Source organism: Lithobates pipiens, unplaced genomic scaffold (genome assembly GCF_037356315.1).
Source record: "Lithobates pipiens isolate NorthernLeopardFrog02 unplaced genomic scaffold, aLitPip1_a1.2 Scaffold_13, whole genome shotgun sequence".
Taxonomy (NCBI): Eukaryota; Metazoa; Chordata; class Amphibia; order Anura; family Ranidae; genus Lithobates; species Lithobates pipiens.
The window spans coordinates 515,827,762-515,971,940 of record NW_027507718.1 but is presented as its reverse complement, the minus strand read 5'-3'; the positions used below and the strand labels follow the sequence as shown (position 1 = coordinate 515,971,940).

Below are 144,179 nucleotides of genomic sequence, written 5' to 3'. Positions count from 1 at the left end.
CAACCTGTGGCCCTCCAGCTGTTGCAAAACTAAAAGTCCCACGAGGCCTTGCAAGGCTGACTGTTACAAGCACGATTCCCAAAGGCAGAGGCATGATGGGACTTGTAGTGTAGTTCCACAACAGCTGGAGGGCTACAGCTTGAGCACCCATGGCCTATAGTATCAAATACAAAAATAGAAACTTCCCATATATTCCCAACAAGAATAGGGAAGAGAAATGGGAATGGGAAAACAAACATCAAAAATGAGACATGATCCATAAAATTAAATTTTTATTTGCACATTGATCGGAACCTAAAAACATGTATCATCGGCTATAGTCTGGTCTGAGAAATATGCATCAAGACACAAAGAAAGTGGATCAACGCGTTTCAGTCAAAAAGAGCTTACTCGAGATTCACTTCATTGTTCACTCTTTAAAGCATCATAGCCAACAGGCCAATGCAGTCAGTAAAGATCCCAAACAGATATTATACATAGGAGATGTACATGTCTGCAATAACCACCGTATAAGAGTCCAGTTTGTCACAATTAAGCATCAATCCCTACATAGAACCCCAAAAACAAGGAATTTTTGTCATTCCAGACTACAGATGTCAAATTGCTAAAGATAAAGATACATTTAGGAATGTTAAGCGTCATTGTGCTGTTTTTCTGCTGCTGCAGACCCCGTTGGTCTATGGATGCACTCCTGATGTTGTAGTGTGTTATGCTTTAGCTCGGTGTACCTTGGCTTCTTATTTGGAGAGCTGAAGTTACACTCTGCAGAGCTCAGTGAGGAGAGCTCTGACAGCTGATTGGATGGAAGGGACACACCCCCTGCATACAGGAACAAGAGCTGAAGCTGTCAATCAGCTAGAGCTCCCTCCCCTGACACCTTTTTTTTCCCTTGGTGTCAGAAAAACTTGTTAGAAGTGACTCATGGTGATAGAGGAAGGAGGCAGCATACAGAAATTACACTTGGAGCTCTGGATTTAGACAAGCACACACTATAAAGGGATATGCTTGGTTCATATTTAATATCTGAGGTTTACAACCACTTTAAGCCAAGTGTGTATTGCAGAGACCTGAACAGCACTGCTGAGTAACAACCAGCAGATAATGAAGTTGCAACCAAGTTGTACCTCCTATGTAAACAGACCTGCTTATGTAACACATGATACAAAGGCTGAGAACATTGGTCCAGGCTTTCTCCTGTGCTGAAAAGCTTAAGCCAGTCAAGATTCAAACCATGTACACTGAATGTACCCTTCCCTCGATCAATCGGGATTGAGGGAAGGGAAGAATTTGAATTTAGTTTGGCTTTTCTTACCCATCAGCAGAGGACACGTGACCAAATTTCTAGGCATTGGAAGCTTTTCCATTACTCTTTATGTATCCATTGAAGCAAGACTTTCAACGTGGCTGAAAGGTAACACTTGAATGTAGGTCCACCTCAAAAGCTTTGATCTAATTTATTGTTATTTCATTTTTTTTTCTGTGAACTCTATGTCCAACCCTAAACCTGGGGGATCTGAGTATCGCTCATTGCCTTACACCAGTGGTCTCCAACTGCCAGATGCAGCCCTTTGCTTGCCTTTATCCAGCCCCTCACACTGACACCAGTGATGGGGCACTATTCTTCCCATTGACACTAATTGACACATTATGTCTATCACTGACACCAACATCCGCCCCCCCCCCCCCCCTTTAACATTTGAAGGATAGTAAACTAACCCTTTATAACATTTGGTGACCCCCTGCCTTACACCATCCCACTTTTGGTAACTTCCTACCAGCCTAAAGCTGGCCATAGATATATATCTATAGATATAGATATATATATATATATATATATATATATATATATATATATATATTTTTTTTTTTTAATCAGCAAGCCAATTGATCATTAAAACAAAGCAAATGAATTCCTCCATCCACACAAGCAAGGTGGATACAGGAACTCCCTGCTGGGACATTGAATTCTGATAGTGGGACTCCTCCACCGGTGGAGCCACTCTATTGCTAGAGGTAGGACAAATCCTGGAGAGGAGTAAGACCTCTGATAGCTGTCCTCCTCTGCTGTCAGAATACACCGTTCAATGGCTGCACCCACCGATCAACACAAGTTTTCCCTCATTTTCAGTTAACGGAAGTCAGTCTAACAATCAACTTATGTTGAAAGGGGATGGCCAAAAAATTGGGCTGATCTTGCTGAACTTCAATCTATCTATGGCCAGCTTAATTCAAAACCAATGCCAAAAACGACGGTTGCTTCTCATGGCTCCAATTAGTTCTCTTCTATTATCAACTGCTGAAATTGTAGGCGGGACAGAGCTCATTCCAGCTCCGTGGATACCGATGAGAAGAAAGAAGAGTCCCATAAGCTGCACATCACAACAAAACCCTTTATGTGAAAAGTGAAAACAGCCTCAGCCCGGGCTCCATCCAGGCCACACCCCCAGCGCGCCTTGCCCTACCCCCAGGGCTTAATCATGAGGATTCCCAGGATTAAGCCTGTGGTGAAACGCGTGGAGAGTGTGGCCTTGATGGAGTCCAGGCTGAGGCTGTTTTCACAGCTTATGGGACCTTTCTATCTTTGCAGTTTAACTCTAAAGTTGAGCCTACAAGCTACCTCACCTGGCGAAGTAAATGACTGACAGAGAAGGAGCATATACTAGTTCAAGTTTACTTTTACACAGTCCCTCAATGAGCATCTGTATTCAAGATAAACGTAGCCAAGAATAAATCCTGTTGATAACTCTGCTTTTCTTCTCTTCTCAGCTTCCCTTTGTGATTTCTTTGTGACTTGGTCACCTTAAAAGAAAAATATATATGTAATATGTATTTGGTACTTCTCTAGTTAACATGCCGTATATTTTATCCCTTTAAACCCTACAGAAAAATAACTGTTGATGTGCCAGAAATATAGTATTTTTATTATACAGGATTTGTATAGTGTCAGCAGATTGCACAGCACTTTACAATATAAGGGGTAGTTATGATACAATTCAAAACAAGAGGGTTAGGAAGGCCTTGCTTTTGGGAGCTTACAATAAAAAAGGAAAGGCGATACCAAAGATAGCAGCTGTGTGGGAATGAGTTGTTTTAGAAATTAAAATGTCAGTTTGGTGGAGGGGATAGGCTTCCCGTAAGAGATGTGCGTTCAGGGATAGCCTAAAGGCACACAGAGCCATACAGGTTTGGGGTAGGAAGTTCCAGAGGATGAAATAAGCTCTAGAGAAGATCTGAAAGTGAGCATGGGAGGAGGTGATATGAGAGCAGGAGAGTAGAAGGTCTTGGGAGGAGCAAAGAGGACAGTTTGGGTGATATTTTCAGATCAGGTTGGTGATGTAGCTTGGGGCAGGGTTGTGAATGGCTTGTGTTGTTAGTACTCTAAATTGTATTCATTGGGCAATCGGAAGTCAGTGGAGGGATTGGCAGAGAGGGGTGTCAAACACTGAACAGATGGTAAGGTGGATGAAACTGACAGCAGCATTCATGACTGATCGAATGATGATGGATAGCCTCTGTAGAGCTAGGCCAACAAGGAGGAAGTTGCAATAGTCAAGGTAAAAGGTAAGAAGTGAGTGAATTAGTGGGTTGGTGTGTCATTGGTTAAGAAGAGACGTATTTTTGGAAATTTATGGAGTTGAAGGAGGCTATAACCTTCCATTTTGACATGACAACATAGCAATGAATTCCTAATGAAGTGTTGTCAGCCCTACTGACATGGTTTACACTGAACACAGACTTCTTCTCATCTCCTCCTCATCTCTATAACCCCTATGCATTTCTGGCAAAATTCACTTATCGAACTGATATAAGCTAAAACGTCCAGTTGTATTTAACAGACAAAAAGGAAGCAAATAAATAAGGTTCACTGTTTGGGGGGTTTACATACAGTATATGTCAATGTAAAGCCCATAATTTCAAAAGTACATGTCTCTTTTCTGAAAAAAGTGTGTTTGATCTTCGTAGACTTTGACTACTACAATTAGCCAAAAATTGAAGAATGTAATTTAGTACATATCAGAAGACCTACCTATTTTAGTCCACTAGATGTGGTGTGTGGAGCCACCTTATCTCTATGCAGTTAGCTTAAAAAGGAAAATTTCCAACCTGATGGATGACTTTCAAGAAGAACATTGGTCATTCAGGTCAACCACCCTACGTACATGGTGTCATTGTTGCATGGTTTAGCCAAAATGAGCCTACTTCTGTGTATGGTCAGCTTTAGATACAAAGAATTACCGCTCTAAGGTAATGACTTCTCCCAAAACAGCTGTCTCCATAATCCCACAGGGTGCTGGCTCTATTTGCAACAGGAACTGAAGTAGAAAAGATGTAGCTGGATAGCCGCACTCCGAATTATTCAACTTTATTTCAAAAATGTAATTAAAATCATAGCATCTAGGCTGGTAAACAGACTAACTGCACAGCCGCTGACATGGTTCACACGGTGCTTAGTCATAGCTGGCTATGACTAAGCACCGTGTTCGGTGTGAAACATGTCAGCGGCTGTGCAGTTAGTCTGTTTACCAGCCTAGATGCTATGATTTTAATTACATTTTTGAAATAAAGTTGAATAATTCGGAGTGCGGCTATCCAGCTACATCTTTTCTACTATGGTCAGGTTTAGCTCAGAAGTTCTGCTGACAAGTGTGGAGCCAATTCAAACTATTGTTAAGCCAGAAAAAAAATTTCAGCTGTGGGTGGTCGCTAGTGGACTTTTATTTATTGGGGATTCCAATTGAAATCTCTCCAAACCATGGAGCAACAATTCTTCTACTGTGTTCTCCTTAGATGAAACGTCCATTCTTCTTTCAATTTTCTCTGATAGTTGAATATCCCAAGAAATACAAGAAGCCATTATTTCAAGCTTCTAGCGCCCAGTCAAAAGATGAAACTCAGCCTGGTTGGACTGACTTCTTATGGTCAGAGGTATATTTTTGTGTTTCCTTTGTTTACATGGTATACATAACCCTAATGCCGCGTACACACGATGTCCGGCAAACTTAGTCCGGCAAACAATCCGGCGGATAGTCCGGCGGACTTTCTAACGAACGGACTTGACTCACAACAAGCATATTTTTTCTACTAGACATAGCATACTTGTATATTAGTATCTTTAAGACAATAGCACAATGATATAACATATATTCTAGCTCTTACAGTAAATCTAGACCATCAGGATTTCATCCATTGTAGAGCATTGTCCATGGAGAACTCACAAGATCACAATAATAGCCATCACAGCCACTAAAACCTGTCTTGTGTAAGGATTGTCAGTGTGGCCCTGTTAGAGCAGGGCCTGGGGGTCTGTGTACACCTTACAACCTTTACTAGTGGGGCGGGGCAGAATGTTATGTCTTCCGACAAGCACATATACCTCTCTGAGATGTAAAGCCACTTTTTATCTTTCACTATGTAACATTGGCATCTAGAAAATAAAAGCACAATATTAACTAAAGTCAGGCTCTCTTGTTTTTTGTTCACTCGATGCTGATCCTAGTGCTCTTTTGTGGAATTTTCTAGAAAAGCCAAGTGAAGGAAAAGTTAGGGAAAGAGACCTTTGGCCATTATGTTTGATCAGGGCTGGGTCTCCATCGATGCTGCTTGTAGTCTAACTCTCTGTGAACATAAAGAAGCTTCAGCTCTGTAAAGTCAAGGGGTTTACCAAAGACAACATCAATGTAATAATTGGATTGGAAGATTGGAGAGCCACACTGACATGTTGAGTCCAAAAATAAAGTTTTATTACCAAATGCCTGATAATCGCAATGGCCAACACATTTTGGGGACATATTTCGCACCCTTCATCGCCCTAAAGAAACCTTATTTTGAACTCCAACATTTTGGTGTGGTGCTCCAATCTTCAGAAACCAATTATTTCATTTGCATCCCAAGGTTTTTGTGGGAGTTTCCTCAGTGCATGGAAACAGCCCATATATCACCCAAATGTCCCATTGGTATACTATAGGTATAGTTATAATAAAATGAATGTACTACTAAATATCTACCTATGGTTCTAGTCCCATCAGTTTGCTACCTCAATAAATACATAAATGATGCTTAAAGTAAACTTGGCGGACTATCGTATACATGAATGGTTGTGAGTAAACTCAGGGGACAGTTTCTTGCTTTAGGCCCTGGTGCCCAAACCTGCAGCCCACGGTCCACATATAGCCCCTTGGTGTGGACCCTCCGGCCTCAGCAGCCAGTAGTCCTTGCCTACATGCTTGCTCGGGAACAGTGAAGGAAAAGTTTAATCAAACTGGTTTCTACTAGCTAATATTTTTGGTTCATTTTTTTCCCACGCCTTTACTATTTCTGTGTTGGCCATTTTTGCCTTTTGTAATGGACTACTCTCACAGGAATATCTAGTTGGGTGCCAGTAAAATTTGAAGGGGGCTGAATTGTAAAGGAACTATAATGGCAGTGAGCTTTAGCATCCTCTGGTAACAAGTCCCTTGTCTCTGACAGTCTACTGCAGCAAGCCTCCGGTCTCCAACAAAGCCTGTCTGCAGTCAGCACTTGAGACCCTCCTATATTTAAGCACTAAGGTCCGGTTCACACTGAGGCAGCACGACTTACAGCGCGACTGCCTCAGGCGACCTGGACGCGACCACTGCGGAGACTTGCAAAGCGACTTCTGTATAGAAGTCAATGCAAGTCGCCTCAAGTCACCCCCAAAGTCATACAGGAACCTTTTTCTAAGTCGGAGCAACTTGTCTCACTCCGATTAGAACAATTCCATTGTACAGAATGGGACGCTACTTGTCAGGCGGCTAAGTCATCTGACAAGTCGTCCCAGTGTGAACCGACGCTAACTGGGTAAGATGGGGGTTGGGAGTATTTCCCTGGTGTGGAGGGTTCTAAGAGGCACACTGCCCTCCTGATTTGAGTGCTACTAGCTTGCCTGGCCAACATCTGAGAGGGCTCAGAGCCCACAAAGTTAACGCCTTGGGAGCGGCACCCCAGTTGTGCTTTGAGTATCACTATGGATTTGGGACACCACTGTGAAAAAAGGCTCTTTTGGCCATAATACCACAGCTTTTATCTGCACATTGATCGCCTTGTGGCCTTTTGGCTGAACCAGGGGTCATTTTTGTTACCAATTCACAAGGTCTAGCCCTTGCACTGGCACCTTTATTTAATTTTATTAATTATTATCCACGTGATACCACTCAGGCTGCTAATGTAAGTGATGGAGCTGTGGTCCAGATATTCATGGACCCCGGTCCACCATTCAGGGCAGCCATCAGAAATTTTTGCACAGTAGCAGTGAAGTCCAGGACAGGAGCCTCTCATGAGGTCATGAGGCCCTCGGGCAGTGCCTGAATGTCAGTCCGCCCTTGAGCCCAGGCCTCCTACATGTGTATAGGCTGCCCCCCCCCATGTTGGTGACCCTGCGACTGGCCATGAGGAGCAGGCTATGCTGGGCCATTTGGCTAGGTGGACCTTAGTGTTCCTTGCCCCCATCAAGAGTCACCAGGGGGTCAGGGAAGAGTCCTTCTTCGGGAGTGGACCGTTTGACACACCCAAAGTGCACCTTTTTGTCTGCACATACACTTTTTTTGGCTCACTTATGGTATTTTGTTTATACGCACTTCACCATGATCTAAAAAGCAAACCACTCACTTAGGGTTTGCTCACGCAGGGTGCTTCAAAATTCTTGGGCTTTTAAGGCACCTAAATACACAAAAAAAAATGGCTTCTGCAGTTTTTTTTTTCTCGTTCAAAAGATTTATTTGTTTTAGAAATAATAAATAACAACAAATACAGAATATTTGACAAAACAAAAATATTAAAATATAACATTAAAGTATAAATGTTATATAAAAAATAATTAAATACATAAATAAATATGCAAATAAATAAAAATAAACACACTAAAACAAGAGAGGGGTGCTCCATCATTTACAACCTATGGAGATGAATGCAAATTATAACAACAGATATCTAAATAAAAAGGAATAAAATACCAAGGAGGAATAATAAACGTTCCATATAATCTAGAGAAGACTAGAGTATAAAGTTGTTTATATCTGAAATGTCGGGAGCTCAATAAACTAGAAAAGACAGAAATATATAAATTTTACATATTTGAGCAAAACGAAATCCTGACCTTAGGTATACTTCTATATAGATAACAAACACTGTAGTATAATTAAAGGTTTTTTGAAGAAGTATGGAAGAGAAAATGGTAAAAGGAGATGGGGACAGAAAGGAGGGGGGGGGGAGATAATTATTTAACTCCAGGGATAAATTATAGTTTATGTAGCTAAATATTGTACCAGAGAGAGAGAGAGAGAAAAAAAAAAAAATATATATATATATATATATATATGTATATATATAAATTACCATGACAAGAGCATCCGATTATCAAAATTATCTGACATATAGTATCTAATCCATGGTCTCCATATGTTATTGAATTTTGACAGACGATTCTTATCTAAAGCGTCCATTTTGGCATGTATAAAAGATTGGTTCATTCTAGTTTTGGTTTCTGAAATATTCACAACAGATGTTTTCCATGCATTGGCTACTGTCTGTTTTGCGGCTATCAGAAACGTGAGGAATAGTTTGAATTGGTTCTGTGTGAGAGAATCCGGTTTTAGATTAAGGAGAGCTAGCATTGGGTCTGGTGAAATATAAAGAGGGAAAACACTGCGCTATAATTTGTGAAAAGATGGCCACAACGGCCACAACAGCAGCCAACACCAAAAACAAACAAAGTTCAACAGGTAAAATAATAAAAACAGTGTAGCGCTTCAATAATAATAAATGTAATCAACATAAATTATAAAAATAATAATGATAAAACAAAAATCGCACAGAACTAAATGTCTAGAAATAAGAGTCCAACATTAGGCACTCATTCCACTATGTTGATGGCATAGGAGTGTTGATGACATATGTCGAAACGCGTCGGGCGAGCTGTTGGTACCCCACATTGCTTCTAAGTTCATTTTGTTTTTTTATGTGATCACCAAGTCATTCATTACCTTTTGACTTCAATAAACCAACGTTTTTATATCGTTTGACCCGCACCATGTGGAGCCTTTTTTTCTTTTTCTCCATTGCTTTGGTTTAAAACTTCACAAACACCCCCCTGGAGTATTGGAGGTTGGAGTATTGGTACAACGGGCTGCGTCTGAGCTTGATTACTTTGACCTTTGACGTTCCATCTGAAAGGATCCACCATTGAGCCTACAACCGCCCGGAGCTCCTCCACCAGCTCAACTGACCTCTCTCCTTACACTCCTTGGTCCCAGATTGTGACCTCAAGCCTTCTAGACTCAACCGTCATATGACTGTGTGAGTCCAACTGTTCCGGTAAGAAGTATTTATCTACTTTTCACTGATGTTTACAATCAAGTTTACCCGCATGAACACATTCGTCCAGTACACCATTTTCCTTCTCTGTGACGGTTTGGTCACTCCTATGCCATCAACATAGTGGAATGAGTGCCTAATGTTGGACTCTTATTTCTAGACATTTAGTTCTGTGCGATTTTTGTTTTATCATTATTATTTTTATAATTTATGTTGATTACATTTATTATTATTGAAGCGCTACACTGTTTTTATTATTTGGTCTGGTGAAATAGAACAATCGAATAGTTTCGAGATAATCAGAAAGACTTTTTTCCAAAATGAGTACACAATAGGACAATGCCACCAGATGTGCATATATGTACCCTGTTCTGGACAGCCGCGAAAACGGCTTCTGCAGTTTTTTAAGTGCAGCGCAAATCACAGAGCATTTGTAGCTACAGTGCACTTTAACCACTTCCCGACCAGCGCACGACGATGTACGTCGACAGAATGGCACGGGCAGGCATATTGGCGTACAGGTACGTCCAATATTAAATGCTGCCCTGCCATCGGGAGCGCGCCGGCGGCGGCACGCTCCCGCGCTGGTCGGGACCCCCGTGAGTCCGGTCGCGGGACCCGCGGACTCGATCGCCGCGGGCATCCCCCGCGATCGTCTCACGGAGCGGCCGAATGGAGGAAATGCCAAGTAAACAGCATTTCTCCATTCTGCCTAGCAACTAGTGACGCTGATCTCTGCTCCATGTGATTGGAGCAGAGATCAGTGTTCACTAAATGAAAGCCCAACCCCCCCACAGTTAGTAACACACCCCTAGGAACACTTAACCCCTACACTGCCACCCACTGGTTAACTCTTTCACTGCCAGTGTCATTTACACAGGAATCACTGCATTTATATAGCAGTGATTACTGTATAAATGACAATGGTCCCAAAAATGTGTCAAAAATGTCCGATGGGTCCCCCACAATGTCGCAGTCACAATAAAAGTCGCTGATCGCCGCCATTACTAGTAAAAAAAAAATAATAAAAAATTATTAATAAAAATGCTAGAAAACTATCCCTATTTTGTAAACGCTATAACTTTTGCGCAAACCAATCAATAATTGCTTATTGCGATTTTTTTTTTACCAAAAATATGTAGAAGAATACGTATCAGCCTAAACTGAGGGAAAAAAATGTTTTTTTATATATTTTTGGGGGATATTTATTATAACAAAAAGTACAAAATAATGTGTTTTTTTCAAAATTGTCGCTCTATTTTTGTTTATAGCGCAAAAAATAAAAACCGCAGAGGTGATCAAATACCACCAAAAGAAAGCTCTATTTGTGGGAAAAAAAGGACGTCAATTTTGTTTGGGAGCCACGTCGCACGACCGCGCAATTGTCAGTTAAAGCGACGCAGTGCCGAATCGCAAAAAGTGGTCTGGTCTTTGACCAGCAAAATGGTCCGGTCTGAAAGTGGTTAAAGTAGGTGCTTTGCAGAGCACTGTAGATGTGCATTAATGTGCAATTAACATTCAACTGCAACCCACTGCAACACACATCCATAGTGCGTTACTGGTCATTGCTGTAACCCATGTTATAATGGGGGCCATGGCACGTTACAACATGTGTTCTGGTATGAACAAACCCTTGCAAAAGGCAAAAAGGCCTTCTTTAGGTCTGAAGGAAAAGAGGGTTTATTTCCACATATGGAAAGCGTTCTTTACTGTAAAAGCTGTGATAGAAAAGATTTCTGTCTCAGAGCAAATCAACGCATTTTTTATTTATTTTTTTGCTTTTTCTGGATTGAGTGCAGGTTTTATGACCCATTTACTTCCTACTACTGAAATGAATGGGTTGTCAGTGTAATGTGCTGACCCCCTTTTTGTAGCATGGCACACCACAAAGACCCAATAAACCCGAAGCGCCACTCTAAGCCCCATCAAGATCACCTGGTGATTTCAACCTTTCCGGGTGCTGGCTTTCCAAGGGGCCCGTCCGAAAAAACTCTGAAAAAAAGACATTTGGAAGCGTCCACAGGGTACCCGCTTGGCTGGATGGGCACTGACAGCTGACCACCCACAGAGGTAACTACAGCGGGGACCAAGAGGGGGGTGGGGGGTCAGTTGGTTAGCTTCTGTAAAGGTGAACTAACTCTTTTAGGGGGAATGGTTGGTAATGGGTGTGAGGGAGGGTTTTGGTGCTTCATCATATTTTATGCCCCCCAACAAACTCTAAATGGACTCTTATTGCTGGCACTTGTAATCTCCACACCAGGGACAACATGAGAGCACGGTTGAGAAGAGAGTTGTCAGCCCATACAAGCCCGTTCCTGAGCCATGACCTTCAAGTCAGGATGGCTCAGTATTCTTTTAAAGCAGAACGTCACTCAATGGCTATTTTTTTTAAACGTATGCTGCTTGCATTAATAAGTCGATTGGAAGGAATATATTTACTTCCTTTCTTCTTTTTTTTCCTTTTTTTACATTTCTTCGGTTACTTCCTGGTTTCCAGGCCTAGGAACATTATGTCATCCATCCTGGAGTCTTCAGAAGAGGGGGGAGGGGATTTCACAGCCAAGCACACCCTCCTGCCTGCATGCCAGAGCTAAGGGCAGATGGATTGCAGGAAGTAAATGCTACATGGGTCACCTGCCCTTACTCAAGATGGCCAGAAATGCTGGGGCGGGGGGGGGGGGGGGGGGGAGAGAGGTCGGGGGTGAATTCTCAGCAAAATAAAGCATGGGGACATAGATGGATGGGGGAGTTTGCTTTGAATAGTAAAAATGAATTAAATAGTGTTTTGGTTTGTGGTGCTCAGATGAAGTGTATTTCCACTTTAATAAATGCTGCAAGATGTAAAAAGATTGGACACAAGTTCTGAAATGAAATAAATATGGTAAAAAAAAGTTAGGTTTAGATGTGTTTTTTCCTTTTAGGTAGTCATGTGCAATTAGTTTCATTACAGAATGAAAATTCATACGAATTTGCATGATTCGGAGATTCAGAGGTATCTTTGAACCACAATAGTAACAAATTTCAAATAATCTGAAATAAATTATAACAAAAATAACTAATTTAATTTGTATTCATTTGTTTAATTTGGATGACATGTTGTGATAGTTTGGGTCTTTTGCTAATGTTTGAAGTATCCGAAATAATGTAACATCATAACGAACGATCCGAATTCATTCGGATTCTTAAGTTTTCATTCCAGTGAGGGTACCATGAATATTTTATTCTTTTTGTATTGGGGTTGATTGAGTCCATTTGTTTAACCACTTAAGGACCGGAAGGATTTTCCCCCTTAATGACCAGGCTATTTTTTGCGATTTGGCACTGCGTCGCTTTAACTGACAATTGCGCGGTCGTGCGACGTGGCTCCCAAACAAGATTGACGTCCCTTTTTCCCACAAACAGAGCTTTCTTTTGGTGGTATTTGATCACCTCTGTGGGGGGTTTTTTTTGGGGGGGGGGGGTTTGCGTTATAAACAAAAAAAGACTGACAATACTTTTTGCTATAATAAATATCCCAATTTTTTTTTAAAAAAATGAATTTCTTCATTAGTTTATGCATATGTAGAAGAATACGCATTCTTCTACATATTTTTAGTAAAAAAAAAAAAAGCAATAAGTGCATTTTTATTATTATTATTTTTTTTTTTTTTACTAGTAATGGCGGTGGTCAGCAATTTTTAGCAGGACTGCGACATTGCGGTGTACAGATCAGGCACTTTTGACACTTTTTTGGGATCAGTGACATTAATACAGTGATCAGTGCTATAAAAAGCCACTGATTACTGTATAAATATCACTGGCAGGGAAGGGGTTAACACTAGGGGGCAATCAAGGGGCTAAATGTGTTCCCTGGGGGGTGTTTCTAACTGTGAGGAGGAGACATATTGCTGTTCCTAATCACTAGGAACAGCAGATCTGTCTATCCTCCCCTGTCAGAACGGGGATCTGCCTGTTTACACTAGGAGGCAATCAAGGGGTTAAATGAGTTCCCTGGGAGGTGTTTCTAACTGTGGGGGGGTGGGACTGCCTGGAGGAGACAGATCGCTGTTCCCAATCACTAGGAACAGCAGATATGTCTGTCCTCCCCTGACAGAACGGGGATCTGTCAATGTAAACAGGCAGATCCCCGTTCTGGCTCTCTCAGGAGCGAAAGCGGGTGGCCAGCGGATATTTTAGCCGATGCCCATGCACATCGGCTCTGGCATCGCGCCCCCTAGTGGTCTTGAAGCAGCCGATGTACAATGATGGCGATTCGCCCAGGAGAGCCAACCTGCTGCAGTACAACTGCGGCGGCTGGTCTTTAAGCGGTTCATTTGTATGTGTGCGGCCCAATAAAATCATTTGGGAAAAGGGAAAAAAATCAAATTCTTAATAACATAACAAATGAATACACCACTTCAGCCTCAGAAGATTTTACCCCCTTCCTGACCTGAGCATTTTTTATGATTCGGCATTGCGTCGCTTTAGCTGACAATTGTGCGGTCGTGCACCCAAACAAAATTGACGTCCTTTTTTTTCCCCAAAAATAGAGCTTTCTTTTGGTGGTATTTGATCACCTCTGCAGTTTTTATTTTTTGCGCTATAAACAAACAAGCGTGACAATTTTGGGGAAAAAAAGCAATATTTTTTACTTTTTGCTATAATAAATATCCCCCCCCCCCCAAAATATATAAAAAAAAAAAATATATATATATATATATATATATATATATATATATATATATATATATAAAAATTTCTTCAGTTTAGGCCGATATGTATTCTTCTAAATATTTTTAGTTTAAAAAAATCGCAATAAGCGTATATTGATTGGTTTGCATAAAAGTTATAGCATCTACAAAATAGGGGATAGATTTATGGCATTTTTTTTTTATTATTATTAATGGCGGAGATCTGCGATTTTTATCATTTGATTTTTTATTGGGACTGCGGGACATTATGGCAGACACATCAGACACTTTTGAGACTATTTTGGGGCCATTGTCATTTATACAGTGATCAGTGCTATAAAAATGCACTGATTACTGTGTAAATGACACTGGCAAGGAAGAGGTTAAACACTAGGGGGCGATGAAGTAGTTAAGTGTGTCCTAGTGAGTGATTCTAACTGTGGGGGGGATGAGCTACCACTGACATGACAGCGATTACCGCTCCCGATGACGAGGAGCAGTGGATCTCTGTCATGTCACAACCCAGAACGGGGAAATGCCTTGTTTACAAAGGCATCTCCCGGTTCTGCCTCTCCACACTGCAATCGCGGGTCGCCGGCGAAAACATCGAGTACCCGCGGGCACGCTCTCGAGGTGGGTGTGTGTCGGTGCTAGGCGGCAAATTCAAAGGGACGTACAGGTACACCCTTTTGCCTGCCTGTGCCGTTCTGCCGGTATACATCTGTATGCAGCGGTCGGCGAGCGGTTAATTCAGGTTAATTTGTTTTATTGGGATGAGAGTAGGTTCTTGGATAATCAGCTGATTCTTTTGGCATTACCATTTTTCATTATTAGAAAAAATTGCCAACATATGAAATGGAATTATATTGCAATAAATACAGGAAGGTATAAAAGTGAGATAAAATGATTACTACTTCTTGTGTTTGGGTTGGATGGAGGAGGATCCATCAGAATCTCCGAATCATAACATAACGAATGGATCCAAAATCAATTTATCTCCATTCGTTCGGATGCATGCAACTTCAGTCGATTATTGTCCAATCAGCTCATTCCTTTTCTCTTTGAGAGCTGGACCACACTAGCAACGATGTCTCAGAGTGCATAAATAATCTCCTGAAATTATGAATGAACACCGTCAGAACTAATATAGCCAATCATCTGAAATAACTTCGGAAAATACGAAATCGATTCGGAACAACGTATATATATATATATATATATATATATATATATATATATATACAGTGGTGTGAAATAGTGTTTGCCCCCTTCCTCATTTCCTGTTCCTTTGTATGTTTGTCACACTTAAGTGTTTCGGAACATCAAACCAATTTAAACAATAATCAAGGACAACACAAGTAAACACAAAATGCAATTTGTAAATGAAGGTGTTTATTATTAAAGGTGAAAAAAAATCCAAACCATCATGGCCCTGTGTGAAAAAGTGATTGCCCCCCTTGTTAAAACATACTATAACTGTGGTTGTCCACACCTGAGTTCAATTTCTCTAGCCACACCCAGGCCTGATTATTGCCACACCTGTTCACAATCAAGGCATCACTTAAATAGGAGCTGCTTGACACAGTAAGGTCAACCAGAAGATCCTTAAAAGCTACACATCATGCCGAGACCCAAAGAAATTCAGGAACAATTGAGAAAGAAAGTAATTGAGATCTATCAGTCTGGAAAGGGTTATAAAGCCATTTCCAAAGCTTTGGGAATCCAGCGAACCACAGTGAGAGCCATTATCCACAAATGGCGAAGACATGGAACAGTGGTGAACCTTCCCAGGAGTGGCCGGCCGCCCAAAATTACCCCAAGAGCGCAGCGACGACTCATCCAAGAGGTCACAAAAGACCCCACAACAACGTCCAAGGAACTGCAGGCCTCACTTGCCTCAGTTAAGGTCAGCGTTCATGCCTCCACCATCAGGAAAAGACTGGGCAAAAATGGCCTGCATGGCAGAGTTCCAAGGAGAAAACCACTGCTGAGCAAAAAGAACATCAAAGCTCGTCTCAATTTCTCCACAACACATCTTGATGATCCCCAAGACTTTTGGGACAACATTCTGTGGACCGATGAGACAAAAGTGGAACTCTTTGGAAGGTGTGTGTCCAAGTATATCTGGCGTAGAAGGAACACTGCATTTCATAAAAAGAACATTATACCAACAGTAAAATATGGTGGTGGTAGTGTGATGGTCTGGGGCTGTTTTGCTGCTTCAGGACCTGGAAGACTTGCCGTGATAAAAGGAACTATGAATTCTGCTGTCTACCAAGAGATCCTGAAGGAGAATGTCCGACCATCTGTTCGTGTACTCAAGCTGAAACGAACTTGGGTTCTGCAGCAGGACAATGATCCTAAACACACCAGCAAGTCCACCACCGAATGGCTGAAAAAAAACAAAATGAAGACTTTGGAGTGGCCTAGCCAAAGTCCTGACCTGAATCCTATTGAGATGTTGTGGTATGACCTTAAAAAGGCCGTTCATGCTCGAAAACCCTCGAATGTAACTGAATTAGGACAATTCTGCAAAGATGAGTGGGCCAAAATTCCTCCAGGACGCTGTAAAAGCCTCATTGCACGTTATCGCAAACGCTTGGTTGCAGTTGTTGCTGCTAAGGGTGGCCCAACCAGTTATTAGGTTTAGGGGGCAATCACTTTTTCACACAGGGCCATGATGGTTTGGAGTTTTTTTCACCTTTAATAATAAACACCTTCATTTACAAATTGCATTTTGTGTTTACTTGTGTTGTCCTTGACTATTGTTTAAATTGGTTTGATGTTCCGAAACACTTAAGTGTGACAAACATGCAGAGGAACAGGAAATGAGGAAGGGGGCAAACACTTTTTCACACCACTGTATATATATATATATATATATATATATATATATATATATATATATATATATACTCTCCTGAAATAACAAAAACTTTCGAAAACGACTAATTGTATTGTTTTACGAAACAAAATTATTTACAAAAGAAAAGGAAACAAAACACATTTTTCTGTTGCGTTGTGCACATCTCTACTTTTGGGTGAACTCAATGGAGATAAGTCTTTTTTTTAGGAGGACACGTCTTTGTGGAGCCTCTGGGAAGCAGGAAACTTTGGAGGTGCGCCCTCTGGAGCCGCCGCGTCTTAGGGTGTTTTGCGCGGCGGAAGGGGTTAACGTGCCTTGTTTGGCCGGGCTGCTCTGTTTGCTGTCTCAGTCACCATTATATCTCCTGACACATTTGAAGCCTCGGGAGGAAGGAAGAGGGATTATCACTTGTAAGTCCTCACCTGTGGCAAGTCATCCACGCCGGCCTCTAAGCTTCCCGCGCTCGGCAAAGGTTGCTGCGAGATCAAATTACTTAGCATCCTTGTCTAAGGCTTTGACACCAATTACTCCGCGACACTGCGCCTGCCCGGGGCCCGGGAGAGGTGTCTGATCAGCTGAGGAACAGGTGTCATCCCAAAGGCTCCTCTAACAAGCTATGTAACGAACAAGGCCCAACAGTGCTAAATAAACAAACAATTAGCTGCCACTGGCAGTCCGGGCACACCTGGGGATGGCAGGCCGCGGGAGGCATGATGGGAAATTGGCCGCGAATGGCTGACATCTCATCCTTCACACCATGCCGGAAAGGTGATCTATAGTTAGCCCTATGAACATCACCACATCACCAGCAACCCATTGCCTAAAAGGAGCAGATCTGTACGATGCTCACCCGCCAAACCTAAACTGACCTGTCCGGGATTTAGAGATTTCATATTTTTTAGGACATGTTCTCATTTCAGTGCTGATCTTCTTTATATTAAGTCTTCTGTGTTCTGTATTAAATTGAATCACTACTATCTATTCATATTACTGTATATCGGCTGCATCAAAGTACAGTTGTGCTCATAAGTTTACATACCCCTGGCAGAATTTATGATTTCTTGGCCATTTTTCAGAGAAATATGAATGATAACACAAGTACTTTTCTTTCACTTATGGTTAGTGTTTGGCTGAAGCCATTTTTTATCATTCAACTGTGTTTACTCTTTTTAAATCATAATGACAACAGAGACTACCCAAATGACCCTGATCAAAAGTTTATATACCCTGGCTATTTTGGCCTCATAACATGCACACAAGTTGACACAACGGGTTTGAATAGCTGTGATCTGTTTGCTTGTAATTAGTGTGTGTGTATAAAAGGTCAATGAGTTTCTGGACTCCTGACAGACCCTTGCATCTTTCATCCAGTGCTGCACTGATGTTTCTGGATTCTGAGTCATGGGGAAAGCAAAAGAATTGTCAAAGGATCTGCGGTAAAAGGTAGTTGAACTGTATAAAACAGGAAAGAAATATAAAAAAGATATCCAAGGAATTGAGATTGGCAATCGGCAGTATTCAAACTCTAATCAAGAAGTGGAAAATGAGGGGTTCTGTTGAAACCAAACCACGGTCAGGTAGACCAACTAAAATTTCAGCCACAACTGCCAGGAAAATTGTTTGGGATGCAAAGAAAACCCCACAAATAACTTCAGGTGAAATACAGGACTCTGAAAACATGTGGTGTGGCTGTTTCAAGATGCACAATAAGGAGGCACTTGAAGAAAGATGGGATGCATAGTCCAATCGCCAGAAGAAAGCCATTACTACGCAAATGCCACAAAGTATCCCAATTACAATACACCAAAGAGCACAGAGACAAGCCTCAAATCTTCTGGCACAAAGTCATTGGGAGTGATGAGACCAAAATTTAGCTTTTTGGCCATAACCATAAACACAACATTTGTAGAGGAGTCAACAAGGCCTATGATGAAAGGTCCACCAGTCCTACTGTGAAACACGGAGGTGGATCGCTGATGTTTTGGGGATGTGTGAGCTGCAAAAGCACAGGAAATTTTGTCAAAATTGATGGCAAGATGAATGCAGTATGTTATCAAAAAATACCGGAGGAACATTTTGCATTCATCGGCCAGGAAGCTGCCCATGGGACGTACTTGGACATTCCAACATGACAATAATCTAAAACACAAGGTCAAGAAGACCTGTCATTGGCTACAGCAGAATAAAGTGAAGGTTCTGGAGCGACCATCTCAGTCTCCTGACCTCAATATCATTGAACCCCTCTGGGGAGATCTCAAACGTGCCGTTCATGCAAAACAGCCCAAGAATTTCCAGGAACTGGAGGCTTTTCCCCAGAGGAATGGGCAGCTTTACCATCAGAGTAGATAAAGAGCCTCATCCACAAATCCCACAAAAGACTTCAAGCTTTCATTGATGGTAAAGGGGGCAATACACGGTATTAAGAACTGGGGTATGTAAACTTTTGATCAGGGTCATTTGGGTAGTTTCTGCTGTCATTATGATTTAAAAAGAGTAAACACAGTTGTTTGATAATAAATGGCTTCAGCCGAACACTAACCATGAGTGAACGAAAAGTTTTTGTGTTATCATTCATATTTGCTGAAAAATGGCCAAGAAATCATCAATTCTGCTAGGGTATGTAAATTTATGAGCACAACTGTATATCTAAAGCAATTGATTGTTTATTCCAGTGTCGCATAGAGTAGGGCAGTGGAGGTCAACTTTATTGATATGGGGGCCTCCGGTACGGCCTTTGACCACCAATGAACCGCACATAATTTTTATGCAATATACTGTAATGTTTAAATTACTGTCAGAGGCAGAAAACATGCAACAGTGAATAGTCAGAGACTACAGGTATGCTGCAAAAGATGGTGAGAAAAGGCACATATGCTGTAAGAGGTGGTCAGAGACTATAGGCATGCTGCAAGTGATGGTCAGAGCCTGCAGGCATTGCTGTATGTGATGGTCAGAGACTGCAGGCATTGCTGTGTGTGATGGTCAGAGACTGCAGGCATTGCTGTATGTGATGGTCAGAGACTGCAGGCATTGCTGTATGTGATGGTCAGAGACTGCAGGCTTGCTGCAAGAGATTATTACTATACAGGATTTATATAGCGCCAGTTTACACAGCACTCTACAATATGAAGGGGGACAGAAAGGTTAATTACAGAATGATTAAGAGGGCCCTGCCCATGGAGCTTACAATCTGGATGGTCGGAAATTAAAGGAATACTGCAAGAGATGGTCAGAGACTGCACATATGCTGTGACAGATGGTCAGACTATAGGCCTGCTGCAAGAGATGTCAGACTGCAAACAAGCATCAAAAACATGATCAGAGACTATAAGCATGCTGCAAGAGTTGGCCAGGAACATCAGACATGCTGCAAGTGATGGTCAGAGACTGCAGGCAAACTGCAAGAGATTATCATTATACAGGATTTATATAGTGCCAACAGTTTCCGCAGCTCTTTACAATATGAAGGGGGACAGTACAATTACAACACAATTAAATACAGAAGGAATAGGAGGGCCCTACCCATGGAGCTTACAATTTAAATGGTCGGAAATTGCAGACATACTGCAAGAGATGGCCAGTGAAGGCACATATGCTGTAAGGGATGGTCAGAGTCTATAGGGCGTGCCGCAAGAGATGGTCAGAGATTGCTGCAGACGTGCTGCCAGATATAGCCAGAGACTATAAGCCTGCTGCAAGAGTTGGTCAGAGACTGCAGACAAGCTGCAAGAGTTGGTCAGAGACTATAAGCATGCTGCAAGAGTTGACCAGAAACATCAGACATGCTGCAAGTGATGCTCAGAGACTGCAGAGATGATGCAAGAGATGGTCGGAGATTGCAAACATCCCACAAGAGATGGTCAGAGACTGCACATATGCTGTAAGTGATGGTCAGAGATTATAAGTATGCTGCAAGAGTAGGTCAGAGATAGGGATGACCTCAAGCTTTCCCACTAGGATACTGTCACTGCACAAAGCTAATCCTAAGTGGTTGAGGCATTCCTTGCCCCGCAGCCACACATATGCACTCCTTATTTGGGCAGTGACTGTTTCCTGGCGGGATAGCTCAGGTGGGTTCAGGCTAGGATCCAAACACACCTGAGCTCATCATTAGTCCGAGACTGGGGACATGCTACAAGAGATAGTCAGAGACTGGGGACACAATACATGAGATGGTCAGAGACTGGGGAAGTAATACAGAAGATGTCAGAGACTGCAGACATAACTACAGAAGATGTCAGAGACTGGGGACACACAACAGGAGTTGGTCAGAGATTGGAGAGTTATACAGGAGATGTCAGAAACTGGGAACATGCTACAAGAGATGGTCAGAGACTGGGGAGGTAATACAGGAGATGGTCAGAGACTGCAGACATAATTACAGAAGATGTCAGAGACTGGAGGCACACAACAGGAGATGGTCAGAGATTGGAGACTTATACAGGAGGTGTCAGAGACTAGGAACATGCTAAAAGAGATAGTCAGAGACTGGGGAGGTAATACAGGAGATGGTCAGAGACTGGGAACATACTACAGGAGATGATCAGACACTGGGGAAGTAATACAGGAGATGGTCAGAGACTGGGGTCATGCTACAGATGCTAAGATGTCAGTGACTGGAGACACACAACAGGAGATGGTCCGAAATTGGAGACTTATACAGGAGGTGTCAGAGACTAGGGACATGCTAAAAGAGATGGTCAGAGACTGGGGAGGTAATACAGGAGATGGTCAGAGACTGGAAACATACTACAGGAGATGGTCAGAGACTGCGGACATATGACAGGAGATGGTCAGAGACTGGGGACATATGACAGGAGATGGTCAGAGACTGGGGAAGTAATGCAGGAGATGGTCAGAGACTGGGGACGTAATACAGGAGATGGTCAGAGACTGCGGACATATGACAGGAGATGGTCAGAGACTGGGGACGTAATACAGGAGATGGTCAGAGATTGGCAACATACTACAGGAGATGGTCAGAGACTGGGGAAGTAATACAGGAGATGGTCAGAGACTGGGGAAGTAATACAGGAGATGGTCAGAGACTGGGGAAGTAATGCAGGAGATGGTCAGAGACTGGGGAAGTAATACAAGAGATGGTCAGAGACTGGGGAAGTAATACATGAGATGGTCAGAGACTGGGGAAGTAATACATGAGATGGTCAGAGACTGGGGAAGTAATACATGAGATGGTCAGAGACTGCGGACATATGACAGGAGATGGTCAGAGACTGGGGACGTAATACAGGAGATGGTCAGAGACTGGAAACATACTACAGGAGATGGTCAGAGACTGCGGACATATGACAGGAGATGGTCAGAGACTGGGGACATATGACAGGAGATGGTCAGAGACTGGGGAAGTAATGCAGGAGATGGTCAGAGACTGGGGACGTAATACAGGAGATGGTCAGAGATTGGCAACATACTACAGGAGATGGTCAGAGACTGGGGAAGTAATACAGGAGATGGTCAGAGACTGGGGAAGTAATACAGACGATGGTCAGAGACTGGGGAAGTAATACATGAGATGGTCAGAGACTGCGGACATATGACAGGAGATGGTCAGAGACTGGGGACGTAATACAGGAGATGGTCAGAGACTGGAAACATACTACAGGAGATGGTCAGAGACTGCGGACATATGACAGGAGATGGTCAGAGACTGGGGACATATGACAGGAGATGGTCAGAGACTGGGGAAGTAATGCAGGAGATGGTCAGAGACTGGGGACGTAATACAGGAGATGGTCAGAGATTGGCAACATACTACAGGAGATGGTCAGAGACTGGGGAAGTAATACAGGAGATGGTCAGAGACTGGGGAAGTAATACAGGAGATGGTCAGAGACTGGGGAAGTAATGCAGGAGATGGTCAGAGACTGGGGAAGTAATACAAGAGATGGTCAGAGACTGGGGAAGTAATACAAGAGATGGTCAGAGACTGGGGAAGTAATACATGAGATGGTCAGAGACTGGGGAAGTAATACAGACGATGGTCAGAGACTGGGGAAGTAATACATGAGATGGTCAGAGACTGCGGACATATGACAGGAGATGGTCAGAGACTGGGGACGTAATACAGGAGATGGTCAGAGACTGCGGACATATGACAGGAGATGGTCAGAGACTGGGGACGTAATACAGGAGATGGTCAGAGACTGGGGAAGTAATGCAGGAGATGGTCAGAGACTGGGGAAGTAATACAAGAGATGGTCAGAGACTGCGGAAGTAATGCAGGAGATGGTCAGAGACTGGGGAAGTAATACATGAGATGGTCAGAGACTGCGGACATATGACAGGAGATGGTCAGAGACTGGGGACATATGACAGGAGATGGTCAGAGACTGGGAAAGTAATGCAGGAGATGGTCAGAGACTGGGGACATATTTTATGAGACAGCCATTGGTCAGAGGTATTACAGCTTTCAGTGCTTCTTACAGCTACCTTAATAATGACCATTGTCACAGTTGATTCACATTCATTATTGTAAACCCTCCCCTATACCCAGTGAGGTGGTTGGCCTCCAGGTGATACACCGAGATATGAAATAAATAAGTTGTACCTGTTTATCTGCTGTCTTCTCTTCTCTACACCCGTTCAAAGTGCTGAATTTTTTTTAAAGCTTGTCATAAAAAAGAGGGGCGGAGAGATGAAGTTACACTCTGCAGAGGTCAGCGAGGAGAGCTCTGAGAGCTGATTGGAGGGAAGAGACACACCTCCTTGCACACAGGAACAGAGCTGAGGCCGTCAATCACAGGCTGTGTGCTGGAGCTCCCTTCCCTGTCACCTTTTTTATCTCTTGCTGTCAGGAAAACTTATCAGAAGCGACTCATGCTGATAGCAGAGGAAGGAAGCAGCAGACATAAATGGCAATTCCCCATGACTAAGCTCCGAAGGGACGGAAGTGAAACGCATTGGGGGCGTGGCTTGGTGGGAGCCCAGGCTGAGGTTGTCTCTCTCATACCACCATAGGTTTCCATAGGATCTTGACTCTCTTCCTTTCCAGAGACAGAAATGGCACTTATTGCTATTAATTGAGACATGGTTAAATAGTCTGGTTTATAAAAGACACTAGTCTATCTAGTTCAACCAAGAAAAGTGGTGGGGAACCCTAAAATAAAAATATAATCCTAAAAAAAAATAATAATAATAATAATATCTTTAAAAAAATCCTAAAAGAAAAAAAAAGCCTAAAAAAAATATCCTGAAACGAAAAAATAAATATCCTACAACAAAAGAAAATCTTAAAAAAAGATAAACTAAAAAAATTGTTTAAAAAAATCCTAAAAGAAAATCCCAAAGCAAACAAAATAAATAAATATATAACCTAAGAATAAAATCATAAGAAATTAACCAACCCCCCCCCAAAAAAATGGCACTTATTGCTTTTAATTGAGACATGGTTACATAGTCTGGTTGATAAAAGACACTAGTCTATCTAGTTCAACTAAGAAAAGGGTGGGGGGGGGGGGGGGGGAGATCCTAAAAAAATATATAATCCTAAAAGAAAAAAAATAATATCTTAAAACAAATCCTAAAAAAAAAAGCCCAAAAAAAATCCTGAAACTAAAAAAAATATCCTACAACAAAAAAAAACTTAAAGAAAGATAAACTAAAAAAATTGTTAAAAAAAATCCTAAAAAAAATCCCAAAGCAAACAAAATGAATAAATATATAACCTAAGAATAAAATCATAAAAAATCATCCAACCCCCCCCCCCCCCCCAAAAAAAAAAAAGAAATGGCACTTATTGCTTTTAATTGAGACATGGTTACAACATAGTCTCGTTGATAAAAGACACTAGTCTATCTAGTTCAACTAAGAAAAGGGGGGGGGGGGGGGATTCTAAAACAAAAATATAATCCTAAATGAAAAGTCTAAAAAAATTCCTAAAAAAAAAATCATGAAACTAAAAAAATAAAAAAATATACAACAACAAAATAATAACCTTAAAAAAAGACACAAACTAAAAAATTCCTGAAAAAAAATCCCCAAAAAAACAAAAAAAAAAACAGGTAAACACTATAGAGGGAAATACTTTGTCAATATTTCATGTCTGAGGTTTATCACACCTAGCGAAAAATGCAAAATTTACATTTTTTTTACGTATTTCAAGCTTTTTTTCCCATGACATACATAGGACAGCCTATTGTTTTTTTTTTTTTTTTTTATTGCAACTTTTTATGTATTTGTCTCACTTTTGTGCATTCACTTCTCTGGTTTGCGGTGTCATTAACTGCAATGCCACTGGCAGCCACGCATTTTTTCGGGACAGTCTTTGAAACGTGCGGATGTGAATGGAGAAGGAACCTTAAAATGAATGATCTGGCAAAAGCAGCAAAACCTGCGCTACCGTTTACTGTGGGGTGCTGCACTCATTTGCACTGAAGGTTGGGGTGTTATTAAAGAAAAATGAATGGCACCTCAACATGCTAAGCCACGTAACATACGCCAAGGTAATGCACGTTACTCCAGCAGGCCAGGAGATGGTGTTGAAGCTCTGATACAATTGCAGGACCCTCATTGACACACCAATGCACCTGGTCAGAGATAATCTTTGGCCTCCTCTGGCCTTCATGAGCGTTGAGGCTGATCCGGTCTCCCAGCCCAGGTATGCCGAGTATCCGGCTGCCCTTCACACCTGGTCGGAGGATTAAATGTCCACAGAGGAGCGACCCACAACAAATCCACCTCCTGTTTAACCTGCAAAGAGGATAAAAGGCTTTTATCAGCACCTATCAGGGTCTACACAGGTCACCTTAACACCTCCACCAGGGTCAGCCTGGGTCACCTGGACAACAATGGCTGCTTGTTTGTACACAGCTCATCAAAGGGCTTGGGCGGATGTCCTGCCAGGGGGTGAGGCTGCTTCCACCAGGACCCATGGAGAATAAAGAACAGGGCTCATTCTACTGTCATGGACAGAGCTCGGGAGCTCAGCAATGGAGATAAGTCCTATGGACAATAAGTGGTTGAGCCTATACTGTATAGAAAGGTGACCATAGACCTCAGATGGCAGTAGACACAATCTGCCAGTTACATAAGTGCTCAGATTGTAGAAGAGTTCATACTTATGTCTGTGGAGAAGGGTGGGCATCAGAGCCACCACCAGACCGAGCTTCTCAATGGTGGGACAGTAGCAATGGGACCCTGGTGGAGGTGTCAAGGGGTCACCTTAACACCTCCACCAGGGTCAGCCTGGGTCACCTGGACAACAATGGCTGCTTGTTTGTACACAGCTCATCAAAGGACTTGGGCGGATGTCCTGCCAGGGGGTGAGGCTGCTTCCACCAGGACCCATGGAGGATACAGAACGGGGCTCATTCTACTGTCATGGACAGCTCGGGAGCTCGGCAATGGAGATAAGTCCTATGGACAATAAGTGGTTGAGCCTATACTGTATAGAAAGGTGACCATAGACCTCAGATGGCAGTAGACACAATCTGCCAGTTACATAAGTGCTCAGATTGTAAAAGAGTTCATACTTATGTCTGTGGAGAAGGGTGGGCATCAGAGCCACCACCAGACCGAGCTTCTCAATGGTGGGACAGTAGCAATGGGACCCTGGTGGAGGTGTCAAGGGGTCACCTTAACACCTCCACCAGGGTCAGCCTGGGTCACCTGGACAACAATGACTGCTTGTTTGTACACAGCTCATCAAAGGGCTTGGGCGAATGTCCTGCCAGGGGGTGAGGCTGCTTCCACCAGGACCCATGGAGGATACAGAATGAGGCTCATTCTACTGTCATGGACAGAGCTCGGGAGCACAGTAATGGAGATAATGCCGCATACACACGACTGGACTTTTCGGTGGACTATGTCCGACGGTCTTTCCGACTGACTTTCGGCGGAGTTCCGATGGACTTTCCGAATGAGCGGACTTGGCCACACACAATCACACCAAAGTCCGACGGATTCGAACGTGATGACGTATGACCGGACTAGAATAAGGAAGTTCATAGCCAGTAGCCAATAGCTGCCCTAGTGTCGGTTTTTGTCCGTCGGACTAGCATACACACGAGTGCATTTCTCGGTAGGAACTGGGTCTGGCGGAGTTCTGGCGAAGAAATTTGAAACGTGTTCTATTTCTAAAGTCCGTCAGATTTTTGAACAGCAAAGGTCCGATGGAGCCCATACACGATCGAATTGTCCGCCGGATTCGTTCCGTCGGACCTTTGCTATCAAAAAGTCCGGTCGTCTGTACGCGGCATTAGTCCTATGGACAATAAGGGGTTGAGCCTATACTGTATAGAAAGGTGACCATAGACCTCAGATGGCAGCAGACACAATCTGCCAGTGTAGAAGAGTTCATACTTATGTCTGTGGAGAAGGATGGGCATCAGAGCCACCACCAGACCGAGCTTATCACTGGTGGGACAGTAGCAATGGGACGAGCTCCATCAACCTGTTGGTCACTTTGGGTGATATTCACATCTTGTAATGCCCATTTAAACCCAAGAGCCAAAATGATAATATATTACACTTCCCTGATGTGGTGGCTGCATTAGTTTTCATCTTTACTTTCTTTGATCCTGCCAGTAACACACTTCCTGTCCTGGGGTGACCACGCTCGCTTACTGCAGTGTATCTATGGGGGAGCAGCATTGTCACCCTAAGGCAGGTCTACAGAACACCTCTCATTCACATCAAGTAGAGGTGTTCTCTAGTGCACACTGAGACCCGGGAACAATGTAACTGATAGCAGTAAGCAGAGGCAGAGCGCATAGGAAGCTATGGAGGACTTACTTAGGAGAAGGTCATTGTTGTGGTCACGGTGTAGTAATGCTGACATTTGCATTGGAAAGCATTGCTGGTTAACATCTGAATAGGGCCTGCAGTGTCCAGGAGGCAGTGTACAACAATGCAGCCTCAGAAGTGTCCTCTACCATGGAGGTACACGGGAATCTGATGATATGATCTGTGCAGGTACCATGTCCCATTCACTAGTCACACATCTAGCATGTCCCCAATCTTTGACCTCACTTTTACTATGTTTCCAGTCTCTGACCATCTCCTGTAGCCTGTCTGCAGTTGGTATCTCCTGCAGTATATCCTCAGTCTCTGACCATCTTCTGTAGTATATCCTCAGTCTCTGAAATTCTCTTGTAGTATGTCCCCAGTCTCTAACTTTCTCTTGTAGCGTGTCCCCAGTCTCGGACCATCTCCTGTAGTGTGTCCCCAGTCTTTGACATTCTCTTGTAGTATGTCACCAGTCACTAACCTTCTCTTGTAGTATGTCCCCAGTCTCTGACCACCTCCTGTAGTATGTCCCTAGTCTCCAACATTCACTTGTAGTATGTCCCCAGTCTCCGACATTCACTTGTAGTATGTCCCCAGTCTACGACATTCACTTGTAGTATTTCCCCAGTCTCCGACATTCACTTGTAGTATGTCCCCAGTCTCCGACATTCACCTGTAGTGTGTCCCCAGTCTCTGACATTCTCTTGTAGTATGTCCCCAGTCTTTAACCCTCTCTTGTAGTATGTCTCCAGTCTTTGACCATGTCCTGTAGTATGTCCCCAGTCTCTAACCTTCCCTTGTAGTATGTCCCCAGTCTCTAACCTTCTCTTGTAGTATGTATCCAGTCTCTGACCATCTCTTGTAGTATGTCCCCAGTCTCTGACCATCTCTTGTAGTGTGTTTCCAGTCTCTGGCATTAGCTTGTAGTATGTCCCCAATTTCTGACATTCTCTTGTAGTACAGTGGTGTGAAAAAGTGTTTGCCCCCTTCCTCATTTCCTGCTCCTTTGCATGTTTGTCACACTTAAGTGTTTCGGAACATCAAACCAATTTAAACAATAGTCAAGGACAACACAAGTAAACACAAAATGCAATTTGTAAATGAAGGTGTTTATTATTAAAGGTGAAAAAAAATCCAAACCATCATGGCCCTGTGTGAAAAAGTGATTGCCCCCTAAACATAATAACTGGTTGGGCCACCCTTAGCAGCAACAACTGCAACCAAGCGTTTGCGATTACGTGCAATGAGGCTTTTACAGCGTCCTGGAGGAATTTTGGCCCACTCATCTTTGCAGAATTGTCCTAATTCAGTTACATTAGAGGGTTTTCGAGCATGAACGGCCTTTTTAAGGTCATACCACAACATCTCAATAGGATTCAGGTCAGGACTTTGGCTAGGCCACTCCAAAGTCTTCATTTTGTTTTTCTTCAGCCATTCGGTGGTGGACTTGCTGGTGTGTTTAGGATCATTGTCCTGCTGCAGAACCCAAGTTCGTTTCAGCTTGAGTACACGAACAGATGGTCGGACATTCTCCTTCAGGATCTCTTGGTAGACAGCAGAATTCATAGTTCCTTTTATCACGGCAAGTCTTCCAGGTCCTGAAGCAGCAAAACAGCCCCAGACCATCACACTACCACCACCATATTTTACTGTTGGTATAATGTTCTTTTTATGAAATGCAGTGTTCCTTCTACGCCAGATATACTTGGACACACACCTTCCAAAGAGTTCCACTTTTGTCTCATCGGTCCACAGAATGTTGTCCCAAAAGTCTTGGGGATCATCAAGATGTGTTGTGGAGAAATTGAGACGAGCTTTGATGTTCTTTTTGCTCAGCAGTGGTTTTCTCCTTGGAACTCTGCCATGCAGGCCATTTTTGCCCAGTCTTTTCCTGATGGTGGAGGCATGAACGCTGACCTTAACTGAGGCAAGTGAGGCCTGCAGTTCCTTGGACGTTGTTGTGGGGTCTTTTGTGACCTCTTGGATGAGTCGTCGCTGCGCTCTTGGGGTAATTTTGGGTGGCCGGCCACTCCTGGGAAGGTTCACCACTGTTCCATGTCTTCGCCATTTGTGGATAATGGCTCTCACTGTGGTTCGCTGGATTCCCAAAGCTTTGGAAATGGCTTTATAACCCTTTCCAGACTGATAGATCTCAATTACTTTCTTTCTCAATTGTTCCTGAATTTCTTTGGGTCTCGGCATGATGTGTAGCTTTTAAGGATCTTCTGGTGGACCTTACTGTGTCAAGCAGCTCCTATTTAAGTGATGCCTTGATTGTGAACAGGTGTGGCAATAATCAGGCCTGGGTGTGGCTAGAGAAATTGAACTCAGGTGTGGACAACCACAGTTATAGTATGTTTTAACAAGGGGGGCAATCACTTTTTCACACAGGGCCATGATGGTTTGGATTTTTTTTCACCTTTAATAATAAACACCTTCATTTACAAATTGCATTTTGTGTTTACTTGTGTTGTCCTTGACTATTGTTTAAATTGGTTTGATGTTCCGAAACACTTAAGTGTGACAAACATGCAAAGGAGCAGGAAATGAGGAAGGGGGCAAACACTTTTTCACACCACTGTATGTCCCCAGTCTCTGACCTTCTTTTGTAGTATGTCCTCAGTCACTAACCTTCTCTTGTAGTATGTCCCCAGTCTCTGACCACCTCCTGTAGTATGTCCCCAGTCTCCAACATTCACTTGTAGTATGTCCCCAGTCTCTGACATACTCTTGTAGTTTGTCCCCAGTCTCTAACCTTCTCTTGTAGTATGTCTCCAGTCTTTAACCATCTCCTGTAGTATGCCCCCAGTCTTTAACCTTCTCTTGTAGTATGTCTCCAGTCTCTAACCTTCTCTTGTAGTATGTCTCTAGTCTTTGACCATCTCCTGTAGTATGTCCCCAGTCTCTAACCTTCACTTGTAGTATGTCTCCAGTCTCTGACCAACACCTGTAGTATGTCCCCAGTCTCTGATCATCTCCTGTAGTATGTCCCCAGTCTCTAACCTTCACTTGTAGTATGTCTCCAGTCTCTGACCAACACCTGTAGTATGTCTCCAGTCTCTGATCATCTCAGTATGTCCCCAGTCTCTAACCTTCACTTGTAGTATGTTTCCAGTCTCTGATCATCTCCTGTAGTATGTCCCCAGTCTCTAACCTTCTCTTGTAGTATGTCCCCAGTCTCTGACCAACACCTGTAGTATGTCCTCACTTTCTGACCATCTCCTGTAGCATTATATATATATATAATATTGAATGTAATGTGTGCCCCCTGTGGGCATTGGGAGATGCAGTGGAGCCCCCTATATCTAGTAAATTGGCTTCCAATGCTGAAAAATTGTCATTAACAGACAGTATTTCTAGGAGAGGTGGGCAATAGAAGTCTATGTACTTTCTCCATGGAGTTGTCCTTTAATGTCACTGCTCTGTCTTCTCTGTGTGTCACAGATTTCTCTTACATAAGACATAACACGGGGAACGTGTTATGGGTGACATGTAGTGGTGTCAGCTGTAAGACTCATGATGCCGGAGGTTGCTTGTTGTATAACTTCTCACTTGTCACCTGCTTATGTAAGATGCTGTAAGTAGATGCCGTGCTGTGTGACTTGTTCACTGAGTTCTTGTCCACAACATATCCGGGAGCAATCTATTGGCGTTCCCAGAGGAAGAAAGCAATGGTGGTCAGAACTTCTTCTTTGCAGTACTAAATGTCCTAGTGGACACAGCAGGTTTGCAGACCCAAAGGGCAGAGATCCCACCAGCTCTTTCATCCCCAGCTTGACTGTCCCCGACTCCCACCCTTTCATTCATTAGATTTCGTTTTTTTTCAATAATGGAGGCTCAGCATCACAGCTTCCTCTTTCCAGCGCCCTGCTGGCCCTTCCTTCCAGCAATAATCTACCTGCATTGCATAGAATAGCACAGAGACCCAGTGGCCAGTGTCAGCATTGGGGCTGTGATGATAGTTAAAGTGGGGTACCCCCTAAAAAAAAAAATTAAAAGTCAGCAGCTACAAATACTGCAGCTGCTGGCTTTTAATAATTGGACACTTACCTGCCCCAGGGTCCAGCAATGCGGGGGAACGAAGCCCCCCCTTGTTCCCCGCTCCGCTCGTGGCGCCGTCATGCATACTGTGGGCACCTGGCTGTGCAGGGCGCCGTGATACGCCGTACAGTCACCTGGGACACGTGACAGGTCCCAGGTGAATGTGCGGAGCGAGGGGAAGTGATGTCACCAGCCCGGGCAATGAAGAAGGCAGACTACAAGGGACCCCCTAGCAACTGGTATTTAGAGTTGAGTAAACATTTTTTTTTTGCCAATTTATATTTTTTAATTTTTTTTACAAATTTTTAAGCAGCTTTTAATTTTTTGGTGGCAACACCACTTTGATAATATTTCTCTGCAATCGAAGCCTGCCAGGTTGGCAACACTGAGAATTTCTTCCTCGTGATGGGCAAGGGTGTCTGCAGAGAGCCGGACGCAGCATTATATAGGCGCTGCCACGCTCAAGTCTTGTTTTCTGTACGGTAAATACACCGATCAGCCATAATTTTATGGTGGATAATGTAGAGCTAACAAATATTGTTATATGAGTGAAATGTGCGAAATAAGTGATGATGTTTTTTCCTATAAGTAAAAAGAGTACAAAAAATCGAATATACACAAGCGACATGTGAAAAAAGATATGTGGAAAAAATTCAATCAATGAGAAAATCTGTTGGAAGAAGCCTATACATCAACCACTAAATAATAATAAATCGAGAGTGGAATAAAATGGCACTGTCCAACATCTCAAAATCTATCGGAAGAAGCCTATACGTCTACCACCAAATGATGATGGATCAAAGGTGGAATGAACTGGCAATGTCCGGTATAGAAAACATCAACGATGGTACATCTTCAACAGAGGTGTATGTACTCTTACTGGAACAAGTGGACTCAAATGTCAACGACAAAGAGTCGTACAGGCAGGGTGCCGAAATCGGCAAATGCACGGAACTCCAAAGGGTCCAGGACCGCAGAAGAGGAATCCAAGGGTGTTGTGGATGACCATCAAATGGCCCTCCAATGGAAGGAGCACTGAGAGTGGATCTTAGATGCAAAAAGATCAACTGGACAGCAGGGACATGCTCATCCGGATGGTATGTGAAGAAAAAAAATGCTTCCATTAAGTGTAGGTCAAACAATGAGTTTTTTTATTTCTAAAAACCGGCATACAGCAATAAAGATAAAAATTGTCATCACAAGTAAAAATGTTGGGCTATGTGAGAAGCGATAAACCAAGCCCGACACGCTTCAACCAAAAAGGCCTTCAACTGGGGCAAAGGGAATATCTCGTTACAATGGCTTCTGAAAATTGGTGGGATATATTAGGCAACAAGTGAACATGTTGTCCATGAAGTTGATGTGGTAAAAGCAGAAGAAAAAAAAGGCCATCGCAGTTTGTTGTGTATGGGGCTGTGAAGCCCATGGTGACCCATGTCCACAGCCAAAAGCTTCTACAATGGTCATATGAACATCAGAACTGGAATACGGAGCAATGGAAGAAGGTGGCCTGGTCTGATGAATATTTTTTTCTTTTACATTATGTGGATTGCCGGGGTTGTGAGCGTCACTTACCTGGAGAAGAGATGACACCAAGAAGGCAAGTTGGCAGAGACAGTGTGATGCTTTGGGGCAATGTTCTGCTGGGAAACCTTGGGTCCTGCCATTCTTGCGGATGTTATGTTGGTGTCCATGCCTCAATGGGTCAGGGCTATTTTAGCAAAAGGGGGCCATATCCAATATTTGATAGGAGGGGGGGGGGGGTCATTAAGTTATAGCTGATCGGTGTACTGCAGATTGTCTCCAACCGCTGGGACAAGGGAGACTAAAGCTGGTCTCACCGCTATAGAATTTAATTTGAAAGTTTTCGTTCATTTGATGATTTAAGATTTAAAAGAGATGATTTGACAATCCAGATTCCAGAGCGAACAAAAACAAACAAAAAAAAAAATAATGATCAAAGGACAAGGATCGAAATCTTATATTGAATCTAATGGGAACAAATGAATTCCTAATACAGTGGAACCTTGGATTACGAGCATAATCCGTTCCAGGAAGAATGTTTGTAATCCAAAGCACTCGCATATCAAAGCGAGTTTCCCCATAGAAGTCAATGGAACCGAAGATAATTAGTTCCGCATTGACTTCTTTTACATGCAATACCGCATGTGGCTAGAGGTTGGGGGGCGCCGGAGAGCCTCGGAAATACTCGGACAGCTCGCTGAACTCGGAAAGGCTCAGGAACACTTAGGAACGCAGTATTTCTGACTGATTCCGAGTATTTCCGAGTGATTCTGAGTATTTCCAAATGAGTGTCCCCGGTTTCCCCGCACCTCTGCCAAATGCGGTACTGCACACCCCATTAGCTTGAATTCTGCTCGTTTTGCAAGACAACACTCGCAAACTGAAACAGAATTAAAAAAAAAAAGTTGCTCGTCTTTCAAAACGCTCGTTAACCACGTTACTCGTAAACCAAGGTTACACTGTAGTTGAATTCGTCCCTGGCCCAAAAACTCATTCCTAGTCCTATGTTCATGTGCTTGTCAAAGTTAATCTGATGGTAGAAAGTTTGTTTTACAAAAATTGTGGCATTGATATAGTACTCGAGCACAAAGTTGTCCAAAATTAGCAGAGTCCATGAAGACACCAACGAATGGTCGGACAAGTGTTTTTTTTTGGTTTTGTTTTTTACTTTGTAGTAAACATTCAAAGAAAAGTCTACAGTTATAAGGTCAGCATTCCATAGGAGAGTGACCATAAGACACTCAAAAAGATAAAAAGGTACAAAAAGAGAACTTGTAGTGAGGCGTAAACTTGTATGCAAAGAGCATTGCCGTCCTTTTCCTGTGTGTTAGGATGCCATCCAGATAAGATGTGCACCAATATGCCAGCTTGGAACTTTATTCAGTATTCTGCATGGATGCGCTCACGTGCATGAAAATGCGCACAGGTACGTTGTACAGTGCCTCCAATTCCAGAACTTATGGCGGGGAGCCGCGGTGTGCGTGGATCAGATGCCTCTTTATTACCATACCAAGCAATCTAGCATCAATTGTCTAATTTAAACTGTTCCTTGAATGAACTGAGAACCTGACCTGTCAGATGTGGACACAAACACTCTGAGAGTGGCCTGATTGACTCCCCTATGTCCACTTATCTCTACTTTACCTTGCATCTAGGTGTGTTTTCTCTCCCTGTTGAATGTGTGTGCGGATTTATGTACATTGAAGTTACTCTTTTTTGAAAAGTGAGACTTGATATTTATAATATCTGTATGATAAAACATGTATCCCCTGAAGAAGCCTAATACTTGGCGAAACATGTTGGGAACATTGGGATTATCATTCCACGAATGTCACTTACCGGCCCAAAGCTCAGCATGTGGCCACAGCTTGAAGCTGAGCATCTGGTCATGGCCCGTAGCTGAGCATCTGGCCACAGCCTGAAGCTGAACAGCTAATACTTAGCGCAACATGTCGAGATCATTGAGATTATCATTCCACCAATGTCATATACCAGCCCGAAGCTGAGCATGTGGTCACAGCCACGGCCACAAAATAAAAAAAAGCCTTTTAAGTCTGGTAAGGATTTTAAGTGGAACCCCATGCCATTTTTTCTTTTTAAATGGCGTGGGTTCCCCCCAAAATCTATACCAGACCCTTATCCGAGCATGCAACCTGGCAGGCTGCAGGAAAAGGGGGGAGCGAGAGAGCCACATGCCCTCAATATGGGGAGGGTGCTTTGGGGTCCCCCTCAAAGCACCTTGCTCCCATGTTGATGGAGACAAGGGCCTCATCACCACAACCACCATTCAAGGGTTGTGGGGATGAGGCCCTTGTCCCCATCAACATGGGGACATGGTGTTTTGGGGGGACTCCAAAGCTCCCTCCCCATGTTGAGGGCATGTGGCCTGGTACAGTTCAGGAGGAGGGGGCACTCTCTCTTCTGCCCCCTTTTACTGCGGCCTGCCAGGTTGCATGCTTGGGTAAGGGTCTGGTATGGATTTTGGGGGACTCCATTCCATTTTTTTTATTTTGGCGTGGGGTTCCTCTTAAAATCAATACCAGACCTGAAGGGCCTGGTATGGATTTTGCAGTAAACCTCCATGCCTTTAAAAAAAAAAAAATGGCACGGAGTTCCCCTTAATATCCATACCAGACCCGATGGCCCTGGGGGTGGGGGGACCCGTGCTGTTTTTTTCAATGATTTTTTATGTATATTGCCGGGATCCAACAATACATTACAGCCATGAGCAATTTTCAATGACATTTTTCTGCAGGACTTTTATAAACATTTGAAAGATGCTCTACTTTACAGGCAGACTAAGGGGACCCCCCCCCCAGGCAGGTCCCCTTAGACAGGAGCGGAGAACAAGCTGCACTCCAGTGATCCACGGGAGAAGTATGACCAAACGAGCATTGGCTGTACTTCTCCTTTAACTTTGACAAGCGCATGAGCGTAGGACTAGTTATGATTTTTCTCGTCTAGGGGCGAATTCAACTATTGGAAATTAATTTGTTCCCATTAGATTCAAAAAAAGATTTTGATCCTTGTCCTTTGATTTTTTTATATTTTTTGCTCGCACTGGATTGTCAAATGTCTTCTTTTAACTCTTAAGGATAAGTCCACCCTAACACTAAAATCCCTGCATCTACCTACATCCACCATATAACACTAACTTATCTAGCCCTGTAAAGAAAAAATCCATATACATACCTTTTTTTAAGCCGTTCCGGACCGGTCTCCAGCAGCAGAAGACACAGCCGATAACGGCTGTGAAATGAAGGGGGAGTAACTGTAATGGAATGTCCCACACTCCACTTCAGTGCTTCCGTCATATACCGCTTCCTCAGGTATGAATATAGATATTGAACATTACAGCCGCTTGCAACCAAGAACTAGGCAGTACTCATTTGGCTGCAAAGCTGGAACATGAACTGTTTATTTGAACAGAGGCACACAGATATACACTCAGGGGACAATCCCTCCTTCTTTGCATAATGAAACAGGGTGGAGTAGACTTTACCTCTATCAGTAGCATGATACAGGTGTATTTAAACTTCTCATCAGCAGATTGTCTTTGGGGGGGGGGGGCTGCTGGAGAAATCCCCCCCACCCCACAGCTAATCCACAGAGACATATACATCCCATAATAGGTTGCTCCCAAGGCAGACAAAACAATAGAGCAATGGGATACAGCCACACCTCAAATGATCTAGTAAAGAGTCAGTCTATGAGACGATATACAATATATATATATATATATATATATATATATTATTCCAGTGTGTTTGTACAGCGAGTCTGACTAGTACAGATCAGACTGGGGTTCTCAGTCACCCTGTGCCCCTAATAGACACAGGGTAACTTTCACATAGGAGGGGAACTGAACAAGGAGATTGCAGTGCTCTCCAAGGTAAGCTGGGTTCCACAAGCCCCCTGACCAAAGTGACTCCCGTCACAGTGACGTCCCCCATAGAGTTACTATGGGGCTTCTTTTGTCGGTTGCCTCCTCTGCACCCGCCCACACAGCGAATCCGCCACTGACAGCTTAGGGTGGGATCGGGTCGTATCGGCTTCAAAAAAGGGTACATATACTGATTTCTTCTTTCCGGGGCTAGATATGGTTAGTGTTAGATCATGCATGTCTGTAGATGTAGAGATTTTAGTGTTAAGGTGGACTTATCCTTTAAATCATCCAATAAACAACAACTTTTAAATGAAATTCTACAGGAACGAGGCCAGCTTTAGTCTCCCTTGTCCCAGCGGTTGGTGCCAATCTATATACCGTACAGAAAACAAGACTTGAGCATGACAGCGCCTATATAATGCTGCATCTGGCTCTCTGCAGACACCATTGCCCATCACGAGGAAGAAACTCTCCGCATTGCCAACCTGGCAGGCTTCGATCGCAGAGATAGCATTTGTTGTATCTGCTGCAGAAACATAAATATTATTAAGTATCATCGCAGCCCCAATGCTGACACTTCCTCCAACAAAACAAAGGCAGTATGTAGGCAGAGGCGGATCGCCTGACCCGCTTGTTTACCGATTTGCGCACGCCGGGCTCCGCGTTGGCACTGATGGAGTTAAATATTGAAAAAAAAAGGAATCGTGCAACAAATAGAGACTTGGAATGGAATTGTTCATTTCCAGGAAATTCTACCGGGAATAACGTGCAGACAGAATCTGATCTGGGTTTGCTGCAGCCAGCTCTGGTACAGCTCAACCCTGATTGGTTGGTTGGACTTTACGCAGATATCATGAGCATCCGCAGGAAAAAAGTTGTCAGGTGCGTGGAAACGTTTTCCCATCAGGAGAAGACTTTGATTGACAGTCAGCATCTGGCACCGAGCCGCATTCAATCCCGAATGAGCAGCGGGACGCCAAGGGACAGTACAGCTCCACCTAAGATACTCAACATGCCCATCTGAGAAGCACCCGCTGGAAGCAGCTATTCTTTGTCCTCAGGCCTGCATGCTAATTCTGAGACAGCGTTGGCACTCAAAGTGGAGCTGAATTCATTTTATTTTCCGTGTTAAATTTTTTTTTATACATTTTAACCAGTTCCCACCCAGGCCAATTCTGATGTATTTTATTTTTTTACTTGAAAATTACGCAGAACCCACAAACATTGTATATGTTTTTTTTTTAGCAGAGACCCTAGAGAAAAAAATGGTGATCATTGCAATTTGTTATGACACTTGGTATTTGTGTAGCGATTTTTAAAAATGCAATTATTTTTTTGGACCAAAATACACTTTAACCACTTAAGGATCGAGCCTCTTTTTCAGACTCGGTGTTTACATGTTCAAAACCTGTTTTTTTTTGCTAGAAAAATACTTACAAACGTTACATATTGTTTTTTTTCTAACACCCTAGAGAATAAAATGGCGGTCATTGCAATACTTTTTTTCACACCCTATTTGCGCAGTCGTCTTACAAGCACACTTTTTATGAAAAAAATAATACGACAGCAGTAAAATTAGCCCAATTTTTTTTTCATATTGTGAAAGATAATGTTACGCCAAATAAATTGATACCCAACATGTCACGCTTCAAAATTGCGCCCGCTCGTGGAATGGCGTCAAATTTTTATCCTCAAAAATCTCCATAAGCGAAATTTAAAAAATCCTACAGGTTGCATGTTTTGCAATACAGAGGAGGTCTAGAATTACTGGTCTTACTATACCGATCGCGGCGATACCTCACATGTGTGGTTTGACCACCGTTTTCATCTGCGGGCACTACTCACATATGCGTTCGCTTCTGCGCACGAGCTCGTCGGGGCGGGGGGTTTAAAAAAATAGATAAAATTCTTATTTATTTTACTTGATTTTATTTATTTTTACACTGTTTAAAAAAAAAAAAGATCACTTGTATTCCTATTACAAGGAATGTAAATGACAGGTGCTCTTAAATATGAGATCTAGGGTCAAAAAGTCCTCAGATCTCATATTTGGACTGTTTATGGCCAGAAGTGACGTTTTGACGTCGCTTCCGCCCTGCTATGGTATAGAGACGGATGGGGGCCATCTTAGCCTCACTCGTCTCCATACCACAGGCACGACAGGTCCCGACCGCCTCCGCCGCTACCGACAGCTCCGGTAAGCGTCGGACGGCACGGGGGGATAAAGGTGAGCGCCACAGAGACCATCATTATCGTACACACGACCGGCTCTTGAAGAGATGGATATCTCGGTTGTGGCAGCAGCTGCTGCCGTTACTGAGATATCCCTCTTAAAAAATGGACGTACATCGTTGTGCACTGGTCATAAAGTGGTTAACCACTTCAGCCCCAGAAGGATTTACCCCCTTCCTGAGCAGAGCACTATGCTAAACGGCCCTGTGTCGCTTTAACTGAAAATTGCGCGGTTGTGCGACGTTGCACCCAAACAAACTTGACGTCCTCTTTTCCCCACAAATAGAGCTTTCTTTTGGTGGTATTTGATCACCTCTGCGGATTTTATTTTTTGCTATATAAACAAAAAAAAGAGCAACAATTTTGAAAAAAAAAACATATTTTTTACTTTTTGCAATATATATATATATATATATATATATATATATATATATATAAACTAGTTTATTTTTTCCGTTTAGGCCGATATGTATTCTTCTACATATTTTTAGTTAAAAAAAAAAACGCAATAAGCGTATATTGATTGGTTGGCGCAAAAGTTATAGTGTCTACAAAATAGGGGATAGATTTATGGAATTTATTTTATTCATTTTTTTTGTAGTAATGGCGGCGATATGCAATTTTTATCGGGACTGCGTCATTATGGCGGACACATCAGACACTTTTGACACAATTTTGGGACCATTGACATTTATACAGCGATCAGTGCTATTAAAAATGCACTGATTACTGTGTAAAGGACACTGGCAGGGAAGGGGTTAAACACTAGGGGGCGATAAAAGGGTTAAGTGTGTCCTATGCAGTGATTCTAACTGTGGGGAGGGGAGAAGCTACCTAGAACATGACAGCAATCACTGCTCCCGATGACAGGAAGCAGTAGATCTCTGTCATGTCACTAGGCAGAACAGGGAAATGCCTTGTTTACATAGGCATCTCCCCGTTCTGCCTCTCCGTGACACGATCGTGGGCCCCCCCGGCGGACATCAAGTCCACGGAACCAGTGGGCAGGGTCACGGAGCATGCAGCGGGCGTGCACCCACATTGCTGCATCTTAAAAGGGATGTACCTGTACGCCCATTTGCCCAGCCGTGCCATTGTGCCGACGTACATTCTGGCAAGGGGTTAATAAATTTTAATGCAAAAAAAAAAAAACTTAATATATAACCCATTTTTTTTTGGTAAAATATAAAAAATGATGTTACGACAGTTAAACAAATACCTAAAATGTCACATTTTAAAATTGCGCACACTTGCGGATTGGTGCCAAACTACGATACTTAAAGCAGATCTCTACCCAAAAGGGGAAGAATCTCCGCTAGTTTGTGAACCAACCTCCCCCTCCTCCACTGCCACATTTGGCACTCTTTGGGGCGGAGCGGGGAGCAGGCACCTGATTTTGACAGGTACCCACTTCCACTTCTGGGTAAGATCACCGCACAGCAATCTATGACATATCTGGCCCCTCCGTTCAGTAAGAACAGAAACCGGCTGTGAAGCCTGGCTTGCAATGCTGGCGCCTGCACCCCAAAGCTGATGGACGAATCGACTTGGGGTGCCGATCCCAGGACAGGTAAGTGTCCTAATTTTACAAGCCAGCAGCTGCAGTATTTGTAACTGCTGACTTTGTATTTTTTTTTTTTTTTCAGACAGAGCTCTGCTTTAAAAATCTCCATAGGTGATGCTTTAAAAATTGTTTTACAGGTTATCAGTTTAGAGCTACAGAGGGAGGTCTGGTGCTAGAATTATTGTTCTCGATCTAACGTTTGCGGTGATACCTCACATGTGGTGCAAACATCGTTTACATATTCAGGCACGACCCATGTATTTGTTTTCTTATGTGAGCACAAGGAGATGGAGTGCTTTACATTTTTTTTATTATTTTATTTTTATTTTATTTTTATTTTTACACTTTTTTTTTCGATAATTGGTATCCTATCACAAGAAATGGTCACGTCCCTTGTGATAGAAATAGGGCATGACAGGTCCTGTTCATGGAGACATCTGGGGTCTATAAGATCCCAAACATCTCTACCCTGCAAAGCATGAGATTAAAAAAATGAAAAATTTGATCTCTGCTTTCTAGGAAATAAAATGTAATTGTCAGAGCGGGTGTTCCGTCAGATTAGGCGACCTGTCGAAATGTGCAACGGAAATGAGGTTTAGTCACCGCCATCTTGCTACACCCCGCACCCGTCCACAGTAAGGATATAGAGAGAAGGGGACAAGCGGACATCTTCCAGATAAGGCCTGTAGCTGCAACACTCACTGGCCACTTTATTAGGTACACCTTTCTACTGGGTTGAACCCCCTTTTGCCTTCATTCTTGGTGGAATAGATACAACAAGGTGTTGGAAACATTCCTCAGAGATTTTGCTCCATAGTGACATGATGGCATCACGTAGTTGATGCTGATTTGTCGGCTGCACATCCATGATGTTCCACCACATCCCAGAGGAGCTCTATTGGATTGAGATCTGGTGAGTGTGGAGACCATTGGATGAGATCTGGTGAGTGTGGAGACCATTGGATGAGATCTGGTGAGTGTGGAGACCATTGGAGTACAGTGATCTCATTGTCCAGGGGTGAGATGATTGGAGCTTTGTGACATGGTGCATTATCCTGCTGGAAGGAGCCATCAGAAGATGGGGACACTGTAGTCATAAAGGGAGGGACATGGTCAGCAACAATACTCAGGTAGGTCGTGGTGTTTAAGATGCCCAAAGTGTGCCAAGAAAATATCCCCCACACCATTACACCACCAGCAGCCTGAACCGGTGATACAAGGCAGGATGGATCCATGCTTTCATGGTATTTACACCAAATTCTGACCCGACCGTCTGAATGTCGCAGCTGAAATCGAGACTCATCAGACCAGGAAACATTTTTCCAATCTTCTATTGTCTAATTTTGGTGATCCTGTGCCAATTGTAGCCTCAGTTTCCTGTTCTTAGCTGACAGAAGTGGCACCCGGCGTTGGTCTTCTGCTGCAGTAGCCCATCTGCTTCAAGGTTGGATGTGTTGTGCATACCTTGGATGTAACGAGTGGTCATTTGAGTTACTGTTGCCTTTCTATCATCTCAAACAAGTCTGCCCATTCTCCCCTGACATCAACAAGGCATTTTCATCCACGCAACTGCCGCTCACTGGATATTTTCTCTTTTTCGGACCATTCTCTGTAAACCCTAGAGATGGTTGTGTGTGAAAATCCCAGTAGATCGTGAGTTTTTGAAATACTCAGACCGGCCCGTCTGCCACCAACAACCATGCCACGTTCAAAGTCACCTAAATCCCCCCCCCCCCCCCCCCATTCTGATGCTCAGTTTGAACTTCAGCAAGTTGTCTTCACTACATCTAGATGCCTAAATGCATTGAGTTGCTGCCATGTGATTGGCTGATTAGGAATTTGTGTTACCAAGCAATTGAACAGGTGTACCTAAAAAAGTGGCCGGTGGGTGTATATATTGAAAATAAAGTACACTCCATGAAAATGGCTGACTTTTTCAACATATAATATTTGAACAGACACACCTTCAACATTTATTCAAACAGTTCCTACTGTACAGAGTTCATTGAAAAAGTATTCATACCCCCTTGACATTTCCCACATTTTGTCATGTCACAACCAAAAACGTAAATGTATTTTATTGGGATTTTATGTGATAGACCAACACAAAGTGGCACATAATTGTGAAGTGGAAGGAAAATGATAAATGGTTTTCCAAATGTTTTACAAATAAATATGTGAAAAGTGTGTGGGGGGGGGGGGGGTACATTTGTATTCAGCCCCCTTTACTCTGATACCACTAACTAAAATGTGGTTGAACCAATTGCCTTCAGAAGTCACCTAATTAGTAAATAGAGTCCACCTGTGTGTAATTTAATCTCAGTATAAATACAGCTGTTCTATTAAGCCCTCAGAGGTTTGTTAGAGAACCTTAATGAATAAACAGCATCATGAAAGCCAAGGAACACACCAGACAGGTCAGAGATAAAGTTGTGGAGAAGTTTAAAGCAGGGTTAGGTTATAAAAAACATCCCAAGCTTTGAACATCTCACGGAGCACTGTTCAATCCATCATCTGAAAATGTAAATAATATGGAGCAACTGCAAACCTACCAAGACATGGCCGTCCACCTAAACTGACCGGCCGGGCAAGGAGAGTATTCATCAGAGAAGCAGCCAAGAGGCCCATGGTAACTCTGGAGGAGCTGCAGAAATCCACAGCTCAGGGGGGAGAATCTGTCCACAGGACAACTATTAGTCGTATTCTCCACAAATCTGCCCTTTATGGAAGAGTGACAAGAAGAAAACCATTGGTGAAAGAAATCCATAAGAAGTCCTGTTTGCAGTTTGTGAGAAGCCATGTGGGGGACACAGCAAACATGTGGAAGAAGGTGCTCTGGTCAGATGAGACCAAAATTGAACATTTTGGCCTAAAAGCAAAACGCTATGTGTGGAGGAAAACGAAGGGCTCCTTCACACGGACGTGTCTGTGTACAGAGCCCGCTCTCTTCACCGGGGGTCGCTCCGTCGATCCCCGCTGAGCTGGCAGATGACAGGTGTGTCTCTACACTCTGTTCAGGAACAGATCTATCAGAGCGCTGCTCTCCTCTATGGGGGATCGGATGAAGACGGATCGTAGAGTCCGTCGTCACCCGATCCGATCTGCAGATGGATGGAAAAATAGGTTTTTCCTCCATCACACTTTTTCGGATCGGAGCGGGTCGGATGTCAGCGGACATGTCACCAATGACATCCGTCCCTCCATAGACCTCTATGGAGTGTCCATTCAGGTCCGGCCTGTTGGGTCTTTAGGTGGACCTGAACTGATCGTCCATGTGAAAGGGGCCTTCTGCACATCACCCTGAACACACCATCCCAACTGTAAAACATGTTGGTGGCATCATCATGTGGTGAGGATGCTTTTCTTTAGCAAGGACAGGGAAACTGGTCAGAGTTGATGGGAAGATGGATGGAGCCAAATACAGGACACTCTAGAAGAAAACCTGATATGCCACGTACACACGTTCGGACTTTCCAACGGAAAATGTTGTTGAAAATTTCCGATCGTGCGTGGGCTCCATCTGACTTTTTCCATCTAAATTTTTGACACACAAAGTTAGAGAGCTGGATCTAAAATTTTCCCACAACAAAATCCGATCGTTTAAATTCCGAACGTGTGTAGACCATTCCGACGCACAAAGTGCCACGCATGCTCAGAATAAATTACGAGACGAAAGCTATTGGCTACTGGCCTCTTTATAGTCCCGTCGTACGTGTTTTACGTCACCGTGTTCTGAACGATTGGCTTTTTCGACAACTTTGTGGAACCGTGTGTATGCAAGATAAGTTTGGGCCAAAATCCGTGTAAAAAAATCCAACAGATTTTGTCGTCGGAATGTCCGACCGTGTGTACAGGGCATAAGAGTCTACAAAAGACTTGTGACTGGGGCGGAGGTTCACCTTCCAGCAGGACAACGACCCAAAACATACAGCCAGACCTACAATAGACTGGTTTAGATTAGGGATCTCCAAACTACGGTCCTCCAGCCAGGGGCAGACTGACCACTCATGGGGCCCCCGGGCAATAGGAGATTACGGGGTCCCCAGGTAATCAGAGATTATGGGGCCACACAGCATACACACACACAGTATACAATTACACAGCATACACACACACAGTATACAATTACACAGTATACACAGACATGTTTCTATTGGCTGAGAAGGAGAGGTGGGGCAGCTATAATCTGGGGATTTTTAGACCAAAAGGATGTCGGTAAGGGACATTTCAGAGACAGATATAAAAAAAAATTATTTTTACATACTGTCCCTGGTTTTACTGAGGCTGGCAACCCTGATGGAGCCCCCTAGTGGCCCGGGGCCCTCGGGCAGTGCCCGAGTGGCCAAATGGTCAGTCCGCCCCTGCCTCCAGCTGTTGTGGAACTACACATACCACGAAGCACTGTAAAACTTTGACATTCACTGACATGACTAGACATGATGGGAATTGTAGTTTCTGAACAACTGGAGGGCCATAGTTTGGAGAGCCCTGGTTTAGATGAAAGCATATCCATGTGTTAGAATGGTCCAGTCAAAGTCCAGACCAAAATCCAGTTGAGAATCTGTGGCAAGACTTGAAAATTGCTGTTCACAGACGTTCTCCATCCAATCTGACAGAGCTTGAGATATTTTGCAAAGAAGAAGAATGGGCAAAAATGTCACTCTCTAGATGTGCAAAGCTGGTAGAGACATCCCCAAAAATACTTGCAGCTGCAATTACAGTGAAAGGCGGTTTTACAAAGTATTGACTCAGGGGGGCGCCATACAAATGTACCCCCCACACTTTTCACATACTTATTTGTCTAAAATTTTTGAAAAAACATTTATCATTTTCCTTCCACTTCACAATTATGTGCCACTTTTGTTTGTCTATCACATAAAATCCCAATAAATAAATTTACGTTTTTGGTCGTAACATGACAAAATGTGGAAAATGTCAAGGGGTATGAATACTTTTTTTTACAATACAAGCTCCCCAAATTGAAGTATATGCACCCCAAATAGTGATATAAATTGTACCCCGTCCATTATACAACCTCTGATGATGAATGAGAACAAGAAGTCCTTCATCTGTTTTTTTGCTTATTGGGCCCCCATCTATGTAAGATTTTACATTGGTACATGTCAAGCCGCTTATTGCATACAAGCTTTTAAATATTTTTTGTAATCATAAAAGGTTTTCTACTTTTTTTATATATAAAACGTTCTCAGCCCGTGCCTTTATAATCCAACAAAAAGAAGGTTCTTTCCAGATATATATATAGAAGCAGTAGAAATACCGCTGCATGGCTACAGCCGAACAAGGGGGCCAAACTGGTTAATGTTCAGACCAAACCATTGGCTCATCCCCAGTGACAATACTGTGCCAGACTTCCAGTTCTACTCCTACCCCGTTTCCCCAAAAATAAGACCTAGCGTGATTGTCGGTGATGGCTGCAATATAACCCCTACCCCCCAAATGAACCCTACCCTGTTTCCCTGAAAATAAGACCTAGGGTGGTTGGCGGTGATGGCTGCAATATAAGCCCTACCCCCCAAATGAGCCCTACCCTGTTTCCCCCCAAATTAAGCCCTACGCTGAAAATAAGGCCTACAAGGACTTTAACTATCGCTTAGTTGGGGGGTAGGGCTTATATTGCAGCCATCACTGACAATCACGCTAGGTCTTATTTTCAGGGAAACAGGGTATGTTGTCATCCCGTCACATGGGCTTCGGATAGAATTTGCAAGCGGACATGCACCTTGTGCAGGCGATGCCACCATCAGGAAATGTGCCCTGGGGAATGCCATGAGGCCATCACTGGAGAGCCTGTAGACAGTATGTGGCTGCAAGTCTAGGAGGCTGCATTACTTTCCTTTCCTGCAATAGGTATTTCAGTTTTGGTGAGATACTCCTCGAAGGTTAAATACATCTAAAGGGACATCAATCCTGCAAATTTGCTAATTAGGACACAGAGAGTGCAGCAGGTGATTATAATGAACCTGATCCTACCATTCGGAATCAGTCTGGTAAAGCAACCTTCTATTTTTTTTTTTTTACAACTACAAAAGGTGGGAATCTGTTAAAATCCCTGAAATGTACATTGATCACCCAGAGGTAATTGTTTTATTTGCAGTTTTAGTTACTATTTAGGTAAATCTGGCCATACATTCATAGCTCCCAACTGTTCCTGATTTTGAGGGACTGTCCCTGATTTGGAGCAATGTCCCCTCTGTCCCTCATTCCTCCTCATTTTGATCTGATCCATATAGTTGTATATACAAATCTCTTTTTTCCTTTCAAAAAGTGTTCCCCAGTGCTAAATCTTTCATCCAACTTCTAAATTGCTGCATTTATACATTTCAAAAGCCAATATAAAGGAATAGTAGTGGGAAAAAAATGCCTTGTAGATTTAATTACCTTTTTTTTTGTTAATTCTCCTTTAAGGGGGTGTGACAGAGGGGCGTGTCCTATGCCTGCATACATTTTCTAGTAGGTGTCCCTCATTCCCATCTCAAATAGTTGGGAGACACGAATACAATACATTCGGTTTATTTTCCAATCATTAATGGGGTAAAGTTGACATTTGTTTTTGACTGCAGTTGCAAGTAAATTCAAAAAAGCAGGTTTGAAAGTTGTTTTCAATTGAATAAACTTCTAATCGTATATTTGGTTTTCATTTGGGAAAATCCCTTCCTTCCAAAATCAAATGTTAAAAACAAACAAAATTTTGATGACATTTGTCAAGTCATCAAATGTTCTGATCAGAATTTTCACACGAATGTATATATGAACGTTCGTTTGGAAATCTACTAGTGCAGGCATCACTAAATAGCGCAACCGCAGTCGGTATCTGGACTAAGCCCAGTGGTGGTCTGTCCATTAGGGGCGCCTGGACGTTGCCCCCTCTATCCACACCACCCCTCTATATGAATAGATAGAGCTCATGCTATGAATTCATATATCCATGCCACTCCCCTATATGAATAGATAGAGCTCATGCTATGAATTCATATATCCATGCCACCCCCCTATATTAATAGATAGAACTCATGCTATGAATTCATATATCCATGCCACCCCCCTATATTAATAGATAGAACTCATGCTATGAATTCATATATCCATGCCACCCCCCTATATTAATAGATAGAGCTCATGCTATGAATTCATATATCCATGCCACCCCCCTATATTAATAGATAGAACTCATGCTATGAATTCATATATCCATGCCACCCCCCTATATGGATAGATAGAGCTCATGCTATGAATTCATCTATCCATGCCACCCCCCTATATTAATAGATAGAACTCATGCTATGAATTCATCTATCCATGCCACCCCCTATATGGATAGATAGAGCTCATGCTATGAATTCATCTATCCACACCACCCCCCCCTATATGAATAGATAGAGCTCATGCTATGAATTAATCTATCCACGGCCACCGCAGCCACCCCCTGTTAATGCGTCCGGCCCCTTTCAGGATGCCGGGTGCGTGAATTACAGCGAAGGGGGTGTTTTTTTTAAGCACCTGATTAGAGTCATAGGCTCCAATAGGCTTCGAAATAGGGTGGGCTCAGAGAGCAGAGCATTGCGCCATGAGCCCACCCAGGTGTTGCAACAGCAAATTAATATTCGGTATTGAAACACTGATCCTCAATCTGGCCAATCAGAAGCATGTCTGAGACCAGTTTTCTGATTGGGCAAAAAGAGAAGAGTCCCAATTGGCGACCGAGAAGGAGGGAGGAAACGGGAAGCCGGCATGATGCCCATGGAGAGCAGGGGAAGGGTAAGCCACCAGTGAAGCCTGGGAGATGCACTGCCCACCATGGATGGGGTAAGTGCTCCAGACGCAACTGATCGACCGACATACGAGGGGGGTGTTTGTTACTGTTTGCCGCCCCCCCCCCCCTCCAGGAAAAATTACCACCAGCCGCCACTGACCGAGCCACTGTCCCATCCGGACTGCCACAAGCTTTTCACCTCAGCTGCCCCTGCTATCACAGCAGAGTGGAGAGGTAGGCAGAACAGTTAGATAGAGACCGGGAGGTACTGCAGGTTAGGACAGAGAGCGGGAGTCGGAGGTGCCGGACTTAACTTTTTCAAGTTAACTAGCTGATGATTGTTTGTTGGATGTAGGGTGGTCCCAGCAACCAATCACCTGGTGGTTACCTTGAAAAGTTAACTACAGCAGCTCCCACCCTCCACCCAGAGCTGTCTTTACTCTCGCTCTCTGCTTAGTGCCCGAGTAAGGTAGAAGAGTGAAGGGGCAGAGCTCCATGGGGCTGTAATGTTAATCGGGGGGAGTGCAAAGCTGCAGGGTCTACAATGGAAATTGGGGGTACAAAGCTCTGGCAGGCTGTAATGTGAATAGGGGGGAGGAGCTGCAGGGGCTGCAATGTATATTGAGGGGACAAAGCTATGTGGGGTGGGCAGACATTCAGGGGCTGCAATATGAATGGGGAGGAGGGGGCAGAGCTGCAATGTGAATGGGGGGCATAGCTGCAGTGGCTGCCATGTAAATTGGAGGGACACAGCTGTGGGGGGCTGTAGCGTGAATGTTGTAATGTGAATGGGTGGAGGGGGGCAGAGCTGCAGGGGCTGCAATGTGAATGAGAGGGTAGAGCTGCAAGGTGCTGTAATGTGAATGTGGGGGCAGAGCAGCAGGGGGATGTGATGGGAAGGGGGAACAGAGGACACTGCTGTGGGAAGGGGATGCTGTAAAGGGGGCAGAGGGCACTGCTGTGGGGGTGAGATAAGGAGGGCAGAAGACACCGCTGTGGAGAGTGATGTGAAGGGGACAGAGAATACTGATATATGGGGGGACTGAGGACACTGATGTAAGAAGGGGAGCTGGGATGTAAAGGACCTGAGTCATCTCACAAACATGTGATTCGGACCTCTGCTCGAAGAATTTTTTTTTGATCGGATCTCCAAAAATTTTAATTCAATACCTCTGTACTAGTGTATCGACCAATCAGCCAGGGGTCAGCTTAAGTCTCTAATATTTCTCTATATGTATCACATATATGTCATCTCTACATGTATGGCCTTTGTTGTGCATTATTTTTTGCCTCAATATTGAATTGCGGTTAATGTTTGACCAAACCTGTCTACCATGGTGCAGTAGTTTCAATTCTCTTTTCTAATTTTCTTCCCTTCATATCACTACAGGAATGTCCACTCTGTTTCAATATTATTTTTTATTAACACACATTTACACACTAAGTTGGTAATAACTACTTTTTTATCAGATAAAGAAAATAAATAAAAAAAAAATTAAGAAAGGAAATAAGGAAGGCCAAAAAAAGAGATTTTTTTTTCTTTTTGTTTCACAACCATATAGTCAACGGTCGTTTTTACAGCTGATAAAAGTCCATAGTGATATCAGCTTGGCCTGGCCCACGTCTCCATGTGGTTTGACAAGTGTATGACTTTCTCCATAACACTGGTCTATCCGGGACTCAACAGCTTTGTGGAGAGATTCCATATTATTTGTTCTGGGTCATTCCCATTCAGTCATTTTTTAAATGTATTCTTCCAGCTGTGAAAGTCTGTGATCAGTTTGGGGCGCTAAGAATCCACCCACTTAGTCATTGGATGTGACATCAATGTCTTCCCCATTGGGTTGCTTGGTGGCCATTCTCCATCTGTTAATGTGGTGGGAGCCTTTTTTCTTCTGGTCGGAGTCTGGTCCTTCTTCCTCCAACTTCTGTCTCTTGTACTTGGTTCTTCTGTTCTGAAACCAGACCTTCACCTATCAAAAGAAATGAAAGAATTTACCTTCTGTAATTTTATTTAGTGTCAATTACTTTTGAGTAAAGTTCAAAATATTAACAACAACCTACAAAGCCACCCACAACTGTGCACCCGGCTACATCACCAACCTTGTCATAAAATATCACCCAAGCTGTATTCTTTACACCTTCCAAGATGTCAGATGTCTAGCTCCCTGGACCTCAACCTTCCAAGACCTATCTCCCTGGACCTCAACCTTCCAAGACCTATCTCCCTCGACCTCAACCTTCCAAGACCTATCTCCCTCGACCTCAACCTTCCAAGACCTATCTCCCTCGACCTCAACCTTCCAAGACCTATCTCCCTCGACCTCATCCTTCCAAGACCTATCTCCCTCGACCTCAACCTTCCAAGACCTATCTCCCTCGACCTCAACCTTCCAAGACCTATCTCCCTCGACCTTAACCTTCCAAGACCTTTGAAGACCTCATCACCTTACATGATAGCATCTAGGACTTTCCCAGAACCTCTCTCTACCCCCGATCTGTCCGGATGTCTTTTACTCTGTCTACCTTTAGGTGATCCCTGAAAACTCATCTCTAACTCCTCCAAATTACTTTGTCGAACAACTCCCTTTAGATTGTAAGCTCCTCATGAGCATGGCCCTCCTAACTGCCTTGGCTTGAATTATATGGAACCTGCAACCTGAATTGTATTGAAACTGCAAACAGTTTTATACAATTTTGAAGAATAATAATAATATTTTATTTTTAAATTATATCTACGGTATTTTTTCTTGTTAAGCCCCATGTACACAGCTGCTGGTAAACGGACGTTTAGGAGCAGTCAGGAGTTTTTTTACGCTGCCCCTGAACTCTCCTCTATGTTATCTTATCTGTCCATGTATACAGGGTCGTTTACAGTCGTTTCTAGGCAATTGAGTTTAGAGGCATTTTTTAGAATGCAAAAAAATGCATTCAGAAGCTATAGGCATTTCAAGCGCCAACCACTTCTAAATGCGGTAACTCACGTTTAGCTGCATTTCGTTTAGAGGCGTTTTTCATTTTTGGCTATTTTCCAAAAAAAAAAAAAAAAATATATATATATATATATATATATATATATATATATATATATATATATATATATTTTTTTTTTTTAAATGCTTCTAAATGCAAAGGCTGCAAAACTGAGGTTTTAAACGTGGGTTACCATCTGCCAAGTTAAATCGTTCAGGAGAGGTTGTAAAAACGTCCATGAACATGTACATGAAGCCTTAGTCACAGTAGGGTTTTTTTTAAGGGTCATTTTGTTTAACTTTTCTTCTTTTTTTTTTTTTAGCTGGTGTTAAGAACAAAGAAAAAAACATTTTTTACTTCCCCTTTTATAGAAGCAACAGGAAGTGAGAGGAAATAGCAGGCAATTTTCACTGAAACAAGGTTCCCTATTGGAAATTTCACCTTTGTTTCTATTCTAGAGGCAACTGACAATTTTTTGATTTTCTCTTACTTTTTTCTCTTGGCAACAACGGTCACAAAGGACAAAAAGAATCTTCCTAGTGGGCAGTGGGCACGCAGACAGCAAGAAAAACATTTAACCGGTCCACATTCTATCCAGAACCAAAAGAAAAAAAGTTTTGATTTTAGATAAGCTTTAGTAATATTAAATATTTTTATATTCTTTAGTGCCAAAAACAAAATTATTTTAGATACACATGAAAAAGAAGATTTTTTTTTTTTTGTTTATGTTTTATATATACAGTATATTTATTTTCTCTGTTTAAGATTTTTTTTTTTCTATCCTTTTATCTTTATTTGTTTTTCTGTCTCATGCATTGTAGCTATCTATACCAGTAACATATTGTTATTTTTTTTATATTATATTTTATATATTTTTTTTATATTATTGTTATCATCATATCAGGATTTACTGTATATAGCACCGTTTCTGCAGCTCTTAACAAAGTAAATGGAATATTTAATTTTATTTTGATAACTGATTATAGCAAGTACTAATATCACTGGAAAAACACACGAAACACAAAATATTCTGAGTGTCCCCCACTGATCCCAGCGCCCTCCGAAGTAAGTCAAAAATAATCACTAACAAGCTGCTATCATATAAGAAACAAATCACAAAAATATATAGTATATAACATCCATCAACTTGTTACCCCATATATACCATATTGACAGCGCTGAAAAAATTAAAAAAAAAATAAATAAAATTTAAATAAACAATAAACTAATAACTTTTAAAGAGGATAATACTTCTATGATTAGAAATAGAAGTCACTAAAAATGTTCAGAACAGTCCCAAACATATAAGCCTGAGTTTTCAATTGAACGTTCACACTCTGGACAATCAGGAAAAAGAATCCGTCTCCAAGAAAAGAACCACCAGTGCATGAAGAGTCTGACAGTCGGTGACACCCCTTATGGTAATCCACTCACCAGACCCCCAAGGGTTAACAGGCACTTCGTTACGACTGCTAAGGTAATCTCACTGGTATCCCTCTGGAGAATCTTCTTGTCACACCACCACTCAAAAGTTTCTCAACCTCAGATTCCCTGATATCCCACCGGTAAAGGTTCACTTGGTTCTCATTTACAGCAACGGATTCATATATAGGAAACGACAAAACATAGATTCCATAGTGCAAAACTGTTTTATTATTTAAACTCTTATTTAAATTTTATTTTTATTTTTTAATTTTTTTTTCAGCGCTGTCAATATGGTATATATGGGGTAACAAGTTGATGGATGTTATATACTATATATTTTTGTGATAACTGATTATAGCTTCCTGCATTTTGATGTCTTGGGTAATTTATAATTATTGAACCTGATTAAAAGCTCAAAATATGATTAATAAAAGAACAACATATTGACATGTGAAGATTGCTTTCATCTTATACAAGATGATATGACTCATTCAAGATTAAAAAATGTTTTTTTCCAGAAAAGACTACAAAAAGCCAGGTTCAAACATTGTTTTGTTATCTTTAGAGCAGGATTCTACCTATCAGTGTGTATAAGCCAGCTGCAGGGATGAACCATTGCTTTGTGCTATAATATGGGAAAACATTTTGTTTAAAGCACATAATTGGATGATAGCTTTTAAAATTTTAAACTTTCAAGTCATATAAACATTATTATATAACAATAAATTACATTAGATTTAGCATGTTTTCCAGAACAAAGACTGTCAGACTTTTTTAACTTCAGAAAGCTTACACTTGTGTACAAAATTTGATTAATTCATTTACAAAATATGCTATTCTAAAAAAAAACCTTAAAAACTTTTTGTTCTCAAAGGGGAGCTTAAGTTGTATACAAAATTAGATTAATTCATTTACAAAATATGCTATTCTAAAAAAAAACTTCAAAACTTTTTGTTCTCAAATGAGGAATAATTTACCAGTACCAAAAATTGACCGTAAGGTCGACCTTACACAAGTTTCATATAATATGAGGTTAACCCTAAACACTACCAATTTGTATGTAATCAGCCAGGCCCTTGTACTACATAGTTGAAGGAAAATTTTAAAATAATTGAATAAGAAAATGTTAAAATGTATGGCTGGCTTAAGACTCTTATTAGGGTACTATTATTTAATACATGTATTTATATAGCGTTCTAAATTTATGCAACACTTTACATACTCTACAAGTCCATGCCCTCAAGGACTTTAAAATCTGAGGTCACTATCTCACATGCATGCACATGCTAGGGCCAATTCAGACAGGATCCAATTAACCTACCAACATATCTTTGCACTATGGGAGGAAACTGGAGTACCCGGAGAAACACACGGAAGAACATGGAGAACACATAAACTGCAGATAATGCATTAGGTAAAGGCCTTTGATGCACACTGTAAACCTAATGTTAGCGAAGCCTTTCTTGATTTTGTTTTGGAAAGATCAGAGATGGGTGTAGTTGTTATATCTATAAAATCTGATTCTGTCCCTATTAGGGTTGTGTTCTACACATAATGCTAGCTGCTGCCAGTAGCACTACAATGGAAAAGAACGGAGATCCATTAAAAATGTTTAACTCAGCCAGTGGACTTTCCTCCACTACCCCAAGATTATCCATCGCAGTTCTGCATGTATGGGGCCAAAAACCACAATGCTGGTATTGCTATAATGGAAAAGAGTGGAGATCTGTCAAAAAATGTTCAATTCAGCAGGTGAACTTTTCCCCCAGAACTCCAGGGTTATCCATTGCAGTTCCACATGTACGAGGTCAAGATCCACAATGCTGATAGTGCCAACTATGGAAAAGAATGGAGATCAGTCAAAATGTTTAACTTAGCAGGTGCTAATTTCCTCCAGTACTGCAAACTTATCCATTGCAGTTCTACATGTATGAAGTCAAGAACCACAATGCTGGTAGTGATACAATGGAAAAAAGTGGAGATCCCTCAAAAATGTTCAACGCACCAGGTGGACTTTTCCTTCAGTAGGTTATCCACAGCAGTGCTTTTTACACAATACCTTGCCTCATAATTGGGGGGGAGGGGGGGCAGAATGGCCTGAGGGACGGGGAAATTTGCCACCCTTGGCTAGTACTAATAATATACATTGAGTGGCCCCAAGTGGAGCAACTTCACCATTCAAACATTAATCGGAGCGGGACCACAATTAAACAGTTATGTGCTCCTTGTTCAGACCTGCTACTACATTGTCTAGTAGATGAACGTTTTCCATCACCATCTTCCTTTGTCGCTCTGAGATATCATGGGACTAGATGCCTAGAGATATGAGAATGTATGTCACTATAAACCATGTCCTTTAGGAATGTTTGCTTTTCACTATGTCAATAACTGCAGCACCATGGCACAGGTTTCGTGGTCCAATTAATTTTTTTCCCACTACCACGAAGCAGTCACTTGGTTGTGTTGGCCTTCAAAGTCTAAGGTTTCTAGTCCTCCCTTGCCCATAATCAAATTGTCAAGACCAAAGTTATCAGATGTATGTGTGGGCGGCATCTATCTACCTTTTATTGTATGTCCACTTACAACATTTTTCACTCAAAAACCCAAATAATTGAACAATAATAAAGCAATGGTGAATGCTCTTGTTCTGCCTGGATCAAGACTTTCAAGCAAAGTATTAGAGAATTGTATGGGTCTCACTGAGTAAATTAATATTCCAAGCTTTTGAGACAACCCAGGCCGTCTCACACCCTGACTGAAGAAGAGGTTTGAGCCATCTCAAAATTTGCAGCTACGATTTGCTCCAGTCCAATAAGAGGTATCATTTAACTCTGCATTTTTGTCAGTGAAGCAAGCACAGGATTGGGAAATTGGCGTAAAACGTGCATATTTTAGTAAATCCAACCCTGTATTTCCGGAGTCTTTGAGCAGTTTGACGTGTCAACCCTACATGCGTTGTGTTAAGAAACAACTGTATTATAAGTCAAGTCATTTACTCATTGTATTGGCTCGAGTTTATCTGGGAAAAGATGATGGTTTAATATGTCGTCTAGCGGCGCTAATAACATTGAATGGTCTGCGGAGAGGGGGAGGGGGGGAGGAAATTATCGCATGCGTGAACAGGAAAAAAAAAATAACATATATTTCAAACAGAATCTACTGGGTGAGAACTCAGCGTGATGGCAATTATACACATTGACTAATTCCAAGATATTCAGCGTGAGCCGCAAACTCTCAGTTGGCCACAATCCACGAGAATGTGAAAATGCAAACTGCATATTTAATACTCCAATTTTAAAATGCAAGAGTACATGATCATCTCTCAGAAAGGAGGCAGTCATACACCCGATGACAAGTAGACAGCTAATACGTGGCACACAGATTCAGGGTAAAAGGACTCTAAAGAGGAGAGTAAACAACATCTTAAAGGGTCTCTAAACTCCTATCAGCATTGGTATTACCTTACTCTACTTATCCATTGACTTTAGCATGTTGGGATGTTATTTTCTAATTGTACACGCCTACCCTCTTTTTGCTCTCTTGTAGTTTTCTTTGTGCTTATGTGCACCATGCTGGCCATAGTAGGGCACATTGTATGTCCGGTACAATAAAGGACATGATACATTATATGGCTAAAAGTTTGTGAACATCCAACCATCAAAAGCATGCTGGACATCCCATTCCAAACCATGGGCATTATTATGGATTTGCCCATCCAGCAACCTCCTCTCTTCCCTTTGTAGCTATAACTGCCTCAATTTGTTTGGGGGAAAGCTTTCCACAATATTTTGGAGTATGCCTATGAGCATTTATGCCCATTGAGCCAAAAGAGTTTTTGTGAGGTCAGGTACTGGTATTAGTTGAGAAGATCTGGCTCCCAATTGGCGTACCAGTTTAACCCAAAGGTGTTCAGTAGGATTGAGGTCAGGGATCTGTGCAGGCCACTCAATTTCCTCAACACCAGGCTTAACTTTCCATGTCTTTATGGAGCTGGCTTTTTGTGCAGGTGCACGGTAGTGCTGAAACAAAAAAACAATGTTTTATCTGAAAGACAACTGCCCACAAATATTGTACAGTGGTTAGACATTATGCCAACAGTTTGGTTAGGCCACAATGTAACAGGGAGAGATTGGGCAGGGAATAAAAACAAAAGTGTATTTTTTCAGAGATAATAGCAAACAATATTGTTCAGTAGCTGGAAAGTAAGTAAGCAGCTTGTTAGGCCGCAAAATAAGAGGGAGAGACAAGATAGGTTTTATATTGAAATAGAAAGTAAATTGTGTGTTTTGGGAGATAATAGCCAAAAATGGTGTACAGTGCCTGGACAGTGCATTTCCAGATAGCAGTGGGCATCAGCTGTCATCCAGAGCAGCAAAAAAAAAAACAGTATAACTACCTCCAAGTCTAGAGGTCTGGGCTCCACTGTATCCAAGTTCAATCCCTCCTATACAATCTACTAGAAATTTTCTGGCCTGGGTTGCCCCAGAGTGGCAAATTCCCAGCCATAATTTGTTTTTACTTCTATTATTTTTTCTTTTTCATTTTCTTCTGTATAACTGGTGAAAAAAGCCTCCAGTCCTCCAGTCCGTGGCCTGGGCAGTCCCATATTTCTACCTGCCATCACGATTTTTTGATGTATTTTATTTTTTGTTAAAAATTATTTAAAGATTTCCTGTTTTTACTGTTAATATTATTATTTTTTTCCTTGTAAGCTCATCCCTTCCAAGCAAACATGGGTAGGGATGGCGATGCAAACTGGGTAACAATATTGGCAGCTGGGGGGGGGGGGTTGCCACATTTAGTGGGAGACTAATTTCAATCCTTCTTCAGTCCTTGTTTACCTTTGTCCAAGAACAAAAGGGAAAGGGAAGACAACAGAAGACAATAACCTTATAATTCCATGACCACAGCCCCCAAAGTGAAGTCTTCAAACAAAAAGTAGCATGTGTCAATGTCCATCCCACCATTTCATGTAGCGACCTCCCCATGTCATCTTTTTGCTGGAGAGGAAGAAAAAAAAGTTCCTAAATCCCCCACACTCCCAGCACCTGTATGCCAGTTGGCGCTTGAACTGCTTCAATAACAACTTGTGAAAACATTTTCCTTCCTCTATGACCTTCATTATTTTTTTTCTTTTAAGTTAAACCTATTTACAGACTTATTTTTTAGGTTCAATAAGTTTTTATTGTAATTTTTTTAAAGGTACAGACTTATTTTTTTATACTTTACCTTTTTTTTTTCTTACATTTTTAAGAACGTAAGGCCATCCCTTCCCTTATTGAGTAAACACAGGTAGGTACAGCAAAAATTTAAATGAAAAAAATGGACTACTAGGCGTTGAGGATGTATCCCTGGCTAGAAAATGCCCAATGTGCATTGACTGTACTTGCCTGTCCTGCTGCATTTGTGACTGAGAAGCTGACTTTATATAAAATTAATCAGACTCGGATCACAGAGGTCCACTGAACACCAACTGCATATATTACTGATAAAATCAATATATTTACGCTTAACCAAGTGCTTTTCATGTAAATCTCGCTGTTGCTTCTGCTGCTACCAACCAACATTTTCACCTCCCGACACGTTTCCTTCTTCTTCTTTCCCTTCACTGTGCAAAATAAATAAAACTACTGACTCCCTCAAATCCAAAAGCTGAAGCTCTAATTTTTTTACCTTCTGTCTCAACATTAGGCCTTGTTCTCACTGTCCTGTGCAAATTTTAAGGAGCCCCTTGGTATTCACCAACACACTTCCCAAGGGGTGAGGGACTTTGCTGCAGAATGGACTGTCAGGAACAACTGGCTCGTGCCCTCTAATCACCCCAAAATAGAAAATATAATAAAAATAAAAAAAGGAACCGATCACCATTGATTGAATAAGGTATTCAAGATGTTGACAATTGAAGAGCTAGCTATCAGTCAGTTGTTGTGGACCGATATTGGTCCACTAACAGTATTTTTGTGTGTGCAGATACCACCCTTTCATATGCCCTGCCAAAGCAAACCACAAGTTACTGTGCCAATACACACTGCCTAGGCATATTCCAGTTGTCACCACAAAAAAATAAGCCCTGTGAAAAAAAATTACAACCAGCAAAACAAAAATAAGCCCTGTGAAAAAGCCTGTTATAGATGTAGAGCATGTCAACAGGCTGCAAAAGGCTGCAGGACATCGGCAGCATTATGAAAAAGGCAAAGGCTCTCCTCACCCAATAATTAGTGGGAATGCTTTAACAGTCCCACTATTGTTATTCTTTTTTTATTTATTAATCATCTTTTTATTCTGTAAGTTTTTTGGCTCTACGTAACTTCTGCATACTTTCAGTTATTAAAGCCATTCAACTTTTAAAATGTTCAACTCTTTCAGGTGATGATGGGACTTCTTCAACTTTTTTTCTACTATATATACTTTTTAAAATATTAAGATTTTTAACACTTTTTTTAACATTGAAGTCAATGAGAGCATGCTTAAAATCCTTAAAATCTTCTTCCGCTACCAAAAGTTTCAGCTCCTTCATACTTTCACCTACAGGTGCCAAACTTTAAAATGTTCACATAATATTCAGCTATCTGGCTATATCTTTTCAATTTAGTGATCATTTCAGAAAATTTCATTAATTTAGGGCATCCAGGCTTTTGTTGTCTGTTTTGTTTCCATGGTTACCAAAGCTTCTTATACACAGTGATGGGCCGTGGGGGGAGGGGGCTGGAGCATCTCAGATTACAGAGCCCGGGGGAGAGCATAGACACACCATGTACTGATTTATAATAGAGGAATATCATGTGGCAGTTTTGATAGGGGCAGTTTTGATGGTGGCAATATGATGGGGCAGTTTTGATGGTGGCAATATGATGGGGCAGTTTTGATGCTATTCAGCATTCCCACGCATTTTCTCCAGGAAATACATTTTCTAGTTCTATAAGGTAAACAGGATTTGGCTACCCTCATGACATTCAGTAAATTGTCTACATCTACTTTGACAGACCTGCCAGTGCCTACAAGTGCCTGTACATTGTTAATATGGCTGCTATGTCCTCACCCTTTAACCTGAAAGGCCCTTTTTTGGCTACACTAATCCAGTTGACCTAAGTTTCAAGGCCAGGCAGTGTTTTATGGTCACCAAATAATTTTGTTTGGTGAATTCCCTCATGAATTTGCCAGGACAGTGATCCTTGAACATACCAAACCTATGGTAGCAGTGAACCCGATCCTAATCCCTACTGTTGACTTAGGTACCTTTGGCTAGAAAGAACCGAACGTAAATCTTTAAAGGGGTTTCCACATATGTTGGCCATATAGGTGTGATGGGTAGGTTTTCACAGTCTTTTGCCATATAGTGTACTTCAGCATCTGCTTAAACTGTATTGAACAGTGAGCACAATATACAGACATCATTGAAGTCCACTTGGATGATACAATTTTTTTATCTGTAGAGATTGTTTTTTAAAAAAAAAAAATTTTCTTCAGCTCACTATCGAATATTTCTTCAAGTGATGTTATGAATTTTCCTATCTGGGAAAAGTTGAAGAGACACGACCAATACATAGTGTTATAAGTTAATGTCCAATTAGACGTAAATGAATATACAACTATTCCTGATTATTTTCTGACCTGGATACACAGTGTGTGTGTATGTTGGTGAAGGATTTTTGAAAGGTTGGACTGTTTCTTACAGCCAATTTAAATCTTTGAGTGGCGGTTTTCAATAAGTCATCTGACTCATGATTGACCTGGGTCTACCAAATAAATTTATAGCAAAATGTAGGGGTACACCAATACTGATATCGGTGCCGATGCCAAGCATTTGCATGAGTATCGGTACACGCTCAAAACTGAAACCGATACTTTGCGGTGTAATTTGCGTCAATACAAAATGAATAGGGGCAAATTGCACTGCAAAGAATCGCATATGACTTGAACAGGAATGCAGTGCAATTCCTGTCTGAATCACATGCAATTTCCCCCACTGCTCCTGTATGTGTGTATAGAAAAGGGAAAAGCGCCTATTTAGTAGGCAGTTTAAAACATGGTCCGCCAATGATAGCAAATCAGGAGGAGATGTAGAGGCGGTCTGCCCCCAAGCTGACATCACTTACACCTTATACCCATGGGGTCTAGACATCTCTCTGTACACACAACCTCAGATCATGGTGCAGTGGCAGAGTGTTACGGACAACTTTTCCTGCAACAGTATATATGCATTACTTGGTCGGGAAGAGGTTAATGGCCACAGCCTGTGTGCAGAGATATAACCAATACAGGAAATTAAGTAAAAAAATAAAAGCCTAAAAAAGAAAAAACGAAAGTAGCCACCCTATCTATGAACTGCCAAGCTGTAATATATGGGCATCTCTGTTCTTGGGGTTTGATACACTTTAATAGTCTAGCATCTTCCAAACACCGAAATGTTCATTTTGGGTGGACTAACCCTATAATTATTCTCTTTGTTGATGTGTTGTTACATAAGAATGTGGCTCAACCATTCAACAAATTAACTCATGTTGGACAGTTTGCATTGGCCTCCCCCTGTCTAAACAAACAGAAGGTGACAGACCTTTAGCAAACCTGTAGGGAGGAACAAAAGAACAAAAGAAGTCTCAGTCTCAAATTGTCACCTTCGTCACTTGTGTTTCTCCATGTTCAAAGGTGTCCTCCTTGAGTGATTGACAAGCCTGTATGTTGTGACAATTGACCCGATTTCTATAAGGAAATGCAACATCTACTTTCACAAAGGAATGGTCTTGGGTCAAATCCTATGCCTTCAGAAGTTTTGGCCTTTCCAAGCTCAAAATCTACTCAGAAGGATTTCGCTGGTCCTAAAACTGACCACCAGCCAAACAGCTGAATACACAAGAATTTGTATTTTTGTTCATCTGGCCTTCCCCACACCTTCATTCTGGTGACCTAAAGTTGTTTTGTACTGCAATCGAGCCATGTAGCCTGCCCCCCCTCCCCCACCCCTATCCTGTGATTGGACGGTAAAAGAGCAGCAGTTCACCCCACTGCCCTCTCCTCCTGTCAGAATGATTCCGATCATGCTATATATCTGGTTAGGCCCTTTGGGTTTGCTCTTCCCTGCCATAGGTTGAATGCTGCTGAGCAGAGGATGGTATCAGGACAGACTCAAGTACATGCAACCAGCTGCATTTAACATAGGGGTTGATTTACTAAAGCTGGAGACTGCAAAATCTGGTGCAGTTTTGCATGGTAGCCAATCCAGTTTCTAACTTCAGCTTGTTCAGTTAAGATTTGACAAAAAAACATGAAAGCTGTTTGGCTGCTATGCAGAGCTGCACCAGATTTTGCACCCTCCAGTTTTAGTATATTAAACCCATAGTCCACCTTTTGCACAGAAAAAAAAAAAAAAAAATATATATATATATATATATATATATATATATATATATATATATTATATATATATATATATATATATATATATATATATATATATATATATATATATATATCTGTCTATCTATCTATATATATACATTATATATATATATATATAGATAGATAGATAGATAGATAGATAGATAGATAGATAGATAGATAGATAGATATAGAGATATAGATATATATCTATATATAGATCTAGATCGATATATATATGTATATATATACCATGTTTTATGTTACACCCTAAATATAGGTGGAGGATGAATCATGGTGTAAAATGTGGACTATGCTTTTAAATATAGATTCTATGGTTATTTAGTATTTAATATTCTAATTGAATATGAAATGAATGAATGACTACCCATACATGAGGTGAGCTTCACAATTATGATAGGAATACAATTTTAATGGGTTAAAATCAAGACTGAAATATGGCCTATTCCAGTGATGGTGAACCTTGGCACTCCAAATGTTTTTGAACTACATTTCCCATGATGCTCAAGCACTGTGCATTGTAGTTGAGCATCATGGGAAATGTAGTTCCAAAACATCTCAAGTGCCAAGGTTCGCCATCACTGCCCTATTCCATTTCCACGGCGTAACCTTGGGAATGGGTTCTCTACTGCATGATGTTTTGGAACTAGTTCAAAAACATCTGGAGTGCCAAGGTTCGCCATCACTGCCCTATTTCAATTCCACGGCGTAACCTTGGGAATGGTTTCTCTACTGCGTGATGTTTTTTAAACTACATTTCCCATGATGCTCAAGCACTGTGCAGTGTAGTTGAGCATCATGGGAAATGTAGTTCCAAAACATCTGGAGTGCCAAGGATCGCCATCACTGCCCTATTCCATTTCCACAGATTAACTTTGGGAATGAGTTCTCTAATGCGACAATAGGAGCCAGATAAAGAAAAAGAAAAATAGAAATGGAATAAAAATATGTATTGTAATAGGATGGAGAGAATTTGGTTTCGGAGGAGGGATAAGAGAGACTGGGTTTGTGTGATTAGGCAGGGTGGTTTGGGGTCTGTTGAAGGTGGTCCATCATATAAGTAGCTTTAGGTTGTGGGTGAAAGAGATTTAGGAGTAGCATAGCCAAGAGCCAAGAGATTTCAAGTAAAAATAGGCTAAACTTTTTATTTTTTCATTTTGGATAGAGTAAGGAAGGGTTATAATACCAGATTTTTTTTTTTTTTTTGCCATCTATGTCCCATTGAAGATATTTACCATAATTTCCTGCCCTGTAGCTAAAATAGGAAATAAGAGGAAATCCATGCAAACTAAGGGAATCCCTTGGGGCCCTCTAGGTCAGTGGTTCTAAACCCTGTCCTCAAGTACCCCCAACAGACCATGTGTGCAGGTCTGCCTTTATCTTGCACAGGTGCTTTAAATCAGAGTCAATGGCTTGGTATTTTGGACAGCTATTTTATCTAAGAGAAATTCCCAAAACATGTCCTGTTGGGGCACACCTTTGGGATGAATTAGAGCAGAGACTGCAAGCCAGGCCTTCTTGTCCAACATCAGTGCCTGACCTCACAAGACCTCTAGAAGAATGGTCAAACATTCCCATAGACACACTCCTAAACCTTCTGGACATCCTTCCCAGAAGAGTTGAAGCTGTTATAGCTGCAGAGGGCAGGCCAACTCAATATTGAACCCTACGGACTGAGACTGGAATGCCATTAAAATTCATGTGCTTGTAAAAGGCAGGTGTCCCAATACTTTTGGTAATATAGCGTATGTTAGGTAAGTGGCGAGTACAACATGAATAGTAATTTGGGTGGCTGCTTATACTCTGAAGTCTATAGGAATGAATGGAATTGCAGAGCAGCTGGGATCATTTTTGATAGGATGAGGTCTGTGAATCAGGGACATATGAGTAGAGGATTGGGGGTTGGAGATGCTCCGATGTAAGTATATTTGCAAGAAAGGTGCACTTTAACACAGTAGTATTAGGGTCAGCTAGGTCAAAGCTAGGAGTCACAACACAGGAAACCAATTTATTCTTATCTTGTTATCAGTAATAAATGGGTAATTGAAGAATTCATTAATTTGGAACCAATTTAAACACCACAAAATTCTTTCCTGAGGCTTATCAGGGCATCCACAGTGATCATATGTATTTTTGTTCAAATTTTTAATTTCCAAACCAAACATTAATTTTCAATCTTTTTACTATCAAATTATTATTTTTTTTATAAAAATAGACAATTCGAATTTAACAAGTTGAGTGAATGCTTCTGTTTTACAGCCCTTTTTATTTTATTTTTACAACCTCCATATATAATCCATAAGACATTTAAAAGAAAAAAAAAATTAACTGATTCTATCTGCTCCATAGAAATATATTTGTTGGATGAAATTGAAAATTAAATTGTCTATGTCTCATATTTCTCTGTTTAGTCTTCTCTCTGCTTTTTTTTTTTTTTTTTTAATCTATCTACTTTTTTCTCTTTCTTTCTTTTTCTTTCACAAAAACATAGAAGTGTCCCATTTTTTTTAAATCTTTTTTAAATTTCTTAATTTTTTATAATAAAAAGATTAAAATATACGTTTGGTCTAAATGTTTTAATTTGGAAATAAGTATATACTCTCTATGAATGTCCTTAATAGACTCATGTTATTAAATTGTTACATTTATTAAATGTAGTTGTTAATTTAACCACGTATCTTATTTTATTAGGTATATTATTTTATCAAATTATATGTTTTTAAACATTCAATTCATCTGCTCTTAAAGAAAAAAAAAAAAAAAAAAAGCTTTCTTGATGTGAAAATATAATTTGTGAAAATGTTTGTGTTTAATTTTCTTATGAAGATTAACGTGTTTAAATTACTGCATGAGTTATGGTTTTTTAGTGCATTCATGACAAAGTTAGCTAGGGGCATACAAGAAAAAGGGGCATCACATCCAGATATTTTGTAAATACATTTAAACAGTTTTCACTCAGATGTAGCAAAAACTTCCTGCAACCCATGTCCATATTAAATTAAAAACAACCAAGTGTTGAGTAAATCAAGATAATGGTGTACATGGCAACTTACTAAAGAAAAATAAAGAAAAATAAAACATTTTTAGAATTAAAATGTTTTTTTTTTTTTTTGTTGCATACAAATTTGCATAAAGATTTGTGTTTGCATGAAAAATATTTTACATGAAAGCCAAGTTTAGACCTCATATGTGATGCTGTGGTGCACATCTGCTCACATGTTGCAATTGGTTTGAAATGCAAAGATTAAAGTAATATGAACCCCCCCTCCCCCTTTCCCTTTTTGATCTACTATATTTAAATCCACCAAGAAAACATTCCCTGGTATTTTTTCTTATTATGTGGTCAAGCATTTACATTTTGTACTGTTGTAAGCAACTTAGCGCTACTTCCCTGAATTTCTAGCTGGGGGTCAAGCACTGAAAGCAACTCACAGAAAGGTCACATGATGGTCTTTGTTGGGTCTACATACCCCGTCATCCCTAGGGCCATCTAAACAAAGCACATGCATGCCTCTTCCCTATAGAGGTTCAAAGAGTCTTGGGAGGAACAACTGACTTGGAGGAGTGGCTAGGAGTGGCTTGATGTCATGGGCATCAGGCTTGTCTGTATTCAAATGACCATCTTTGTTGGGTCTACATGTCAGGTCAAATGACAGTTAGGTCCCATAACTGTCTTCCTTGAGCCCACACGTCCAATCCTCCCTAGGGCCATCTAAACAAAGCACATGCATGCCTCATTCCTATAGAGGTTCAAAGAGTCTTGGGAGCTGTTGTCCAACAACCATGGGAAATGTTGGCCATCTACCTTGGGAAACCTCTAGATGTACACGAGGTCAAGAAGGTAACGGTAATCCCAACAAAACCAGCAGCTCCTTCGGGGGTCAGTGCTACATAAGTATGATTGAAAGAAAAGGGAGGGCACCAACTTAGTGCCCTAGCATTTATATCTAAAAAATGGCCAATGTGAAGCAGTCCATTTCTCAGAACTTGACAATCTCCTCATGTAGACTCCCATTGCCTTGGGCTTGGATCCAAGGGCAGATGTACCATCTATGCAGACCATGCGGCTGCACAAGGGCCCTCTGGAATTTACCATCATGCAGATACTATGGCCCCTTCCTGCTACCCTGTTTACCCCGAAAATAAGACCTAGCGTGATTGTCGGTGATGGCTGCAATATAAGCCCTTCCCTGTTTCCCTCGAAAATAAGCCCTACTCTGGAAATAAGACCTACAAGGACTCTAACTAGGGCTTATTTGGGGGGTTGGTATTGCAACCATCACCGACAATCATGATAAGTTTTATTTTCGGGGGAAACAGAGTATCACTTTGACCTTGCACCACTAGGAGGACCCAGCTAGGTTGACAGCGCTTGGCATCCTGGTTTACGTGCATGTTGTGCATATTATCTGCCAATTTCCTGCTTAGGTCAAAGCACAAAGCAGTATGATGAAAACAATGCATTTACTATAATGTTTAGATAGAGCCTTCTATTCGGTGGATCTAATGAAGCACCGTTCTTCCACTTTACCGGAGATCATGTGACCAATGCCAAGGCACTGGTCTTATCACCACAATCAAAGAGGGTAGGATTTTCACATTTCTCTAAAACTTGAGTCACATTGGTATTAACTGATTTTTGACTCCGTTTTTTTTAAAATAAACAATAAAATGCCAGCTTATGTTCACAGATCGGTAGCCTAGCCTGACACTTTCCATTATTATCCATCAAAGTTACCGAAGACTTTCACACACTAGTCCTTTATGATTAGATGTCTCGCTCTATGCTACATATGGATATTTCCATGGTACAGTGAGGATTGAGATGAAGGATCACATTAGCATCTTTTAATGTGATATGAAGGAAGTAAAACTGCTACTATGTTAATATTTATAACAACTTTTTTTTTTTTAAGCCCGCCCTTCCAAATCTGTGGGTCCTGTATGCTTCTGTTACTTCAATACTGTGATAAAAATTCACAGACAAAAATTAAAATCAACAGATTTGTTCACTCTATGAAAATACATTTGTGGAATAAAAGTGTCAGTAAAATTGTCCGCCTGTCTCTCAGATTTATCTGTTTAGCCTTCACTCTCTTTTTTTATCTCTTTATCTATGTATATAGCTATCTATCTATCTTTTGTATTTATTATTGTTGTTGTTATTCTAATTATTATTTACCTATCTATATATCATTATTGTTACTTTTTTATTATTATTATTAATATTTGACTATTTATTTATATTTCATTATTATTATTATTATTATTATTATTATTATTATTATTATTATTATTAATAATAATAATAATAATAATAATAATGATATCTGACTATTTATTTATATTTCATTATTATTATTATTATTATTTGTATTATTTGTATTATTATTATCTAGCCATCTATTTATATTTTATTATTATTATCATTATTACTATAATCTAATTATTATTGACCTATCTATATTTCATTATTATTATTATTAATAGCTGACTATTTATTTATATTTCATTATTATTATTATTTCTTATTATTATTTTTATTATTATTATCTAGCCATTTATTTATATTTTATTATTATTATCATTATTACTATAATCAAATTATTATTATTATTTATTATTATTTACTGCCTCTCTATCTATGTTTTATTACTATTATTATCTACCTATGTTTTATTATTATTGTCATTATTATTACTCTAATCTATTGTATTATTATTATTTTCATTACAGGCATACCCCACTTTTAAGTACACAATGGGGTTTAGTTACTAAAGCTGGAAAGTGCAAAATCAGGCTCACTGCTACATAGAAACCAATGAGCTTCCATGTTTTATTATCAAAGCTTAATTGAACAAGCTGGAGTTAGAAGCTCATTTGTTTCTATGCAGCAGTGAGTCTGATTTTGCACTTTCCAGCTTTAGTAAATAAACCCCATTGTGTACTTAAAAGTGGGGTATGCCTGTATCTATCTATCTATCTATCTATCTATCTATCTATCTATCTATCTATCTATCTATCTATCTATCTGTCTTTTATTACTATTATTATTATTTTCACTGTTGTTGTTAATAATAATAATAGTATTATTATATAATGTCTGTTGTTGAATTTTCCCAGCGCGTGTACACAAGTCCGTCGGACAAAAGTCCAAAGTACAAAAATCCAACCGTTTGTACGCTCCATCAGACAATTGTCGCATTTTCCGCAGACAAATGTTGGATGGCAGGTTTTAAAATTTTATGGAGTTATTGCAAACTAATTTTCAAAGGCTTTTATTTTCTAGTGATATCAAGAATAATATTATTATGCTTTTTTTTTTGGGTAAGTTACCACAACACCATTATCACATAGTTTTTAAGATCAAAGACACAACTATGTTGGTGTCCGTTAATTTTACATTGTATTTTTTAAAATGTAACTGCCTACTCACAAACTGTCATTTGAAGTAAAACATATAGCCAAGTACTATTATTATTATTGTGCATTATTATTATTATTAATTTATTTATTATAATTATTATTATTATATATTTTGCATTAAAAAAAGGAAACAAATAAAATTAGACGTGCTATCTGCCATTAGTACCAAAAAGTGCATTCTATGCATCCAAAAATACACAAAATATACCAAATCAAATCATTATTATTCAACCAAAAAATAAAATAAAAGCCCCCATGCATGTGTCCTGCTTCTTAATATAGGGGGTCACCAATGCCAAGAGTTGGTGAAAGCAGGTGTCCGTCATCCGGAGATAATTCCGAAAATCATCCGGATTATTCTCCTGGAGCTCCCGCAGCAAAGGCCTATGAAATGGTCACGATTAATAAAGCAACCAATTTTTGGTCCAAGAACTCCTCCTCCTGTAACTCCTCCTCCTGTAACTGGACTTAGGTCAAAGCAATAACTCCAAGGCCGATAATAAATAACATGTTATATCCTCCCATTCCGCAACATGTCTGGTTGACGAACGGCCGTTCAGAAACTAACCGAAAAGCACAAAATGAAAAGCGCAAAATGAAAAGCACGAACCAACACTCACCAAACATCTACTAATAAAGAATTAGCAGAAGGATGGAGCTAAAGAGCTGAAAAACCACATAGTACATCACTACGTTCGTATTTGTTGGCCGACATTTCCTCGCCGTTTGTATGTAAGACAAAATCCAGGCACACGCTGGACGACAAAAGTCTGAGATTTTGTCTGTACGAGGCTTTAGAGTAGAAAAAACACCCAACAAACAAAATCCCATTCATTTCAATGGCTCCTGTTCACATCTGAGCATTATGTCGCCTGAAGCAAAATGCCCGAAGCTCAAAAAAGTACATGAGCTTCATTTTGGCAGATTACAGGCCCCATAGACTTTAACCACTTAACAACCGCCCTATAGCCAAATGACGGCTACAGGGTGGTTTCTTATCTCTGGGAGGCCGTCATATGACGTCCTCCCAGAATTCCGCTCTCGCGCACCCCCTGGGGCGCGCACTCAAGAGCATCCGTGACCGCCGGGTCCACAGGACCCGGCGCATCACGGATCACGGTAAACGGCCGCTCATACCACATGATCCTCCCTCCCCCTCTCTGTACCGATCGGAACAGCGGAGGGGGAAGAGATCGGTGTCAGCAGCGATGTGGGCTGCATCTGCAGTGCCCACATCGCTACTCACCGAAAATTAACCCCTCAATTCCCTGCCAATACTCTGCATTACTCTGCAATACCATGCAACACTCTGCAATACCATGCAACACTCTGCAATACTCTGCATTACTCTGCAATACTCTGCAATACTATGCAATACTCTGCATTACTCTGCAATACTCTGCATTACACTGCATTACTCTGCATTACACTGCATTACACTGCATTACTCTGCAATACCCTGCAATACTCTGCAATACCCTGCAACACTCTGCAATACCCTGCAACACTCTGCAATACCCTGCAACACCCGCCAACACTCTGCAATGCTCTGCAACACCCGCCAATACCCTGCAACACTCTGCAATGCTCTGCAACACTCTGCAATGCTCTGCAACACCCACCAATACCCTGCAACACTCTGCAATGCTCTGCAACACCCGCCAATACCCTGCAACACTCTGCAACACTCTGCAATGCTCTGCAACACCCACCAATACCCTGCAACACTCTGCAATGCTCTGCAACACCCGCCAATACCGTGCAACACTGCAATGCTCTGCAACACCCTCCAATATCCTGCAATACTCTGCAACGCCATACTCTGAGATACCCAGCCATACCCAGCCATAGTCGGTGATACCCTACAATACCCAGCCATAGACACCCCCCCCCCCCCCCCCCCGCTGCTCTCCGGTGCTTCTACCGACTCGCCAATACGATCAAATCCAGAATCTTTTTATTTTTTTTTATTTTTTTTTTCAGGCTTCCCAGCTTAGACGTGAGATGCGGGATCTTATTGACCCCATATCTCACTGTAAAGAGGACCTGTCAAAAAATTAGAAGTGATGTCATGTGTTATAATTTATTTGTATTGTATTTTGGGACGACAACTGTACTGACTAAAAGAAAATCATACGGTCTGGTATCGTACGAGGAAAAGTTTCGAGAGTTTTTGGGCTTTGGCATTTTTTCTTTATTAGCCAATAGAGAAAACTGTTATCTGTTGCATCATTTGCTGCTAGGTATTTCTGCTTTTTTTTTTAGCTTGTCCATTAGCTTTTATTTCTTCTTTTATTATTATTATTCATTTATTATAATGTTTTTTTGTTAGGGTAAGGGGTTCGATTTCAGTTAGGATTAGGAGTTGGGGGGTTAGGGTTATTTATTATTATTTTTATTTTATTTTTTTTTCAAATATGTTTTTTTATTAACACCCAATGTGGGCTAGGACAATGGAATACAGGAATAAAAAGGAAGTCATAAGTAACATCAACATAGAGAGAAAGAGAAAAAGCAGGGTTTCCTATGTACATTATTTATTTGATTTTATTTATTTATTATTATTATACAAATAATAATAACTTAATAAATAAATGTAAAATAAATACACAAATAAATAAAAATCTTAAATAAAAAATAAATACATTCAATAAATTAATACTAAATAACAATAAATAAATAATTAACCCTTAACTTTAACCTTTCCCCCTTAAAAAATAAAATAATAATAAATAACACCCTAACCCTAACAAAAAAGTATTGTTATTATTATTATTATTATCAATAATAATAATGTATTTTTGTTTGAGTTTGGGTGTTGTTATATTATTATTATTATTATTATTAATAATAATAATAATAATAATAATAATAATAATTATAATAATAATAATAATGTATTTATTATTTTTTAAGGCTAGAGGTTAATTATTATTTATTAATGTATTATTACATATTATTCATTTACTTATTTATGATGATTTTTAGTTATTTTGTGTATTTATTTTACAATTATTTATTCATATATTATTACTATTTTATTTTTAACTTTTTTTCTGTTTGAGCAGAAAATAGGGCAGAAATGCACGAATGGCACGTTTCCATTCATTTATATGGGAACACAAACACACCAAAAACGCCCAAATCTGCCCAGTTCGAGCGACAAAAGACCATGTGAACCATCTCTATAGAGAATAATAATTTTTTGTCTCATCCAGTGTTTTTGAGCTTCAAGCTTCTAGCAGGTAATTGTTGGGCGTTTTTAGACCTGCGGCTAAGGCTGCATTCACATTACAGCGCTTTGAATCGCGGGCAGATTTGGAGCGAATCTGCCCACGATTTTGACAGCGCCGAGGTGTGAATGACCAAACGCGGGACTCGCATTCGAGATGCCATTACTTATGAATGGCACCTGAAATCGCAGTGCGGGTCTGCCGCGACTCTTGCGCGATAAATGATGCTGCAATCGCTGCAACCCGAATCGCGAGACGCATGTCGCCCAAAAATGGCTCCTGAACAATTTTTTGGGCGACATGCTTCCCGCGATGCGATTTGAGGTGTCATTCAAATGAATGACATCTTGAACGCAAGTCCCGCATTTTGTCATTCACAACTCGGCGCTGTCAAAACGTCAGCAGATTCGTGGCAAATCTGCTCGCAATTCAAATCGCTGTAGTGTGAATCCAGCCTTTAAGAGTAGAAAATCGGCCAAAAATGCCTAGATGTGAACGGCGCCTGATAGAAATTGGTTAATATCACTATGGCTGTAAAATCATTTTCAGTACAAATTTATTTCCGCAGCTCAGAAATCATATTTGGCAATGAGTAGAATTTGCCATTTCCCTGAACATTCTTTTCCTAAAACAGAAACCCCACCTCCCAACTCTGTCCAAAACTAACAAAAAAACATTTTAGGTTAAAGTTGTTTTATATTATTATTATTAAGATTATTTTATTATTATTATTATGCTATTTAAAAAAAACCTTCGTCAATCCATAATTTTCAAAAGCCCAGCTAAAAATAAAAATGTCACATCTCTCCAACCATCTTGACCCTCTCCAACCATGGTGACCCTCTCCAATCATGGTGACCCTCTTCAACCATGGTGATCCTCTCCAACCATGGTGATCCTCTCCAACCATGATGACCCTCTCCAATCATGGTGTCCCTCTCCAATCATGGTGACCCTCTTCAATCATGGTGACCCTCTCCAACCATGGTGATCCTCTCCAACCATGGTGATCCTCTCCAACCATGATGACCCTCTCCAATCATGGTGTCCCTCTCCAATCATGGTGTCTCTCTCCAATCATGGTGACCCTCTCCAATCATGGTGTCTCTCTCCAACCATGGTGACCCTCTTCAATCATGGTGACCCTCTCCAACCATGGGGACCCTCTCCAACCATGGTGACCCTCCCCAATCATGGTGATCCTCTCCAACCATGGTGACCCTCTCCAACCATGGGGACCCTCTCCATCCATGGTGACCCTCTCCATCCATGGTGACCCTCTCCATCCATGGTGACCCTCTCCAACCATGGTGACCCACTCCAACCATGGTGACCCTCTCCAACCATGGTGACTCTCTCCAACCATGGGGACCCTCTCCAACCATGGTGACCCTCTCCAACCATGGTGACCCTCTCCAACCATGGGGACCCTCTCCAACCATGGGGACCCTCTTCAATCATGGTGACCCTCTCCAACCATGGGGACCCTCTCCATCCATGGTGACCCTCTCCATCCATGGTGACCCTCTCCAACCATGGTGACCCACTCCAACCATGGTGACCCTCTCCAACCATGGTGACTCTCTCCAACCATGGGGACCCTCTCCAACTATGGTGATCCTCTCCAATCATGGTGACCCTCTCCAACCACAGGGTCCCTCTCCAATCATGGTGACTCTCTCCAACCATTGTGACCCTCTCCAACCATGGTGACCCTCTTCAATCATGGTGACCTTCTTCAATCATGGTGACCCACTCCAACCATGGGGATCCTCTCCAACCATGGGGACCCTCTTCAACCATGGTGACCCTCTCCAATCCCGGGAACCCTCTCCAATCATGGTGTCCCTCTCCAACCATGGGGACCCTCTCCATCCATGGTGACCCTCTCCATCCATGGTGACCCTCTCCAACCATGGTGACCCACTCCAACCATGGTGACTCTCTCCAACCATGGGGACCCTCTCCAACCATGGCGACCCTCCCCAATCATGGTGATCCTCTCCAACCATGGTGACCCTCTCCAACCTTGGGGACCCTCTCCATCCATGGTGACCCTGTCCAATCATGGTGACCCTCTCCAATCCCGGGAACCCTCTCCAATCATGGTGTCCCTCTCCAACCATGGGGATCCTCTCCATCCATGGTGACCCTCTCCAACCATGGTGACCCACTCCAACCATGGTGACCCTCTCCAACCATGGTGACTCTCTCCAACCATGGGGACCCTTTCCAACCATGGTGACACTCTCCAACCATGGTGACCCTCTCCAACCATGGGAACCCTCTCCAACCATGGGGACCCTCTTCAATCATGGTGACCCTCTCCAACCATGGGGACCCTCTCCATCCATGGTGACCCTCTCCATCCATGGTGACCCTCTCCAACCATGGTGACCCTCTCCAACCATGGTGACTCTCTCCAACCATGGGGACCCTCTCCAACTATGGTGATCCTCTCCCATTATGGTGACCCACTCCAACCATGGTGTCCCTCTCCAGCCATGGTGACTCTCTCCAACCATGGGGACCCTCTCCAACTATGGTGATCCTCTCCAATCATGGTGACCCTCTCCAACCACAGGGTCCCTCTCCAATCATGGTGACTCTCCAACCATTGTGACCCTCTCCAACCATGGTGACCCTCTTCAATCATGGTGACCTTCTTCAATCATGGTGACCCACTCCAACCATGGGGACCCTCTCCAACCATGGGGACCCTCTCAGATCATGGTGACCCTCTCCAACCATGGGGATCCTCTCCAACCATGGGGACCCTCTTCAATCATGGTGATCCTCTCCAACCATAGGTACCCTCTCCATCCATGGTGACCCTCTCCAACCATGGTGACCCACTCCAAACATAGTGACCCTCTCCAACCATGGGGACCCTCTCCATCCATGGTGACCCTCTTCAATCATGGTGACCCTCTTCAACAATGGGGACCCTCTCCATCCATGGTGACCCTCTCCAATCACGGTGACCCTCTCCAACCATGGTGACCCTCTCCAATCATGGTGACCCTCTCCAGTCATGGTGACCCTGGGACAACCAGTGTTTTCATTGAGATCATATAATTCCCTAATCCTGTGATTGGCTTCCTGTGTCCTCGTATTACAAAACTCTGCTGATCTTGTGACTCCAGCAGGCAGACCTCCTCCCCCTTCCCGTATTTTCCTTCCCTTTACTGTACACAAGTGTGCAGGGGTCTTTCTTGGTACAGTAAAACCTTGGATTGAGAGTAACTTGGTTTGAGTGCGTTTTGCAAGACAAGCACAATTTTTTGCAAAATGTTGACTTGATATACAAGTGATGTCTTGATATACAAGTAACATCATGTCACAACTGAGTAAAAAAGAGAAGAAAGGCACCTCTAAGTGTAGCAATATGGTTTCATTCAATGAAGGTACATTTAGCAACTCACATGGTTGATGAATAAAACAGGCAACATCTAAGTATACAGGCATCTGGGGTAAAGCTGTCCTCCTCCCCGCCATTGATGTCGTCCCTTCTAGGCTGTACTCCACAAGCGAGGAGGGTAGCCTTCCCGGTCACAATGGCAGACTGACAGCAGTAAGAGCCGGTGGTGTGGAGGACGGTCTATGTGCACAGCTTTACCCTGGATGCTTGCATACTTAGATGTGACTCTTTTATTCATCAACCATGTGAGTTTCTAATTGTTGTACCTTCATTAAATGTAACCATATTGCTAAACTTAGAGGCGCCTCTCTTCTCTTTTATTCTCTGTAGCTCCTGCTGGATTTTGCTTCTAATCCCCTTGTGGAGGCTTCCATTTGTGGATGGACATTTTATGGTTACACAACCCATCACATTGCTATCATCTTTTTACATGGACTATAAACTGAAGGACTTATGAATAAATGGTTGTGGAACAAATCATCTGAGTTTCCATTATTTCTTATGGGGAAATTTGATATACAAGTGCTTTGGATTACAAGCATGTTTCCGGAACCAATTATGCTCGCAATATGAGGTTTTACAGTATTTGCAGAGCAGAAACATGTAAGAATATCTGTGGAGTATGTAACATCGGCTGGTGGAGGATTGTGTTTTGTCTCAGCAAAGGTAGAGAGAAGGGAACACGTTGCTCATGGTTTTATCCCTTTTGATGCCGGTAGTGATTGAAGTTTAGATACCCAGACCAAATGTAACATCGTAAGTGAATTTGACACAGTCTGACAGAATTGTATGGACGCTAGGAAGGTGCACAGGTGCACATTCCCAGTTTTCTACAGTTTTCTACTGTAATGTCTAACAATGGGTCATCAAGAAGGTTTAAATTTAAAAAATCGCAGACAACCCCCCCCCCCCCCCCAGGGCTGTGCTGTCTATCAATTTTTTAAGAAGACACATTGGGGAATTTTACCAACTATATGTATATATATATATATATCTATATATCTATATATATATATATATATATATATATATATAGATATATATATATATATACATACATATAATATTACATTTTAGTATGCTTTTATTGCCTTGAATATTTAATATTAAATATGGAATATTACTAGGTTCATTATTAATACTAAAGGGGCAGTGAGTGTGGCAGTGAGTTTGGCAGATGCATGGGTGTATTTTTTAGGTAATGGTGTATACTGTATATGTTTTTGATATATTTTAGTGTTGTAACTTCATAATATATTACTATTATTATTAATATTATTATTATTATTACTATTATTATTTTTTTATCTATTTTATATTACTTTAATTGTCTATCTATCTCCCTATTATTATACTTTATTATCATTATTATTATTACTTTTATCTGTCTATATATTAATATTTGTATTATTATTATTATTATTATTATTATTATTATTATTATTATTATTATTATTATTATTATTATATCTGATGTATATTATTACTTTTGTCTATTTATTTTGTTTATTTAGAATAATAATATTATGTATCTATCTTACTATCTTACCTTACTAACTAGGTAAAAATCTTATTTATATTTATTACTTTTATCTATCTATTACTTATTCTATCTATCTATCTATCTATCTATGATTAATATTATTACTTTTATTATTATATAACTATTTTCTATCTTTTATTAATATTACTACTGTTATTATTATTATTATTATTCTATCTATCTATCTATCTATCTATCTATCTATCTATCTATCTATCTATCTATCTGTCTTATTTATATTATTACTTTTTTATTCATTTATTTATAATAATATAATTTATTTATGTGTCTATCTTCTTTATATTTATTGCTTCTATCTATCTATCTATCTATCTATCTATCTATCTATCTATCTATCTATCTATCTATCTATCTGTCTGTCTTATTTATATTATTACTTTTATCTATTTATTTATTTATAATAATATTGCTTATTTATTTATCTATCTCCTTTATATTTATTACTTTTATCTATTAATTATTCTATCTATCAATCTATCTTTCTATTTATCTATCTATCTATCTATCTATGTTATACAGCAAAAAAATAAAAATAAAAAATTAAGAAAAAGAAGAATGTTTACTGTGGAAGCGAATAATTATTTTGGAAAAAAAATGTCTATTTTCCTGCCTTTAGCCAATATTGATGAAAGATCTAACCCTTTCATGGCGCAGGTATGACATGTAAACCAATATGGCCGCTGTTGCAGCATTTCAGCGTAAAATACAGGATGAACCCGTGAATATTAATAGAATTCCTGGATATTTCATTGCGGCTTATTTAAGTCGGGCCAGGGTAACTCTAGCTGACAGTAATTCCAAATTACTTTATCCGCCTCTCCTACCCTGGGCCTTCTCATTTCTGTCAAAAATTCTAATTTATACAGACGTCACCCCTGCAAGGCAAAATTCCCGCAATCTAGAACTGCTGACTAATTTACATATCCATTAGTGCCTCCACCAATGGCGAGCCTTCACCTACCACCAGCGTTCTCACCCCTCCCAGCCGCATGCAAATGCTTTTTTTTTTTTTTTGCGCTCAAACTGGCGGACAAAGCAAGGTTTTTATATTCCTGGCAGTGGAGGAGCCGGCGCAGGGAGCTCTGGGAGGTGATAGAGAGAGAGAAACGTTTATAGGTGTATCACAACATATGGTGGAATTATCGACAAATACATTACTCGTAGGTGGCGATCCCTATTAAGTGCTTTTTCATTGCCGTGCGCTATGACTTAATATGGAGCGCTCAGTGGGACTCCAGTAATATATTAGAAATGTTAAATGTTTGTGCCACGTGGTGCCTGCCAGCATGCGCTGTCTGTTGGCGCTGAATATATTTCGCTTTTTTCGGAGTTGTCGGATAAGTTTTACTACGTTAAAAGAAAACTCCACCTTCGCTAAACATTTGAGGCAATGTATATATACAACAGCTGCACAAAGGCGTTTTGTAAATGAATTCAAATTTAAATTTTCTTCAAAATTACCTTTACCTTCCAATCGGCAGCCTCAATTACATTTTTTTATGTATTTAACTGTATAATTGAGGAGCAGTGTTGTCACCCCAGAACAGGTAGTGGATTGGGACTACAGAACACCTCTCCTTATCTAGATCTTTCCTTAGTCCCAACACACTTCCTGAGAACATTGTTTGATATACGAAGGCAGAGTGCACAGGACAGCACCAGATTTCTGGTTGTTTTTTGTACAGATCTAACAAAATGTTTTCAAAAGATTATTTATTAGACCAAAAGGTTTATTGTTAGGGTTTACATACACTTAGCTGCTACTTCCTGGTAGCCTAATATCAGCTTGGGTTTGGTCCCAACCGGGAAGAAAGCTGTTAGTGCTGGGCAAAACAATTGTTCACTATGAAGGGATGAGCTTGGGTTTGCAATGCCCAACAGAAATGGGCATTGCCAAACCACAAAATGTAGTTATTATAGAACCGCAATAATAAAAATAAAGTTATGACTTGTTCATTATGAAGGGAGGAGCTTGGGTTTGGCTTGGAACCCAGAAGGAAGCTGTCAGTGCCACCAACGTGGCTCATCAGTTCACCAATTCTGGCTATTGAACTGAACAGTCATTCTCCACTTTTTTTTTTACTTTGAGTTTTACAGTAGCCCAACAGAAATGGGGATTGCAAAACCACAAAATGTAGTCATTATAAAACTGAAATATGAAGGGATGAGCTTGGGTTTGGTCTGAACCCAGAAGCAAGCTGCCAGTGCCAAGAATATGGCTCATCAGGTTCCCAATTCTGGTGAACCATTTAACAATCAATCACTCTTCAATTTTTTTACTTATGTCTTTGAGTTTTACAGCAGCGTAACAGAAATGGGCATGGCAAAACCACAAAATGTAGTCATTATAAAACTGCAATATGAAGGGATGAGCTTGGGTTTGGTCTGAACGCAGAACCAAGCTGCCAGTGCCACCAATATGGTCCATCAGGTTCCCAATTCTGGCGAACCATTTAACAATGAATCACTCTCCACTTTTTTGACTTGTGCCTTTTTAGTTTTACAAAAGCCCAACAATAAATGGGCATTGCAAAACCACAAAATGTAGTTATTATAGAACTGCAATAACAAAAGTAAAGTTATGAGTTGTTCATTATGAAGGGAGGAGCTTGGGTTTGGCTTGGAACCCAGAAGGAAGCTGTCAGTGCCACCAACGTGGCTCATCAGTTCACCAATTCTGGCTATTGAACTGAACAGTCATTCTCCGCTTTTTTTTAATTTGAGTTTTACAGCAGCCCAACAGAAATGGGGATTGGTCTGAACCCAGAAGCAAGCTGCCAGTGCCAATATGTGTGGCACTTTGTCCGATCGGAATTCTCTACACACAATCGGACAAAGTCTGATCGGATCATGTTGTCGGAAAATGTTATAGCCCAGCTCTAAAACTTTGTCCGTCGGATATTCTGGTGGAACTGGAAATAGTCTGATGGAGCCCACACACAGTCGGATTATCCGACAACGCGGTCCGATCTGACATTTTCCATCAGAATGTCCGACCGTGTGTACAACGGCTTTGAGTTTTACAAAAGCCCAACAAGAAATGGGCATTGCAAAACCACAAAATGTAGTTATTATAAAACTGCAATATGATGAGCTCAAACAACTTTGATTGGGGATTACCCACCTTGCAGGTACATGTACACTAAAGGGCAGGATTACTTGTGACCTCATTGGCCAAATATAGACACAAGGCCATATTAGGTCACAGACAGTACCGTACCATGTGGCATTACAGGTCAACAATGTCATGAGCATCACTGCTCCTTTGTGACATGTATCTGTGGGCAGGAAATCCCCCACACACAGCTGAATGGCATGGCACTGACAGCTTCCATCTTGGTTTGGACCAAACCCAAACCAAACCCAAGCTTATCCCATCATAGTGAAGTCATATCTTTGACATATATACTTTATAAAGCTGTTTTTTATTCTCACTGAGCTATGAAGTCATAACTCTAGTCTACTGTAGTAATTGCTTTTCTATAATGACAATTATTTTGTGGTTTTGCAATGCTTGTTCTGTAAAATTCAAAGATGCAAGTCAAAAAAGTGGAGAATGACTTGCTAGAATCAGAGAACTGATGGGTGACACTGGGGTATAAAGTCCTCAGACTTGCACTGTAGAAGCTCGAGTCCGCGGACACCTGCAGCTTGTCTTCAAGTACATTCTACCAGTTGCTTCTGAGAGCATTCACAGTTGATGGACAGATGCATTTGAAATGCATGTGACCTCCTTGTAAGCTTTATCAACCTGCCTCAAGCTGTTTTTGTGTTCCCATTAACTGGTATAGAGGGAGAAGCAGTTCTGACCAAAATAAAGCTGGTGAACACTGGCTGTTTTATTGCTTAATAGTATTCTGCCATGTTTTTACCGTATGTGTTCTACATGCTTTATTTCCTCTGTACTACAATTTTGTCGAATGCGTGTTCTTCAGTTTTCACAGAGAAAAAAGGTCATTGTGTTAAATATTTGGAAGCCAATATTCTAATGGATGTGTGTGACGTTTAGCAAGCAGCCGAGAGCAGAGCCGCATGTGCAACAGGAACATGTGCGGGTGTCGAAATATGCGATTATAAATGGAAATATTAGCATACAAAGCTGAGGAATCTCACAGATGGTTTCTAGAAAATGTGTCTCAGTCTGTACACAAATACCCCGGCGTATCCGATTTCCATCGCTGCTCATGTGTGGATGCGGCAAGCTTGCTGCAGACATGGAGGGGGACATATTTATTACCTTACTTTCACTGGGCAGAAAGGAAATGACCAAGCCAATAAAAATGGATCTGATCTTGAGCCTAAGTCAGACCAATTATTCCCAGGGCTAATTTTGTTAAAAATCTGAAATGTGCAATGGGATGAAAAAGACAACATTCTTCAAATTTGCTGGATTTTGTGAAATTGATTTGCTCACTGGACTTGGAATAAAAAGTGAGTGAAGATGGCTGATGGCTAAGTAGCCAACACAGTGGTGGAGAACCAGTTAGAGTACAAACAACGTCTGCTTAATTTGTTCCCCTTTTGGGTATTACTATACAATACATTGACCAACATCATTTGTAATTTTTGGCCAATATATTTATCAAGAAGGTATGCTAGATATTTTTTGGAGTGGGATTTAAATGTATTTATGTTTTTTTGTCAGTTTTTATTGCTGTCTGAGCCCCAATTAGGGAGATTCGCCCTCTCGATTTGTCCTGTTTACCATTATCATTGAAAGTGAACATAAAATAATATCCCAAAATTTGTATTTTTATCCCCAGAAAAGTAATAAAGGGGTAATCTTCCAATGGGGACATTAGTTCTGGTGATCTGGAGGACCCCAAGAGATTTCCTTATTTTGCAGGGATTTTCTCTCACTTCCTGTTTTGGCTATGGGACAGTAAGTGAAGGTAAATCTCCCCAATGGAACACAGAGGGCAAAAATAGACCATACAGGAGTTATAACCATCCCTTAATCTATTAAAAATGGAAAAAAAAAAGTTTTGCCTTTTAGTTCTACTTTAAGCCCTTGTACACACGGTCGGAGATTCCGACTACCAAATCCTTCGGAGTAATTCCGACTGATTATTTCTGGAAGAGGTCCGGAAGTGATGTTGCATACACACGGTCGGACTAAGTTGTCGTAAAATCCGATTGTACATAATGTGATGACGTTATTTCGTTAGACGGGACTACGTTCAGGCTAGTAGCCAATAGCTTTGGTCTAGGAATTTGATCTGAGCATGCGTGGCACTTTATCCGTCGGAGTAGGCTACACGTGATCGGAGTATGTCCAATAGGAGCATTTTGTTGGAAAATTTTACCGGCAAGTTGGAAAACTTGGTCCGTCGGATATTCCGACGAAAACAGTCCGATGCAGACCACACACAGTCGGAATATCCGACAAAACGGTCCGATAGGACACATTTCGTCAGAATCTCCGACCGTGTGTACAAGGGCTTAGACTTTCATAATCCTCTTGCTCAAAACCAATTTTTGTGTTTTAACAAAGATATATCAACAGCTGACATATACATTGTTTAACTTTTTAGGTATGGAGGAATTTGTTTGTTTTCGAAAGTGAATAAAGCTATGGCTCTTCCTCTGTAGAATTTGTTGGTCCTTCTTGATGCTTTTAACATGAAGCCCTTAAATGTGTGCTTGCATACTATGCATATGAACCACTAAGTTTACATTGTACCCATTGGGTATGATTGTGGTTGACTCTGAGAAAGTAAATAGTCAAAACTCTCACAAGATGGCCACTCTGTGATTTTCAGCGGTTGGTTTTGACAAGCAATGGGGCAAGAAATGGGAGCTTTTTGAGGCCATGACGCAGTACTTTGCCACATGGATAATTGAGGACTGTACAAGGTCTTAATTCAACCCAAGGAAGGACTGGCTGGCCTACAGGTAACACTGGATTGTATGAGGACATGATTCAGTTGTTTATTTGCCACATGAAGAACTTGGGGCTGTGTGAAGATCAGAACCATCTCTGAAATATATTGGTTGGTATATAGAGAACTGAGGGCTGTATGAGAGTTTGAATGCAGTCTGAGATAGATTGGTTGGCATACAGAGAAATGAGGGTTGTATAAGAACCTTACAAAGTTCTGAGATGGACTGATCAATATATGGAGAGCTATGTGAGAAACTGACCCACCTCTGAGATGGATTGGCTGGTAACAAGGGGGCTGTGTGAAGACCTGATACAGTTTTAAGGTGCATTGGTTAATACACTGAAAAAGAGACCTGACTAAGCCCTGAGATGGATTGGTTGATATATGGAGAGCTGTGTGGAGATCCAAGACAGCTCTAAGATCGATTGGTTGGTATACAGAGAGTTGTGTGGCGATCTAATGCTGCATACACACGATCGGAATTACGGCCAGAAAAAAACTGATGAGAGCTTTTCATCGGAAAATGTGACCGTGTGCATGCTCCATCAGAATTTAGCTGTCCGAATTTCCGCCAGCCAAAAATTTATAGCATGTTCTCAATTTTCCAGACGGAAAAACTATCTATCGGTAATTCCGATCGTTTGTGTATGCAATTCCGACATGCCAAAAATCACGCATGCTTAGATTCAACTACGAGACAGAAGCTATTGGCTACTGGCTATTGAACTTCCTTTTTCTAGTCACGTCGAACGTGATGTACGTCACCGCGTTATAAATGATCGGAATTTGATGTGACCGTGTGTAAGCAAGACAGCTTGAGCCGAATTCCGTCAGAATTCCATCGGAAAAACCATCAGAGCTTTTTCCGACGAGAATTCCGATCGCGTGTACGTGGTATATGCCAACTCTATGATGGATTGGTTGGTTAATGGGAGCTTTGAGTAGACCTTAGGTTTAGATTTTTTATACTGAAAAATTAGAACTGTGGAAAGACCTGACTAAGCCCTGAGAGGGATCGGTTGGTATATGGAGAGCTGAGTGAAAGATATAAGCCAGCTCTAAGATGGAGTAGTTGGCATATGTAGAGCTGTGTGAGGACCTGAGACAGTTCTAAGGGGAATTAATATACTGAAAAATAAAAACTGCGTTAAGACCAGACTAAGCTCTGAGATGGATGACGTCAGGGGGCCGAGGTGGGTTTGGAGCAAAGACAACTTTATTATTTCATCTTATTATGCAAGTTGACCATTTTCTTGCTAACATACGCCGGCAATTTCTCCCTGCAATTATAATTCATTATTTCACTTTACCTTGTTAATGATTTGCTATGTCCTGGCCTCATTTTGCTGATTGACATGAGTTATCTATACATGCTTATAGCCTCTATAGCATGGGTCTTCAAACTATGGCCCTCCAGTTGTTCAGGAACTACAATTCCCATCATTCCTGGTCATGTCTGTGAATGTCAGAGTTTTACAATGCCTCATGGGATGTGAAGTTTCGCAACAGCTGGAGGGTCGTACTTTGAGGATCCCTGCTCTATAGGGTAGGGTTGCCACCTGTCTGGGATTCACGTGGACAGTCTGAGCTTTGAGTCAGGTGTCTGGGTTTCAGTCTGCCTAAAACCCAGACACATTATTCAGACCAGACTGTGGCTCCCCAAGTAACCGAGATAGTCACACACAAATCTGTTGCCCACCTGTTAACACAATTTGGCCAAACCCACTGTGCGCTGTGGCCACTATATTACTCTGCTTGGTGTCCCAGGTCTTTTACAGTCTTATAATGAATGCTACAAAAAAAATAAAAATTGCCATGCACTGCTAAAGTGTTTTGGTTTGGCTTGAAGAAACGTTGGCAACCCTACTATAAGGACAGGATAAAATGATGGCTCCATTAATTTCAACAGTTATCCATGCCGAGTGCAATCCACAGCAGTATCAGGAGAGAAGCATTTAAGAGTTGTTACGTAAACCCCTAATCACCTTTCAAATAATTAAAATAAAGTCCCTAAGCATTTACTTTAATAAAAAATTGGAAGGGTACTAAATCTATATCTATTGTTGGTGCCATGGGGCAAGAGTTGTCTCCTCTAACCTCATACACTGTTATTATTCTGCAGACTGCTGATACTACTGGATACGCTGACTATAAGACGGTGATATAGGAATATGAATACCGATGTACTGTGCAGTAAACAGACAGTAGTGGTATACACAGATGACTGTAATTACCTGTGTTTCTGACAAGCTGAGGCTACTGGCCAGCTGTTTCCTCTCTGCCCCCACCACATAATGGTTCTTCTCGAAGGCCCTCTCAAGCCGCAGCAGCTGTGAGGGAGAAAAGGCTGTTCTGATTCTTTTAGGCTTCCTGGCGAAGGGTCCATGTAGAAGAAGGCTCTCCTGAGACACGTCGCTGCCTGGAACAGATGAATGCAGGAGTCACCCTCATGTGAACGCATGAACACAAAGACTGGCCTTTTGTATGTAACATCTTCTTACTAAGATCTGACGGTATCCCCCCCCCACCCCATAATAACCAATTAGTAGGCTTGTATCAAGTATTTAGTAGGAACACATTGACACAACATACAGTGGTGTGAAAAAGTGTTTGCCCCCTTCCTCATTTCCTGTTCCTTTGCATGTTTGTCACACTTAAGTGTTTCGGAACATCAAACCAATTTAAACAATAGTCAAGGACAACACAAGTGAACACAAAATGCAATTTGTAAATGAAGGTGTTTATTATTAAAGGTGAAAAAAAATCCAAACCATCATGGCCCTGTGTGAAAAAGTGATTGCCCCCCTTGTTAAAACATACTATAACTGTGGTTGTCCACACCTGAGTTCAATTTCTCTAGCCACACCCAGGCCTGATTATTGCCACACCTGTTCACAATCAAGGCATCACTTAAATAGGAGCTGCTTGACACAGTAAGGTCCACCAGAAGATCCTTAAAAGCTACACATCATGCCGAGACCCAAAGAAATTCAGGAACAATTGAGAAAGAAAGTAATTGAGATCTATCAGTCTGGAAAGGGTTATAAAGCCATTTCCAAAGCTTTGGGAATCCAGCGAACCACAGTGAGAGCCATTATCCACAAATGGCGAAGACATGGAACAGTGGTGAACCTTCCCAGGAGTGGCCGGCCGCCCAAAATTACCCCAAGAGCGCAGCGACGACTCATCCAAGAGGTCACAAAAGACCCCACAACAACGTCCAAGGAACTGCAGGCCTCACTTGCCTCAGTTAAGGTCAGCGTTCATGCCTCCACCATCAGGAAAAGACTGGGCAAAAATGGCCTGCATGGCAGAGTTCCAAGGAGAAAACCACTGCTGAGCAAAAAGAACATCAAAGCTCGTCTCAATTTCTCCACAACACATCTTGATGATCCCCAAGACTTTTGGGACAACATTCTGTGGACCGATGAGACAAAAGTGGAACTCTTTGGAAGGTGTGTGTCCAAGTATATCTGGCGTAGAAGGAACACTGCATTTCATAAAAAGAACATTATACCAACAGTAAAATATGGTGGTGGTAGTGTGATGGTCTGGGGCTGTTTTGCTGCTTCAGGACCTGGAAGACTTGCCGTGATAAAAGGAACTATGAATTCTGCTGTCTACCAAGAGATCCTGAAGGAGAATGTCCGACCATCTGTTCGTGTACTCAAGCTGAAACGAACTTGGGTTCTGCAGCAGGACAATGATCCTAAACACACCAGCAAGTCCACCACCGAATGGCTGAAGAAAAACAAAATGAAGACTTTGGAGTGGCCTAGCCAAAGTCCTGACCTGAATCCTATTGAGATGTTGTGGTATGACCTTAAAAAGGCCGTTCATGCTCGAAAACCCTCTAATGTAACTGAATTAGGACAATTCTGCAAAGATGAGTGGGCCAAAATTCCTCCAGGACGCTGTAAAAGCCTCATTGCACGTTATCGCAAACGCTTGGTTGCAGTTGTTGCTGCTAAGGGTGGCCCAACCAGTTATTAGGTTTAGGGGGCAATCACTTTTTCACACAGGGCCATGATGGTTTGGATTTTTTTCACCTTTAATAATAAACACCTTCATTTACAAATTGCATTTTGTGTTTACTTGTGTTGTCCTTGACTATTGTTTAAATTGGTTTGATATTCCGAAACACTTAAGTGTGACAAACATGCAAAGGAACAGGAAATAAGGAAGGGGGCAAACACTTTTTCACACCACTGTATGGCTATATCGTTTGTGGACACCTGACCATCACACCTACCTAAATAACCAAAAGCATATGGTAGCCCCTTAAAATAATTTGAGTTGAGGTGTCTCCAGTGAAGGATATTATTATTGGTATAGTGTACAAAGACATTTTAGACAATTATGCACTTTCCCACCTTGTGGCAATGGTTTCGGGAAAGGTCCTTTTTTTTCCAGCATAAATCATAAAAAGTGTAGGCGCTTACAGGTTCGAAACACCCCGAATCCAAACATATAAGTCTTATATTGAAAGTTTAATGTTATATATCAGTAAAAAGTTGTCACTACCGTCTCATCACATGGATGTGATGTCACTGCCGTCAAATATGGATGTCGTGACATGGCCATCGTATCGCTGACATGACATGAACCTCATGACAGGGACTTAACATGAAATCATGGTACTGCCGTCAATCAAATTGACACCATGGGGGAAATTTACTAATACTGGAGCGTGCACAGTCTGGTGCAGCTCTGCATAGAAACCAATCAGCTTTCAGGTTTTATTATCAAAGCTTAATTGAACAAGCTGATATTAGAAGCTGATTGGCTACCATGCACAGCTGCAGCAGGTTTTGCACCCTCCAGTTTTAATAGATCTGTCACCACTCTCATACAACATGCATGCTTTGTCTTCACACAACATGGACATCATGTCTATGTCATTGGATAACATGAATGTGCCTGTTATCATCATGTAACACAGACATGATGTCCCTGTTCTCAGGTAACATGCAGAAAACATCCCTACCCTTACGAATAGAAATGCACTACCATTGCATATTACAATATAGAGATTGGGTCACTTGTCTATTTCAAATACCTCAAAATGCTGTGGAGCAGAGGTCAGACACCATCATGCAATATGGAGATAACAATATTGCTTTCATACATTAGATCACTGTCCACATAGGGCCCTCAGGCATTAGGGAAGTCATATAATGTCTGATATTGGATGATGATGATGATGATATCATTGACCACAAAAGTATAAAGAGCATATCACTGGCCTATTACAAAATCAGGAAATAAATAACACTAAACACCCAAATCAGAAAATGTAGCTTTGCATGGATATGGATTCACTACCAACTCTGTTAGCCCTTGTACACACGGTCGGAGATTCCGACGGAATGTGTCCGATCGGACCGTTTTGTCGGATATTCCGACTGTGTGTGGTCTGCATCGGACTGTTTCCATCGGAGTATCCGACGGACCAAGTTTTCCAAAATTTCAGACAAAATGCTCCGATCGGACATACTCCGATCATGTGTAGAGAATTCCGATCGAACGAAGTGCCACGCATGCTCAGATCAAATTCCTACACCAAAGCTATTGGCTACTAGCCTGAACGTAGTCCCGTCGTAGCGAAATAACGTCAACACGACAACTTTGTCCGACCGTGTGTATGCAACAGTTTCGGACAAAATCCGACGGACAAAATCCGATGGATTTGGTTGTCAGAATCTCCGACCGTGTGTACAAGGGCTAAGATATATCTTAATTCCAAGCATGCCAGGTATAACCAGCTGTATACAGATTGCATAGAACCATTCACACCAGGAACTTTCTGCAACAAACTGATAACTCACACAACAGGTAGTTTGAAAAAAGCCAGTTACGCTATGAGAATTTTTTTGAAACTGAACAAGACATAATAACATGACAGAATAGGCAAACTCACAAACTCCATGCAGATCAAAACTTGGTGGGAACTGACCTATCTGATGAAGAGAGCTAACTACTTAGCCAATATGCTGTACTGTAGGCATAATGCCAGTTGGAGATGGTGCTACTGCCCTCACACTTAATGGAGATAGTGTCAGCGCCTTTACATTATTTGGAAATGGTGTTGGTGCCCTTAGACATTATGCCGATGTGTGGGGTCCTCACCCTATATGGATATATTATGGGTGCCCCCAAAATCTATGGAGATGGGGATGGTTCCCCAACACTAATGGAGATGGATGGAGTTGGTGTCTGTGCCTGTAATGGTATCTGTGCCTTCACATTATATGGGGATGATGTTGGTTCTCTTACAGATGATGTTGATGTTCTTTCCTTATATGGATATGTCTTCAGTGCCCTCATAGTAATGGAAATGGAGTTGGTGCCCCCCACACTAATGGAGATGAGCTTGGTGCCTTCACTCTCAATGCAAATGGTATGACACTCCAAAAATCGAGATAGTGTTGGTTTCTTCACACTGTATGAAGAGTGTATTGGTATCCTTACACTAACAGGAATGGGGTTGGTGCCCTTACATAAAATAGAAACAATATAGATGCCCTCGCAAAAGATGGAAACTGTATCGATATTACCATATGGTATTGATGCTCTCTCACTGTATGGAGATAGTATTGATGTCCTCATACTCTATGAAGGTGTTATTATTGCCCTCACATTAAATGGAGATGTTACTGGTAAATTCACAAAAGATGGATATGGTATTAGTGCCCTCACACTATGGGGTTGATTTACTAAAGGCAAAAAGACTGTGCAAGTACAATTGCTCCAGTAAGTGAGAGGAAGCTCTGCTGATTTCCATCAGCCAATCATGTGCATGTAAAAATGCAGTTTTCTTTTTATTTCCCTTGCACGTGATTGAGTATTCTTTGTAAAGTAAAACTTTACCTTATTTAATCTCTAGGGCAACTTCACTTGCAGAGTGCAACTGCACTGTCTATTTGCCTTAAGTAAATCAAGCCCTATATGTACATGATATTGGTGTACTCACACTGTCTGGAGATGGTTTTAGTTCCCTCTAATTATACGACAATAGCATTGGTGTGCTCACACTATATATGGAGATGGTATTGGGGTCCTCACACTATATAGGCATGATATTGGCACACTCACACTTGAGGAGATGGTTTTAGGACCCGTTTATTATTATTCAACAATACAGGCATACCCCGCTTTTAAGTACTAAAGCTGAAAATCAGGCTAATTTCTGCATAGAAACCAATGAGCTTTTAACCTCAGCTTGTTCAATTAAGCTTTGGTAATAAAACATGGAAGCTCATTGGTTTCTATGCAGAATTGAGCCTGATTTTGCACTTTCCAACTTTAGTAAATAAACCCCATTGTGTACTTATAGTGCGGTAGGCCTGTAGTATTGGTGCCCTCACACTATATGGAGATGGTATTGGGTCCTCACACTACTATATGGGCATGATATTGGAACACTTACACTTGAGGAGATGGTTTTAGTACCCTCTCATTATACGACAATAGTATTGGTGCCTTCACACTATATGGAGATGGTATTGGGGTCCTCAAACTAAATGGGCATGATATTGGCACACTCACACTTGAGGAGATGGTTTTAGGACCCTTTCATTATTATTCAACGATAGTATCGGTACCCTCACACTATATGGAGATGGTATTGGAGTCCTCACACTATATGGGCATGATATTGGCACACTCACACTTAAGAAGGTGGTTTTAGAACCCTCTCATCATTATACGATGATAGTATTGGTTCCCTCACACTATATGAAGATGGTATTGGGGTCCTCACGCTACATGGGCATGATATTGGCAGACTCACCCTTGAGATGGTTTTAGTACCCTCTCATTATACAATAGTATAGATGCGCTCAACATTATATGGAGAAAGTGCCCTCACACTAAATGGGCATTATATTGTTGACCTCAAACAAAATGGAGACTTTCTTGTGCTCAGAGAAGTTGGAGATACTCTTGTTGCCCTCACACATTATACAGACAGTATTATTTTTGTCCTCACACAAGATGAAGATGGTAATATTTTGGCGTTTTCTTGCACTCTTGATCAAAATGCAAAGTAATTTGATTATCAGGGGTTACAGACAGAAATGTGCTTATAATAGCCTGAAATACACACCATTTCACACCAAAATCATAAATGATGTCACTGTTGTAGCAGGGAACAAATGTGACATCATGGTCACCACAGATTGCAGGGAACGTGTCATTTCCATTCCTCACTAATTAACAGGTTGTCATATCGTTGTGGCATTTTCAAGCTCTATCAGATGTGTTTTACCTGAAATAGTGAGAAAACTGAACACACTTCACTGCAAACACCTGGACTCCTTCCCTCATATAAGAGGATGTTGTGTTAATGCGGGGAGATGTTCCATCACATCCATGGAAATATATGGATATAACCAGTCCTTGCAATTTACGGCCCCTTCCTGGTTCGATCACTGAACGTACTGTCCCTAGCACCTCGAAAAGTGGAGCCCCATTCATTAAAAAGTAACAAGATAATAAGCAATACTCCAACTATCTTCTTCCATTGCTGATTCTTAGGTATAGGTAGGGATTACGACACTGATTTTGCAGTGACTTTATCTTCAAAGAAATGTTGTAAAAAACTAGCATCAAGCCAAAGCATAATAAACTGTGTTTGTTATGCTGCTATTTTTAAATGAGCAGGAAGCCACGGAGCACTTCCTATTAACTCATTTGTGCAGCTGAGGCTACAGAGAAAAGGACTGATAAATCTACGTCCTCAGTCACTTTCGGACAGGGGGTCCTGTCAGGTAAGCTGTACGTGGCCCGTGATTCCTAACAGCAGCACTGAGGGAGGGTTATGACCCCTGTCTGTTTTAGTTTTTTTGCCATCTGTGTCCCATTGGGAAGATATCTTTCCAAGTAATATAAAAGGCTTATTTTATATCTGCTTTGTGCAATGGTTTTTCACAGAGCACCCCCAATCCTCCCCTTCTCGGATCCCTCGCCGGCCCTTCCTCCTGCAATGGGGGCACCCAAGCAGGCTTGTTCACAAGCTACGGCTCTGCATGTCCATTTACACACACAGAGTCACGGCTCTGCCCTGCCCCCTATTTCTCTTCATTGGCTCACTGGTTGTGATTGACAGCAGCAGGAGCCAATGGCAGCCTGGAATTTTCTTCCTAATTTATGTTCAAAAAACCAATCGGAGCTGGAAGAATTTAAATAGATCACTTGCTGCAGACTTCCGGGCACAGCTGTTCCATCTCCAGGCTCTTGGTGAATTAAATAGCTTCAAACATTTTCATGCCTAATCATCTATTGTGGCATGATGCTTGGTGTCAAGACATCATCACCATTATGAGTATGGCTGTTCTTGTGCTTACAGATGAACAGGGTTAGGTTAAGATTAAGTTTAGGGTAAAGGTGTAAAGGAATATGGTAAGGGTAACAGTTTGGATTGACTGTTGAGTGGTTTGGGAATGAGAATAAGATTTAGGTTTAGATGTAAGGGGTTGGTTGAGATTTAGATGGTGGACTGAGGGGTAGGGGGCAGGTTGGGTTTATTATTAGGTGTAGGGTGTTAGGTTGAAGGTTAGTGGCTGATCTGAGGGATAAAGGATAGGGTAAAGGTGTAAAGGAATAAGGTTAGGGTAACAGTTTGGATTGGCTGTTGAGTGGTTTGGGAATGAAAATGAGAGTTAGGGTTAGATGTGGGGGGTTGGTTGAGATTTAGATGGTGGACTGAGGGGTAGGGGGTAGGTTTGGGTTATTATTAGGTGTATGGTGTTAGGTTGAGGGTTAGTGGCTGATCTGAGGGATAAATAATAGGTTGTCAGTTAATATGTAGTTTAAGATTAGATTGGGAGGTGGTAGCTGGAATAAGGGTTAAGGCAGGGTTCTTCCAGAGGTTGCTAGGGGGTTATTTATTACAGGTACTTATGTAGCGCCATCAATTTACACAGCACTTTATACATATTTATACATTCACATCAGTCCCTGCCCTCAAGGAGCTTACAATCTAAAGTCCCTAACTCACATCATACACATACTACGGCCAATTTAGACAGGAGACAATTAACCTACCAGCATCTCTTTGGAGTGTGGGAGGAAACTGGAGTAAAAAGGTTGAGAAAGTCTGGGTTAAGGAATGAGGGTTGTTCTGAGGGTTAGTAGATAGTTTGAGGGTTGGGGTATTGGTTGAGCCTCAACCAATCCCCCAACCCTCAAACTATCTCCTAACCCTTAGTCTAATACCTAAACCTCATTGAGGTTTAGGTATTAGACTGAGGGTTAGGAGATAGTTCGAGGGTTGGGGGATTGGTTGAGGTTTAGGTATTAGACTGAGGATTAGTGAATGCGTTTTAGAATTGGTTATTGGTCTTAGGGATGGGGCATTGATTGATGGTTAGAGGTTGTGCTGAGGGTTAGGAGATAGTTTGTGGGTTAGGAGGTGGATTGAGATTTAGGTATTACATTGAGGGTTATTGAATGGGTTCAAGGGTTGGGTGTTGGCCTTAGGGATAGGATATCAATTGATGGCTAGGGATTGTGGTGAGGGTTTGGAGATAGGTTGAAGAAGAGGATGGGGTTTAAGGATATTTTGAGAGTAAAAATATAGGTTGGGATTTAGGGTTAGTGGCTAGGTGGAGACTGGAGAGGTAGGGTTATGGTATCTCAAAATACCACTAGCTTCTGAATGACAGTAGTCAAAGTGTCTTGAGGTCATATTACATATAAAACTACATAGAAGCCCCTTGTTGTATCCCCCTCACTTCCATCCTGGCTTTATTTTGTACAGATTGCTGCCCTGCTTGCTGGTAAATGCCTGGCTGATATCCTTGTTTTCTTAATTTACAGAGTCAGGGGTTTGCTGATTCTGATCCCCACCCCTTGTAATTTTCAGAAAGAGAAGTTCCACAGCATAGCGAGAAAGGACAATAAGCTGTGTTCCTTTTCAGAAGAACCATGACAAGCCTGCTGAATCTGACTGCAACATATCATGTAAAATTCCAGTGGTAGAATATTGAAAAGACTGCCTGACTTCTGTCCAGCTGCAAATATTACCTGGAAGAAAAAAGTCGTTCTTACTTTGCCTGGAGCTGCTTTTAAGACTAAATTGGATAATGTTTTTTTTGTTTTCTGACACTAATGGTCTCCTGTAGTAAATCAGTATTGAAAGCTGACGTGATGAGTAAAACTATGGAAAATAAAATACACATCACATGTTGCTGGTACTCGTACTTTTAAGGTCACTGAGACAGATGGTGGAGTTCTAAATTATTATTATTATTTATTATTATACAGGATTTATATAGCACCAACAGTTTACGCAGCGCTTTACCATATAAAAGGGAGACAATAAAAAACAATAGGATTAAGAGGGTCCTGCTCAGAAGAGCTTACAATCTAATAGGGTGGGGCAGTTGGTACAAAAGGTTGTAGCTGTGGGGAATAAGCTGATGGAAGTGGTAAAAGATTATTTGGAGACATGATGGGCTTCCCTAAAGAGATGAGTTTTCAGGGATCGCCTGAAGGTAGCAAGAGTAGGGAATAACCGGACTGGTTGAGGTAGCGAGTTCCTGAGGATGGGAGAGGCTCTGGAGAAATCCTGGAGATGAGCATGGGAGGAGGAGACGAGAGAGCTTGAGAGTAGGAGGTCTTGAGAAGAGCAGAGAGGACGATTTGGGTGATGATTGGAGACAAGGTTGGTGATGTAGCTCGGGGCAGAGTTGTGAATGGCTTTGTATGTTGTGGTTAGTATTTTGAATTTAATTGGCTGGGTGATTGGGAGCCAGTGTAGGGATTGGAGGAGAGGGTTAGAGGACACTGAGCGATTGGTAAGGTGGATAAGTCTGGCAGCAGCATTCATGATAGACTGAAGAGGGGATAGCCTATGGAGAGGCAGGCCAATGAGAAGGGAGTTGCAATAGTCAAGGCGAGAGATAACAAGGGAGTGAATGGGGAGCTTGGTGGTTTCACTCTGACCCTTCAATTTCTGAGGAAGTATTGAAGTCAATAAGAAGCAGAGAGCTTAGTAATGACCCGATCAGTATACTGCTGCTCCTTTACTGTCTAATCATCAGCAGGCTATGACCAGAATGGTGACCCAACTGTACCATAACTACATTAGAAAAAAAATGTGCTCTGCTCACCAACGCAGCTTTGATGTCTGGCAGGGGTGCTTGTTAAATAGTAATACAATTCATTTAGCAGGTAGGGTGGGTCACATTTTATTTAATTTTTTTTAATTTAGTTCCTTGCTTAAGTTGGGCTTCACCCAACCCATCCACCATGGCTGTGTTGTTATCTTTGTCACACCTTGGAACCTTACTTTTCTGTGGCCTCATACCCTGAACTGCATACCGGAGCTGCATTTGCCACAAAACAGAGTATTACCTGGGTCTGCCGTTAACATTGTTAGACCCACACAAACATACTAAGGCCAATTAAGACAATAGCCAATTGACCTATTAGCATGTCTATGGAGTGTTGGAGGAAATGCATACAAGCAATGCAAACTCCATACATGGAATGCTCTGGCTGGGGATTGGAGCCAAGGACCCCACTGCTGCAAGGCCTAAGTGTTAACCACTAAACCCTTGCTCTCCACCTTTTAGCTTTACAATTATTCTATTTAGATAAAAAAATATACATAGAAGTTCCTTTTTAATGAAACATTTGAAGTGCTCAAATGTGAGACGAAATGCGATCAAAGCACATTATTTTGTGTCAGTTTCGGTTCATTTCTCTTGAGTTTATAACATTTTGTCACATAAAGTGGGCATATCAGAAGATGTTTTCTTTCAGACTGTCTCTCTGCAATCCAAAGGGAGCCCCAAAGAATAGTAAATGATGACGGGAATTTAATTTCCTGAAATTTGGAATGAACTGTCAGCACAGATGTCGTTTAACATTGTTTTATAAAAATACTTTTATAGCAGATGTAAAACCCAATCGCTAAAATCGAATAAAACCATAAATATGTTAATGTTATTTCAAAAGTAATTTTTAAGCATTTATCATTTTCATTTAAAAATCAAGCATTTTTAATCTTCAGCTAAAAAATAAAAAAAAACAAAAAAATAAAAACCTGGTGATCCTCTCTTTTACAGGCACTTTCTGTTCTATGGTGACAATGTTCTGTGTCTTTGTGCCTGTCTCTCTAGTGTTGTCATCCTGTCACAGGAGCCCCCTGGTGGCAGTTTTTCATGCAGGCATCATCCTCAGTTGTCAGGAACAGGAAACCAACCCCCCCCCCAATTTTTTTTTTTAATGCAGCCCTCTCTGGCGTGCATATAGACAGGAAATGGCTGTAAAGAGGCTGCAGGGGTCAGCAGCACTGAGATGTAACAAAGGATGAAAAAAAAAAAAATAACTAAATAAAATATTTAATAAAAAAAAAAAAAAAGGGCAATTGTTTCTTATTTTCAGTGCTTTAGGAAACAAAATCTTCTTTAGGATTTTCATGTCTCTGAAATTCGCAGTAGCGGTGTAATAGCTCAGTGTGTTAATAAGGGCTGGAGCACAGCCTCCTCTCGTGCTACAGAAACACTTTCCCATAACAAGCGTGGGACTGGCTGCCTTGTATCGAGGAAAATCTTCTGAACAAAACACAGATGTTTAATTACACGCCAGTAACAAGCCATAATTAGACAGTATGGTTATTAAAATATAATATGTAATAATTAGCAGTTATTAGGGCTGGCTGTAAATTGAAAATGAGCTGGCTCCATAGCTCACATAGGCCGATAATTGAATAGAAATTTGTATGTAATATAATACTAAGAGTAAATTAACAGTGTTTTAAGTGTTGGTGCTGTAATGACCTCAGTACCTTCTGCTTCTCCCAGAAACAACATGCAGGTTAAAAAAAAAATAAACCTAAATTAGAAAAATAAATATAATCTGCATTATCTTTCCAAAGGTATATAAGCAAGTTTCCCCAAGAGTCTTCTTCTTTTCAGCTGGGTATTTTAAGCACCTCTAGATCCAATCCAGCCTCAATTTTAAGCATGACAAAGGCCAAAATTCGCTTTGAATGGAACAAGAAATGGTGAAACCCCCTGTATGGTGTCCCATTGGGGAGATTTCTCTTCACTTCCTGTTATGAAGGCACAACAAAAAGTAAGAGGAAATCTCTTTAAAAAAATATATTCTTTAATTGTCTGATCTTTCTGGCCATACAAGGTTAGTGTTCCTCCTGACCATAAAAGGTTAGTGTTCCTCCTGACCATACAAGGTTAGTGTTCCTCCTGGCCATACAAAGATAGTGTTTCTTCTGGCCATACAAGGTTAGTGTTCCTTCTGGTCATACAAGGTTAGTGTCCTCCTGACCTTACAAGATTAGTGTTCCTCTTGGCCATACATGTTAGTGTTCCTTCTGGCCATACATGTTAGTGTTCCTCCTGGCCATACAGGGTTAGTGTTCCTTCTGGTCGTACAAGGTTAGTGTTCCTCCTGGCCATACAAGGTTAGTGTTCCTTCTGGTCGTACAAGGTTAGTGTTCCTCCTGACCTTACAAGATTAGTGTTCCTCTTGGCCATACATGTTAGTGTTCCTTCTGGCCATACATGTTAGTGTTCCTCCTGGCCATACAAGGTTAGTGTTCCTGCTGGTCGTACAAGGTTAGTGTTCCTCCTGACCTTACAAGATTAGTGTTCCTCTTGGCCATACATGTTAGTGTTCCTTCTGGCCATACATGTTAGTGTTCCTCCTGGCCATACAGGGTTAGTGTTCCTTCTGGTCGTACAAGGTTAGTGTTCCTCTTGGCCATACATGTTAGTGTTCCTCCTGGCCATACAAGGCTCGTGTTCCTTCTGGTCGTACAAGGTTAGTGTTCCTCCTGACCTTACAAGATTAGTGTTCCTCTTGGCCATACATGTTAGTGTTCCTTCTGGCCATACATGTTAGTGTTCCTCCTGGCCATACAAGGTTAGTGTTCCTGCTGGTCGTACAAGGTTAGTGTCCTCCTGACCTTACAAGATTAGTGTTCCTCTTGGCCATACATGTTAGTGTTCCTTCTGGCCATACATGTTAGTGTTCCTCCTGGCCATACAGGGTTAGTGTTCCTTCTGGTCGTACAAGGTTAGTGTTCCTCTTGGCCATACATGTTAGTGTTCCTCCTGGCCATACAAGGTTAGTGTTCCTTCTGGTCGTACAAGGTTAGTGTTCCTCCTGACCTTACAAGATTAGTGTTCCTCTTGGCCATACATGTTAGTGTTCCTTCTGGCCATACATGTTAGTGTTCCTCCTGGCCATACAAGGTTAGTGTTCCTTCTGGTCGTACAAGGTTAGTGTTCCTCCTGACCTTACAAGATTAGTGTTCCTCTTGACCATACATGTTAGTGTTCCTTCTGGCCATACATATTAGTGTTCCTCCTGGCCATACAAAGATAGTGTTCCTCCTGACCATACAAGATTAGTGTTCCTCCTAGCCATACAAAGATAGTGTTTCTTCTGGCCATACAAGGTTAGTGTTCCTTCTGGTCATAAAAGGTTAGTGTTCCTCCTGACCTTACAAGATTAGTGTTCCTCTTGGCCATACATGTTAGTGTTCCTCCTGGCCATACAAAGATAGTGTTCCTTCTGACCATACAAGATTAGTGGTCCTCCTGGCCATACAAAGATAGTGTTTCTTCTGGCCATACAAGGTTAGTAGTCCTTCTGGTCATACAAGGTTAGTGTTCCTCCTGACCTTACAATATTAGTGTTCCTCTTGGCCAAACATGTTAGTTTTCCTCCTGGCCATACATGTTAGTGTTCCTCCTGGCCATGCCAAGACAGTGTTCCTTCTGACCATACAAGGTTAGTGTTCCTCTTGATCATACAAGGTTAGTGCTCCCCCTGGCCATACACGGTTTTGTGTGCCTCCTGGCCATGCAAGATTAGTGTTTCTCCTGGCCATGCACGCTTAGTGTTCCTCCTGGCCATGCACAGTTAGTGTTCTTCCTGGCAATGCAGGTTAGTGTTCCTCCTGGCCAGACACGGGTAGTGTTCCTTCTCGCCACACAAAGTTAGTGTTCCTCCTGGCCATACAAAGTTAATGTTCCTCCTGGCCATACAAGGTTAGTGTCCCTCCTGATCATGCATGGTTAGTGTTCCTCCTGGCCATGCACAGTTAGTGTTCCTCCTGGCAATGCATGGTTAGTGTTCCTCCTGGCTTACAAGGTGAGAGTTCATTCTAGCCATAAAAGGTTAGTGTTCCTTCTGGCTATACATGGTTAGTGTTCCTTCTGGCCATACATGGTTAGTGTTCCTTCTGGCCATACATGGTTAGTGTTCCTTCTGGCCATATGCAATTAGTGTTCCTTCTGGCCATACAAGGTTAGTGTTCCTCCTGGCCATACATGGTTAGTGTTCCTTCTGGCCACAGGTTTCTCAATCCACACAAACGGAGTGGATAGAAGACCAACCCCCCACCTTCCTGCTGAGACTTTGGCTTACATTGATTGCATAGATTGGTTGCAGCCGCTCATCAGCCAAAAAAGTTTCCAACATGTCCCTTTGACAGAAGTCAATTAAAAAATTGTCTTCTGCTGAGTGCGGGAGCCCACACACTGATTGAAATTAGGCTGGGCCCGGCTGAAGCAGCCAAATGTTGATCAGTATATGGCCAACTTTAGACAGATGTCACAAGAACAAATGTCCCAATTGGAAGACTTCCCATCTATTTCTGTTCTAGGGGATACTCAAAATGTTTACATTTTCAGTGACAATGGCTACAAAGGACAAATCAAGAGAGTGTATCTCCCTAACAGGGAACCAGACAACAATTAAAACCCAGCAAGGTTCTAACTACCCCCCCCCCCCCCCACAATAGCCAAAATTAGAATTAAAGTTTTTCCCTTTAAATACACTTTAATGCTTCCAATATAAATCAATCCTTATTGTATCAAAATTAATTGTTTAAGCCCTGAAGAAGGAAACCTCCCTATCCCCTGAAACGCATTGGCTGTATCTGATAGTCAAACAAGTCTGGCAGTTAACAAATAAATGTTTTACATGAATTTCAGGAAAAATTTGAGTTTGCACTGAGTACTCTTTACCACAAACCCACAAATTGTTAATCTATTAGGTGATTTAACTATCATGATCAGAGAGGCAACAGCCTATGCCCGGAGATGGAGACTTACACTTAAAGCGGGAGTCCGCCGGGACTCCGAGTTTTTTTTTTTTTTAAAAGCCAGCAGCTACAAATACTGCAGCTGCTGACTTTTAAAATAGTGACACTTACCTGTCCAGCGCACCCGCGATGTCGGCACCCGAAGCCGATCTCTAGATCGTCTCTCGGGTCCTGCCGCCGCCATCTTGGGTATGGGAATCAGGAAATGGAGCCTTTCGGCTTCATTTCCCGGTTCCCTACTGCGCATGCGCGAGTCGCGCTGCGCAATAAGGACGGTCCCCGCTGCCTCTGGGATCTGTATATTTCCCAGCAGGCAGCGGGGCACTTGCGGAAAGGGGCGGGCACTTGCGGAAAGGGGCGTAATCTACGCCCCTTTCCGCAGAGAGCTATCCCGGAAGTGGGTGCAGATACCTGTACTGTACAGGTATCTGCACCCCCCTCCCCCCTGAAAGGTGCCAATTGTGGCGCCGGAGGGGGGGAGGGTTCCGATGAGCAGAAGGTCCACTTTAGGGTGGACCTCCGCTTTAAGCACAACGCTTTGTTCCAGAAAGGTTTGCTACATGTGGCAGTCCCCTTGTGAATCCCTGGGTGTGCTGATGTACTCACACTGCCCTCTTTGCTCCCGCTGCTTCTTAGGCAAGACTCCTTTCAAACTGCACTGCTGTCAGGATCCTCCCAAGCCAGCCCAAGCTCCAGCCTAAGGCAGAGCCCCCTCCAGACCAGGGGTTTCCCTCCAAGACCACCATCAGTCTCCTCAGAACTGCCTCTTCCACCTGACTCCCCTGCTGGCTTGACTCATCCATATTTAAGGGCTGTCTCAGTCATCCTGGCAGGCCCACTGCCTGGGGATTGGCCAAGTTCCCTTAAGTATGTAGATAAACCCTCCTGGCTTACGCCCACTAACTTCTAGAAATTTTTCTAAACTTCTATATGAGACATTTAGCCTGACCTGCAGCAAACCCTTGACCCAATTAAGACTCACAAGTTAACCATAATTCAAAACATAGATTTTCCTACAATGACACTAGTAGCACTCTAGAGGGTGCTACATGTATTGCACCATTTATTTTGCAAGTAAACCTTCCTTATGCCCTGTTCTTTAGAAATCTGTTAAACTGTACTGACACCTAGTGGCCAAGTGTTGAAACTACTTGTAGCATTCCACTTGCTTGACCGTTACTCTCTGTTCAACCCTAAGCGCATATTCTACTTACCATTCTATCTACACTGTCAATTTACCCTGCATTCATTCAGTAAACACCAATTTGCAAGTTAGGTCATTTAGCTGTAACATTTACATAACACTGCTGACACATCAAACGCAAGCACATAAAACTTCCTAAAGGTACATCATCAAGCTGCTTCTCTGGCAGCACTGCCATGAAGCAAAGTCTATAGCTTAGCTGGCTGGCGGAGGCATGAGTACAGTGTAAATCCATTGGTTGCTGGCCTTGTCTCTACTATAGATGTTGTGCTTATACTGGTCCTCTGCTGCTGTCACCTGTAGGAGACACCATCATAGATGAGAACAATGAATGCATGCACATAACAGAGCACCGGCCAGCACACCACATCACGGGATGTGTAGTCTGAAACTGGCAACATTGATCATGGTGATAAGTGCACTGCCCAAGCCTTACACTGGAAATGCGGGAATGCTGCTTCAGTAGTTTATGGGGAAGAGTACCTTAACTGGTGGTTTCCCAGCTTCTCCAGCAAAAATTACCCTGAAGTAGGCATTAGTATTTGAATATAGACTTGCCCGTGTGTTATTATACTAAGAGGCCTTAGTGACACTTAAACTACTCAACGAAAACCTACAACTACAGGTGAGATAACTGAATTTTCACAATTGTCCTACTCTACAGAGTCTAGGTCTGTGGATGGCTTACCAATTCCTGGTCCTATAAGTTCCCACATACTGGAATGCTGGATCCACAACTGGAGTAAGATACATGTACGAAAAGCTACCATGAGGGCAGTGCTTGAACTAGTGAATGCACTTGGCAAGGCAGTTTTTTTAATCTGATTGGTATACCTTGTAGTAGTTGGTCACTGTCAACTGGACTTGTTCCTAAATGTTGAAGATGTTTATTAGCTTATCCGAAACATTTCTTCAGTTCTAATGAGTGCAAGGAACTGAGGAAGGGGCTTGGATGAGCTAAGGAATGTCTAGAACAAATCTAACTGGATGTGACTACTACTAGTTATACCATGCAGAGTTGGGACAAGGGGTTGGCAGGAGGGGGGGGCTGCCCTGAGCACCGTGATATCATGTGAGGTTGAGGGGCGCTTCTAAGGAAATTAGGGGGAGGGAATTTGTCTTGGGAGGGGTCATGGGGGGGGGGGGGCGGCAAGGGGTAAGAATTATTCTAGGAGGGGAAATTTGGGTGTGTGTGTGTAGGATTGGCAAATAAGGAAGGATTTGTGTTGGGGGGAGGGGATGGGGAAGAGGATTTGTGCCAGGAGGGTTAGGGGGGACGGTTGTGCTAGAAAAGGTGATATAGTAGAGGGGGAGGGGCATTGCACTAGGAGGGGACGTTTTCTTTCTCTTTTGAATATTGCTAGGGATGATTGGGCGGTATATGTGCTAGGAAGGTAACATTTGAGTGGGGAGGATTTGTGCTAAGAGGGAAGATTGGGGGGACTTGTGCTAGGAGGAAGGGATTTGGAGTGTTGGGAGAGATAAGTACTTGGAGGGGAAAGTTCAGGGGTGATTTTTTTTATGGGGGGGATTTGGGGGATGGGGGGGACAAAGATTTATGCTGGGAGGTGGGATTTCAGCAGGAGGCAGATTTATACTTGGAGAAGGGGGGATTTATGCTTAGGAAATAAGCTTGCCGATTGGTGCTCAATTTTTATAGTGAGGAGGGGGATTTTTGCTGACATATCATACTCATACATCTTATGGGGGGGGGGGGCAGTTTGGCATGTTCACCCTGGGCCCTAGATAACCTTGTCCCAGCACTGATACCATGACCTGAATAAACCTTCACAGACAATCCGATTGTTGGCTGTGGTGTAATGGTGTTGGGGATATTTTCTTGGCACACTTTGGGCCCCTTATTACCAATTCAGCATCGTTTAAACACCATGGCCTACCTGAGTATTGTTGCTGACCATGTCCATCCATTTATGACTACAGTGTCCCCATCTTCTGATGGCTCCTTCCAGCAGGATAATGCACCATGTCACAAAGCTCCAATCATCTCACCACTGGTTTCTTGAACATGATAATGAGGTCACTGTACTCCAATGGCCTCCACAGTTACCAGATCTCAATCCAATCGAGCATATGGTGGAACAGGAGATTGGCATCATGGATGTACAGACGACAAATCTGCAGCAACTGTGTGATTCTACCATGTCAATATGGACCAGAATTTCTGAGGAATGTTTCCAACACCTTCTTGAATCTATGCCAATAATGCCATGAATAATGAAGGCAGTTCTGAAGGCAAAAGGGGGTCCAACCTGGTACTAGCAAGGTGTACCTAATAAAGTGGCTGGTGAGTGTATATAAAACTCTGGTACCGCGCTGCTGCACTCCAATCATCAATCCTTTTACCATCACTTATATCCAAAATAAAACACAAATATTCAACAGATACAACTGTTAACCAGTGCAAACGTATTTTGTTTGTTCTTCAATTCACATCTCCATCTATGTGTCTCTGATTGATATAACACCTCAAAAAACAACTATGCCAACATCATTTATGTTCAAAATGAAATGCAAATGTTCCACTAATCAAAAGCCTCTTTTGCATCCTTCAATATGCTCCACCAATTATGCAATCCGTGACAAGTGCCCTCCACCAGTTGTGCTCTCACCCGGTTGCAATGACCTGACAAATTAATGCTTGGTCAATATGCGTTTCATCCCTCAGTTTGAGGTATTAGATGTCACCACTTGTGATCATCTCCACCATATCACCTTCTCTTTTAAATCTCTCCTCCTCAGATCACCTTCCTTCAGCTCTTAAGCACCCTTGATGTCAAGTATTCACTCTCCATTCTCCACCTTTCACTCCACAATAAGCATGTCAAAGTAAAATCGGCATATTGCTTTATCCTTAAAAAATCCTTTCTCCAGCTTTTAAAAACCACCCTCACATTGTACAGGTGCTCCACCGCACGAAGTAATGCACATAAATTCTCAAAATTATGAATGCAAAGTCTCTCTGTAGATCTGCTCTCAATATACAATTACGGCTGCTCTGTGTCATGATGTCATCCAGCCCCGTCCCTACGTGTTTCGTCACTGGGTCACGTGACTTACTCCCTTATATCATCACTCCTGCCAACCAGACCACAGTGATTCCCTGCTTCAATGCTTAAAGGGGTTGTAAACCCTTGTGTTTTTACTCCTTAATGCAGCTATGCCCCCCCCCCCCGTTTTACTTACCTGAGCCCCTTCATCTCCTCGGCAGGAGATGAAGGGGCGAAGGGGCTCCCTCTCTTCATGGGGTCCTGGCTCTTGATTGGATAGATTGATAGCAGCGAAGCCATTATCTCCCGCTGCTGTCAATCAAATCCAATGATGTGGGCGCGGGGGGGGGGACGAGGCCAAATCCGGCATTCTTGTCTGTGGATGCAAATGCTGGACTCAGGAGCATGCCTGCAAGGTAACCCCCTTGGGAGTGCACTTCTCCTAGGGGGTTATCTGATGTGAGGCGGAGCCGCGAGAGCCCAGAAGACGAGGTTCCTGCCACTCTGTGCAAAACGAGCTGCACAGTGGAGGTAAGTATGACGTGTTTGTTAAAAAACGAATCCTTTACAATCACTTTAATGATCTATATAGAGTTCTAGCATGGTTTGCACTCACACTGAAGCAAACTGAACTGGACCACACCTGAGCATGCTTAATTGTCCCATCCCAAGGCATGCTCTGGAGCACTCACACTACACAAAGGAAATGGACCATATGGGGGCACCCTGTCCAGGTATGGTTAAAACCACCAGTGTGAGTGCACTGAGGTGTAGATATACCATAACATCTATTTTAGATGAAGATTCCCCTTTAACTGACATTGTTGCATGTGTAAATCCAAAGGAGAAAATGCCAACATACCAACATATCGTGTTAAAATTCAATGTAGGTATAACTTTAGATTTAGATATTTGCAGATACAAAGTTCTCAGGCGAGAATTTTGTGTCTGCTTGTCCAGAACAAGGTTACACCTGCATTGAAATTGAATGGAGCGTCACTAGCTTTTACAACTTTGGATTTACTGGTGGTTGGGGCATAGGATGAGTCATTTGTCATAAAACTGTCTCGTCTTTTAGCTGCATTACTCAGAGCACAACTATTCCAATCATCACTATCCCTTTAATGCTGGTACTATTCAATTACAGCTAAACTATGCACAATTAGAAAATGGCAAAAACTAAGTTACTCACATACCAAGTCAATGGTACAATTACATAGGCAATATAGTTGCTTTTAAAGAAAAACAGTCTTTAACTAGCCAATATTCTGACAATAAGCCTTTAATTATGATATGTGTGCAGGCTTAATAATGGGAGAGGTATATTTGCTCCATATTTATCTCTACAATTCAGTTTGTCATAGGTTAGTGACAGTTGTTGGCCTTCCCAGCATCTACAGCATGGGGTTGGGTGTTGGGCTTAGGGATATGGTATCGATTAATGGCTAGGGGTTGGGCTGAGGGTCAGGAAGTAGGTTGAACCCATTCAGTTTGTCATAGGTTAGTGACAGTTGTTGGCCTTCTCATCTTGCATCTACAGTAAGCATGGGGTTGGGTGTTGGGCTTAGGTATATGGTATCTATTAATGGCTAGGGGCTGGGCTGAGGGTCAGGAAGTAGGTTGAAGAACGGGGTTGGGCTTGGGTTTGGGGATATGTTGGGGGGTTATAACATAGGTTGAGATTTAGGGTAAAGATTGGGTTGAGAGTTAAGGGTTATGGATGGTATCTTAAAATACTACTAGCTTCTGAATGACAGTAATTAAAGTGCCCATTGATTACACTATGGAGTTGGTTTACTAAAACTGGAGAGTGCAAAATCTGGTGTAGCTCTGCATAGAAACCAATCAGCTTTCAGGTTTTACTATCCAAGTTTTGTTTAACAAGCTGAAGTTAGAAGCTGATTGATTACCATGCACCATTTGAACGACATTCTGTGTGCACCACTTTTAGTAAATAAAAATAAAATGTATTATTACCAGTGCTTAGATATGGAGACCGGTTCTTTTATTTTGATACGGTAATGCCCTACATTAAGAGCTCCTCCCATTCTCCAGTTGCCCATAGTTAGCATGGAGGGTGCACTATGTATCTGTATCCATTCTCTTGCTTTCTTGCAACCATGTTTTTTTGCCTTGGCTGGAGCAAGGGGGGTGGAGAGTGAATGTGTTAGAGCACGGGGTCCCTACCCCTGCTCCAGTTGCCCATAGTTGGCATGGAGGGTGCACTATTCATGTGTATCCATTTTTTTTTGTTGGCATGGAGGGTGCGATATGCAAGTGTATCCATTCTTTTACCTTCTAGCAACCATGTTTTTTGCATCGGCTGGGGGTAAGGGAGGTAGGGAGTGGACGTGTTAGGACACAGTGTGTGTGTCCCCCCCCCCCCCATGCTCCATATACCCATAGTTGGCATGGAGGGAGCAATTGGTTCTGTAATGGGAAGTATAGGGCTGTGATTGGTTTTGTAATGAGGAGTATAGGGCTGTAATTGGTTCTGTAGTGGCGAATATAGGGCTGTGATTCGTTCTGTAGTGGCGAGTATAGGGCTGTGATTGGTTCTGCAGTGGGGAGTATAGGGCTGTGATTGGTTCTGTAGTGGCGAGTATAGGACTGTGATTGGTTCTGTAGTGGGGAGTATAGGGTAGTGATTGGTTCTGTAGTAAGGAGTATAGGGCAGTTATTGGTTCTGTAGTGGGGAGTACATGCCTGTGATTGGTTTTGTAGTGTCGAGTATAGGGCAGTGATTGGTTCTGTAGTGGGGAGTATAGGGTAGTGATTGGTTCTGTAGTGGGGAGTACATGCCTGTGATTGGTTCTGTAGTGTTGAGTATAGGGCTGTGATTGGTTCTGTAGTGGGGAGTATAGACCTGTGATTGGTTCTGTAGTGGGGAGCATAGGGCTGTGATTGGTTCTGTAGTGGGGAGTATAGGGCTGTGATTGGTTCCGTAGTGGGGAGTATAGGGCTGTGATTGGTTCTGTAGTGGGGAGTATAGGAATGTGATTGGTTCTGTGTTGGGGGTACAGGGCAGTGGTTGGTTCTGTAGTGGGGAGTACAGGGCTGTGATTGGCTCTGTAATGGGAAGTATAGGGCTGTGATTGGTTCTGTAATGGGGAGTACATGCCTATTATTGGTTCTGTAGTGACGATTATAGGGCTATGATTGGTTCTGTAGTGGGGAGTATAGGGCTGTGATTGGTTCTGTAAAGGGAAGTATAGGGCTATGATTGGTTCTGTAATGAGGGGTATAGGACTGTGATTGGTTCTGTAGTGGGGAGTACATGCCTGTGTTTGGTTCTGTAGTGGGGCGTATAGGCCTGTGATTGGTTCTGTGTTGGGGGTACAGGGCCGTGGTTGGTTCTGTAGTGGAGTATGCAGGGCTGTCATTTTTTCTGAAGTTGGGATTACAAGGATTTCATTGGTTCTGCAGTGTGGAGTACAGGGCTGTTATTGGTTCTATAATGGACAGTGCAGAGCCGTGATTGGTTTTATAGTAAGTAGTGTGGGGCTGTGATTGGCTCTATGGTGGGCAGTGCAGGGCTGTGATTAGTCATATAGTGGGCAGCGCGGGACTGTGATTGGCTCTATAGTGGGCAGTGCAGATCCGCTATTGGTTCTATAATGGTCATGCAGGGCTGGGATTAGTTCTATAGTGGTCAATATTGGGCTGAACAGGGCTGTAATTGGTTCTACGATGGTCATGCAGGACTGTGATTGGTTCTATAATGATGATGCAGGCTTGTGATTCTTTGTGCCTGGTTCCATGTGCCTCTCTGTGATTGGTTGCGGTTGGGCGGTGCAGCCAGTGAAGTGTTTATTGCAGTGGGGAGAAGTGAACACATATGTGCAGGTTAACAATTAGCACATATTGGGGGGGGGGGGGGGGGGGGGGGTAAGACACAAATAAACATTTGCTGGGTAAGAATGAGTCCCCCCTCCCCCTCCTCCTGTGTGGAGCCCACAGAAATCTGTTCCCTCATTATCTGCTCTGCCTGATGGCCAAACACTGATCACAGCTCAGCTCACTGACCGGAAGTGGGGGGCACCCCGGGGGGCACCATGTCCCATTACACCACGCCATTATCACCGCCTGTCTACGGAGACACACCGATCACAACATACACCACCCTCCATAGAGGGGCCATTGTGCTCTATTCAGGGGCCCATTCATAGAGAACATTTCTCACCAGATCTGTCACATGCATTCACTTCAATCGTCCAATCATGTGAGAGCAAATTCATGTCCCTTTCATTGGCTGCTCAAAGAGGGCGCTGGGTGAAGGGGGTATGCTCCCTACTAAATCAGCCCTAATGTCCCCTATACACAGCAATGTGTCCCCGAAATGAGGCCTCGCAGCAGCCAATCACAGGCTGAGGAGGAAACCAAGAAAATGCTCAGTGTTGAAAGATGATGATTTCATTCAAAACAAAAATCACAAGATTAGAAACATTATTTCTACCAATATGCTGATGATAATTAATGTTATCATTTAATTTTTATTATTATTATGTTGACATATCTTATTTTATATGATTATGTTTATATTCATTATTATTATTAATATTGCTATTATTATCATTATTATTGTTTTACTACTTCTGCTGCTACCACTACTAATTACTAATATTTATTATTGCTACTAAAATTACTACTACTATATAATTATATAACATTTATTACTTTTATATTATATTATGACACACATTCTGCTACTATTTTATTTATATTATTATGCAACCTTTATTGCTGTATTATTATATTATGACATAGCTTTTACAACTATTATATTACATACCTTTAATATATTATAATTGTTATTGCATTTGCTGCTTATGCAGTCTTTTATAGAATTAAAAAAAAAAAAAAAAAAAAAGCACAACAGTGACATACACACCTAATGAATAATGGAATCTTAATCTACAATTGGAGAGCCTATCAGATTAGATATAATAATATAAACAAACAGAAAGATTGTATTCATTGATTTGTCTTGACTGATATTGATTTTTCTGTTGTTGCTATTATTTTTAATTAAACTGATGTTTACTATATATATATTTTATAGAGAAAGAGGGGGAGCAATAAAGCACTGTGCAAACTGTTGTATATATATAATCTTATAATAATAATAATAATAATTATATATATATATATATATATTTGTTTAAAAAAAAACTGCAAACTTTGTTGGTGCTATATAAATCACGTATGACATGTATGACAATAAACATGATGTAGATTAAAGTTATAAATTATAATTAATAAAATACATTGTCATATGATCTCACTCCTGAGACAGTATTCCCAGCAGTCTTCCTTATTAAACTGGACTTAAAAATATTTATTTTAATCTTTGATTGTGAGTGATTATATGAAACATTAGAAAAAAGTGTATTAAAAAAAAAAAAAACATATATATTTATTTATTTGTTTGTTTAAAAACTGAAAACTTGGTGCTATATAAATCATGTATATATTAAAATGAAAAATCTAAATAAATATTTTTAGTCCAGTTTAATAAGGAAGACTGTTGGGAATACTGTCTCAGGAGTGAGCTCATATGACAATGTATTACTAGCCATAATATTAATTAATATTATTGACTTTAATATACATCGTGTTTATTTATAAAAGGTAAATATATTTCGTTTATAATAATAATATTGTTAATTATAATGATTATGATGATGATGATAATAATATTAACAATAATATAATAATAATAATAATAATATTGACAATAATAAAAACCATTATATTAAGGACAACAATAATAATCATCATCATGATAAGTATGCAAACGAACAACATACAGTACAACAGTTTAGAAGAAAATAAAATATGTAAGTAAAAATCAAGGAGAATTAGTACAACATTTAGCGGCTTCTCCTCTGTGATCAGGGAACTGGTGATTGTCATAATTCCACAATACATTCCAATTCATATCGGGCGGTCTATGGCCGATACAGATCGCACACACACACACTTTTTTAAGGATACAATCTTTTTGGTTAATTGTGATTTAACTGTACTTGTATCTAGTAGGAACATCATGGAAATGACGATTTGACATTGATATGTGTGTATATATATATATATAGTGCTAAAGTTGTATTGTGTTGCTATGATCAAAAATATCACAAAGCAGAAATTGGATCTGTTTTCACAGCAACTAAAAAAAGCCGATCCAGATTATATTCAGCGATTCATAAATACAAACTATTTTATATGGGAGATATGATGCTGCACATTACCAGCAGACGTTATATGTAACTGGGGAACCATTACTACTGAAATTATCTGTTCATGTTATCTGTTTATATTATTGCTGTTATTATATTTTATTATTATTAGTAGTAGTAGAAGTAACATTATATTATATTTTATTATTATTTTATTATTAGTAGTAGTAGTAGTAGTAGAAGTAACATTATATTGTATTTTATTATTATATTTGATTAGTAGTAGTAGTAGTAGAAGTAACATTATATTGTATTTTTATTATTATTATTATTATTATTATTTTATTAGTAGTAGTAGAAGTAACATTATATTGTATTTTATTTTTATTATTTTATTTTAGTAGTATTAGTGGTATCATTATATTGTATTATTATTATTATTATTATTATCATCATCATTATATTTATAATTATTATGTTTTACAACAGATCGGTTCAGTAGTAGATCGGTGCACATCGGGACCCTTGCAAGAAAAAGAAGTAAGAACTGAAGCATTGGGAAGGTCGGTGAGATATTTTCTCCTCCTGTCAGCTCTGGATGTAAAGTCGGGTCATGCTATTTCCTTCTGCTACTAGGTTTGTTTTTAATTTTCTTTCTTTCTTTTTTTTTTTTAATTATTGAGGTTTAAAAAAGAAAAATAGACAGGTGCATTTGATCTGATTTTAAGCCAACACTGGATCGATTTATTACACTCGGCAGTTTAGCCCGACTATGATCTGCCAGACACATCGTTAAATAAATAAATCTTAGGGCAAAATAAAAGCAACACAATTATACTTAAGTAGTGATAAAAAAAATTCGCAGATCAGGAGCTATATATATATATATATATATATATATATATATATATATATAGATATAGATATAGATATATATTAGAACATGTTACTATTTGTGATAATGGAATAAAAAGAGAAAAAAAATAATACTAATAATAAAAAATCAATAAATATCGTTGTTGTAAATATTAGTATTTTATAAACATCTTATCGATAATTAATAATGAAACTCAGCAGTCATGGGCTGATCACATCGGAGGATTTTTTAGCCTTTCTCCACCTTTCACAAGTTTGTGCAAATTTGATACTGCCATATACAAGTACTATCGTTTCGGGTTTTTTTGTGTTTTTTTTTTTCCCCTGTCTTTCAAGTATTTGTTTTTGCTGTCGTTCTTCTGTTTTTTAGCCTTTGATCCTCCAGCAGAGGTGCTCCTTTGTGTTGTCCTGGGAGAGGACACAAAGCTGCTCAGTGGAGTCCATAGACAATCCATAAACACACAGGAGACAGCCCACAGAACCTGTCTTGCCTGATAATATAAATAAATAAATAAATATATATATATATATATATATATATATATATATATATATATATATATATATATATATATATATATATATATACTGCTGAAAAAAATAAAAATAAAATAAAATAAAATAAAATAAAATAAAATAAAAAGCTCTGCTGCAATCATATGAAGGGAGCATAACCTCCTTCAAAAACTCAAAGGGGGTTGGTCTACTAAAGGAGTACTAGGCAAAGTGAGACAACAAAATACTCCATTGAACATGTTTACTTTATTTACTAACATGCAAATTGCAAAGTGAACAGCTTCTGTTTTCATTCTACCCTCTCTCTCTCTACTTTGCAATCTGCAGGAGTGCAATTGATGTGTTCTTCCAACGCATGTCTACATCCATCTATATAAGCCCTCTAAATATATATATTACAGTTATGACTCAAAATACTAAAATAGACCCCCTATACAACTTTACATATTTTTTAATTTTATTATTTTTTTAGCAAATTTTTGCATAAACACAGAGATTCTTGGTTTGTTTACATTGCAAAATGCTATCTACTGTATGCTAGTAGGTTAATTGGCACCTGTCTAATTGGCCCTAGTATGTATGTATGTAGTATATATGAGAGGTAGGGATCTTAGATTGGAAGCAGAGCAGGGACTGATGTAAATGTACAATACGTGTAAAGTGCTACATACATTTTTGGTGCTATATAGATACCTATAATAAAAAATTATATTTTAATTATATATATAATTATTATTATTATTATACAGGTTTTATATAGAGCCAACAGCTTGTGCAGCACTTTACAACATGATCTCTCTCTCTCTCTCTCTCTCTCTCTCTCTCTCTCTCTCTCTCTCTCTCTCTCTCTCTCTCTCTCTCTATATATATATATATATACAAAATTATTATTATTATTTATATGTATAATAAAGTGCTACATACATTGTTAGTGCTATATAAATACCTACAATAAAAATGTTCTAATAATTTTATATATATAGATAGATAGATATACCTCTCTCTCTCTATCTATCTATCTATCTATCTATCTATCTATCTATCTATCTATCTATATATATATATATATATATATATATATATATACACAAAATTATTATTATTATTTAATAATTATATATATATATATATATATATATATATATATATATATAGATATATAGATATATATAAATATCTATCTATATATATATTTCTTTTTTCTAATATACATATTATTTAAATAAATATTTATATAAAAAAATCATTTAAAAAAAATTATATACTCATAGTTTAAGTATATACATATATTACATTTTGATATATATATTATATATATATATATATATATATATTTATATATATATATATATATATGATGCAAGCACAGACATATCTCCTTCATTTCTACTACAGTAGAAACTTCTAACAAATGAAATAGAACGTAATGGTCTGGTCCAGACATATGATGTAAAAAAATAAAAACAGAAATTTGCAATTCTAAATAAATTGTGCTGGCTTTTTCTTGTGTGTAACAACAATTGAGGCGGGTTTACTAAAGGAGTTAAAGTGGATGTAAACCCTTACATATACCCAGTGAAGTGAACAGCCTCAGAGGATACACAGGGATGAAACAAATCTCCCTACATAAGATTTACCTGTATATCTGCTGTCTTCAGCCTTTATATATTCTTTAGAAAGTGAACATTGTGTTAAAGATTTTCTCTTCCTGTTCAGCACTGGAAGTGAAATCTGGGCATACAGCCAAGGCCGCTGATTGGAGTAAATGCACACACCCCCTCTCCTCATAGGTAGAGACTCTCAAAGCTGTACTGTGAATGGTTTAGCTCTCTGCTAATCTATTTATAGCAACCCTCCAGACACAAAATTCAGCCTGGTTTCATCTCTCATCTAGGGCGGCACAGTGGTGTAGTGGTTAGCACTCTCACCTAGCAGTAAGATTGGTCGCTGGTTCAAATCCCAACCACGACACTACCTGCCTGGAGTTTGCATGTTCTCCCTGTGCCTGCGTGGGTTTCCTCCGGGTACTCCGGTTTCCTCCCACAAACCAAAGACATGCAGGTAGGTTAATTGGCTTCTGTCTAAAAATTGGCCCTAGTATATGAATGGGGATCTTGGATTGTGGGCTCCTTGAGAGTAGGGACCAATGTGAGTGTGCAATGTACAAGGATAGGGACAATTGTAGACACTCACTCAGGTTGAACTGGATGGACTGGTGTCTTTATTCAACCTTACTAACTATAACTATAACTATCTCAGTTGTTGGAGAACTTGTCAGAAGTTATCAGGCTGATAACAGAAGAACGGAGCAGGAGAAAGCCACAGGACACAGTGCTTTGAAGAGAGATAAGAAAACACTGCAGATATAAGTGCCCAGCTCAAATTTCATGAATCAGGTTTACATCCACTTTACAGGGGTTGTAAACCCTTGTGTTTTTTCCCCTTAATGCATTCCATACATTAAGGTAAAAAAAACTTCTGACACTGAGTGCAGTGGGCGAGTGTTTCTTTTATTATTACAGGTGTTTTTAAAGCACCAGCAATTTCTGTAGCACTTTTGCGTACTGTACGTTCATATCAGTCCCAAGCATAGGCATGCACACAGGGTGAGCCAGGTGTGCCTGAGCATACCCTAATCACCCTGTGTGGTGCAGATTCCCCCTATTTAAACCCCTGCTATTTTAGCAAAGCCCCAGGGCTCATAAAAATAAAAAATAAACAACTGTAAAATAGAAAATTAAAATTGTAAAAAGTAATAAAAAATAAAATAATAAAAACTGCTGATAGCATCCATTGTCCTACTGACACCAATCTCTGCCATACTGACACCAATCTCTGCCATACTGACGCCATCTGTATATATACACATGCATGTGTGTTGAGCTTTAGGGTGCACACCCTAATGCAATATGCTGTGCACACCTGGTCCCAAGGAGCTTGCAATCTAAGGGCCCTAAGCTTTCATGCATACAGTATAGAATAACCGCTTCCCGACCACTGCACAGTGATATACGTTGCCAGAATGGCACGGGTAGGCAAAAGGGTGTACAGGTACATCCCCTTTAAGAAGCGGCACTGTGGGCATGCACACCGCGTTTCCGTGACCATAACCGCGGGTCCCGATGTCCGCCCGCGTGCCCGCGAGCTTGTCACGGAGAGGTAGAATGGGGAGATGCCTTTGTAAACAAGACATTTCCCCGTTCTGCCTTGTGACAGGCCAGAGATCACCGCTCCCAGTCATCAGGAGCAGTGATCGCCGTCATGTGTATAGTAGCCCCCCCCCCCAACAGTTAGAATCACTCCCTAGGACACACTTAACCCCTTGATCGCCCCCTAGTGTTTAACCCCCTTCCCTACCAGTGTCATTTACACAGTAATCAATCCATTTTTATTGAACTGATTGCTGTATAAATGACAATGATCCCAAAATAGTGTCAAAAGTGCCCGATGTGTCCGCCATAATGTCACAGTCACAATAATAATCGCAAATCGCCGCCATTACTAATAAAAAAAATTATAATAAAAATGCCATAAATCTATCCCCTATTTTGTAGACGCTATAAATTTTGCGCAAACCAATCAATATAAGTTTATTGCGATTTTTTTTACCAAAAATACGTAGAAGAATACATTCGGCCTAAACTGAGGAAAAAATTTTTTTTATATATATATTTTAGGGAGATATTTATTATAGAAAAAAGTAAAAAAATATTGCTTTTTTTTTTTAAATGTTCCTCTTTTTTTGTTTATGGCGCAAAAAATAAAAACCGCAGAGGTGATCAAATACCCCCAAAAGAAAGCTCTATTTGTGGGGAAAAAAGGACATCAATTTTGTTTGGGTGCAACGTCGCACGACCACGCAATTGTCAGTTAAAGCAACACAGTGCTGAATCGCAAAAAGTGCTCTGGTCAGGAAGGGGGTAAAATCCTTCCAGGGCTGAAGTGGTTAAGGATTATTCACTGCGCTTAGGCTATAAAAAAGACATATAAAAAATGAAAGTTCACAAGTGCCATTGAACACTAAATAGTAAACAGCACGAATGACTCCATATATCCTTAGGAGTCACCCGAGGTGTATGATCCAACAGACTAAGGGGAATAGTAGTATCCTCCATCCAACACCAACACACCGGGCCTCTTACCCCAAAGTATGGACCACTAAGTTATAGGTGGTCAAGTAAGCACAGTGTGAATCCACAGGCTGGTCTCCTCTCCTCTAAGGCGACATGCGAATGGATCCTGTATATCCCTCAAGGATGGTAAATCCACAGATCTCATGTATCAAAATAAGAGCAAACAACTCCTAATTGTGCCGTATGTCAAACCAGTATAAAAGTTTATTCCAGATAAATCAGAATACATTTAAAACGAGTAAAACAAGAGTATCCTAAGTTAAAATGGATGGGTGTTTCCAACCCACAAGATGGCCACGGCCCGCCACTGTAGCAACATGACACCAGATCCCAGGCTCCACCCTATGCGTTTCGTCCAATGAGGAATGTCGTCAGGGGCGTGCATGCATACAGTATACTAGGGCCAATCTACCAACATGTCTTTGGAGTGTAGGGGGAAACCCACTCAAGCACAGGGAGAATATGCAAACCCCATGCAGGTGGTGTCCTGGTTGGGATTTGAACAGAGAACCCCAGCGCTGCAAGGCAGGAGTGCTAACCACTAGGCCACTATGCTGAGCAACGCAACCATTTGTGTGACACTTTATAACACAATCAGATGCATCAAAAACCATGCAGGTGATCAGGGCCACTGATAAGGCAGTACAGCCAGCCCTACTGTACTGGGCCCGGGCCCCATCAGTTCAAAAGGGGGGGGCAGGTACCTGCTAGCCAGGAGGGCTGGCTGTACTGTCTTATTGCAGACACTGGTCCTCTTATGTCTCCCATTGCAGTGTGGTCAGCTTCTCCTCCTCTCCCTCACTCTGGCTGAATTGCAAGGGGAATGGTTCTAGCACATGCGTCCCTTCCATCTGTTGTCTGGGCCCCCCTGTGTGCCCCTTCCCCCCGCAGTGCTGGCAGCTCCCCTTTTCTCCCACCTTCAGCTGCTGTGGGCAGTCAGTGGCATTGTCATTTACTGGCCCCTTCCTTTCCTGAATGAACAGTGTGTGATCGATGCCAATCACTCCTGCGTCCATTCATCACAGTGATGGTTTGTGAATGAACAGGAAGCCTCAGAGCTCTTCCTATTCATTCATCTGTAGAGAAAGGGACTAATAACTCTATGTTCTCAGTTACTTTAAGACTGGGGGAGGGGGGGGGGGGGCTCTCAGAGAGGTTGTATGGAGCCCCCGTGATTTCTAACAGCAGTCCTGCAGGTGATTGCCACGTGCCACACATTGCTTCCCACATTATAAATCACTATTTTGCGGTCTGACCCCAAATTTACAGTCATGTACAGTCAAAATTTGGGCAACTTCATAAATTACACTACTAAATGACCTGTGTGCGTTACTGTCAGTTTAACGTCATATAGTTCTGTGTGCGTTACTGCCAGTTTAACACCATATAGTTCTGTGTGCGTTACTGCCAGTTTAACGCCATATAGTTCTGTGTGCGTTACTGCCAGTTTAATGCCATATAGTTCTGTGTGCGTTACTGCCAGCTCCTGGTCTTTGGGGTTTATGTAGATAAGGAGATAAAGACTGTTCACTGAACTTAGTAAATAAGGTGAAGCTGCACTCACTTTGAATAACCAATCATGTGCACAGGAAATTACAAAAAAAGTAAATTCTGGCACATGATTGGATGTTTGAAGTAAAGACAGCATCTCTGTATTTACTAAGCTCAGTGACCATTTAGGGCTCATTCACCCAACAGACTGAGCTGAAGCAACAGGAATTTTTGTACACAAGTCCCTCAGACAAAAGTCCAAAGTACAAACCCACATGGGATAATAATGAAGCTGCTTTGCTGGTGATAATGATGGAGTTATTGCAAACAAATTTTCAAAGTCTTTTATTTTCTAGTGATATCAAGAACAATATTATTATGCTTTTTTTTCTTTTCTTTTTTTTTTTTTGGTGCAAGTTACCACAACACCATTATCCTGTAGTTTTTAAGATCAAAGATACAACTATGTTGGTGTCCCTTGTCAATTTTACATTGTATTTTTTTAAATATAACTGCCTACTCCCAAACTGTCAACTGTAAAACACATAGTCAAGTATTATTCTACACAATTTTTTTATTGTGCATTAAAAAAAGAAAACAAATAAAATTAGACATGCTATCTGCCAATAGAACTTAACCAAAAAGCGCATTCTATGCATCCAAATATATAGAAAATATACCAAATCAAATCATTATTCGACCAAAAAATTAAATAAAAGCCTCATGCATGTGTCCTGCTTCTTAATATAGGGGTCAACAATGCCAAGAGTTGGTGAAAGCAGGAGTCCGTCATCCGGGGATAATTCTGAAAATCATCTGGATTATTCTCCTGGAGCTCCCGCAGCAAAGGCATATGAAATAATTGGTCACGATTAATAAAGCAACCAATTTTTGGTCCAAGAACTCCTCCTCCTGTTCCTGGACTGGACTTGGGTCAAAGCAATAACTCCAAGGCCAATAATAAATAACACGTTATCTCCTCCGATTCCGCAACATGTCTGGTTGGCGAACGGCCGTTCAGAAAAGTACTGAAAAGTGCAAAATGAAAAGCGTGAATCAACACTCACCAAACTTCTACTAACACGAAATTAGCAGAAGGAGCCCAAAGGGTGGCACTAAAGAGCTGAAAAGCCACGTAGTATATCAATATGTTCTGGTTTGTTGGTCGACAATTCCTTTTCGTTTGTATGCAAGACAAAAACCAGGCACACGCTTTCGAACAAAAGTCGGAGGTTTTGTCTGCGGAAACTCCGATTGTGTGTACGAGGCTTTACTCTGCAAAGAAACCAATCTCTTCTTCCTTAGTAGATCAACCTATTTAAAGAGGAGGTCCGTTTAAAAAAAAAAAAAAAAAAGTCAGCAGCTGCAAACACTGCAGCTGCTGACTTAATAAACACACTCACCTGTCCAGGGCGCCCGCGATGTCGGCCGCCCGAGGCCGACCCGTCCCTCGGCTCTCGGGTCCCGGCGCCGCCATTCGTTGTAAGGGAAACAGGCAGTGGAGCCTGATGGCTTCACTGCCCGTTTCCTACTGCGCATGCGCGAGTCCCGCCGCTACTGCGCATGCGCGAGTCCCGCAGCGCTTTCTGAATGGGACGCGCTGTGTTCTGGAACACACAGTTCCCAGAACACAGCGCGACTCATTACCCAGAAGACGCCGCGACGAAGGGAGAAGACAGAAGATCTCCGCGGAGGAGGAAGAGGAAGATTAGGAGAAAGTGCCTAGCAACAGGCATTTCTGGTAAGTAAAAAAAAAATTTTTTTTTCATTTTTTTTTTTATATTTTTTTGGAATTTTTTATATTTTTTCGTTTTCAGGGTGGCCCTCCACTTTAAGGTAGATTTACTATAGGATGTTCCCTTAGCTTAGTGAATGGGGTGAAGTTGTACTGATTTCAATCATCCAATCATGTGTAAGGAAAATATCCTTTTGCTTGCACGTGATTGGGTCTTCTTTGCAAAGTTTTTAATTTGCATCATCTCATTCATTTTTATAATTCACTTTGTAACGTGAACATGCTCTACCCTATTAGTAAATCAAACCCATTCAGGGTGATTTACTAAAACTGGAGCCGACAGAACCGGGTGCAGCTGTGCCAATCAACCAATCAGCTTCTAACTTCAGTTTGTTCAATTAAGCTTTTGGAATAAAACCTGGAAGCTGATTGGTTACTATGCACATCTGCACCAGATTCGGCGTGCTCCAGTTTTAGTAGCTCTCCCTCCATTGTGTCTTGCTTTGGCCTACACATCCATATCAGAGGCATTCATAGGTTGAATAGTCATCAGGCTCTCTGAATCCCGATGGAAAGATTCTCCCCTCTATCAGTCCTAATGGTCTTTATGGAGACAAAAGATAAGGTAAAATCTAACATATTAATAAATCTGACATCCAGCCTTCCCTTCAAAGTCATTTTAATGTGTATTTCACATCCTTCACCCCCCAAAATGCATTGGCTGTTTTTTAACACAATATCAATAGATGAATTGGGACTCTTATCTTTTGGTCTTGTTCTCCTTTCATATGTGTGCGTCATATCCCCCACATCATGCCATTTTTGATATTTGCATACCTCCTGCGATATATTTATACAGCCAGCCCACTGCTTACATCAACAACCTCAATGTTGAGTATTCCATTATAACAGAATACAGAGGTGCAGTGTAATCCTGTATGATAGATTATAGAGAGGTTTAGCGTAATCCTGTAGGATAGAATACAGAGTTGCAGCGTTATTCTATTGCAGGGGTATCAAACTGGCAACCCTCCAGCTGTTGCAAAACTACAAGTCCCATCTTGCCTCTGCCTGTCGGAGCCATGCTTGTAACTGTCACTCTTGCAATGCATCATGGGACTTGTAATTTCTCAACAGCTGGAGGGTCACCAGTTTGACCCCTTTTTCTATAAGTTAGAATACAGAGGTGCAGTGTAATTCCATGAAATAGAATACAGGGGTGCAGTGTAATCCTGTAGGATAGAATATAGAGGTGCAGTGAGAAGCAGTGAAAAAAAAACAGTGAACACTAACACAACACAGTGCCATATGTCCCCAGTGCCACCTATTAGTGCCACCTGTCCCGAAGTGCCACCTGTCAGTACCATCTGTCCCCAGTGCCACCTGTCAGTGCCATATGTCCCCAGTGCCACCTGTCAGTGCCATCTGTTCCCAGTGCCACCTATCAGTGCCATCTGTCCCCAGTACCACCTGTCCCCAGTGCCACCTATCAGTGCCATCTGTCCCCAGTGCCACCTGTCAGTGCCATCTGTCCCCAGTGCCACCTATCATTGCCCTCTGTCCCCAGTGCCACCTACCCCCAGTGCCACCTGTCAGTATCACGTGCCATCTGTTATCAGTGTCACATGTCATCAGTGCCATGTATCACTGCCATCTGTCATCAGTGCCACCTGTCAGGGTCACTTGCCATCTGTTATCAGTGTCACGTGTCATCAGTGCCATGTATCAGTGCCATCTGTCATCAGTGTCACCTGTCATCAGTGCCACATATTAGTGCCATCTGTCATCAGTGCCACATCAGTGTCACGTGTCATCAGTGCCACATATTAGTGCCATCTGTCATCAGTGCCACATCAGTGTCACATGCCATCAGTGCCACGTATCAGTTCCATCTGTTATCAGTGCCATGTCAGTGTCACATGTCATTGTCCTGGTGCTCCAGGGCTTTCAAAGGTGTAATAGTTAGTCAACAAGTTAGATGTGTAATTTATGCTCCTAGAACACGTGATGGCGCTCCCTGAATGTTGGGCCTCTCTATGTGGCCAGGCTGTGGAAAAGTCCCACACATGTGGTATCGTAATACTCAGGAGGAGTAGCAGAATGTATTTTGGGGCATCATCTGTGGTATACACATGCCATGTGAGAGAAATAACCTATTACAATGACAATTTTGTGGAAAAAAAAATCTTCATTTTGCAAAGATTTGTGGGAAAAAATGACATCACCAAAAACCTCACCGTGCCTCTTACTAAATACCTTGGAATGTCTACTTTCCAAAAAATTGGTCATTTTGGGGGGTATTTGTACTTTCCTGACATGTTCGGGTCACAAGAAATGAGATAGGCCACCAGTACATCAGATGTGATCAATTTTGTATGATTTGCACCACAGCTTGTAGACTCTCTAACTTTCACAAAGACCAAATAATATCCACTAATTTGGGTTATTTTTTACCAAAGATATGTAGCAGTATAAATTGTGGGCAAAATTCATGAAGAAAAATGTATAATTTGCTCAATTTTATCACAGAAACAAAGAAAAATGTTTTTTTTCAAGATTTTCGATCTTCTTTTTAAAAAACCCAGAGGTGATCAAATACCACCAAAAGAAAGTTCTGTTTGTATGAAAAAGGACAAAAAGTTCATTTGGGTACAGTATTACATGACTGAGTAATTGTCATTCAAAGTGAAAGCTGAAAATTGGTCTGGGCAGGAGGAAGTTTTAAATGCCCAGTAGGCAAGTGGATAATTACTGTGGGTATACACCATATAAAATAAACTGGACTATAAATTCAGTCTAAGCCCATCATGTGGCCAATGAAAATCATAACAGGGGCAGCTGCATCATAAAAGCTCTCAAAAATACACATATATCTGTGCTTTTCCAAAACACCAATAATTTCTGCCATTATTAAGCAATATTCCCTACTGGCTATACAATGCTCCCCTCCAAAATTAAAGCGATCCATTCTACCTTAACAGTACAATAGGGTCCATTCCATCCCATGTCATTTCATCAGATTTGAGGCATTGGCAGCCCATGAATAACGATTGGGCTTCATTAACACAACGCATGCTAATGCCTTCCATATTGTGCCTTCAACATGTGTGAGTATGTCCTCATAGATCATGGATATGGCGATACTCAGGATAGACTCACGTGGTGCGGAACCACCAATCTCCCATACATCCATATAGCGCTACACAGGTACAGGCCACTGCCAGCACTAGACAGATATGTTGAAAATTTCATGTCAATAGCATCTTTAGAAATATATTTATCTAGGAAAATGGTGACGTGTTCAATACTTATTTTACCCGCTGTATATATACAGTATATATATATATATATATATATATTGTCTCATGTACTGTTGTATTATACGCTTTACTAGATTGCTTGAGGTGTGACTGCAGGCCACCCTCTAATCCAGGGGCGAACTGACCATTCGGCCACTCGGGCACTGCCCGGGGGCCCCATCAGGGTTGCCAGCCTCAGTAAACCCAGGGACAGTATGTCAAAATCTGTGTTTTTTTTTTTTACATCTGTCTCCGAAATGTCCCTTACTGACATCCTTTTGGTATAAAAATCCTTAGATTATAGCTACCCCACCTCTCCAGTACCCTCTCAGCCAATAGAAATAAGTCTGTGTATACTGTGTGTGTATGTGTATACTGTGTGGCCCCATAATCTCTGATTACCTGGGGGCCCCATTATCTCCTATTGCCCGGGGGCCCCATTAGTTGTCAGTCTGCCCCTGCTCTAATCTCTAGCAGCCCATGTCTTCTGCAACAGATGACTGGTCAGTGACCTGGGAGAACTACAAATCCCAGCACACAACTAAGGTGCTGGATTGGAGAATCCCCCATGCAGGGTCTGTTGGCTGGGTGGGCATCTCCGTGGATGATGGATGTCAATGGCTCCCAAACCTTCAAGGCAATCTATGCTGGGACTTGTGCATTAAAAGCTGCCATATGTACTTTTTTTTTTTTTTTAAAGGTTTCCTGGCTCACAGTGTCCATTCTAATTCATCCCAAGGGTGTTCTATCACTGGTGCGCAGTCATGTTGGAACGAGAAGGGGTCATCCCCAAACTGTTCCCACAAAGTTGGGAGCTCATTTACTGACATTCAGCTGCCCCTACTATATAATGTATTAATATTACTGTGATTATTATCATCATTATTATTTTACAAATATAAATAAATAAATATATATAAATATATATATATATATAATATATATAAATATATATATATATATATATATATATATATATATATATATATATATATATATATATATATATATATATATATATATATATATATATATATATATATATATATATATATATATATATAAAGTGTGTGTGTGTGTCCATATATATATATATATATATATATATATATATATATATATATATTTTTTTTATATATATTTATTTATATTTGTAAAATTAGGTCTGTAAATGAACAATAAGCAGTTCTCCACTTCACATAAAATGTATAAATAAAAATTAAACAGGAAATAATTCATGTTCATATCTAAAATCATTCTCCCTCTTATGATGACAACAGAAACTAATAATAATAAGTCTAATGTCTGTGTTCCCATTCTGTGCACAGTGGTCAGCATTATAATAAGTCGTACCATCTTCCTAATAATGATGATAGTAATGGTGGTCACATCCTGGGCACAGCAGTGTTATTAGCTGGAATTAGCGCTGTGCCTGGTGCTGGGGGGGTGGGGGGGGGGGTCGCGTTTAGCGCTGTGTCTAGCGCTGGGAGTGGCACCGGCGCAGATTGATGCAGGCATGGTGGGAAGGGAGATAAGGGTTGGGGGTTCCCCCCTCCCTATGAACAATGCTGCTCTTTGATGATGGCTGCTCTATAGTGCACACAGAAATCAGCCAGGGGATTTGCATTTCTAGGCCGATAATGAGGAGGGGGAAGGTGAGGAGGCAGCACTAATATTGTCACCATGATGTACAAATCATGTACCTGACCCCCTGAGCCAAATTCCTCCCACCATTCCAAGCCTGACCTCAGCCCTCCTCTCAGCCTGATTCCATATCAGGCCTGAACCTTACTCCCAATACAACTCGCCTCTACTGGTCCCAGCTCTGGTCTGTTACCAACTTCTGTTAGCATGTTCTGAATCTAATTCCACATTTCAACTCAGCTTTACCTTAAAGCTGTCCCTGGTCCTATCCCAGATCTGTCCTTGGTCCTATTCTAGCCTATTCCGGGGTCCTATTCTAGATCTGTTCCTGATCCTATCCCAGGCATGTCCCTGGTTCTCTTCTAGACCTGTCCCTGGTCCTTTCCCAGACCTGCCCCTGGCCCAATCTCATACCTGTTCCTTGTCCTATCCCAGATCTGTCCTTGGTCCTATCCCAGACCTATCCCTGGTCCTATTCTAAACATTTCCCTGGTCCTCTTCTAGACCTGTTCCTATCCCAGACCTGTCTCTGGTATTATTCCAGACCTGTCCCTGGTCCTATTTTAGACCTGCCCTGGGTCCTATTCCGAAACTGTCCTTGGTTCAATTCCAGACCGGTCAAGGTCCCATTCTAGACCTGTTCCTGCTCATATTCTAGACCAGTTCCTGGTCCTATTCTAGATCTGTCCCTGGTCTTATTCCAGACCTGTCCCTGGTCTTATTCCAGACCTGTCCCTGGTCTTATTCCAGACCTGTCCCTGGTCTTGTTAAAGTAGGACTGAAGGCATAACTTTTTTCAATCCAGACTTGATGCTGTTCCTATTCCAGACCTGTCTCTAGTCCTATTTTAGATGTAACCCTCCATCTTGTTACAGACCCGACCCCGGTCCTTTTCCCTAGAACTGAAAGCATAACTTTTTTTATTTTGGATTGTGTAAGAGAGGGTTATAACTTTGGTCTTATTCCAGAACTCACCCCGATCCTTTTCAAGACCTGAGTATAGCCATATTTTAGGCCTGACTCTGGTCTTATTCCAGATCTGACATCATTCTTATTCCATATCCGATCCCAGCCTTATGCAAGACCTGACTCAGAACTGTTCCAAACCTAATTCCTGACCTGACTTCATCTCTATTTCGGACCTCACTCCACATATGACTCCAATCTTATTCCAGATCTACCACACTTGACCTTAGCTTTACTCAGACCTCATTCCTATTCCAAACCTAATTCCAGACCCAGCCGTATCCCTATTTTTGACCTAACTCCAAAACTTACCCCAACTTTCCAGACCTACTTCCACATCTGACACAGCCCTATTCCAAATCTACTTCCAGAACTCACCTTATCCCTATTCCAGACCTAACCCTTACTTTGTTCCAGACCGAACTTTAGTTCTTACCTCAGCGTTTTTTTCTAGACCTAACTCCAGGGATAATATTAGTATTCTTCCATACATAACTCCAGACCTGACCTTATCTCTGTTTCATAACTAATGTCTGACCTTCCCGCAAACCTTAGTCCAGAACTAAATTCAAACTTTCTCTCTAGTCTTATTTTAAACACAACTCCAGACCTTAAATCCAGCCTTACCTCATATAGAACTCAATATCTGACCTCATCCCTATTACCGATCTGACATCAGCCTTATTCCAGATCCAACATTATCCCTACCCTGACTCAAGACCTCACACCAGACTTACGCCGGGACCCAACCTCATCACTATTCCAGACCTGATTTAAAACCTGTCTTCAGCCCTTTTCCATACCCATCCTTATCCCTCTCTTACACTTGACTCCAGACTTTACACCAGCCTTATTCCAGACCTTACCTCTAGAGCCCTGGTGCCCAACCAGCCGCCATCTGGCACTTTTTGTGCAGCCCTCTGGGCCCATGTAGGCACCAATCTGTGTTTCCCTATTGCCCTGTTATAGCAGTCATTAACAGCATTCTCATGTAATATTTTTCCATTCTAGGACTGCCTGCTGAAGCCCGTTCTCAGTCTCCAACAACTCTTATAGCACATTTACAAGCTCTGACCATCTCATGTATCGTGTCGGCAATCTCCGGCCTTCTCCTGTATCATGTCTGCAGTCTCTGATCATCTCTTATGTTGTATCCAATGTCTCTGACCATCTCTCACAGGCCTTGACTGGCCAAAAGGCACACCGGCATTCGCCCGGCTGGGCGGACCACATGATTTAACAAGAGTGGGCTGCTGATGACCAGGCTGCACAGCAGGAGGAAAGCAGCAACTGCGGTCCAGACAGAGCTAACACACACTGCGGTCGCCACTCACCTTCCGTTATGTGCCATGCCTGTGTCTCCTCTCTCAGCTCTCCCACCCACCAAGGATGTCAAGGTGGGAGGAACTGGCGATCTCCACAGAGAGCAGAAAGCTTTTCATATTAACAAGCGGGTAATCACCCACTTTGTTAATACGATCCAGATCTGCAGCTTCTCCAACCCCCTGCCCTGCTGATAGGATGGCATCGTTGGTGGGGTGGAAGACCCTGGAGAGGGCACACAGACTGAATCCTGCCTCTGCCCTGCCAAAGGTAGGACTGTGCACGGAAGGCAGAGAATAAAAGGGGGCACTGTGATTGGAGAGAAAAGGGGGCAGGCAAGACCGCACTGGGCACTGCGATGGGGGCTGTGATTTCTAGGGGCACTGTAATGTAAAGGGGCACTTTGATATAAAGGGGACTGCCCCTTTACGGTGCAGTCCCTTTTATATCACAGTGCCCCTTTACAGTGCAGTCTCCTTTATATCACAGTGCCCATTCACAGCGCTGTCCCCTTTATATCACAGTGCAGTCTCCTTTATATCATAGTGCCCCTTTACAGTGCAGGCTCCTTTATAATCACAGTGCCCCTTTACAGTGCAGTCTCCTTTATATCACAGTGCCCATTCACAGTGCTGTCCCCTTTATATCACAGTGCAGTCTCCTTTATAATCACAGTGCCCCTTTACAGTGCAGTCTCTTTTATATCACAGTGCCCCTTTACATTACAGTGCGGAGGAACAATTGTACTGTCACCAACTGCCCCTGTGAATGTTTGTCACCCCCCCCCCCCAAACCTGACTTCACACCTTATTTAGATCCAACCCCATTCCTATTCCCCACCTGCCTTCAGACCACCCCCCTATCCTTACTATTCCGTACCTAACTGTACACCTAGCTTCAGTCTTATCTCAAAGACAACTGCCCACAGTTTGTTTTGTAAATGTGAATTCAGTTTTTATTTCAAGTGTTATTAAACCCAAAACTTAACAATTTTTTTTTATATATTGCAGCTTACAAATCATTAGATCTGGTGGCTGCATTTGTTTTCTTTTTTCCATCTGTTCTCACCTGCTGATCTGGCCAGTGTGGGGGCGCTCTAATACAGAAGGTGTGTTACCTTCTGTATTAGAGCACCCCCAATCTGGATGGAGGGGACACATTTGGACAGCAGCAATGTCAGTGGGGGGGTAAAGTCGAATTCCAGAATTCCAGCTCACACTTTATAAGCAGTTAGAGCAAGTGCCCCCCCCCCCCCCTTTTGGGATAACGTTTTTACACAAATAAATAAAAGCTGGTCATTGCAAGTCAGTGATAAATGGCTAAATGGCCTGATCACCTGATGAAAAGTGAAGAATGAAAGCCTAGAAAAGAAAAGGAATGCAGCCACCACACATAGGAAATGGTAAGCAGCAATAAAATGAATGTTTGCTTTTGGGTTTAACAGTCTAATTCCAGGACCAGCTCCAGGTTTCTATGCCCATTGCCCAAAATGTATACAAATGTTTCACAACAAGAAAAACATAATAATAGTAATAAAAACAATGATATAATTGTAGCTCTTGTTCTAGTTACCTTATTACTTTGTTTATGAACCCTTCCTAACTGACAACTCATTCTATCACATTAAAAAATGAGATCTTTTCTAGTTAAACGATCATTTTAGAAAAGAAAACTGAAATAAAGCTATGTTTTTATTATGAATGGTATTTAGAGACATTGAGATACACTGTATACTCTATCTATCTATCTATCTATCTATCTATCTATCTATCTATCTATCTATCTATCTATCTATATGTAACATTCATAAAACCCAGAACAATTCTCCCTTCAGTAATCCCCTTCTATCCTCCCCCTGCTCCATCTTCTATAGTCTGGAGCCGGTCCCTTTAACTGATTCTCATTCAGTTTTTTTTGTCACTTGTCATGCGAAATTAAATAAATAAAGTAATCACCAATCACGTTTGTTTGCCATTTTATGTAAATGAATAGACGTCCATGATTTTTTTCTGAAAACCAGGAGAAAGCACAGGGCACGTTAGTCCTCAGCGAAACATTTCAAGGCAGACACATTTCTGTCGCAAACAAATCGCACCGATTTATGACTAGAGAGGAGAGTATACAGAGCGCATTGATCGGTCACTACAAGAGGAGAGTACAGTCCAACAGAGACGTGTGCTGTGCAACCCCGGATCTCACTGGGGTCACTGAGTTCTTTCTGTTCGTTCTTTCTGTCTCTCTCTTCCTTCCTTTCCTTCTCTCTTTTTCTCTTCCTTCCCCCCCCCCCCCCCCCCCCTTCCTTCCCTCCCTCCTCCCTCCCTTCCTTCCTTTCTTTCTTTCTTTCTTCCCTCCCTTCTTTCTTTCTTTCTTTCTTTCTTTCCTTCTCTGTATTTCTCTCTTTCTTTTTTCCTTCCTTCCTTCCTTTCTTTCTCTCTCTCTCTTCCTTCCTTCCTTTCTTTCTCTCTCTCTCACTCTCTCTCTCTTTTTTAAAAAATTATTATTATATTTATTATCTCTTCCTCTCTTCCTTCCTTCATTTCCTCTTTCCTTTCTTTCTCTCTCTCTCTCTCTCTCTCTCTCTCTCACTTTCTCTTTTACTTCCTTTATTTCTTTCTCTCTCTCCCTCCCTCCTCCTCTCTCTCTTTCCTTTTCTCTCTCTTTCTTTCTTTTCCTCTCTCTCTCTTTCTTTCTCTCTCTCTTTCTTTCTCTCTCTCTTTCATTCTTTCTCTTTCTTTCATTTCCCTCTTTATTTCTCTCTTTCTTTTTTAATTCCTTCCCTCCTTCCTTCCTTCCTTTCTTTCTCTTTCTCTCTCTCTTTCTTCCTTCCTCCCTTCATTCCCTCCTTCCTTGTTCCTTTCTTTTTCTCTCACTCTCTCTCTTTCTTTCTTTCTTCTCTTTTTTAATGTTCTGCCTCTGTTATTGTCATTATTATTTTTTATTTATTTATATAAATTAGTATATAGTAGGGATCATTATAGGTTTGTGTGATATCGTATGAAAAGTGCTGGAAATAAAGGTCTGCAGTCCAATATCCGAGTGACCTTTTAGTAGGTTGTTATAATCAATGATTTAACTGTGTTGCATATTTGTATAGTTTTTCTCCTTTTGTAAACGCTGCTAATGAATTGAACGTACCAGTTTGTGTTGCAATCTATTGTATGTTTATACACACACAAAAAAAAAAAAAAAAATATGTGTATATATATATATATATATATATATATATATATATACACCCCACTTTTAAGTACACAATGAGGTTTATTTACTAAAGATGTAAAGTGCAAAATCAGGCTCACTTCTGTATAGAAACCAATGGGCTTCTAACCTGGCTTGTTCAATTAAGCTTTGGTAATAAAACCTGGAAGCTCATTGGTTTCTCTGTAGCAGTGAGCCTGATTTTGCACTTTCCAGCTTTAGTAAATAAACCCCATTGTGTACTTAACAGTGGGGTATGCCTGTGTATGTATATATATATGTATATATATATATATATATATATATATATATATATATATATATACACGCAATGTTTTTCAGATAAAAAATGTCTGGTCCTCAGAGGGAAGGCATGGTGTCAGACATACAGACATATACACAGGTCAGTAAGATGTCCCTGGAAATAAACATGACCTGTACCTGAACATAGAGCTGTATAGTATATGGAAAATACATATGTAGGTAGCAGTTATCTGTGTTGTACATCCAGCAGTGTGTGTACTGGTGATAGATAGGTGTCTGGGTCTATCTGCGGTGTGCTGTAGTTAATGCAGAAGAGTGTCTGAGTATATTAGAATATTTATGTATACATGAAATATATAGGATAGAAACAGAGGATGTATATGTATAGTTATGTCAAAGACTACACAGACACACCAACACACAGCAGTATAAGTAAAAGCATAATACAAATCTCTATCTCTCCTTTCTTCTCTCTCTCGCTCTCTCCCATACTTCTAGCATATAACATTTTATAGTAGATTTAGTACATTATAGTTTGCTACAGTATAGTATAGATCAGTATAGTATATAGTATAGTATATCTAGCATTTATCTTTTGATTTGTCTTTGAGTGTCTTTGCATCATGGTCTGTGGCTCTATTTGAATATACATCGCCTGTAAATACAGAGGTAAAGCAGTATGTAATGGTGAATAATGTAGAATATACAGTACAGGCATACCCCACTTTTAAGTACACAATGGGGTTTATTTACTAAAGCTGGAAAGTGCAAAATCAGGCTCACTTCTACATAGAAACCAATGAGCTGCTAACCCCAGCTTGTTCAATTAAGCTTTGGTAATAAAACCTGGAAGCTCATTGGTTTTTATGCAGAAGTGAGCCTCATTTTGCACTTTCCAGCTTTAGCAAATAAACCCCATTGTGTACTTAAAAGTGGGGTATGCCTGTATGTACTGGTGAGTGCACAGCATACAATATATAATGGTACATGTACAGTATATAGCATGTAATAGTGAGTATACAAAGCACTGCATATAACAGTGAGTGTACTGTATATAGCGTGTGCAATATAAATTATGTCATGGTCGTAAGTAATGGTGAGTGTATAGTATATAGTATGGAATAGTGAGTATATAGTATATAGTATGGAATAGTGAGCATACAGTATGTAATGATGAGTGTACAATATACAGTATGTAATAGTGAGTGTACAATATATAGCATATAACGGTGAGTGAACAATATACAGTAAGTAATAATGAGTGTATAGTATAGAGTATATAATGCTGCTTTTACAGTATACAATCTATAATGATGAGTGTACAATGTATAGTATATAATGGTAATTGTATAATATGCAGTATGTAATAATGAGTGTACAGCATACAATATATAATGGTGAGTATACAGTATGTAGTACGTATTGGTGAGTATATGCAGTATAGATTATATAATGGCGAGTGTACAATTTACAATATATAACAGTGAGTATACAGTATACGGTAATAGTGAGTGCATAGTATACAATATATAAATGTGAGTTAGCAGTATATAGTATGTAAACGCGAGTGTACAGTATATGGTATATAATGGTAAGTGCACGGTAAATGGTATATAACGGTACAGTATACAGTAATAGTGAGTGCATAGTATACAATATATAATGGGTAGTTTGCAGTATACAATATATAAATGTGAGTGTATGATATAGCAGGTAATGGTGAGCTTAGGGTATGATAGTATGTAGTGGTAAATGTACAGTATATAGTAGTAGTTGTAGTGTAATAGGTAGTAGGAGAGTGGATACAATGGATAGGGCAATATATAAGTACAGGAGGATATGTAAGCAGACCTGTCTATCCTGTTCCACTATATGATAATGTGTAATGATGACATGCAGTGTACAGAAATAGTCTCTGTAGTTTATAACTGTACATGTACAGAAGAACTTATATCATTAGGAATTCCTCTCTATGGCTCCCTGGGAAAGTCCATGGGGGGTACGGGTAGGGGGGGCAGAGGGATCTGAGCCATATCCAGTATGGAGGAACTGGTGAGCAGTCACTGGAAAAAGGAGAACCGTTCTCAGGGAACATTCACTTTCCTTAACAGAAGAGAAGAGGGGGGTCCTTAGGGTTCCCCTCAGTGTCTCCCCATACAATATCTATTCATCATGTACATACAGCAATACATGAACACCATAGCAAGAGCATGCATAGTATATACAAAGAGTTTTGTAACGTTTCTGGGAGACAGAGAAGTATATAATGACTAGTGGATATAAATATATATAGGAGAATTCTAATAATAAAAATTGACGGCTTATGTATTATACTGCATATAGAAAATGGTTATCAGACTGTGGAAGTATATACAGACATAAATAGCATACAGTCTGAATTAAAAAAAATCTATCTATCTATCTATCTATCTATCTATCTATCTATCTATCTATCTATCTATCTATCTATCTATCTAGAGAGAGAGAGAGAGAGAGGGAGAGAAAGAGAGAGAGAGAGAGAGATCTATATATATCTATATATAGAAATATATATATATATATATATATATATATATATATATATATATATATATATATATATATATATATATATATATATATATATATATATATATATATATATATGTAGTGTGTGTGTATAAAGTAGTAACTGTCACTTTTACCAAGCATTTGCTGGTGTTGAATCATTGTCATTTAAAACACACATGGGCCAGAAGGATTCCCCTGCATTGAATGTTTGCTGAATGCCAGATTGGCTGCTTTATAAATCTGTACCCATAGACATATAGGATTTAGCAGTGTGTGTCAAAGAAATTATATGAGTTCTATCTTCTTAAATTTTTTTTTTTTTGATAAACCCTACTGAAGGGTCATGTTGGCTCCCGGTTGGGGATATTCATTACTTCATTGTTTTGTTATATTGATGGAAAATTTTCAATAAAAATATTGAACAAGAAATTATATGAGTTCTAGTAGATACAATTTTCAGATAAACAATACATAGAAGTTTGTTTACATAGGTCTTTTAGAAAACGTAATTTATTAATATGAATATATATATATATATATATATATATATATAATTGATGTATCAGTTCTCCTACTCTATACTGAGCACCGAAGTTCAACAATTCAGCAGATATAAGGGAATACAGCTGTATATATTTCTGTAATATAGGAAGATATCAGGGTAGCAAATCATAGACGTAATTGATATATATATATATATACATATATAGTAATTGTCGGTATGGAGCTGAGCAGTGAGTTGCATGCGAGAAAAAAGAAATACATTCACACAATGTGCCAGCTCCCATTATATATATAACACAAATGTTATAAATAGAATGCATAATAATCATTCAATATAAGCTATAAATGAGAAAACGTATCTATACATGTTTGTTTAGGCGTTCATTATTATAAAGAAGTGTATGTTGTAGGTGAATAAATAAAAATCTATCTGTAAACACATATATCTATTTTTAGTAATTTTGGCAGTATATAATTTAGGAAGTGAGCAGTTTGTGGGGCTCTATAATTAGTTGTATATCACAAATCATAAATCTAGAAGCTTCTAGTAATTACTGTAATTTGTGAGTCGTTATAAGCTGTACTGGAGAAATTATATATATATATGTTTACATGAAGTTTACTTTTTTTGCAGTAAGATCATCAGGTGTTGTAGTTTGTAGGTCGAAGTTGCTGAGCACTTAATATATTAAAAGAAAATAATAATAATAATAATAATAATAATAATAATAATAATAATAATAATAAATATAAATATATATATATATATATATATATATATATATAGTTTTTTTTTATGATAATATAATTACTAGGAGTTGCACGATGTTTAGTAGTTATATTTTGGGACAGCTAGCAAAATGTCAAAACTTATAATATATATATATAATATATATATGCTCTATGTTTTATATATATATATATATATATATATATATATATATATATATATATATATATATATATAATTCTCGCTGCTTATGTAAATATTAATATATCGTGAAGACAGGGTAGTTTGAATATGAAAAAAAATAATAACTACAGTTTGGCAGTTCCCATTTCATATAATAATGTATAATATAGACATATTTCATACAAGACTATCAACCATATAGGAGAAAACAAAAACCTAACTACATAAATCTGGCAGCTTATAGTAAATATCATTATATAATAAAGGCAGAGTGGTTTCTGGGTTACCATAAGCTCTGAATGAAAGCAAATAACTACGTACATTTGGCAGATTCTACTATAATATAGACATGTGATTTGTATGAGACTTTTTTTTTTATTATTATTATTCTGCATAGGAAAAAACATAAACATACGTACATAAATCTAGCAGCTTTGATATCAGTATTTAATTTAGACAGTAGATAGTTTATGGGTCTCTCTCGGGAGGAAATATAACTACATCATTTTGGCAGCTTCTAGTAGATATAACAGTATATAATTGAGTGTGTGGGTCACTATAAGCCATTAGAAATATCACTAGAGGGAGAGCTACGTAAATGTGGCAGCTTCTAGTAGATATAACAATATATATATAATGCAATATGTGGGTCACTATATTGAAAGTATAATAACTCTGTGGCAGCTTTGAAGTATCAGAACAAAATGTAGACAATAGTTCAGTGGGTCTCTCTAAGCTGTACAGAAGTAAATATAACTATATCTACATAAATGACACAGGTTCTAGGAATTAAAGCAGTATATATATATATATATATATATATATATATATATATATATATATATATATATATATATATATATAAAACAGTCTCTTTCTCTCATAGAGGAACATTAAAAATAGTTTCCATGCTCTCAGGGATCCCCATGAAAATGATCAGACCTGGTGCTCATGTTTGGTCAGTAGGTTGTTCAGAGTTGTAGATAGAAGAATGGGGGTCCTTTATCATAAAATGGATAATAAAGACCAGCAAAAGAAAGAGTGACAATTGTAGTGTCCCCTTACATAAGTGGTCAATAGGCAGGAGATCGATCTACCAATGTCTTCATCTCAAGGATCCCCTGGAAATCTATGAAGGAACCCTGGTTGGGAAAAGCTGGTATCTGCTGGAGTTTGAGGGTCACTGAGTTGTACAAGAAGAAATATAACTAAAAATGTGACCGGTTCTGGTAATGAATAGCAGTATATATTAACAGCCTTCCTCAACATGCATTTATTTTTTAATTTTTTTTACCATGGAGGAAATATTTTTAGGTCTCAGGAAACCCACATTATCAGACCTAATGCTCCTGGTAAATCAGTGTGATCAGTAGGTAGCACAGGTTTTTAAATATAGACAAGAAATAATGAGTTTCTTAAATAGTCACAAAATGATCAAATAATAATAATAATGTCCACAAAAGAAAGAGTGAAAACTGGTGTTCCCCTACGTTAATGATCGATGGGTAGGGGATCAATCCGCCAACCGGTAGGTTGTAGAGAGTTTTAAATAAAAAGAATGAAGAATTTGTTTCCTATACACTTATCAAATGAAACATAATAATGTCCAAAAAAGAAACAGTGAAAAACTGTAGTGTCCCCTACATTGGTGGTCGGTAGGCAGGGGATCAATGTTCTCTTAAGGAACCCCTAGAAACCTCTGATGGTTGAGGAAGGCTGGTATAGTTTAGTGTCACTCTAACCCAGCCTTTTTCAACCTTTTCAACACAGATTAACCATTCAAATTACTTTCTGGTCTCAGGGAACCCCTGCTAAAAATGACTTTATCTACAACCCATGATACATTAGTGTGATGGTCATAAGGAAGAATGCTCCTTATAACTACGGTCATCTATGGTCAAGAATTATCTCCTTGTAGATAGCCAAAAAGATCATTGGTGTGAGTGGGAACTTAACTGAGAGGCAAAAACTGCTCATTGCTCAAGGAACCCCTAACAATCTCTGGAGGAACCCTATGGTTCCTTGGAGCCTGGTTGAGAAACCCTGCTCTAACCTATACAGCATGACATATGTACTTACATGTAGAAAGTTCTGGTAATTATAGTAAGAGTATACCAGTATATAAGGTTCTCAACCTTTTTTTTTTACCATGGTGGCACTCATCATTTCAGGTCTCAGGGAACCCCACAACTATCAGACCAGCATCTTGTAGTACATTAGCGCGTCAGAAGGTTTTCAGAGTTTTAAATACGAAGAATAATAATGGGCTTTCCTTATAATCTTATTAATGAAATTAAATGAGTTATAATGCTCAGAAAAGAAACGGTGAAAACTGTCCCCTTACATTGGTGGCCAGTAGGCAAGAGATTTATCTACCATGCTTCTCTTTTCAAGGAACCTCTAGAAACCCATGAAGGAACCCTGGCTGAGAAGGTCTGGTATGGAGTTTTTGGGTCACTATACGTTGTATAGGAGAAAATATAACCATCTGTCGACCGCTTCTTTAATAGAAGTATCAGAATATATAATGTGTAGACAGTAGAGAGTCTGCGGGTCTCTCTAAACTGTCTGTGGTAGGTTCTGATAATTCCAGCAGAATATAATAATAGTTTAAGTGTCAGTATAGGCTGTACAGGAGAAATGTGAACACCATAGCACAGGCAGAGAGTCAGTAGGTTGAGAGTCTGGGTGAAAGTCGTCCACACTCACAACTTAGCCAGTACCAGTTGCAGACCATCCATGCATAATGCCAGGGCAGACCATCCATGCACAATGCCAGTTGCAGACCATCCATGCACAATGCCAGTTGCAGACCATCCATACACAATGCCAGTTGCAGACCATCCATGCACAATGCCAGTTGGGCTTACCTTGGAACCTGTGGCCGAAGAACCTGTTCCTCAGCACCCAGGGGTAGAAGTTGAGGGGGTCCCTGTGCTGGGCTCCGAAGAAGGAGTGGGGGTGCTGTAAATGCTGGTGGGGGTGCATAGTCAGGGAAGGGTGGCTGACAGCCTCTGGGAAGACCAGTTCAGGGTTGGGGTAGAGGGATCTGCCGGCTGGGTTGGGGAAGCCAGTGACAAAGGCTTCAGTGGTGGAGGTGGGGTAGGGCAGGGCGGTAGGTCGGAGGGGCTCCTCTGGGCTCAGGTGTTGCTGGGTGTCCTTGGCCACTAAGGATTCAATGGTGAAGCAGCGCTTGCCTGCTGGCTGGAACATGGTGCTGTTGGGCACACTGGCCTTCTTCTCCTTTCCTCTGCCCCCCTGGCACAAGGGCTAAGGCTCAGCTCTGGCTCCCTGCTCCATGCACCTGGGGATCCTCCTGGATGGGAAGGGAGGGGGGGAGTCACCAGATCCTCGTCTGCTCTCTGGCTGCCCCTTACCTGAACACTACCAACTGATCTGAGAGGCAGAGGAGGGCTGCAAGGCGTCTGGGTGACTGCTGCCCCGCCCACTTCATGAATTATGCATGACCTGGGGGCCCAGCCTCCCTCTCTATTAACCCTTTGCAGTAGGGATGCGGTGCTCTTATCATGTGCTGCAAGAGGGGACCATCCAGTGACGTGATCCGACCCCCCCCCCCCCAGTCTGCTGCTGATCTGTAATTACCCCCCTTCCCTAATCCACCCCCACCTCGGTGTACCTAGGGGGGTGCTGGGGGGTCATTATACTTGTCTGTGATATTTATTATAAGGGAAGATATAAGGATGGAAGGAGCTGAGCTGATTGAGAGGAGGGGGTGTCCAGGCTCTTGAAGTTTCCGCTTTGCTCTTCACTGAGAATCATAGATGCATTTCTGTACAATGCGATGTGATAGGAGGGGGCCGACAATAAGATCGCTGTGTACAGTGGGGTGCAGGCAGTGCTCATTGTACAGTCTAGTACTGTGATCAGTGTATAGTGGGGTGCAGGCAGAGGTCAGTGTATAGTGGGGTGCAGGCAGAGGTCAGTGTATAGTGGGGTGCAGGCAGAGGTCAGTGTATAGTGGGGTGCTTTCAGTGATTAGTGTGGGATGGGGTGCATTTAATACTCAGGGTAAAGTGGCGTGCAGTCATTGTACAACGGGGTGAGGTCAGCGTGGAGTGGGGTGTCAGTCAGTATTCAGTGTAGAGTGGGGCGTAGTGTTCAGTGTACAGTGATATGCAGTCGGTGTAGAGTGGGGCGTAGTGCTCAGTGTACTGTGGGGTGCAGTCAGTGTAAAATGGGGTGCAGTCATTGTAGATTGGGGGTGCACTGCTCAGTATACCATAGGGTGTAGTGGGTGTAAAGTGGGGAGTAGTCAGTGTAGAGTGGGGTGCAATGCTCAGTGTAGAGTGGGGTGCAATGCTCAATGTAGAGTCAGGTGCAGTGAGTTTAGAGTGGGGTTCAGTCAATGTACAGTAGGGTGCACGGTGCACATTGCTTAGTGTACTGTGGGGTGCAGTGTAAATCGAAGTGCACTCAGTGTACAGTGGAGTGAAGCCAGTGTAAAGAGGATTGAATTCAGTGTACAGTGGGGTGCACTGTACACATTGCTCAGTGTAATGTGGGGTGCAGCCAGTGTACAGTGGAGTGCAGCCAGTGTAATGTGGGGTGCAGCCAGTGTACAGTGAAGTGCAGTCAGTGTACAGTGGAGTGAATTCAGTCTACAGTGGAGTGCAGTCAGTGTACAGTGGAGTGCAGTCAGTGTACAGTGGAGTGAATTCAGTCTACAGTGGAGTGCAGTGAGTGTATGGTGGAGTGCAGTCAGTGTACAGTGGGGTGCAGTCAGTGTATAGTGGGGTGCAGTCAGTGTATAGTGGAGTGCAGTCAGTGTACAGTGGGGTGCAGCCAGTGTAAAGTGGGGTGCAGTATACAGTGGAGTGCAGTCAGTGTACAGTGGGGTGCGGTCAGTGTACAGTGGAGTGCAGTCAGTGTACAGTGGGGTGCGGTCAGTGTACAGTGGAGTGCAGTCAGTGTACAGTGGGGTGCAGCCAGTGTAAAGTGGGGTGCAGTATACAGTGGAGTGCAGTCAGTGTACAGTGGGGTGCAGTCAGTGTATAGTGGGGTGCAGTCAGTGTATAGTGGAGTGCAGTCAGTGTACAGTGGAGTGCAGTCAGTGTACAGTGGGGTGCAGCCAGTGTAAAGTGGGGTGCAGTATACAGTGGAGTGCAGTCAGTGTACAGTGGGGTGCGGTCAGTGTACAGTGGAGTGCAGTCAGTGTACAGTGGGGTGCAGCCAGTGTAAAGTGGGGTGCAGTATACAGTGGAGTGCAGTCAGTGTACAGTGGGGTGCGGTCAGTGTACAGTGGAGTGCAGTCAGTGTACAGTGGGGTGCAGTCAGTGTACAGTGGGGTGCAGCCAGTGTAAAGTGGGGTGCAGTGTACAGTGGAGTGCAGTCAGTGTACAGTGCGGTGCAGTCAGTGTACAGTGGGGTGCAGCCAGTGTAAAGTGGGGTGCAGTGTACAGTGGAGTGCAGTCAGTGTACAGTGTTGTGCAGTCAGTGTACAGTGGGGTGCAGTCAGTGTACAGTGGGGTGCAGCCAGTGTAAAGTGGGGTGCAGTGTACAGTGGAGTGCAGTCAGAGTACAGTGCGGTGCAGTAAGTTTACAGTGGGGTGCAGCCAGTGTAAAGTTGGGTGCAGTGTACAGTGGAGTGCAGTCAGTGTACAGTGTTGTGCAGTCAGTGTACAGTGGGGTGCAGTCAGTGTACAGTGGGGTGCAGCCAGTGTAAAGTGGGGTGCAGTGTACAGTGGAGTGCAGTCAGTGTACAGTGCGGTGCAGTCAGTGTACAGTGGGGTGCAGCCAGTGTAAAGTGGGGTGCAGTGTACAGTGGAGTGCAGTCAGTGTACAGTGTTGTGCAGTCAGTGTACAGTGGGGTGCAGTCAGTGTATAGCGGAGTGCAGTCAGTGTACAGTGGGGTGCAAAACTCAGTGTAGTGTGGGGTGCAGTGAGTGTAGAGTTGGGTTGAGTTCCTGTAGAGCGGGGTGCAATGCTCAGTGTGGAGTGGGGCTCAGTCAGAGTAGGTTGGGGCGCAGTCTTCTGTTGCAGTGGCATCCATTGTCAGGCTGGCTGGCTGCTTGGCAGGGGTTAGTGTCCAGTAATTAGCAGAGTTGATGTAACCCCTGTGGAGGGGGCAGTTCTCTCACCTCCTTTACAAAGAGTCTATTTTCCACTCCAGTGAGCTGCAATGCCCCAGTGACTGTGATGTCCCAGGCAGCTTTGTGTCAGGAACTGAGAGGGGGGATCAAGTAATGTGGGAGGAGGAGGAGGCAATAATGTGTCACTTATCTCTCCAACTCCCTTCCCTCACCCAGGCATGTGTGTGCGTGATATTTACTATTATTATTTTTATTATTATTTGTCTTATTATTATTAGACCTATGTACAGTATATACATACATATATGTATATATCAGAACTCCTGATCTGCTCTATTGTTTTTGATCAAACAGCAAAAAGTATGGGAAGCAAAAGACCAGCCAGACCAGTTGCATTTAAAAAAAGTATAAGACCTCAACGACAGGCTGCATAATTGTCTCAGTACAGAAAAAAAAAAAATTAGTAATAGTTTTAGTGTTAGTTAGTTAACATAGCATAGTAGATATAACAGCATCACTAATATTAGTTACCATAGAAGTGATATTACTAGCAGTAGTATCAGGAATATAAGTAGTTGAAGTCATAGAAGATAGTAGAAGTATTGGTTGTAGTCGTAGTAATAGAAATAGTATTGGTCGCACTCATAGACAAATTAGTAGTAACAGTAGATGTCTTATTAGTAACAGTGGTTGTAGTTATATTAGTACCCTTGTTTGTAACTGTCAGAGCAAAAGGATCCACATAACAGCCAGGCCGCTAGCATTTTCAAAAACTCAATATTTTTTAATCACCACCATAATAGTAGTAGCAATAGTGCTAGTTGTCACAGTAATGGTGGTAGAAGATATAATAGCCTCCCTAGCATTCATTTTTGCAGTAATAGTAATATTATTAGCAGTAGTAGCAGGAATATAAACAGTGGTTTTAGTAGTAGTATGGTAGAATTAGCAGCAGTAGTAGTCATAATGCTGATGTTCGTTTTAATAGTACTAAAATTAGTAATAGTATTAGTAGTTGTTGTCATAGTAGTAATATTAGAATAGCAGTGGTGGTACTACTAGTAGTAGTAGTAATAAAACAGTATAAGTCCTAATTTTTGTAGTAGTAGTTACCATAGTAATATTAGTAGTAGAAGTAGTCATTTTAGAAGAAATCATTTTAGTAGCAGGAATATTAGTATTATTCACAGTAGGGGTACTAGTAGTAGAATTAGTAGTCATAGTAATAATAGCAGTGGTAGCAAGAGTAGTTATACTGGCACAAATAATGTTAGTAGCAGTAGTAAGGGAACTAATAGTAGCAATAATAGAAGTAGCAATAGTAACAATAATAGCAATAGCAGTATTAAAGCACTGGTAGTTTTAGTAATAGAATAATACCGCTACTAATACTAGCTGTAGTAATATTAATTGCAGGGGTATTAGTAGTAGCCGCAGTCAGGGTAGTAGTATTAGAAATTAGTAATAGCAGTAAAATTAGTAGCATACTAGCCGTAGTTCTAGTATAAAGCACTGACATGTTGTGCTGTGCTTTGCAGAGAGCATTGATCAAACCAGTCACATTGCATCTAACACACAATACCCCCATGACGGAGTGATGTATACTGGACATTCAGGTATAGTATCTCACAAAAATGAGTACACCCCTCACATTTTTGTAAATATTTTATTATATCTTTTCATGTGACAACACTGAAGAAATGACACTTTGCTACAATGTAAAGTAGTGAGTGTACAGCTTGTATAACAGTGTAAATTTGCTGTCCCCTCAAAATAAATCAACACACAGCCATTAATGTCTAAACCGCTGGCAACAAAAGTGAGTACACCCTAAGTGAAAATGTCCAAATTGGGCCCAAAGTTCCAATATTATTGTGACCACCATTATTTTGCAGCACTGCCTGAACCCTCTTGGGCATGGAGTTCACCCGAACCTCACAGGTTATCACTGGAGTCCTCTTCCACTCCTCCATGATGACATCACAGAGCTGGTGGATGTTAGAGACCTTGCGCTCCTCCTCCTTCCGTTTGAAGGTGCTCAATAGGGTTTAGGTCTGGAGACATGCTTGGCCAGTCCATCACCTTCATCCTCAGCTTCTTTAGCAAGGCAGTGGTTGTATTGGATGTGTGTTTGGGGTCTTTATGGACCTTGCTTGGTGCACAGTCATGTTGGAACAGGAAGGAGCCACCCCCAAACTGCTCCCACAAAGTTGGGAGCATGAAATTGTCCAAGATGTCTTGGTATGTTGATGCCTTAAAGGGGTTGTAAACCCTCACGGTTTTCACCTCAATGCATTCTTTAGAGGTGAAAAACCTTTGAGGTGAAAAACCTCTTGTAGTGCACCAGCCCCCCAGAGCCCCCCTTTTACTTACCTGAGCCCGGTGGTTCCTGCACCAGGCTTTAACCGGTATCTTGGGTCCTGATTGGATAGATTGATAGCAGCACAGCCATTGGCTCCCACTGCTGTCAACTAAATCCAAGGATGTGGGAGGCGGGGGGGCGGAGCCGAGTTCTGCTGTCTGTGTCAATGGACGTAGCAGCAGGACTCGGGAGAGTGCCCACGTGGGTGCCCAAAGCTGGGGCACTTCTCCGACGGGGCCCTCGAGAAGAGAAGGAGCTAGGAGCACCGCTGAGAAACCCCAGAAGAGGAGCATCAAGGCCACTCAAGGAGGTAAGAATGACACGTTTGTTTTGAAAAAAAATAAAGTTTACATATCCTTTAAGAATTTCTCTTCACTGGAACTAAGGGGCTAAGCGCAACCCCATAAAAACAACCCCTGAAAAACAACCCCACACCATAATCTAAACCTTTACAATAACCATTAATACTAACCCTAACCTAAAATAAAGCCCAACAGTTATGCCACCCTACACTAACCCAAAACTTAAATATAAGCCAACAGTTGGCACCACCTAAATCCTTACCCTAACCCTTTACACTAACCTCAACCTAAAATATAACCCAACACCTAACCCCACCTAAACCCTTACCCTAACCCTTTACACTAACCTTAACCTAAAATATAAGCCAACAACTAACCCCACCTAAACCCTTATTCTAACCATTGACACTAACCATAACCTAAAATATGACCCAACACCTAATCCCACCTAAACCCTTACCCTAACCCTTTACACTATATAACCCAACAACTAACCACACCTAAACCCTTATTCTAACCATTGACACTTACCATAACCTAAAATATGACCCAACACCTAATCCCACCTAAATCCTTACCCTAACCCTTTACACTAACCTCAACCTAAAATATAACCCAACACCTAACCCCACCTAAACCCTTATTCTAACAGTTGACACTAACCATAACCTAAAATATGACCCAACACCTAACCCCACCTAAACCCTTATTTTAACCATTGACACTAACCATAACCTAAAATATGACCCAACACCTAATCCCACCTAAACCCTTACCCTAACCCTTTACACTAACCTTAACCTAAAATATAACCCAACACCTAACCCCACCTAAACCCTTATTCTAACCGTTGACACTAACGATAACCTAAAATATGACCCAACACCTAATGTCACCTAAACCCTTACCCTAACCCTTTACACTAACCTCAACCTAAAATATAACCCAACACCTAACCCCACCTAAACCCTTATTCTAACCGTTGACACTAACCATAACCTAAAATATGACCCAACACCTAATCCCACCTAAACCCTTACCCTAACCCTTTACACTATATAACCCAACAACTAACCACACCTAAACCCTTATTCTAACCATTGACACTTACCATAACCTAAAATATGACCCAACACCTAATCCCACCTAAATCCTTACCCTAACCCTTTACACTAACCTCAACCTAAAATATAACCCAACACCTAACCCCACCTAAACCCTTATTCTAACAGTTGACACTAACCATAACCTAAAATATGACCCAACACCTAACCCCACCTAAACCCTTATTCTAACCATTGACACTAACGATAACCTAAAATATGACCCAACACCTAATGTCACCTAAACCCTTACCCTAACCCTTTACACTAACCTCAACCTAAAATATAACCCAACACCTAACCCCACCTAAACCCTTATTCTAACCGTTGACACTAACCATAACCTAAAATATGACCCAACACCTAATCCCACCTAAACCCTTACCCTAACCCTTTACACTATATAACCCAACAACTAACCACACCTAAACCCTTATTCTAACCATTGACACTTACCATAACCTAAAATATGACCCAACACCTAATCCCACCTAAATCCTTACCCTAACCCTTTACACTA

The 144,179-nt window shown here is 41.1% G+C and overlaps 1 protein-coding gene across 1 annotated transcript; it reads right to left on the bottom strand.

Annotated features, from left to right (window-relative positions):
• Positions 1–50,030: 50,030 nt before the first annotated feature.
• Positions 50,031–137,246, bottom strand: EMX1 (empty spiracles homeobox 1). The gene is made up of 3 exons (XM_077478080.1): positions 136,713–137,246; positions 85,188–85,372; positions 50,031–50,603 (listed from the first exon to the last, which is right to left on the bottom strand). Exons 1-3 carry the CDS (start codon positions 137,053–137,055, stop codon positions 50,436–50,438), a joined length of 696 nt encoding a protein of 231 aa, XP_077334206.1. The 5' UTR covers positions 137,056–137,246; the 3' UTR covers positions 50,031–50,435.
• Between the last annotated feature and the right edge of the window lie 6,933 nt (positions 137,247–144,179).

Coding starts and splice junctions, on each gene's coding strand:
- EMX1 (XM_077478080.1), bottom strand. CDS start 137,055: ATGTTCCAGCCAGCAGGCAAGCGCTGCTTCACCATTGAATCCTTAGTG. Junction 85,373..136,712: donor CTTCGGCCACAGGTTCCAAG/GTAAGCCCAACT, acceptor CATCTGTTCCAG/GCAGCGACGTGTCTCAGGAG. Junction 50,604..85,187: donor TCAGCTTGTCAGAAACACAG/GTAATTACAGTC, acceptor TTCTTTTGATAG/GTGAAGGTCTGGTTTCAGAA.